The 144,179-nt window shown below is 41.5% G+C and overlaps 7 protein-coding genes across 10 annotated transcripts in view; 4 read left to right on the forward strand and 3 right to left on the reverse strand.

The window, feature by feature from the left end:
• The first annotated feature begins 3,761 nt into the window (after positions 1-3,761).
• On the forward strand, positions 3,762-33,457 carry ptgir (prostaglandin I2 receptor). The gene is made up of 3 exons (XM_084351996.1): positions 3,762-3,961; positions 4,142-5,201; positions 30,496-33,457. The coding sequence occupies exons 2-3, from the start codon at positions 4,356-4,358 to the stop codon at positions 30,781-30,783; spliced, it is 1,134 nt and encodes a 377-aa protein (XP_084208122.1). The 5' UTR covers positions 3,762-3,961; positions 4,142-4,355; the 3' UTR covers positions 30,784-33,457.
• A 2,815-nt stretch (positions 33,458-36,272) lies between these two features.
• Positions 36,273-42,198, reverse strand: LOC311255948 (amino acid transporter heavy chain SLC3A2). 2 transcript variants are annotated; one of them, XM_084350656.1, is made up of 10 exons: positions 42,090-42,198; positions 41,634-42,006; positions 38,551-38,715; positions 38,408-38,478; positions 38,234-38,311; positions 38,110-38,165; positions 37,841-38,021; positions 37,075-37,182; positions 36,937-36,990; positions 36,273-36,829 (listed from the first exon to the last, which is right to left on the reverse strand). In XM_084350656.1, exons 1-10 carry the CDS (start codon positions 42,117-42,119, stop codon positions 36,428-36,430), a joined length of 1,518 nt encoding a protein of 505 aa, XP_084206782.1. In that variant the 5' UTR covers positions 42,120-42,198; the 3' UTR covers positions 36,273-36,427. The 2 variants fall into 2 exon arrangements, with proteins under 2 accessions (XP_084206782.1, XP_084206783.1); XM_084350657.1 differs by having other exon boundaries at positions 41,634-42,002; positions 42,090-42,180.
• Positions 42,199-44,383: 2,185 nt separating this feature from the next.
• Positions 44,384-49,863, reverse strand: ppm1na (protein phosphatase, Mg2+/Mn2+ dependent, 1Na (putative)). Its single transcript, XM_084351524.1, has 6 exons — positions 49,446-49,863; positions 47,889-48,460; positions 45,271-45,388; positions 45,060-45,174; positions 44,873-44,936; positions 44,384-44,509 (listed from the first exon to the last, which is right to left on the reverse strand). The coding sequence occupies exons 1-6, from the start codon at positions 49,849-49,851 to the stop codon at positions 44,477-44,479; spliced, it is 1,308 nt and encodes a 435-aa protein (XP_084207650.1). The 5' UTR covers positions 49,852-49,863; the 3' UTR covers positions 44,384-44,476.
• A 4,181-nt stretch (positions 49,864-54,044) lies between these two features.
• rtn2a (reticulon 2a) lies at positions 54,045-68,511 on the forward strand. 2 transcript variants are annotated; one of them, XM_084351984.1, is made up of 10 exons: positions 54,045-54,151; positions 55,486-55,539; positions 56,113-56,676; positions 58,291-58,482; positions 63,006-63,213; positions 64,618-64,756; positions 66,933-67,002; positions 67,092-67,138; positions 67,228-67,286; positions 67,729-68,511. In XM_084351984.1, the coding sequence occupies exons 1-10, from the start codon at positions 54,121-54,123 to the stop codon at positions 67,802-67,804; spliced, it is 1,440 nt and encodes a 479-aa protein (XP_084208110.1). In that variant the 5' UTR covers positions 54,045-54,120; the 3' UTR covers positions 67,805-68,511. The 2 variants fall into 2 exon arrangements, with proteins under 2 accessions (XP_084208110.1, XP_084208111.1); XM_084351985.1 differs by having other exon boundaries at positions 58,294-58,482.
• Positions 68,512-71,905: 3,394 nt separating this feature from the next.
• On the forward strand, positions 71,906-78,482 carry rhoub (ras homolog family member Ub). Its single transcript, XM_084352177.1, has 3 exons — positions 71,906-72,314; positions 74,070-74,128; positions 75,962-78,482. Exons 1-3 carry the CDS (start codon positions 72,098-72,100, stop codon positions 76,415-76,417), a joined length of 732 nt encoding a protein of 243 aa, XP_084208303.1. The 5' UTR covers positions 71,906-72,097; the 3' UTR covers positions 76,418-78,482.
• A 44,174-nt stretch (positions 78,483-122,656) lies between these two features.
• On the forward strand, positions 122,657-135,255 carry rab4b (RAB4B, member RAS oncogene family). 2 transcript variants are annotated; one of them, XM_084351920.1, is made up of 9 exons: positions 122,657-122,845; positions 127,272-127,352; positions 128,934-129,048; positions 129,340-129,402; positions 129,997-130,173; positions 131,504-131,658; positions 131,835-131,930; positions 132,089-132,267; positions 132,393-135,255. In XM_084351920.1, exons 1-8 carry the CDS (start codon positions 122,830-122,832, stop codon positions 132,202-132,204), a joined length of 819 nt encoding a protein of 272 aa, XP_084208046.1. In that variant the 5' UTR covers positions 122,657-122,829; the 3' UTR covers positions 132,205-132,267; positions 132,393-135,255. The 2 variants fall into 2 exon arrangements, with proteins under 2 accessions (XP_084208046.1, XP_084208047.1); XM_084351921.1 differs by lacking the exon at positions 129,997-130,173.
• A 1,732-nt stretch (positions 135,256-136,987) lies between these two features.
• ap2s1 (adaptor related protein complex 2 subunit sigma 1) overlaps positions 136,988-144,179 on the reverse strand; it is a 7,597-nt gene continuing 405 nt past the window's right edge. Inside the window, exons 2-5 of the mRNA XM_084351655.1 lie at positions 143,706-143,855; positions 143,089-143,202; positions 140,167-140,226; positions 136,988-138,778 (exon numbers count right to left, since the gene is read on the reverse strand). Coding sequence (XP_084207781.1) covers positions 138,677-138,778; positions 140,167-140,226; positions 143,089-143,202; positions 143,706-143,855 — 426 coding nt within the window. The 3' untranslated portion in view covers positions 136,988-138,676. The remainder of the gene's footprint in view (positions 138,779-140,166; positions 140,227-143,088; positions 143,203-143,705; positions 143,856-144,179) is intronic.

The following is a 144,179-nucleotide window of genomic DNA, read 5'->3' on the forward strand; positions in this document are numbered from 1 at the left end:
GATGCTAAGCAGACCAAGCGTATCCATCTTTTGGAGCTCCAGGCAGAACACACCCATAATACACGCTTATCTTTGCCACATGTTACTGGCTAGTGTTTCTTGAATTTATACAGAATATAACGTTTTTGTTTTGTTTAGCTTACCTTTTTTTATTCTTACTCAGTCGTCTGAGAAAAAACAGCTGCAATAAGGAGTTTTAATTCCCTAATTTGTCTTTTATGACCATGTGCGGACAGATGTAAGACAGATCGAAGTGGTTTTCAATATTATGTAACATGTTTTTATGTTTCTCTCTGATGAAGACATGCCATGTCCTGTGTACAATGATAAAAGTTTTTTATAGTTTGTACGGGCTGACTTGTTTTTATTGTCTATGCGAGAATAGACCCAAATTAGCTGGGATCGAAAGTTACAATGTTCTGTTTTATCCACCTTATCATCATCCATCCATCCATCCATCCATCCATCCATTCATTTATTCATTCATCCATTTATCTTTTCATTTATCATCCAGCCATCCCTTCTTGTTCACTGATCCATACACCCTACCATCTCTTCAATCTGTCCATCCATCCATCCATCCATACATCCATCCATCCATCTTAATTTGGGATATTAATTTCACCTGGACTGCTTCTTTGATCCGGATGAAACCTGAGAGTCACCACATCCATCCACTCATCAGCCCACCTCCCATCCATCCATTTGTGTGAAACCTGAGAGTCGCCACACCTTTCGACTCTTTGAATAACAAACACCAGCAGCTTCTATAGTAAATGGGCGCTTCGCTGCACTTCAACTGCTTATGTACTATAATAAGATCTTGTGTAAATGTATGACCTTTACACAAGTGTTATGATCTCTGTGTCTCAGTTGGTATGTTCACAGAGTCATCAGCCTGTTTGGGAAAAGTGTACCAATACATCTACATTTGTTTTCCATCAATGTCTTCTGTTTATTTCAAGGTGCCACGATGGTTTGTTTTATCTGCGGTTCAGCTGTAAACACCCCGCGTGCCATCCAGGTCTTAAGGTGGCCTGCGGTCGTTAAAAGTAAATTAGAGGTTCTGTTTGTCATGGAGGGAGTGAGGCTTGGAGATATGGAGAGAAACTGTGAAGAAGAAGGAGAAACAAAACAATCTCACAGTGGTCCATGCCAGCAAACTACCGCCCACTACCAGCTGTGCAAATGTGCATCAACACTTTCATTTGCAGTATAAAACAAGGAGAAACCTGATCTCTATTCCTGAACGCTGGCACTACGCTGTTATCATTATGTTCAGTCAGTTACAGAAACAGCAACAGGAAGCAAGCGAGTGTAATTATTGAGAGTGTACCGAGCACCGAAATGAAATTACTACGCAGCAGTTTGTGTTTCTTGGTTGCAATGACTTTATTGGTGCTTATTTTAGGTGTCGTGAAAAGAAACCATTATGCAGCGCAGCGATGGCTCCCCGGGAACTGCGTCATTATTACATCCTGTGTCTGCGGAAATGGGGATGTGTTCATTATCTGCCTTTGAGTTATTTCATGTCCATCAACCGACGCATCATCACGGCAGTTTGCTTTAGCTGTTGATTTGTTCTGTGTTGCTCTGTAATTTGACTTCCAGCTCTGACTGTCTTCTTACAATTTGGCCTGCAGATGATTCAATTTGTCTTTAAGAGCCCTCCACACACATGCCCAAGTGTTTTTACTTATTAAAGTATTTAGAGAGACGTGTCAGACACAGTTTGCCTGTAGTGCTTTTTATCCATCAAAATTGTTTTGGTGTGAGTTGTACCGACGTCTGCCTTCTGTCGAATATGATGGAACTACATGGTTCTCAGCTCGAGTTGCTCATAGTGCAAAAGATAAAATAAATAAATGTCAAAAACTCAACATTGCCTTTTCCCAGAAATAATGACTAGGTCACTCAAGATAATGCACAGATGTTGTTATCATGAGCAGTTTGAGGTAAGAACTATTTTTTTCCCGTAAAACACTTCCCTCTGCATAGTATTACACAGTTGATGTTGTTACCTAAGCTCTTGGCACTTTCTACGTTCCACATGTTTAGTTTAGTTTAGTTTAATTGTTTATGATGACGTGGACAGTCTCCTTTAATAAACTTTACAGTAAAAGGAGCAGCTTTAGCCTTTACGCCTAATTTCCGGCTGTTGTCAGAATTGGCAATCTTGAATAGCTAACATTACAAGGAGATGCAAGGGATAAAAAGAACGAATGCGAAAGATAACGTCTGACGGAGGTCAATGTTTGCAGCTGTAGTTATCCGAAGGTGGAGTATGTATTTATGTCTTTGATAATGGCGGGCAGTGAATTCCAGTTTTTTATTGCTCTAACTGAGAGCTTCTGTCGGACACTTTTCAGAAACATTTGACAGCACACGCAGAGTAAAGAGAGTGATCTTTGCCCTGAGGGCTGTCAATCAAAGCATGCTGTCTTCCAAAATACTCACAGGCTGTTAGAGGATTTATCTCTGTCTCCGCTCAGGTATTTCACTGAAGGCTGCAAAACAGCAAAGGACCCAGAGGTGAAGAATAAACCAGCGGGGAAACGGAGGCAAAAACAAGCCGGGAGAACTCTTCCACCAGTTTCACCCTTTCTCAGTTAAGATGCACCAAGTGAAATGTAAACTAGCTGAGAGCGAGGCTATTCAAAACACCTTTTCAGTGACACTGCCAAACCAAATGCTTACACAGAGACTGATTGGATTACATTTTTTTCTGAGCTCACACAGGGAAGAATCCAATAATGACGTGATTTTCTGCATCAGTGCAGCTGGGCGCTTGAGACTTAATAATCTCAATCTGTCTGTGTTTTCATTGCTTATTTAAGTGTATACTGCAATACCAGTCAATTATAGGTCAATCTCATGTAATATGTTTTGAGGCTATGTATAAACTTGTGGGTTAAGATATTTATAACCGGGGTGCTCATAATGCGGCTCTATCTGCTTCTGTTTCTGGATAGAAACGAATACAATATCTTGAAACGAGGAGGAAAAGAGCAGTTGAAGAAAAGTTGAAATTACCTTTAAGACATACCGTGTCGCTAAGTTACAGGGAGCAACGTCACTAGGTGGCGCCTTGTTTTTCCTTGAAGTCAGTTGAGCGAACGGTTACTTGCGACCGAGCTCCTGTTTTTCATCTGCCTCTCAACTCAACAACAAAAACAACAACAAGGGTTCGTGGGACTACTGTTTTGCTCATGTACGATAAGATAGTAGCCGTACGACAGGCTTTGTAAAGTTGATGTGTGGTTAATAAACGACGAGCACTGTGGAAACAAGTGTGGTTGCACACTTTTGTCTCTCAAAAAGCCTCAGTAATCAAGATGCACGGACCCAAACGGTTACACGATCACATTCATCACATATAAAATCACATATAAACACATCAGTAACCTCACCGCGATCCGTCCTGAAAAAAAAACACAAGGTCCCTTAACACTGTTTGAAGCTAAAAAGATGGCAGGGTCCGCCACATATAAACAAAATAAAACAGAACTTGTGTTGTCCTTTAAGGTCAGTTTGTTTATTCAGTTTATTTGGTTTGTTTAGAAAAAAAAAGTCAATAAAGACCTTTCTCTTCTGCTTCCCAAAACTACATAGTGCTCCTTTAAATGTCCTCTTAAATGTTATCTGTCAGCGTCTTGTCGGTGCACCAGTATAGTGGGAGGGACTTTATAGACCCGACAGAGGGACTGGGAGGTGCAGAGAGAGAGAGAGTCAGACAGAGAAATAAGCGGAGGAGGCTCGGAGCTGGTGCAGTCTGTCTCTGACTCCGTCCGTCTCCGCCGACAGCGCCACTTTTAAACTCCGCGCCGGCTCAAGAGACGCTTCATTAATACTTCACAAACCTGGAGTTTGATATCGAGGAGAAATCAGAAGAAACAGAAGAAGGAAGTTTTTTCTTAACAGTCGCTCAAGTGTTGCTGCTTTCCGGCAGAGTCAGTGAAAGGTGAGTGATCATTAATCACCATGATGAGAGGAGTTGGACTGTGTGAGATCGCAGCTGTTCAGCAGCAGCACGAGGACATTAATAAGCTTTATAAGAAGAAAATGCTTCACATGACATGACTGAAAGTTGATGATGTAACCTGTCACCACTGAGTTTGTGCTTGTGTCATCTCTTCCACAGGGAGATTTCTAAACTCTGTGCATGACAGAGGAAGGGCTGAGGCGAGGAGTCGTGTTCTGAGTCAGCGCAGCCTGATGGGTCTCACCGTACACCCCCGCCGTCTCTGCCTCCAGATGATGGTGTCAAGAGGACAGGATTTGTGTCTGCTGTCTGGGAGTTCCTCATCAATCCCCCACTGAGCCGGCGCACCTCACCTCTCTTCAGCAGCTTCACCATGAACAACAGCGTGCTCTCGCGTGGATCATGCTCCAATATCACCTGCAATGAAACTCTCACCGTGAACTTAAATGGCAAGCCAGCAACGAGCATCGTCATGTTCCTGGCCGGCGTGGTGGGAAACCTGCTGGCGCTCTTCATCCTCGGGGTGCACCAGAAGGAGCATCGCTCCAGGTCGTCTATCTTCTGCATCCTGGTGACCGGCCTGGCCCTCACCGACCTGCTGGGCACCTGCCTCCTCAGCCCGCCTGTGTTCATCTCCTACGCCCGCAACATGTCCCTGATCAGTCTGGGCGGTGAGGGCCTGTGCAACCTCTTCGGCTTCGCCATGAGTTTCTTCGGTCTTGCGCCCACGCTCATCCTGTGCGCCATGGCCGTGGAGCGCTGTCTGGCCATCAGTCACCCTTACTTTTACTCGGTGCACATCCGCCGCAGCTTTGCTAAATTCACTCTTTTCTTCATTTACCTCTTTTCTTTGGCCTTCTGCCTCCTGCCATACACCGGCTACGGCAAGTTCAGACAGTACTGCCCCGGGACGTGGTGCTTCATCGACATGGACGCCACAGGGGATGAGCACTCCAACTTGGTGCGCGCCTTCTCCCTGTCCTACTCATCCCTCATGGCACTGCTGATCTTGGCGGTGTTTGTGTGCAACGGCTCGGTGATTGTCAGCCTGTGCAAGATGCACCGGAGCCAGATGATGCGGCGCGGCTCGGTCGGGTCGGCGGGGAGGAGGAGGAAGCTGAGCCTGGCCTGGTTCGGACAGGGGGAGGAGGAGATGGACCACCTGGTGCTGCTGGCGCTCATCACTGTCATCTTTGTGATCTGCTCCCTGCCGCTCACCGTGAGTTCACCTTTGACCTTCCATCAGTGTGTGTGTGTGTGTGTGTGTGTGTGTGTGTGACCCACAGATTGATATCCCGTCTATTAAAGGTGCACTATGTAGTTTTTTTCTATTCTTTAAAATGAATCAGAAGAGAAAGATCTTCATTGCCTGATTTTTCATTCTGCCTAAACAAACTAAGTAAACAATAAACTGAATAAACAAACTGACCTTAAAGGACAACACAATTTCATACTGTTTAACTTTGTTTATATGTGGCGGACCCTGCCACCTTTCTAGCTTCAAACAATGTCCTGGGGACTTTATTTTCCTCAGTTATGGGGGGAAAAAAAAAAGTATTATGAACCAAAAAACAAACAAACTCAGAGTTTTAATTTCCTCTCCAAAATAACATAGTGCCCCTTTAAATTTCCCCTGCGTGTGACTTGGATGACACATGTTGTGGTATTCAGCGTTGTCGGTATTCTGCTCAGGTTTTTACCTCTGAATCATAAATCAGAATCTGATGGATTTATTAGGCTGGAAAAGGAGGAGAGAGCTGCTGATACTCTCATGTGTCATTTGTTCAGTTGTTGAGACATGAACCGAACTGTTTCATCGAAATGAAAAGAGGTTTAAGAAAGTTTGCACTGAAAAGGGAACAGAAAAAGGTAATGTGGTCGTTAAAGGGGCCCTATGTATTTTTGGAAAGGAAACTGAAACTCAGAATTTTAGTACAGTATTTACAATATTTATGAGGTAATAATACACTCTGATATATTTAGTTTTACCATAACTGAATAAAAGAGCTGTTCCCAGAGGAAAATAAAGTCCAGAAAACTTTTTGAAGCTAGAAAAGTTTATTCAGTTTATTCAGAGTCTCCTGATTGAAGTTCATCCCCCAAAACTACATCGTGCACCTTTAACATGTGTCCCACTGGATGTACGTCTGCACACTGACAACAGAGGTCGGTCTCCAGCATGGAGTAGGTTTACATTAGTAGTATAGTTCCCAACCTCCTGTGCGTCCGTCTTAATACAATAATTCCTTCCACTCGCTCTGTAATCATCATGTACATTGAAAGCTCAGCTGGCATGGCGACGGTTGATGTTTTTGTTGCTGTGGTATGTGTTTGTCTCCCTAACAGTTGTGCTTTGCTCCGCTGGCTCCGCTCATAAAAGGTGTGCCTGAGAGCGCAGCCCTCGCCACACAAAGCGCGCTGTCACTGTGCGTGTGTGTGTGAGTTGTGCGTTTGTCTACACAGCTCCATATCTGTCCCTGTTTGAGAGTGCCAAACCTGACAACCCTGGAGGACTGGTCCGGCCCTGCCTTTCCCCCACAGGGCAAAGCTCCTCTTGGCAGGAGCCTGTGGTGAACCAGCCTCTTTGATATTAGCTAGAGGTCCTGAGGAAAGTCAAGGCTGGGGAGTAAAAAAACAGCTGGAGGATGTGAGTTGTTTTATAAAGGCATCCCTTCTTTTATATATCCGTGTGACAGCACTGGCGTGATGATGGAGTAGTTTACAGGAAGCGGTAAAAAGTGCTGTCTACTCATCGTCTGCATCTGGAGGGTTCGTGGTCACACTTGGCATGAATGTTTGACAAACTCGCAGCGCATACAGAAGTATTTACCCAGAGCTGAGAGGACGCTGAGGATGATGGTGACAGTGTACACTTATCAACAACTTGTGACTAAGACTGAAACCCTCAGCCTCACCACTCACAAAGCTCGTCTTCTGTTCTGTAGGGTAATGAGGTCGTGTTTGTTTCAATTGTCAAACAAAATTAGAGAACTTGTACTTTCATCAAGACCCGTGTTGCCTCTGTGGTTCAGTGAGATTTACCGTAAATGGAACAGCAGCTTTGCTTTTCCCAAATATAATTGATTTGATTACATTACAACTCTAATTTTATATTTAAACATGTCAAACAATCTTGACTAACAAGACTGATCAGCAGTACATCGTTCTGAATAATTCAGGACTCTGTGTCATCTACGCAGGCGTGTGTGCGTGTTTATTTTTGCCTGTTTGCTCATGTGTGTGTGTGTGTGTACATCCTTGTGGTTGTAACCGAAAGAACTGAGACGGCGGTGATGAAGTGTGTTTCCAGACCAACGTGTCTTCATGATTAACACCAGTAAGTTTGCCCCGAAGCGCAACAGATGTTGGCGAGAAACTCTGATTCCATGAATGGCAATGAAAATATTGTAAAGCTCATATTTTATGTGACTCAGCTGAGACTGACACAATCCAGTGCACGTTTGCTCCTTCACCTACACAAGCTGCTTTCAGTCATTAGTCTTGCATTGAAACAACGATGTGCCAACACAAACCATGTGTTCCTGCAGCAGCATGTGTTTCCAGTCAGTATTTCTTTACTCGAAGCACTTTGATGTAACTGACTATACCCTGGAGAACGATGCCATCAGGGACTGCACGCTGGTGGCTGAGATGGAAAGCAGGTGCTGGAAAAATGAATGCTTCCTTTTTTTAAATACAAGTTAAGCAGAAGAGATTAAAGATTACAGAGTCGGAAAACCTTTGTTATTTCTAGCGTTTATGGCGTCATGTGCATGAATAATGTTGCAGAACAGCTGGTCAAATTGTGTGATCGTGTCATTTTGGACAAAAACAAATGAGGTGGCATTCGCTTTGCATATTTCTGAGCTTTGATTGTTTCTTCACCTCCAGCAAGATAATCCATTTTCAGAAGGCAGAAGTTCAATTGGTTGTGGTGCGCTGATCAGGGAAGTGGTAAAAGATGATCAAACGCGTGGGAATTTCTCAGAAAAGCTCAGTCTCTTTGGAGGTACGGGGGTGTGTGGTGAGCTGTCAGAACGTTCAAAAGCAATCCATTGTTTGTGAATGTTTGTCCTGTTCGCTTTTACCTGAATCACACAGGCTTCCCAGGCTTGTCACTCCACAACCCTGACCCTGGATGATATATATCACCTCCCCGTCATTTAAACCTACTGTACAGTACATACTGTCCAATTACAGCAGGCAGCTCGCAAAGATAAGGTGTCATTAACCAAGTGAACTTGATGTGGCGAGTGTTATCACTGCAGCTGTTGTGTGAAAGAACGTTTGATTTGTTTGATGTAGCGTGAAACCCAAGGTCTTCTTGGTTTGTTCTAGGAGAGACTGTTGACATATCGTTAGACGTTACGCCATATGGAGTACATGGTTACTGCTTGTTAAGTACAGCTACAAAACGCCATTGATTCAAAGCCTTCCCTCCCAGAATAATCAAACACAGTTAGTGCTGCATTATGTAAGTTTATGCCACCAAATTTACACTAGAACTAACAGACGTTAAAGGAGCTTAGGTACTTTCATTTTGTGTTGATTCTGGCGGCCCCTGTGGACAAATACGGTACGCACCACCTCCGACTGTAGTAAAGATCTTGAACATACATATTTATGGCTTTGTAAGACTAATAACTTAAATGTGACAATGGTGACAAAGTAAAATTTGTTTGAGTGCCTAGGTTAGGCTACATTTAGTCTGCAGCTAAAAAATTCTGTTGCTTAGCAATAGTAATTTAGTTGAGAAAGTTAAAGTTATCATTGTTGACATTTTTGTGATGATACAGGAATGTCTAACTTTGATACAATACCTTGACAAATATAAATATTTGACACAACCTCAAGGGCATAAAATGTTATTTTTTTAATGAAAAGATCAATATAACACAGATAATAACATAACAACACGGTACAACTAATCTTTTCTTGGCTAGTAACAGAGAACAGTCGATATTTTTGACAACACCATCTCCTAGTAATGTTATGTTTACGCAGGGGACCCACCCTGTGAAAGGTATTAAGAATAACTATAATACATTTATAGAAATAGTCAATCCACTCGCTCGGTTTGCTTAGGTTCATATAAAGGGACCAGTGATAAATTGAGATTGTTTCATAAGCAGTTCAAAATTCCTTGAAATGTAACAGTTAAGGCTGAAAGGAATTTGTACTGAAACAAATGCCAAGCAGCTGCTGGTTTTAGCTTCTCCGATGTGAGAATTTGATGCCTTCTTTCAGATGATTGGATCTTTTTGGACTGTTGGTGAAGTCAAGCACTCCAAAGATGTCACCTCTGTCTCTGAGAGGTTGTGATTGACATTTTCTTGTCTGAAGCAAAGATCACTTAGTCACAAAAAAGATCAAAAGGTTAATGGAGCGTTAAAGCTGATCACCCTCAATTGCACCCTTTTTACTTCCCTCTCAGTTCATATGACGTACTTGACAAAAGGGCTTCCCTCTGAAAGGCAGATCAGCACTTTGGCCTTTCTTTGTCCTGACATCTGCAGTTTATAAATGGTCAAAGCTGTCTCCTGCTGGAAGCGACAAGTACAGACTGATAGCCTTGTTGTGACCATTACGACCCCCTCCTTGATGTTCCCATGGGAACCACAGATCTGCCTGGGGCCCATATCTTGCCAGTCAATACCTGGATCAATAAAGTGGCGCACTCATACCACAAGCTGTACGCACGTCTGTAAGTGGTTTTAGCTCTAAATATCACCTTTTATCATAGTAATCAATAGTTTGGAAGGAAAAAAGTTAGCTTTTGTTTTTTAGGTGCAACAAGTTGTTTGAATCTCTGATGAAGGTTTCCATTTGTGCCTGAGTCTTTGTCAGCAGACTAATATTGTCTAGGTTAGGTGACAGGGAGTGCAACAAAGGTCTATAAACTAAACTATGCCTCACAGAGTTGTTGAAAGTATTACAAGCACAGAAGAAGCAGCTTTAATGAGACGATTTAAGAAAAAGGTAGGATCCTGTGCTCATTAACGTGCTCAATGATAGAGGAGAGGTCAGGACGTTGGAAAAGAAGTGAAGAATTACAGGTTCCTAAAAGAGATTTTTGTTTACAATCAGAGTTGCTAACCAAAGCCTGAATGCATTTCCTTCCTTGCAGAGTTTTTGTAATAATTTAAAACCTACTATGCGCACATCAATATCCACTTGCCAGCAGTCTTCTTCCTTATTTCCTTTGTTGGCACACTTCTACATTTCTCAGCACGTTACCCTCACCTGTAGCTCACTCAAATAGCCTGAAACCTTTGGCATGACTGTGTGTTGTGTCACGATGTGCACAAGCATGGGCATCCACCTACTCCAAATCCCTCTGTCTCTCCCCCTGTGGCTACCAAATAAAAACTGACTGCAAATTAAAAAAAAGTATCAGGGGTTCACATGAGCACAGAACATTGTGTGATTTGGAAAAAAAGCAAAATGGAAATACCAAACCCTTTCCAATAACTCTAAGCGAAGTGTCAGGAAGAAGATAAACAACCGCTCTCACACATTTACGGTCACAGGGCATCGTGCCTCCGGGAATCAGTGCAGCGCCTCATAAATCCGGGCTGCATCTCACAGTAAGCCAAAAGAGAAGCGCTCTGAAACAAAAGCACATGGAGTGACGTTTGTAACAATTGAAGCAAAAGACAAAACTTCATTGGTCACCTGTTCGGGCACTCTGAAGCTTGAGAAAGATTGAGTAAAAAGAGCCATATGAAGGCTAATTATACATGAGATTCTGCTTTAAAACATCGAAAACATTTGGATAAATGAGAAATTGTACTTCCCCATAGGACTTTAACCGTAAGCGTTCAACTAAATCAACATCCAGCAGCTCCTACATCCCTCAACATGCCCAGTCAAAGCCTGTCCTCGAATGCCATAGGAAAAATGCAGAATGACAGGATCATTGTTATTCACAGACACTCCCCTCCTCCTCCAACTGGATCTGATTCAGTAATCCAGCGTGGAGGAAGATGGGAAGAGGGGAAGTCCCAGAATCCAGACGAATCCAAGATGACTCACAGCTGAAATCCCTGTCCCAGAGGTGGTATCGGATGAGTCTAGTTTTGCAACAGCACAAAACGGGAAATAATGTTGGAGGTCTCTGTGACGACAGTGTGGTAAACCATGACGTTTGACTTGTCAGATGCGTGCACATGGCGCTGGGCGTGTAAAGACATACGTGCTGCGACAGAGTTAAGAAAAGAGCCAGCTTTGTCTCCCGAACTGTTGTTATGCTTGAGTGGCTCCAGGTGCTGCTGGGAGATAATGTCATTGTGAGCTTCGTCCAGGTTTCTATAAGGAAAGATGATGCTCTGCAATCAGCAGCAGGCTTTGTAAAATAAACAATGAGGGTTCCCTTCCTTGGTGGATGGACGCTTAATCCCTCGTTCAACATATACAGAACACACGCACACTTGGACATTGATATATATAGTACAAATATACTCCTATTATGGTTGCCACAAGGTCGCAGGCTTGCTAGTCCTTCCCTGGTTTGTTGTACGTTGTCATGTTTTAAGAAAATGGTACAACGAATGATAGCAATGAAGACCCTCAAGGCTATGAGGTGTAGATATTGAACCCCTTCAATGTGTCATTAAAGTGCCTGGGTGATCGAGAACACGGCCTCAGGCTGCAGTCGGAGTGCAATAAGAGGTGAGCTGGTGCCAGAGATTTTTTAAGGGGTTGAGGCACAGAATGACGAACAGAGGTTAAAGACAGATGTAGAGCAGATGTGAGATAAAAAGAACAGCAGAAGTTGGTTATTTCATTGTGTTTTCATCGGAATGAAAAAAATATTCATGAGTCAGCGGCCCAGTGATGCTGTAAGCCGAGCCTTGCAGCAGTTTGCATGCATTTTTATAAGCTGTACAGACCGTCCTCTGTTGTCTCACAGTGTTTACCATTTTACTCCGGACAAAAAAACCCAATTACATCTGGCTTTTATCTTCAACGTGAATGTGTAGAGTCAATGTCTCTGCAGTATTCACAGGTGTTTATCGCCTGGAAACACAACACCGGGGTGGACGCGCCCATTTTCACCCGCTTTTCAGACGCAATGCTATGATGCATGTTGAAGTTAAGGACGCTGGCTTGTAAATACTTTTGTATCCGTCTCTGTTCAAGAAGCATTCAGACAGTTGGCATTGAGTTTGAAACAGAGACAGATGTTAGAGATATTAAAAAAATATAACCACTGTTAGTGGCCAAGCGTGCGCATGTGCAACTCTCAACTGAGATGAGAAAAGAAGCTCTAATTCAAAATTGTATTGATTAAGACTTCTGGATGTAGTCTGATGAGGTTTGTGATTTGCTGCTTTCTACTTTTCCCTGTTTCTCTGGTGCGTTTGTGATGATGAACGGGACACACAAGGACAAAAAACAAAAATGCCAAGTTGTCTCCTGGCATTGTAAAAAGAGTCAATCACCTGTTTTTAAAAAAACCTGCATATACACATCAGATACTCATTAACTCAAGCTGGGCAATATGATGATACTGTATCATTTTACTTTACCTACTTAGTCATTATATCCACATTACCGAATTTTATTTACCAAATCTGGTATTTGGTCAAAAATATTGTGATATTTGATTTTGTGCCTTTGAGAAGATTTCAAAATATAAAGATAAACTGTAAACAGTTTTTTAAAGCAGTATTGCTCTATTATTTACACCTTCAGTAAGTATGGTGCAAGATTAGCATCCATTTGAAGTTGTCTTTTGCGCCTCCTGATGAATGAAACTCCCATGTTCATAAAAATGTCTTTAGCTGTGTTTTCTGGACTCTTTAGTTGCTTAATGCTCCACTTTGTTTACTAGCTAGTTACTGATGTTAACTTCCAGCTTGAGGTTTTGTGCTGACTGCTGCAGCTGGAAACGATGCTAATGAGAGTGGTGTGAGTCAATTAAAAACAATAAAGTTGTGGGCTGGAAAACTAAAAAATCTCACTAGCTGAGGATGATAATCCTCTGTGAGTTCATCACTACAGCATAGGAGTGGCCCATTTTCTTATGTTTTTGTGCTTGAGTTGCCATTTTTCTGTGGAAGTGGAAAAAGTCAAACTTTGTCTTTTTCAGATTAGTCAGAATGTGTCACAGCATCAAAGCGTTCAGCCTGCGGTGAAACCGTTGTGGATTTGAAGTCAATACAATGTTGATTTGAACAGTGACACAGCAACAATGGACAACGTCCTGTTTGGGTGTTCATGTGTTTCATGCATTGTTATTCTATTTATCCCTTGAATGATCTCCATCTACTTCCAGACAGACTGGGTTACCACACATTTACTCTGCAGGCATATTGAAAACATACCACTACAGTGGTAAGTCTGGTCCGGACCAGTACCATCAAATACAGTCGCTCCCCAATACTGCTGAACTCTCAATAATAATATGCAAAGTTTGACATGTGGCTCGATTCTTTGACAAAGACATTTTGAGGAATTGAAGACCAAATACTCCTGCCCCACAAAGTTCACTGAAATCTGTCATGCAATCGCATTTTGAGGAACTAAAACAAAACAAAAACACAGGAGTGTTGGCAACAAATGTGCAGTTTGCGCCAGAGGATGTGTCAAGATGTAGTTTGATTTGTGAGATGTTAGAAGCGTGCACAGGTTCTGCTTTTATTGCATTGACCCATGTATAAATATATTTTAGTGTATATTAGTAGATACCCATTTTCACTAGTCATGACTGTATCATTAATGGACTTTTGTGTGTAATTTGAATTCCCATGTTGTACTGTGGTATCAATTTGGATAGACTTACGGCTAATTAAAGGGGAACGCCACCATTTTTGCACATTAAAGTGTGTTTACAGGTCTTGGGGAGTACTGCTGCATATGTGGAAAAAGTAGTATGAAGCCTTTTGTGGCTCCAGAGGAAGCTGCATGTGATCTGATAGATTGCCTCCTGTGATATCTCTCAGTGGCTAAGGTGCGTTGTGGGTAATGTAGGTGCCAGGTTTTGAAAAAGAAGAAGTATGCTTGGAATAAAAAAGGTGATATTTCGGATATTACCGTCCATAATGAGTCCAACAGTGTTAGTGCAATGGTTGGCTGCTTTTCATTACATGGCACCTACGTTACCCACAATGCACCTTAGCCACTGAATGCATGCAGCTTCTTCTGGAGCCACAAAAGTCTTTATACTACTTTTTTCACATATGCATAAGTACTACGTAAGACCAGTAAACACACTTTTATTGTGTCAAACAGGTGGTAACCCTTGAACACCTAAAGATGTTGCTGTATACAGTAAAAACAACGCTGTAAAACATTAGTATCACACTTTCATGTGAATATTGAAGAGAACTGACGTAAATACATCTAGATAAGACAAAAGTAGAATCTGCACACCGCTGGCTGAAGTGCGTCATTGTCACAGTTAGTTCTAGGAAACGCCTTTGGACACATGTCATTAATTACGGTTGTTTTTCATGTTGTTAATGAGGTGTACTTTGAGGTTTTTGTGGCTCACATGTCATTTCAACAGATAATTAAAGTTTGCACAGGAGCATGATATACGCGCTCACAATCTACTTCTCCCTGTAGAATCGCCACCTCCGGTAATTTCAAGGCCCACGTACGTCTTACAGTTTATGACGTTTAAATAAATAATAAAATGTTATTGATCTGGGTGATTAGTTTGGGCCTAGTTTACCTCTTCAGGAGCTGAAGAGACGTCAGCCCAGATTAAATCTCTCCCCACTGAATCGACCGCTGCCTCCAGACTCATTTGTTTAGTTACTCATACTCTAATTGAGCAGTGGGCCTCCTGACAGCAGGGTTAGGGTTAGAGACATATGTGTTGTCTCCCTGCAAATGCTGCTATTTTAAAAATAATGATTTTCTTGACCTAGCTTTTTGTTCCAGGCAAACTATCGAAAATTCTCAACCCGTCATACTGTATTTTTTTAATCAATGAGAAGGAAGGATCTAACCTGAGCTGATGTACATACAGTGCGTTCAGCTGTGTGTAAAGTTTAGTCAGTTCACACTCTGATGTGACGCACGCTTTCACTTTGAGTGTCTTTTCTCAGAAAACATCACCTCACTAATGTAGTGATAGACGTGCGGCTGATGACTGCGGTCAATATGGCAGCGTAAACAGGTGAGAGAACAGTAAGACAAACTACACACAGTAATGATGACGAGTATTGCAGAAGTGAAAATGTTTATTCTGGGCAGAAAAAAAAAAACTGCACGTAAACACTGAGGATGCTCGTTACTTGTGTAAAAAGTTCCTCAGCGCCACTTGAAAACCACTTTCTGGAACATAAACTGGTTAATTAATTATTTAGTTGACAGACATTCAACAACAATCAAAACTATAATTCACAACAACTTTCTCTGGTTTCAGCTCCTCGATTTTTAGGATTTGCTTCTTTTTGTGGGTTTTTTTTTGGACATCATTTAAAATTTAATAAGATTAATAAATAAATGGATTAAGCATTTACACCCAGTATATATTAGATTCAAGCTCAGAAATCAGTTGTTACAAATGATCACAACTTCAAATAGTGAGACTAGATCAACAGATTTTTGTTCTGAGTAGTGAATCCCCAACAATGAGCTTCATTTCATGTTTCTGCAATTTTATTTTGTTACCTTTGGTTGATTAGTCGTCCTCATCACCACCATAAACACCAGCGGGAACCACTTTTCGATTTCTTTCGTATCATTTGCCTCCCACCAGAGGATCTACCCTCTTTTTTCCTCCACCTTGCATTTTCTTGGATTTTGGCTCTTCCTTCTTTTCCCGCTCATACGGGTTGAGGAAGACCACCGAGCTGTAAACATGCTTACCTGGTGATCTGCACTCTGAGGCAAAAGGAGAAAGGTGTGAAGAACATTAATTGTGGTTGCAGGTTGTGTGCATGTGTTAACAGACAGTGTTGTTTGAAATAAAGTTGATGCCAAGACATACAAGAAATATCGGCAAATCTTTCTCACGCAATCGTTTACTGTACACACATTATTCATATCTCCATAATTGTTGTTGGTTTCTTGCTGTGTGTGCACAGTTATTTATCTATCCGTCAGCTCCTCTATTGTCCACAAATTATTGTGTGAAATGTGCTCCACGCCCAAGTGTAGAGTTTCTCAGCCTCAGGGTTGGGACCCCTCGTGGGATCACTTGATATGCAGAGGCTGATACATAGATATTTATCTGTTGCCGGTGTATTTATTCAACATTTTTATTTTAGTTTTATTTATCTATCTATTTTCAGCTCCATTCATGGTGTGGAAAACTTAATATAAAAAGTATACCAAACTCAAACTTAACATGACAACTTCTAAGATATATTTGAGAAAGAAAGAGTTTTATTAGACGGTTATATGGCTTGATAACTTTTATTTTGAAGAATTGTCAATGACTTGTACATTGGTGTTAACTAGGGGAGGAGTTTGATACCTTTTTTTTTTTTCAATCTTTCACATTCAAACTAAATACAAAATGATTTATCCTATTGTGTTTATCTTTCAACATTTGCAAGAAACTAAAAGCTAAAATATCAACAGGTTGTCTGATGACCTTTTGTCAGCTGAGAGAGCAGAAACACAAACAGGTAACTGCAACCTGAAGACCAGATGAGTTGCATCATGTGAATTAAATGTATCTGACACTATAAAAGATGTGTCCTAGTGTACTTCATAAGCTACTTACTCCACATTCACAACTATGAAGTTGATGAGATTAACATCTCGCCTCTGGAGATTTTTAAACAACAGATGTTTTTCGGCCACTTCAGCGCAGCGGAAACAAGTTGTAAACAAACCGTTGCCGAAAAACCTTTTATGGCAAAATTTACAAATAGAGTCTTAATTCTGTCTTCTTGGTGAATGTTTGTACTCTTTTAGCTCTGTCTTTGGTCTCTACCAACTCCTGAGGGAGTTATCTGCCTCTTTAGCTGCTACATTCTCCCCTATGTTCACTGGTAGGGCTGTGAAAAATTATCAACAACAAAACAACAAAAGTATTGCAATTTCTGTAGAAACTTGAAAAACAAAAAAGGCCTAGCAATCAAATCTACCTTTAACTTTTTTTACTCTGTGGCAAATAAATGCCCCTTAAAACCACAAGTGTAGGGAGGTGAAGGTAGAGTCTGTAACCATTACTGTAAAATAAAAGTGTATGAAAAAAACTAATACACTCAGTTACTAGTGAAAAAGCAATGGCATTAATTATTTAATGTGCAATCAATGATGAGCTAAAAAAATCCATTTTCCTGACTGGGAACCGGATCCAAGATTACACTGCTATCCAAACCCATCCGAGGTGCTAACTTAATAATTAAATCATCAGGGAAATGTATTTGCACAGAGAACAATGGGATTCTTGTTTCACGCTCCGCCTCGTCAGCATTCTCAGGAGATATATGATCTATTAAAACTTGGCAGAGACACTGCGGTGAAATAAAACACCCTCACATCAAACAAACCCATGTGGCGATCATCTGTTATCGTGCGGAGAGAGGTGTGAAAAAGGGAAACGGCGTACATAATTAAATAAAAGCCTGATATTGCTTGACACACAATAAGATGAGAGGAGATGGACACGCTCCAGTTCATCTCAGATCTTTCATCAGAAGGAGGCAAATAATAATTCAGCCTCACAACTTCATACAGAATATGAAATCTTTTGGTCTGAGGGAATCACCGAGTAAAGGAAGTATCGATGTTATTGTGGTTTTGTTTTCTGTCTCTGACATCAGCTGGCATCAGATCGGTTGTGATTCATAGCATTCACCTTCAAAAACACATCCATGCTGTGCTGTGGCCTGGCTGGGTGTTCCCTTTTCTATCACAACTAGTCAGTGATCAAAAACTGACTTTAATGCCCGCGTGTGCATGAATCATTCGGATTTCGATAACTGATTATTCTTGCATGTCAAAACAGCAGAAAACAATCAATTTTCCAGTTTAATAAATTTTTTTTTAAATTTTTGGGAGCAGGCCTCATTACATCGTCTTTGTGATCTTTCCAAAAATGTTTCTTTCTGCTGCGTATGGAACAAGTCCAGCCTTCAAAGAGTGTCTGAGCCAGACTTTGCAGACAACAGGGACTAAACAAATGCAACAAGATAATTGCAACCAGGCAGCCAGTGCAGATTCTGTGGTTTGGGATTTTAGGGCCCACTGATCCCTCGCTGATGTTTACTAGTGCACAGAACCTGAAAAAATGTGATGGGAATCAGTTCCCCTCACTCTCCGCTGCTCCCAGAGACTTCCTCACAGCCCTAAAAATACATTCAGTAAAACACTCAATGTCACAGAACAATAGCTCCATGACTGGCTTTGTATAATGATGCTGACAAACGCTTGATCCCCAGATCAGTTTTTAGTCCATTTATATTTTTTCAAATGCGCAGCTCAGAAAAGATCACGATTTATAAAGACAAAGGATGTTTATGTAAAGAGAACACTGGGAAACACTGATCAACACTTTTTTTTTCACTTTTCTGGTATTTTATCGACGTGATTGGTCGATAAAATATTGATTAATCGGGAAAAGAATCAAACTTGAGAGAGAAGGAAAGTTTGACATTAAGCTTATTCACAGTCCTTTTTACAGAGCCAGGCTTGTTTCTGTTAAGCTAAGCTAACCAGCTACCTTACAGACGTAATAGTGGAATGAAACTATAATATTCAAACCTCAAAGGCGAATAAGCCCATTTTTCAAAACCTTGAACTGTTCCTTTAAGTTAGACAGTTGCTTAATTAAGATAAACTTCAGGGTTGTTGCATTTCTTTGCTTTCTTGTGCTATTCAGTGCTCAATTTATGCACATGCTACACATATATGTTCATCGAAAGTATATAGAAGTATGTATGTTACCCTTTGTTTCATTCCTTTGGTTTTATACTAGCTATGTTACTGTTAGATGTTTTTTTTAAAGGCTGTTCCTTTGACAGTGTTGTTGTGTCTTGTACTCCGATGTTGAATGGGCTAAACTCAAACAAGATATTTTAATTACAGCCCAGAGCCGCGCATTTGGCTTCAATCTATGTCAGGTGTAATTGTATATCAGGGCACTTAAGAAGTCTTCACACAACCTCTCCTTGTTATTATCTACTGTTTAAGAGTTTGCCTCAGATGCCCTTTCAATGCTGCCGTCCAGCTGACGTCCACCCAGCAGACGGCCCGGCACACAGATTTATGCTCCCAGAAGCCAAGAAGGAAAAACTTGGATGTTGACAGAAAGGATTTCTGGATGCTGTTCTGACAGAGAGATCGTTTACGAGAAAAACGAGCTAGCCAACTTTCCCAGGACAACTGAAGAACAAAATAAACAAGGAAGCACAGCTGCACGTGCGCTTAGTTATCAGCATCACCTACATGTACCATAAAGAGGGCACAATCTGAATTCTGCTGAGCTGCACAGTGACTACAGAATGAAATCATTTCTGTTCATCATGGTGTAACATTTCAACCCATTATGCAACAGGTGGTTTCACTAAAATGTTTGCCAGGTGGATTATGAATCACTCCCCCGGTGTTTAAACAAAAACGTCATGATTTTCCATTATACCAGTTGATTGAGTTTAATGAGGTATTTCATGTCATGTTTGTTATTTAAGTCCCGAAACAAAAACACAGACAGACTGCGTGTTGAAATGACTCTGGTGATGTTGTCAGATTTAGTCTGAATCTGCAGGCCGAAACTTGCGATTCTTTTCCGAGCAGTAACACTGAATAGCAGCACATAAACAGCAGGTAGAGCCACAATAAAAGTCCCAGTGTTATCTTGTTACAACACTGCACTATTGTGAGGATGTTTTAACCCCCAAAATCTACACATTTTAGCTTTAAGTAGTCAAAACACATATCTAAGCTCAGAGATTTTACACCCTGAATCGTGACTGGAAGGAGAATGACAGGAAAAGAGTTTAAAAAAAAAACCTCAGCTCATATTTACATTGCTTGTTGTTCTTGGCTTTAATTACTATGTGTCCGTGAGTTTCAAAGTCTGAGATGTGGACCCCCCTCCGACAAAGCTTGGGAAAAGGCGCCCCCTCATCCAAACTTAGTTTACTTTCTTAGTTTCACACAATTCCCAGATGCCTGTTTTGATCAAAATTATGCAACTTGATTTAAAGAAGATCAAAAATTGATAGTCAGTTTGGCATAACTTCAGATGAAACCAACTTCGTACATTATAAAAGATCTGTCAGAAGAACAGTATAATTCCCCAAAACTTCAGCGTCTCTGAACTCGTGATCTCTCTTCGATGTCCTTCGATGTTTTTTTAAGTGATTTTTTCCACATCCATTCACCGAACCTCCGCTGAAGCTGTTCGGAGCCCCCTTGGGGAGGCCCGCTTCCCACTTTGAAAACCTCATCATTATCCATGCAGGATGACAAATACAAGCAGTCGGACATTAAGCCAGGCCATTTAGTATGGCTGGATCACCAGTTCAGCCATGTATACAAACTATCTTTCTAGAGTTGAAAACAAAACTTTTTTTGTGATCTGTAATGGTAATTTGTTTTCACCTCCAAATAAGTGGTTTAAAGCAATAAATAGTCAAACTAGGAATTTATTCACAACCCGTTTAGTTGTCTGATGCTTTTGCCCACGTAATCATGTTATCACAGATGTTATCACACCCCAAGAACTAAACATAAAAATGATGAATAAACCCACAAAAATAGGACCCAGGTTTCAAAACAGCAGAGTTGTTTCAAGCGGATGCCGCTCACTGCCAACAAAAATAAAAAACAAAACTTATAATGCCGAGTTTTACTCAACTCTTGGCAAATGAGATGATGAAGTGTGCACATGGCCGGGATTAGAAGAGAAAGAGGGACATGGCTGCCGTCCAGGTGGCTCTCTGTGACAGGAAGTGTGTCGCAACTTGACAGCAAGATAACTGATCTGAATCGGCTCCAAGAGTGAAATTAAACACAAGTGTAAGTCAACAGTAATCACGTAAATTCAAGCTGGTGCGTTCAATTTGAGATTGTGACTTCCTTTTTCAGGAAGGAAGGAACAAGACAAAGAATATGACTTCTTCTGATGTCTCATATTGGTCCTCGCGTCTTTCAAAAGATAATCTGCCGCTTATCTTAAAGTGCTGACACTGCAGTGCATCGCCAGACATCAGCAGCATTCAGTAGGAACAGTACAGCGCAGGGCTCAGGCATGTGTATCTCTGTTGAAGAGGAACTGTGGTGAACGTCTCTCGGGTGTCTGTTGCAAGAGCTACACGGTTTTGCAACACAGACAAAGTAAATCTATTCTTATCTTATATTGACACATATCAGCCCACTTCGTACTTTTGCCCAATTTGTAAGCTGATAACCTTTAACAGTTGATTTCAACTTCCTCTTCAGTGCTAATAGAGCACAGGCTTTTGGTGAGCAGTTTATCCTTTCTGTTGTCAAGTCAACAGCAACTCTTATAGCTTCTCACCATGCACATGTATGACAGTTAACTCATCAGAGAGCCCACAGTGACAGTTTTAGCTTGCCCTAAATTCTTTGATTCACACTGCTTTACACTGCTATAGTTATAAGTTATGTAAACAAAAACTCTGTATTTTATATTTATTACGTTATTTTTTCACAAACCAACGATGAGAGTGATGTTGTGTTCTGACCCAAATACAACACTGATAGTATCAGGGTGTCCCCAGTCACCAAGTCCCCAGACTCCCTTAAAAAAACACTACATTTTGTTACTTTTGCGTGAGGAGAAACTTTATAAACTTTGTGAAACACTGTTCACAACAAATTCATAACTATTTGGCCCTGCTTGTTAATTCGGCAAGTGTTTTACATGAACGTATCACTCGAGACACATGTCAAGATGCATTTAATGCCAGGTGTGAATCGATGGGCTCAAAGCTGTCCACTTGTGTCAGATCACTTAATGGCCTCAAAAAGTGAGCCTCAATAACAAACTGAATCAAAAAAACAAAACAAAAGGCAAGCAACAAAAGCAAGAAACCGAGTGCAAAAAATTAAAATCATTACAAACCAGGACGAGGAACAGAAGCAGCAAAGACAGTGAAGACGAGCGAAACAGGACTGGGGACAAACTGAAAACAAATGAAGGAGCACACGTGTATTAATGAGTTCAGTCAACGTCAGAAGTCGAAATTTCCTAGTTGAAATTTCCAACTTCCTACTGCTCCAAGCGTTCCAGGTGCACAACGCCAAAAGTTAACAAAAAACATGGCTGACCGTAACAAAATAATGCCTCTCACACACAGTTGAACCCATAGCAGTGCAGCCTGCGTGCTAAACGAAATAGAGGAGGATGAACATTACTACATTGTAATTCACGGCCCTTTTGTACATGGAAACGTATCTAAATATTCTATTTCATTAGCCTAATACAAATACCGCCGTTGTTGTGTGACGGATGGATGGATCTGCCCCAAGTTTACAAGTAGGAATTAAAACTTCAAGTGGCGCTCCATTACAGTTTTACAGTCGATCGGAAATGTTCAAGTTCCAAGTTATTTGGAACGCAGCATAAAAAAACCAGACCCCAAACCACAAGAAATTAAGCATAAAACAACATGCTTGATTTACAGCAGAGTGGAATGATGTGTGTGTGTGTGCATGTGAAATAGTTTGTTCTCTGTGTGCTCTGTGGTCACGTTTCCTCCCAGAGAGTAATGACTGTTCTCTGCTTTTCTCACAGTCTATCGTGCACATTGCTGATAAAAGCTTTAACAGCTCCAGGTAACTCACCGCAGTCTCGGGAGAACTTCTTAAAAAGGAAACTCACTAATGGACGTCCAGACAGGGTAATTCCCCTGATGAAACTTGTCCTTAGACAAACAGATCGACTTTACTTCCTGATTAACATTTAATGCTTTCTTGCTCCTGAACTAGAACGCATTTACATGTATATGAGGTCCGTGATGCTTTCTAAAGCATTAATTACCATAAACGAACAAATTGATCAAATGCACCAGATGCACGTTAGCTCTCGCTAGCCCACTCATTCTTCCTCTCTGTAGCTTTGTCTGTATCTCAGACAACACAAACCACCTCCTCACGAACTTTTCTAACTGCAGATTATGGATCAGTGAAATTTCCCCCCAGCTGAGAAACACTCTAACCTTTACATCGATGTCAGCATTGTATGACTCACCACAAGCATTTTTATCTATCCATCAAGAACAGAGGTTGGCATGGTCAGACCGCCCGAGGACAAACATGTATTTGATTCTTTTGCTTCGACTCAGCTGCCAATGCTGCACTCGTTGAAGGAGCTCGGGGGAGAAAAGGTTTGAGAAGTGTGAGAAATGAAGGCAGTGGGTGGAAATCCAATCAGCTTTAATGAATTCTGGATCAATGCGCTGTATTGGACAGCTCCTTGTCACAGGAGCAGAAATGCTATTCAGACATAAAGTGAAAGCAAAGATGCTTCAATTTCTGTCGAATTTCTCTGAACTTTACCTTCAGACTGAGTTACAAATAATGAGGTGAGAAAACTGGCTTTGATTTTAAAGATAGGGCAGAGCTGCAGTGTAAAGACACCTTCGCTGAGGTGTGAAGTAAACTGAGAAGTGAGAAGGAAATGAAGGAAAAGGGGTCAGTGCAGAAATGGGGTGTGGTTGAGTTGCGATCTGTGTTCCCAACCAAGTAATAAAAATGTGTTCTTGCACATAAACCAGAAATGTTGATGCAACATTTTGTGGTTTTTGTTTGAACACACTGTTCCAACATATTGTCGGTAAACATGTAAAATACTGTAAACGGTAACTGACAAAGGCTACTTCTTTGTCATCTGTGGAGAAAGTCACCAGACTCCCTTACAAAAACGTTTAATTTTGAGACTTGTTGTGTTAGGAGAAACTTTATAAACTTCTACAACACATTATTAACTGTTTGGGCCTTCTTGTTAATTCGGCAAATGTTAAACATCAAGATGTGTCTTTCTTTGCGTAGAAAACGTTGTATCGGTTTGTTCCAGTGATGTATTTGCATATAGAGTGGGAAGTGAGATCCGATCACAAGTGGTCACTGGAGACGTATTTAATGCCAAGTGTGAATTGACGGCTCGAGGCTGTCCGCTTGAGATCAGATCATTTAGGACGGATGGTAAAACCAAACTGAACAGCCTCTAAATGCAGTCCTGTTAAAGAAGGGCGTAGATTTGGTTTAGGGAGGTGCACAATGAAGTCAAACAAAAAAAATCCACAGTAAATTCCTGTATTATTAATGCGCTAATCCCTGATATTTGGCTATAATACACGATATTATCAAACTAATCCAACATCAACAAAGAACGCAACGATCAGTGCATAATTTTCCCATATACTACAAAGAGCACTGTTCTCTGTTTCAAGTGTTTCTTAACGAGGATTAACTGGGAACTAAAACAAATAAATTATACAGAGGCGGTAAAGGACTGTTTTTTTTTTCATATCCCTGACGAGTGTCTGCCGGTCTTCAACAACCTCTACGAAGAAGGTAGGGCAGCTCATATGGTGCCTGGGAGGGCAACAAGACTTGCAAATGACGCGCTATTGCTTGTAAAACTTAATTGCTGTGAGCACACTATGACATATCGAAGCCAGCTCAGGCGAGGAAATTAACATTTTTATCATCTGAGCAATAAGAACACTGAATGGAGAATGTTTTTCGGTGAATGAATCATCACAAAACAGTCAAAATGGGTGGGGTGGTTTGAGGGGGCAAAATCACGGTTCCCCCCCCCGCCCCAGCGGAAACTACGACCTCGCATCATAGTGCAGTTGCCAGCCTTTACAGAGAACAAAACCAAACCCTTTACTGACCAACAGTGTCTGGTAACCCAAGCTATTAGCAGTGACACAACATGGGAATATTGGGTGGAATCAATGATGGATGAAGAATTTTGTCCCTCAAGAACCAGCAACTCCCTCTAAAACCAGAGTTTATTACAAAAAACCTCCTGACTCCATCTCCTGACTTAAAGCTGCTACAACATTTTTGTATTAGTAATACATCATATTAATATGTGTAATGCGGTGTTTGTTGTGACTTTCCCACACCTCATGCTGCACTTCCTTTCTCCTCAGCTCAGCTTTTTTTCAGACTTTATTTGACAGGACAGCTGAAGAGTTGTTGGGAAAAGGGTGAAAGAGAGGATGATGTGTAGCAAAGGGTTAGACGCAGGTTGGATTTGAACCCTAGTTGATGATACAGCGTATGTAAATAGGAAGCATGCTCTACCAACTGAGATACTAGGGTACCCTGGTGCCAGACGAAGTTTACTTTTAGTTGATAGGAAAGGGGTGAGAGAGGGGGAGATGACATGACATGCAGCAAAGGGCCACAGGTCAGATTCGAACCCTGAGCTGCTGCAACGAGGACACCGCCTCTGTAAAGGGGCAACACGCTCTACCAAGTGTAAAATGTCAACTAATACTTTAAACACTTGTGCGGCACCGCAGCATTTCTCTCTCTCCCTTGTTGCTCGCTGCTGTCAACAGTCCTTTGTGAAGGGCCTGTAATCTCTGCACTGCCTCCTCTCATCCCCGTGTAATGATCCCCAAGTGAAACAGGATCAGGAAGAAGGGAAGTTGGGGAGAGTCCTTAAGGACCAACAAGATGGAAAATAATGGCTGGTAGAGTGTAGACATCCATTATGTGGTCTGTTTCCTGAAAGACAAGGCAGTCATCAGCCCTAAATAGCATCTTATGTGTGTCTGCCAGGATGTACCCATTTACACCAGCTGAGTCCAGGTACATGAGGAGAATCGGTCATCAGGACATGACGTGAAATATGAAGCAAAATGCTTTTTAGATCTGTAACAAGTGGCTGATTGAAGAGTTGTTGAATATCTTTAGGTTTTTTTTAAGTATTTTTCTTTATTTTCTGTAATTTTATAGAAAAAACTGACAACACAATTCTTATTTAATTTTGTTTTGTGATGAGTGATAAAGATAAAAGATAAAAAACGAAATATTTTCATGACTAATACGTGGTTTTGTTTGACATTTAGTTTTAGATATGAGTCAGGTACAGGTGGCAGAGGAGTAGATGGTGATAGATTGATGTGCTTGCATTGGATGCAGTGTCTGTGCATCTGTCTGCAAATGTACTTTATGCGTCTGTTTATTTTGTGCAGGTGTGAACAGACCGGCTTCTGCTCTCTTTGTTCTATAAGCAATCTCACGGTATGTTCTCTCAGAGCTCTCTGCATCGGCGTACATCTCAGTTGTGCTGTGTACCCTTTCTGGCCTGCTCTTCATCCACACACTGATGCATTAATATGCTCCTGTTTAAGGAGAGCCTGACATCCCATCAGTTTTGGCCCCACAGCCTGCGGTGCTTGGGGACGACAGCCTGTGATTAGTGTCCCTCTCTGCGGGGCTCGAGGTCCGCTGAGAGGACCATAAGAGGCAGGGTGGCATGCAGGAACAGAAGCAAGGGCGAGGGTGGTAATGTGGAGCGAGGCAACAAGGGCGATGTACGTCTGTTTGAAATGTTTCTGGCAACACCGCGTGATGAATAAAGTGTAAGATAACTGCACGTCGAGCACGAGAGACATTTGTCGTGTTTGTTAGTGTGTTTGATGCCAGTAGGCCTCAGTTTCATTTTTTACTCTTAAGTATTAGTTCAAATAACAAATTGTTGCCAGGATAAGTTCTTTTTCTTGGTTCAAAAGCCAAGACAGTTAATAATGCTGTGAGTGTTGTCGTAAAAGAGGCTGAGGTCAGAAAAGGACATCTGTGATTGTTGTTATTGAGGCTTTTAACATCAGCGTTTGGATATTCTGCCAAAAACTCTCATTAAATTCAAGTTGGAAATTTAGAATAGTTATAATTTAAGTGAAGATTTATGCATCACTGAAGTAAAACAGGCCGCAATCCTTTCGGGAATGATAATTTATTTGCATCACAGTATTCATTTTCACTGAAAAAAGCCATAAAATCATGATGTTGCAACATTTGTTGGGGTCTGAACCAAACAAACATGTTTTCTTACATCAGAAGAACAACATTTTTAGGCCAGGACTTCTTTACCTTTATCAAAAAATTGCAGCTTCTGTGGTTTGGATGATATATATTTTTTTCAATAATATTTTGAATAACTGTGCAGCCCTACACCCGGTATTTGCCAGAAGCATCTGACAAAGCTAATGTTAGCTAATATTGTACATAGATCACTTAGATAGCTTAGATCAAGGCGTAACAGAGGTGGTGTGAAAAATGATACATTTGATAAAAAAGCGTCTTATATGATGTGAATTTTTGGCAGTTTGGCATAGGCTAGGTTAGCATGATGTGATACTTCCTGCACACTCTAAACTGCATCAATACTACCAACTGGTATTTTCCCCCCATGTGTGCATATATAAAAAAAACACCTCATGTTCCTGTGGTACTGTACTACATGTAGTAAATTCCTGTGGTAATCACAGGCTTATGCGGTATTTTGGGACATTTACTACAGGCTGTGTGGTAATGTACCATACATTCTGTGAATCATGTGTCATACATTACAACAGTTTGGTAAGGGACCCCTCGCCTCACCCGAGCGTATGAAAGGTCCTCTCTACAGCCAGTGTTCGGTTTGTCTGTTCTGGGCTACTGTAGAAACATGACAAACTCTGTGGAGAAGGACCTGCTTAATCTGTAAATGCTGAAGGCTCATTCTAAGGTAACGGACACAGGATTCTTCGATTTAGGTGATTATACACTAATGAAAACATAATGATGAATATTTTCTTCCATTTCTGCCCATAGAGCCTTTCCAACTCCTACACACAGGACCTTTAAGTTACTAGATCTAGTGAGTCATTCCTTGAAAACTACTAACCCTAACCATAACCCTAAGATATTTTTAGTTCAATGCCAGTCATACAGATGAATACAGTAACTGATGGGGGGAGGGTTGACTGACAGTTCGACAAAGAGGTGGCGTCCGGTCAGATTGTGAAATGATTCGTTGGTTTCCTGTCGCAGTCAGCAGTTTTACGGGGGAAACGTGTTCACCTTTGAAGGGGAAACTGAGGCCACGCTGTCTAGATCTGTGCACTTGTCTATTAGGAGTGCCGGTCTGTGTTTGTGTGTGAGAAAGTATTATTACAATCCATAAATACTTCACGGATCAAGCCTTTGGAAACAGTGAGAATTAATCATTTTTTGGTTCTGACATCGGTTGCGTAATCCAAGAAATTTCACACAACCTCAAATAACATGATTACTTCCCTAAAAAGTCGAGAACATCTGGGCAAAGTTATGTTCGTGCTCTCTGACCAATTGTGACACATCTGAGATGACAACACTGTTCCAGGGTTTTTCAGTTATTATGCCAATGAGCTCAATGTGTCCTAGAAACAAGATAATTGCTGTTGTTTTGGGTTTGCACGCCTCTTCCTCTCCCTCTCTCTGTCTCTCTCGTGGGTGTATCTGTAGATCAATATGTGAGTGACCACATCCGTGTGAGTGTAGCTCGTTAATGAGCATGGAGCGGACGTAGCCAGCCCCGTGTCTGCTCCCTATGGCAGTCTAGTTCGGCCTGGCTCTGGACGTGCTCCCTCTGGCCCCTCTCGCTTCGTCTCTCGCTTATTAGTTTTCAGTCCAGGCCCTAGCAACAAGGAAACATTTACACCAATGCACTAAAGCTTTCAATCAGCACGAACCATTAATTAGTCCGCTGTTTGTTGGATATTTCATGGAGGAAATGGAGAATTGTTGATAGAGAAGAGGAGCGAGGTGACAGAGAGGCTTCCTGGGCCAGCTGCCGCTTCTCTCTCTGCCCAGCGTGAGTAAGTCGCCAGCTGTGGCTGACTCGACCGCCTGTCTGCAGGCTGTCATACCTTAAAGGTCAATGCAGGAGAAAGTTGTGGTTTTGTCATGTAGCTTCTTCTGCATCTGTATTCAGGACACTTCTGAATATCAAAGGCGTGCTCCTCACAGAGCGTCTGGTACAAAGAGACGGATGTTGACTTTTGTTGAAGCCAAGCATAACAAGATGAACCACAGTCTCAACTGACACTGATACTAAACACACAGTCATGTGTTCTCATCTGGTTTTAACACCAAAGTGCCGACAGCTCCATCACGCTGTTTCAGAGGCTTGAATCAGGTTCGATTTTGGCTCCATCCAGCAGTCAAGATGTTTCATCTTGTAGGACGACCGGTTACCAAAACTGTGTCCAGTAAACAAGCTACCTTTTGAAGATTTGATTGATACATCGATTCTTTCATTGATCATTTTGTCTATAAAAGGGCAAAAATAATGTTAAAAGTAATTTAACATTTACCAGAGTCTGCCAGTAGTCTGAAAAGTCATCTGTCATCTGAAATCAGTAAATGTTTCATATTTTGGTACATTTATGCTTTAACACTATTAACTGGCGTTGATAAATTGTCTGTTAACAGCGCCAATGACTGGCCGGTAAAGTCCACTTAACTTTTCAATTGGGCAACATAAAACAAACTCAAACAAAACAGCCAGAAGTAAACCTGCTTTCAGTGTGATGGCTCACAGATAATGAGATGTGATGCTCATTTTTCCAAGCTGTGGTTTTGTCATATCATCATATTAAACATATTAGTGTCTAATGAAACAAAAAAAAAACAAACCCCTAACCCATGGAACGTTTTTTTGAGGGGTGTGAAAGCAACATTTAAATGTCAACGTCAAATGTCAGATATACACTTAATCAAAACACTTAATATTGAAATGGAAGCTGATCTGACTCCAGTGGTACCGAGAATATGATATAAAGGCCTTGTAATTTTTGAGACACCGCCATTTCTGTATCTTTATTCATTTATTTATGTGGGTGTTGTCACATGGGGTTACTCATTTTATCATTCATCCCCACAAACCCACATAGTTCCTTAAGTCCCTTGTGACTGACCAAGGACGTTGCAAAAATTGCACAGTAACCTCAAACTTTGACATTTCAGAGTCAAAACTAAACAAAGTGAAGCTGCCTTTGGCTTCAATGCTACTCAAATGTTGAACCCATTGCTAGAAGAGACTAGTTACTCTGTCTGCTTTTGCTGTTTGCTTTTATTGTTTTGTCCTTTATGCATTTTATTGTTTTTTAATAATGTCTTTCTTGTGCTTTCGGCTGCAACACTTTGGGTTGCCTTTGGGAAAGCAATGCCTTGCCTTGCCTAATAGCTTGTACTTTAAGTGCTGTCAAGTAAATAATCAAATTCCCTATGGGCTTTAATGTGTTAAATAACATTATGCTGAGAGGCTTTCTAAAAGTATCAGTGTCAGACGAGAGTCAGATAGCAAATAGCATCAGAGCTGGTGTCCAGACACAAAATGTTTACTATACTACACTCTAAATGTACTGTACTTCACTATAATACTCCAGCAAAGCTTGAGGTAAGGGGTGTGAAGTGAGTGTGAAGCAGGTCATTTATGTGACCAGACCTGTTTTAGCTAAGTGAAGGTCAACGAAGGCCATGAATGTGGCTGCAACATGAATACACAGCTTTTAAACATTTCTAGGCTTCTTTAAATTTGTAACCAAGGACCGTGTGTCTAACCTTAACTTCTGTTTCTTTAGATTGCAGGGTTTATCAACGCCATCCACCCGTTTTGTGGCGACGAAGAGAACCTGACGGCCTTCCGCTTCTACGCCCTCAACCCCATCGTGGATCCCTGGGTCTTCATCATCTGCCGCAAGTCTGTGTTTCGCCACCTCTGCTCTCTGCTGAGCTGCCGCTTCAGCCGAGGAGCTGTGAAGACGACGGCACACTGCGCTCTGTCTTTACCACTTGACAATCACATACAGCGCAACCCCCCGGACGTGACAGTTCAACAGACCAACATGTACGCCAGTTTACCTCTGTGACCCAACAGACTCGGCTGTGCAGAGGCTGGGAGACTTTAGCGTCGGATGAAACGGTGGAGCGAAATCGTGAAATGAAACTTGAACATTTGCATACAGGATTCCTCCACTCACCAAGACTCTGACAAACAAGTGTCTGTCACAGTGGAAATCTTGAAAAACGTGGCCGTTACAGTTTCCCTATGAACTAGCTTGGGGGAAAAAAATGATTGCACTAAGTCTTAAACTTCATCGACTGATGGAAACTGTTTCAAAGTTACCAGGAGAGTTGTGCCATAAAACAAACCACTGTAACGTAGCACTAAGAAGCGCATCGAACCATATCATGCCTATGAATCATATACTGTCAAATCAGAATATATGCTCTCGGGTAAAGCTATATGCATGAATGTATACTGTCTGTTCTCTCTGCCGTTTCTTTAAGACACTGCCAGGTATCTCTTGATTAATGGAGTGTCCACAGCTACAGTGATGTAGTTCACACTCAACATGAAGATGATAGTTTATTTCATTGTTAAACTATTTCCCTTGTCAGTGATCCGTCATCAGTCCATGATGGATACATCCAAGAGAGGCACATTTTATTCAAGGGGAGGTTGTCACTTGAATAAGGCAACAAGGTGCAGCATGAATCTAAATATAAACCATTAGCAGGTCGCACTTTAGGATAGTCAGTCATGTCTGAACACGATGTCACGCTAACTTTCCTTTTAAGGCTTTACTCTGGCACAGAGGTGCTTTGAGCTAAATGCTAATGTCAGCATTCTCAGCAGGCCAATGATTATTAGATCAGCTGTTGACGATTAACTTAATCAAATATTTTGATAATCGTTTAATGATTTGGAGTATTTGATTTGATTTCTCTGATTCCAGCTTCTTAAATATGAATATTTTCTGGGTTCTTTACTCCACGATAACTGAATATCTTTGGGTTGTGCACACTTGAGTACGTCTTCTTTTGTTTTAGGAAACACTGATTAGCATTTTTCATTTTGCATCATTTATTTGGACATTTTATAGACCAAACAAAAAAATGGTAAAGATAATATACAGCGTGATCATCAATGATACAATGTTAACCATATCCACCATCTTACTTTAGCATGTTTTCTTGCTCACATTTGCTAATTAGCACAAAACACAGAGTACAGCTGAGGCTGATGGGAATATCATCGGTTTTGCAGATTTTTAGTCATAAACTAAAGTATTGGACCGATTCAAATGTTGACTTCAGGATGTCGATAAAAGAAAAAAGTTAAAGGTGTCATCCTAGTTAATACTATTCATCCCTCTTGGCACTGTAGATAACTACCAAACATGGAAATCTATCCTCGCCTACACTTAAAAAACTGAAGATACCCTGTGCACAGCATGGCTGGGTGCAGCGGGTGCACAGGGTAAACCCCAGAGGACCAAAGAATTAATATTCCAACACACACTATTGACAGTATTATATTGACAGTTAAGTTGTCTCGGTGGATCTACATGTTTCGCATGCTGCTTCATCGGGTTCACCCTGCGAAACATGTAGTCACTCCTCCACTCCTCCGCTCCTGTTTTTAATGTAATTGGTCGTAAAACTGTGTCGATCGTATCCTCGTCTGCACTGGAATATTAGTTTTTTGGTCCATCCATTACTTGTTGAGACATTTCATGCTTGACCAAAGTGGTGGACCGACAAACCGAGATTGCCTTCTCTAGAACAACAGTGGTTTTGTTAAAAATTTGTTTTGATAAATCTTGAATTTATTAGTTACTTCTTGACTATGAAGTGTAAGTCTGGTGTCCAGCTGTGTTGTATTTACATTGTACCTGTGATAATCGTCTTGTTCCAGCCTAAAAAACATACTTGTCTGACTCATAATGTAGTCCTGTTTGGTCTCTGTTGACATAGATCAAATATTCGAGGCGTGTTCCCTGCAGACAGCACTGTTTACCTGCAGCACAGACTGCTAGTAGAATGAAACATGAACATGAACATACTGTATAGACACTAATCGATTAGGATCTCATCTTTCTGGGTGTTTTGGGCAGTTCAAGCAGGATTGACCTGTCGTGAAATTAAAACTAGAATAAGGTTGTGACTCTTCTAAACAAGTCAACGAAGTGAGGAAGTCCTGTTCCTGTCTAGACTCTCATTGTATTGCATGAAAATGTGTTCCCCTCTCGTTCTCCTTCTCCTTCTCACTGATTTCTAAGCTACCTATGATGATGATTGTCTGTGAATGTCTCTTTTTATTCAAAAAACTCTGCTGCTGCAAAATGCACTGTGAGAAATAGTCTTTTGTCGTCGTTGCTGTGACTTTTAATGCTGTAACTGCGTTTAAATGTAGTGTATTTATGCCTTTTAAACCGCGCTGTAATGTTGTGTATCCTTACACTTGTGTTAGTTGGGTTCATGCTGCGTAGTGCAGATGTTAGGGGATGAAAGAGACAGGGATCTGAGTTCAGTTTTTGTTGTGTTGCACATTCACATTGATTCGCTTTACTGTCTTTAAATGCTCAGTCATGCGTGACCCGAGGTAAGTCACATTACGACCTGCACATTTGGTCTTCGGGGGTTAAAGTATTTGAGTTGTACTTCAAATAAAATGAAGAATACATTTTTAGACTAAAAAATAGTATTCGTTATATGGCACACATTTTGTTCATGTGGATTAAAGTATTAATAAATCTCTCACAATGTATGTCTGTATGTGATGTTTAAAACTCTGCTCTCTGTCTCAGCTTATGTGAAGTTCGTGAGTGCCGTGAGACCTGCTGTACGTTTACAGTATGTGTACTGGAAGCAGTGACAAGATAAACAGAAGACGATCGTGTTTAAGTTAGATAATTATGTGTTTTTGTCTTGTTGCAGCCATAATGTCAGTGCTGACTACAGGGGAACATCTATTTCACATGCAGTGCTACATTATATGACTGTAGCCACTCAGAGATGTTGACGTCATCAAGTTACACGGTAACCAAAATATGCTTCAGTATTTTCAGTTTCGTTGGAAGTAAAAAGAAGATACAACAGCAACATCAGATTTAGAGCTCAAACTCTGTGTTCACCATAATGGAGAAAATGTTGCATGTCATTTAAGAGGGCATAGACCATATTCACACGGCAGCCATCTTCCTCTGAAGTCATGCTCAGGGTGGGAAGCTCGAATGCTGGGATAATGCTATGCTGCTCTGCTCTAAGTTGCGAGTCGTATTTAACGTAGGGAATCTGACAATTTATGCTCATTTCACCTCTTCCTGATTGACCAGCAACTGAAGAGATGGTGGATAGGGAAATTTTGGAGGATACTTCAAGGTTAAACAACACATTTGAAGTAAAGATGCTGACTTTCACTTTGATCTGACAGCACAAAACTATAAAATGATATGTTAATGTGTGTGCGTGTGTGTGTGTGAGAGAGAGAGAGTTCAAAGAGTTCAAAAATAGACACAGATGTGTGATTGAGAGTGATTGAAAGCTAAAGTGTTCATACTGTCAGATAAATATTTACAGCTGAAAGTGCTGGTTTATTTGGGGGGAAAGTAGGGCTCAAGCAAACAAAAATGACATTTAACATAAACAACACTGAATTCATGAGCTGAATGATGGAAGCTTGTTGTGTAAACAGTCTCATTTATGTGTATTAATATCAGTGTACAGTCTTTAGAAACATCTTAGAAGTCTCTAATATTGGAGTTGCCAAATTCTGAGGGCCTCCCCCCTCCAACACACCAGATTCAAGTGATCAGCTCGTCATGAAGTTCTGCCGAAGCCTGATAACGTCTTATTCATTTGAATCAGGTGCGTTGGAGCAGGAAAACATCTCAAACATGAGGGACAGAATCGCCAGAGAGTGAAGGAGGAGCCCCCACAAGTTTATTTTCGTGGTTTTGCTCAATTCCCGGATGCCTTCAGGCTCTTTACTGTATGTTATCTGATAGATAGATACTCTACAATTGCCCAATATATAGTCTAATATTGCAGTTTGAGAGAACTTTAAAAATACATCTGTCCTCAGGCATTTATAAGTTTCTGACTCTGGAAAATGTTACAAACCTGCTGTGAACCATCTCTTAAAACAAATAACACCACCTTGCACTTTGAGAACCCTGGATTGAAGAGCAGCCGAGCAGCGATGGTACTGCAGCACCATCATGTGGTTAACAAGTGTAAGCTTCCAACACTGTCACAGTGTCCCCCCAGGACGCCACTCTTCACTGACAGCATAGTGGCAAAAAGGATTACGGTAATATGCTGTAAATCAATGCAGTTGCAAACTTTTATGTGCTTCCCAGTCGTCAGTTGCTCAACCGAAGATTCCCCGCAGGCTTTGGGAGAGCACGATTACTCATACGAGACCAATTAGTATGTGGCTCACAGCCTGGTTTGTTTTATCAACAGCTCAGACAACTTGATTAATTGCAGGCCACATGTTTGGAAGAATTACTGGAAATGAATAATGACATTTCAAACAGTTATTTGACATCATTGAAGATGATTCTGGAGACCAGAATTTCTATGTATGAGATTAGAAACCTTGTAAACTGTCTAGAATAATTTTTTTTTTGTCTCAAATCACATTCACATTATATTACACGAGTAAATGAGCTGACTTTCATGTTGAGAAGCAGCGGTGCAAGGTGTGAAGGCTGCCACGCCAGAGTTTAATTTTTTACATTTTAAGGTCCCAAACCACTGAAAGGCTTGAGACAATTTTCAGCCATGTTATGGCGACGAATGTTAAGTTGTGACAAAGAATTGCACGGTTTCAACATATCTGTGGTTTGCAGAAACGTACGCCGACATTTATTCTGGGTTGTTTTTCAGCAAAAACTTAGATATAAGTTTGGAGTTTTGTCAATTCAACCAAGTTTAAAGCTGCCAGGAACCCAAAATCCCAGGTGCCTATAAAAATGAACAAATCTTCAGTGATAATCACTCAAAACATTTTCTAGTGAATCCGGCTGCCTCGCAAGGTAATATACTAACACATACTGCAATGTAAGCAATATAAGTGCGTGGTGAGTAGTCTTTTATTGCAACTTTTCTCTGAAGGTTTATGCATGTCTGTAAATCACTGAAAATATTAAAGGTGCACTATGGAGCTCTCCTAGTAACAGTTCTAGTAACTTACTGATGCCCTCTTTGTTCTCACTCTGCCATAAATCAAAATAAAAGGCCGTTTTGCTCAATTGTTTGCAAACTCAAAAGATTTAAGACTCATGTTAGGTCTTGCAAACCCAAAAAAGTGTTAAATAGCTCTATATTCCAACAGGTATTACTTTTCTAAACACTGTTCTCGAAAAAAAGAAAGGAGTCGTGCAAATGTGGTGACGCAGAGCAGAGGAGGTTGCTAATAGTTAGCTCAAACAACGACAACGCTCACAGCAGAGTGAATTTGTTTCTTTCAAAAGGCTTTCAACTGGCTTTCTCAGCTCGTCTCCAGCATGATCTATATATGAAGTTATGTCACTCGGACTAAAACATGCTCAGTGACAACAAATGATGCCAGACAGAACCATCATTTTATTTTCTTTGACCTCTGAGCACATACCAATCACAACTTTAAAAAAAAAAACATTGTTTCAGACATTTGTCAACCTGTGAGAGGAAAACTCAATCCTCCATCTTAATCTCCACACAACTGAAAACAAAGCAGCTCTACGAATAGCTTCCTGCCTGAAACAGTTTGATGACGATGGCTTCGTGGGGCCGCAGCTCCAGCTTGTCCAGAGTCATGGACCCCAGTCGGTCCATCCCTGTGCTGGTGAAAAACACTCCGGCCACAGGCAGGCTCGGGGCCCAGGCAGGGTCCAGGACGTGGGGCTCGGGCCCCACATTGAGCAGGATGAGGAAGTGGACACAACCCCAGGAGCGCAGGAAGGCCAGGATCGGGGGTGATGAAGGAGAGGCAAGAGTGGCGTTAGAGGAGGAGGAGGAGTTGGTGGAGGAGTTGAAGGGGAGGAAAGTGAAGCTGCCGTACAGGAGAGCTTCTTCTCTGGCTCTGGAGCGACTGAGGGAGGTGAAGAGAGCGACAGCTAAATGCTTCTTCTTCTCCCTGTCCTGAGGGAGGGATGGTGGGACAAGTGTCAGACCAGACCAAACTTTTTGTAGATTTACATGAATAGAGAAGACTCGTTCATATTTTTGGTAGATCATCCATTACTCACTGCGTCTGATTCTTTCGCCTCTCCATGTGACGAGCCGACCTTTAGAGACACGTTCTGTGTGGAAGAAAGGTTTCATTTGGTAACATGTCATTTGAAACAGACGGTTAACAAACTCCAAGTCCTCAAGCAGGACTTCACCTGTGTTTGGTCGAGGTCTTCGTCATACTGGACTGCAGGTGATCCTGGCAGCGTCATCATCAACACAAGGAGTAATTTCTTCAAGTCAGGAGATGCTTTTCCTCCAACCTGCAAAAGAACACGTTGATATTGTACAAGGACACCTCCCCTAAACCAAAACTCAATAAAATTGCAACTATTTAACATTTCCAGCAAAAATTGCAATTATTTTCTGATTACAGTCTCTCCAATGTGAGGTTACATCACTGTAATCATCACTGTTGTTGTTACTTGTTACCTTCATTCAGTATACTCAACTAATGGGTGCAAAATGTCAAGAATCTAGTAAGAAAAAAAAGACTTTCACTGCTATTTACAGATGTTGATGTAACACTGTACCATCAAAAAGTATTTAGACTATATTTGCTTCATGCTCCTACTCACTATTGTAGGTATGTTTTAAAACCAATTAAAACCCATCGGAGGAGCGGTGCAATGGATCAGGGTAAAGGCTTGAGGATGCCAATGACACCACAAATTAAAAACTCCCTAGCTCCCATTAAATCTGACCAACAGGTGAACATTTTACACAAATGTAGTTGACATGATGTAACAGGAAAGTGTTGATTTCCATAGTTGTAACGTTGAGCATGGCTACTCAAAAGGCTACTCTTTGGTCTCTGGACTGATTTCTTGTTCTCTACATACTTTGCCATCAAAAAACACAACAGTTCTTGAATAAAGCTGACTTGTATACTGATCAAGTTCACTGTGTTTACTGTCTTACTGTCCAGCTGGGCCATATGACGTCTTCTCTCGTTTGCAGGTGCGTCTCTATGGCATCAGCGACTTCGTTGGCAGACTGGAGGTGATCTGAAGATGGCAGAATCGACCTCATGACCATATCGACCAGCGTAACATTGTTTAGAGGAGGCAGAACGTCTTGCGTCTGTTTCACCACCAGTATCCTGCAGAGACACACACACAGATGTTCAACCACCTCTGAACTTCATTTCAAAATAAACAGAAACGTCTATCCACATCTGCCTACGATACCTTTCCTCCTCCTGACTGCTGAATTCCTTGAAGACACCTCTCCACTCCACCAGAGTCTGAAACGTAAATATATTATTAGAAAGGAGTTTGTGGAAACTGCTTGCATTACTGAGTATCATTTTACCTTTTCTGAATACGCTGCGTCTGTGTCACAGATTGCAAACCCTGCCACCCCCTGCTCCAACCAGAACCGCAGTGTATGCTGTGGAAGAAGAATCCTCATGTTATTATCGGAAATCCAGCATCACCGAGCGCTCAGTTCAGTAGCACGAACAGAGAACTAGGTTTATATGCGTACCGTGGCTGAGAGGTTCAAAGGCTGGCTTCCCGCTACATCCAGTTTACAGAAGTCCAACACCACCTTGAGATCTGCAGGACAAATTAAACGCTCATTAATCATCAGATCATGCAGCAAAAGAGTTTATTCAGGCCTTCACTCACCTGCTCTGTTGCTCTCTGTGAGCAGATGCTGGATCTCAGCCACAGTCTTTAACCTTTCACCAGTGACAGTGACGTTTGAAGGCGACGCTTCTTTGTCAAACAGACCCGCCAGGATTAGGGCCCCGATACCCAGAGACCTGAGGTAGGGAAGCTGCTCACACAGAGCTGCGGAGATCAAACATTAGACTAGGTTAGTAACATAACTTCCTTTGTTTGCGTTTATTCTTATGCCTTTTTTCTGTAGTGACTCAATTTTCCTGCCTGACATCAAATAAAGGTTTATTTTCTTAGGCCTATTGTTCATAGTTTGTTGCCATCATGTGGTAGCACACAACATGATTCCTGTAACTGACTCGGAAGTATAGTGATGAGAGATATTAAGCAGTTTTCCGCCCTGATTAGAGAGCCAACAACCATTAGCCTCAGACAGATATTCCCACAGTCATCAAAGAGCCTGATTGAGGTTAGTCAAAGGCCGTGGTTGAATTAAATGTTCTCATACATTGTGAACACAACTGAAGAGATTAATATCAGTCGTGTGGTTCTCAGTGGAAGAAACTGCAGCTAAAAGAAAAACTGCAGTGAACAACCTCTGAGCAAGGCTATACTGCCAACCAGGCAATAAACAGAGACAAGGCAGACAAAGGTCATTGTATGTCAATTTGTCAAAAGTTTGTGCTGGTTTAATTGACATTTTGGGGGAATAAAGACACAGCATTACAGAATGAATTATGAATTCACCCAAAAATAAAAAAAATAAATATATACACACACACTATCCATTCTATCTATCTATCTATCTATCTATCTATCTATATAAACTAAAAAGGCTCCATAAAGCTCGTCCAAGTCCAAGTCCCTGGAAGCCCCAAGACCCCGAAATTCATTTGAAGAAATGCTATTTGGACTACGAAACTTCACTCAACATTCGTTCAGCATGGGGTCGAGGAGATAATGACCAAATTTTCATTTTTGGGTGAACTTCTCCTTTAACATGATCAGGGCCATAAAGTAGGCTCTGCTTCATTGCATAATCTTGAAGCCTGTGTCCAAATCCACTTGCATTATTTCAGTTTTACACTTATATTTTGCATTTTCTTTAATTAATATGTTTTAAAAAACTACCACACATGGCTCATACATGTCATCATATAATCTTTCTTTCAGGATCTATGATTTGTAGACAGTGTCATGCCTCTAAGTCGGGCCTATTCAACTACTTTGTTAGAAGGGCCAGAGTTAATAAGAGTGCTGTGCCTGTCTCTGCTTTGTTTATTAGTTTTCTCAATTGAAAAAGGAACTTTACATGTACAAAAGTACAGGGAAATAAAAACAAAGCACCTTTTTAATATTAGAAGTCAGTCGTCTGTTTGACTCGCTGCCTTGGCTCGAACTTTTTTAATGACATTAGAGTATTTTTTTTGTTTAGCAACAGACATGACTAATACATTTGCTTATTTGCCTACAAAGGAAATGATCAGAGGGCCTGAATGAGGTTGTCAGAGGGCCGCATTGGGCCCTCCAGCCACCAGTTGAACAGGGGGGTATTCCAGAAAGGAGGTTCAACAAACTCTGAGTCTATCCCTGAACTCTGAGTTGACTTACCCTGTGAAGTGAAACTCTGAGTTTTCAGTTCCAGAACAGCTGATCTGAGTTAGGTAAGTCGACTCTGAGTATGTTAACTCTGAGTTGAGCTCGTGCCTGACGACTAGTAAAAAGCCATCATCAGTGGAGCTCCGATACTGTGATTCACCATGGCAACAGGGGAGAAAACAGGAAGCAGACATTTTCTGGGGGGAAAAAAAGTAAAACGGCTGCGGCCGTAATAAAAATCACTGACAGAGTTTTAGATGCGTTCGTCTTTTCATTTTGAATTGAACATCACTTTTAGCCTTTGAGGAAGTGGTTGAATGTTGTTCAATGTTTTATTTTAGGCTATTTTATTTAATTTAAATCGGCTGAAAATGAAATATAAAAGCAGTCTCACGATGGCTCCTCACTTTGGTTTTATTTCACATATTAAACAAAGTAAAAGTTTATTCAGTGGATATTTTAACTTGTAGTAGATTTATCACCAACAGATGCTGTTTAACACACATCTGTGTCCTAACATCCTGCTGAGTAGATGAACATGAAGTGGTGCTCACCTCCACCTCCACCACGTCCGCCAGAGGCTGAGGAGCTGGTCCTGAGTCAGGTCGCTGGGTGAACAGAGGCTGAGGGCGTCACTCACCCCCAGGACCCAACATTAGAGGCAGACACACACTTACTGTCTACAGATTGAACTAGAAGTCATTTAGTCTTATACTCGATGTGGCGGCAAACTAGAAACACGGACTTTGAAATTACGTTGTTGGAAAAAATACAATAGGCTATACTGATGGTTACTGTTGTAGCTATCTGTGGGAAATAAAGAAAGCCAAATGAAATGTGAGTTATTTCTCTTTTTCTGGCTGCTGGAAGGTGATTGATTAACCTGCGAAGTGATTAAAAAAAACAAAACAAAAAAAGCAGAGGATGTTTCAGATCTGAGAGCACATCAGCGATGACGTGTAGCCTGATATTCGCTGCGCGGCCGGAGAATATAAATGACGGACTGATGAGAAGCGGTCTACTGTTCGGTTCAGTCCTCGTCAGGGAGTGAGAGCTCATCTAAATGAATCTAAATTCTCCTCCTGGTGTAAAACTGTGAATTATTTCTGCTTCAACATGATCGGACTGAAGGAAAGGACAGCCGCTGTCAGACAGCTCCGTCAGACTCAGGGTTTCTTCAGGTGAACCTGCCAGTGAGCAGGTTATGTTCACAGAGTCAGTTACCGCAGTAACAGACCCAGAGTTTAAGTTACCTCTCTTTCTGGAACTGAAAACTCAGAGTTTCTCTCATCTCAGGGTTAACAAACTCAGAGTTTTCACAAAACCCGCTTTCTGGAATACCCCCCAGGTCTGCTCTGACCACCAGGAGTCAGGCAGACAGACAAACTTCTGAATGTGCAGAAATGAAGTTGCATATGGACTGCAACTAAAAAAAGGCATGTTTTATAAGACACAAATATTGATAAAACGCTGCCGTCGGTTGTCCTCACCTCTGACGCCTCCCGGCCCCTCAGTGTCGGGCTGCAGCTGGTAGAACAGCGTCTTCTGCCACCACTGGAGCGGAGTCACCGCCGGCCGGGGGCTCATCACCACGATGGCGATGGAGGTGGCGAGCATGGCCAGCCAGGCCAGCCAGAAGAGCAGCACCAGGTAGCAGCGCACCTTCCTCCAGCCCGGACCCCCCGCGGCGGCCTCCAGCTGCTCCCTGGACAGGGGCTTCCAGCGGTAGACCACCCCGGGCTCCGGCTCCTCCTCCGGGATGAGCAGCGGGGAGGACTCGGAGGCCGCCACGCTGCTCGACAGCACGGAGCCCGGCACGCTGCCGTACCCGGTGTCACCTGCGTTCAGAGGCATCCTGCCTGGCTGCAGGTGAGGGACAGATAGACAGGTTTCATTTGGATAAACATAAACAGTTGTTTGTTTGTTTGTTTGTTCTGTCTTCATACCGTGCTGCCTGTCTGCTCAGGTTGCTCCATAAAAACCACAGGGACACTGTAGATGGTGACACTCAGCACGCAGCACCCACCTTTCCCCTGCTACTTCCTGTCTTACACAGGTGTTTGAATTCATTTAATTAACTGATTAACTGAAGAAGAGGAAGAATAATACAAGTTACTGTGAGTCTTCAGAATAGATTTACTTTCAGACAAGGAGGGAAGACCTAAGAGGGCCTTTGTGACCTGTTGTAATATCTAAAATATGAGAATATGCACTCTAGACCTGCACGTTCATATGTACACTGAAAGAGTTAATGGTCACAGGTTCCTCCTTCATAAACCAACTGCAATGTAAAGTAAAATCTAAAGTAAACACTTATTCTTAAGATCAAATCCATTTTATTTATATAGCCTTAATAAGTCACATTGCCTCAGTGGGCTTTACAATCCCCACCTCTGTCCTTAGACCCTGGATTCGAGTGAGGAAAAACAAGATGGAAGAAACCTCAGGAAGAGCCACAGAGGATGATCCCTCTCCCAGGAAGGACAGGCATGCAATAGATGTTACCCGTTTATCACATCTTCCTTTTGGTTACTCTTTATTTAGATACGATTTACCATTAGTACCTCGTAGTTTGCATCATAGAGAGACTCCAGCTGACCAGGTCAGGTTCAAACCCAGGACCGTCCTGCTGTGAGGCCACTTTGCCCTCATGTTACATATCTAAGCACCACCCAAACACAATGACTACTCACATTGTCTTTCTGAGGTTTCTTTCCTTCCCCTTCAGGATGTTTCTTCTTGTCCTTCTCGTCTTTCCTCTCTATCTTTGTCCACAAGTGTTCCCGGCTGAGCAGCACCGACCTGAGTGGAATATTTGTGCGATCGGACTTGTCAGGAGTGAGGAGGTGAGAACGACCCTCTGTCCAGTAAAAGCGCTGCTCCGTCAATTAATACAGAGGTGCTGAGCCTCACCACACCCTCTCAACACATTCTGGAGAACCCATGACTGCCAGAGAGAGAGGGAGCCCCCTGAAGACCCTCCTGTCGTTGTCAGGACAATGCTTTTTATATCTTCTTAGCCTCTGAGCTGAATGTCTTTTATTTGGGTTGGAGTGTTTGAATGAAATGCAGGATTGTAAATCCAATGCCATCTAGCTGAAACAAGCAAATGTTTGACATTTTTCGCTTGAAAAACATCGAAACGACTGTTTCAGCTTCCAAAAACTTGAAAATTTAATGTTTTCTTATTTTATATGGTCTAATAACTTATGTCATTGTAGACTGTACTGTTAGTTGGACAAAACAAACAAAATAGATTCATCAAGTTTCACTTTTTCACTATTTTTGACATTTTTAATAGAGAAAACTATTAATTGAGAAATTCATCAGCCAACTACTTGATAACCAAGTTGTTAGAGCCCTAAATTACTGTAAATGTCAAAGAAATAAGTTGGTCTAGATGTGGAAAACACAATATTATTAAACGAAACATATACTAAAAACATTGGTCAAAGAATAAAGAAAAATAAACCCATAATATTATAGTATCTTTGTATAATAAGTCTTGTGCAAATCTGTTTCCTAGAGAACGACTTTTGAATCGCACTGTGACGTAACACATGACACGTCCCCTCTAATGTGCCACAGGCGTCCACGTTTAATGAGGTATGTGTGCTAATTCCTGGGAACACCTCATCCACTTTCCCTCGTATGGCCCTCCACCCTCCCTCCATCTCTCTCCGGCGTTCCTTATCCTTGTGTGTCTCCCCCTCTGGCTTTCTTCTCTCATGGCGTACGTTCATGATTTCGCTGTAACAAGTTCTCTCTATCCATGTCACCTCTGCTACCTGACAGCGTTGTGCAAACTAATTATTTAGTGAGAGACGCTGCGTTTCCTCACGAGACTCTCTGACACACATGCGGCTCATGTGTGGAGCACATAGATGAAACCAAAGCTGCTGTTTTTTAACGTTGCAGTGCTATTTCGGGGTTTTTTGTGCGATTAATTGCTTGAGAGTGAAGAATGTCAGATCATTTGTTTCCACATGTACAGTTTGTGTATAGTATCGGCTACACAGTGAAGAAAAATGAGCCGCCTTATACAGAAGCCTCCAGCATGTGCACATAATTTATCTTTCAGACACTTTACTGTTAAGTGTTATTAAATACTCCCTGTCAATAAACACAGAACGTACTGTAGCATCAATATTACAAAAGAAATGACACGGCAGGTATTTGATTTGAAATTTCACTTTAATGCACCTGAAAACAAATGCTCATCGAGAATATGTTACACAAATTCTTCCTTAGCTTAGTGCTCGTCTAAAATGTAAAGTTCCCCTTTTAAGCTGGTCTCAGCGGAGACGGTGAAGCTGGTGATGATTCCCCTCTTTTAGTTTGAGTCCTCCTCAGATCCTTCGATGTCCTGAAACGCAACGAGACACGCTGAATACTGTACACATGTTTTACTTACAAAAGAGCAACAGGTACTTTTACATGAGGTTAAAAATCAAAGGTCATGACGTCGACTTTAGTTTCTTTCATGAGAAATTCTTGAATATCTGCGTTACCTTTACTGTGAATGCTTTACAATGAGTAAATAGGACAGATCATGTGGTGGAGAATTTGTATTAACATTTGATTTACATTATTCCTGCAGCCACAACTGATGATTATTTTCATTATCGATTTATTGGTCAAGAAAAAGTATGTATGGAGATTATTTTAATGTGATTATTTCCTTGATGTATTGACAGCCACACCTGATGTCATGTGACTGATGTCTTACCATTGGCTCCTGAGATTTGATAGTGGAGATATGTTTCTGATATGCAGAGATGATACAGTCTCGCCTGAAAAGAGAGAAACAGTGGTGTTAGGTCTAAAGGAGTTCTGTTTTGATTCCCCAAAAATCTTCATGTGTTTTCTTTCTTTCTTTCTTTCTTTTTTGTTTGTTTGCTTTTGCTCGGACTCACTTGCTGGTGATGCCTCCTCCTGGTGGAAGTCCTGGCATCTCCTCCGCAGCCAGGAATTTGATGACGTACAAAAGGTCAGGGTCCTCGTCTCTGGACCTCATCATCTGGATGATTTCTGTGAAGTGAGAATCAGAATGGTTATAAATGAAGAAGCTAACAGAAGTCTAGAGTGGAGAGTGTTTTGTAGTTGGGGTTTGCAGTGACTCTTTACCTCCCACTTTCATATCGATCTGTTGTTCCAGCTCTGCCTCCTGCTGCAGGGCCTCCTGAGACACCTGGGGGGCGCCGGGGAAGCAGATGATGATGATGCTGATGTTATCCAGGCTGCCCTGCGGAGGGAGACAGGACAGAAAGATCAGAGTTTGAGCTATTTACTCAAACAGACTTTTACTCCATTACATTTCAGAGGGAAATAATGTACTTTTTATTTCATTACTTCTTACTTCTAATTCATTTATTTGACAGCTATAGTAACTGATAAGTTACTTTGCAGATTAATATTTAGGAAAACAATACTGCGCATATGCACCAGAGCTGTGTCCTTTACCTGGATGTAGAAAATCTTCATTGTGCGTTTGATGCTAGGGACCACCAAAGTCTAACGTGTAAATCTAAAGGCCTTTACACAGCGGCTGCGTAAACGTCTGTATCTGTGCACATAAAACGGACAGACTCCTTCTGTTATGGCTTGAACGACTTTGATTTAGCATAGAGTCCGCCTCACCAATCAGAACATAACTGATTAATAGGCTAATAATATTAATATTAATAATCATCATCATCACGACATGTTGTGTTTTCACAAAAAAATCAAAAATGTTATTTGTTGATCTTTTATCGTCTGTCCCTTGTAGTGGACATCAGGTCTTGTTTGATCACAAAATGTAATGATACTGCATTCATTTTCCTGTGGACTTCTTGTTTTAGCTCCACCTCTCCCACGTATTACATTAAAATACTGCTTGTATATTAAGTCAGTATTTACAATCCAATAATGTAACACATGATAATATAACTCATGCCTGCATAATAACTGCTTTTACTTTAGATACATTTTCTGATAATACTTATTCTGTCTATCAAATGTCAGTGTTTCCCAAGATGTCATCTTCAAATGTCTTCTTTTGTCCAAACCCAAATATATTCAGTTTATTATCATAGAGGAGGAAAGAAACCAGAAAAGAATCACATTTAAGAAGCTGGAATCAGAGAATTTTGATTTTTATTCCCTTAAAAAATTGCTCAAACCAATCAATCGATTATTAAAATAGTTGGTGATTGATTTAATAGTTGACAACTAACTTTAATTATTGCAGCTCTGAGTAGTCAAGTATTTTCACACAGTGTTACCGTTACTTTTACTTAAATAAAGGATCTTAATACGTCTTCAGACCCTTGAAATAGACCTGTTTACTGGGAAAATAGCACTGAGGTCTGTGTCAGGTTGGATGGAGATATATTTTGGTTTGGACATGACATTAATCCCTCTCATTATGTCACAGTTAAGTACTTAAAGATGTTGATAATCAGATTTTTTAAAAACATTACTTCAGTGTAGGCTTTGGAAAAATGCAACTGATAATTAGAGCTAGACAGAAAAATCAGCCCAGCTGAAATCAGCTGTTGTTTGTTTATGTTGTGTGTTCATCTTAAAAACAGCTGATATATAGTTATCAGATTTTTTAAAATATCTGCTGTTGGCTGGGCTACACTGTGAAGTCATTGCAGTTTTCCAACCATCAGCCGTGTTGGTTATGACGTCAGAGGTGCGAGGCTCAGTGCGTCCTGGAACATGTAGTCTACAACAGCACAGGACAGTAATAAGCCTTTTCAGGTGAAATAAATAGGAGCTCGTCCAGCCGGGATAAAGCCTCTGAGCCGGTGTGTACGGAGCGGTGACACAGACGCACATTCAGTCTTAATCCGTGCCTTGTGTAGCATTTCTCCCCTCCTATCCCATGTCCCCAGGCAGCCCTAATACAGCTATTTATAGGGCGAGCTGAGGGCTCGTCAGTGTTCAGACTGGCAGTTACTAACAAGCGCTAAGAAGACCTGCAGGAGAAATCCACTTATGTAATTCCTCCTCCCAGAGACACCCCACCATGAACACCTGTCAGGATCTTATAATGTAAAGCTTCCCATTCATGAATCACATGTTATATGTTTTGACTTTGTTCCCCTCATGGTTACGGCCGAATATTGAACCTCAACTTCTTTGCTGTACTTGGCAAAATGTGTCACACTTTGTATGAAACACTGTCATCGATGTATTCTTTGATCAGATCAGTTCCTGATTTGAATTGATATTTAAAGGTGCAATATGTAAGGATTTTAGTTGAAAACATTAAAAAAATAACTAGAATTTTCTAATGCTCTGAAGAAATAACAGTTTTGACATTATAACTGCTACTTATTGTGTTGCAGAGATACCCACTGAAGTTAGCATGCTAACCAGCTAGCCCCAGCCCATCTAAAGCTCCCATGCTGGCAGTGTAAACACCAACACTCCCCCGGGGCTCCAAGCTCCCAGCCCACACCGCTAGCTGCATGGCTAACTAAGCTAACTAGCTAAGGGCAGCTACAGTTAGCAGCAGTTAGCTGTTACTCTGATGATTTTTTAAGGAATGACTTTGACAGGTGGCCAATTAATTGTTAATTGTTTTAACACTTTAAATCCAGTCTTTTCCTGAAGCTTGTCGTTTTATACTGATGATCTTCCTCTGCAAATAGAGTTTGTGCAGCTTCGTGAAATTTTAGATGTTTGAATTTTCAATATTTGGAGCATTATTTTGATTTTTTCATTCTTTCGATTGAAAGTCGACTTCTCACCTTATAGAGACAGAGGTCTATGACTTGGGCGCATATCTCTCTCAGGTCATCGCACACCTGCAGCCGGCTACGCACGAAGGCACACAGTTCCTCATTACCAATGGCGTCCCACACACCGTCACACGCTAGAATGAGGAACTCATCTTCGGGTGTCCTCTCCATCTCGTACACCTCGGGCTCTGGTGACACTAGCTGCTCCGTCTGCGGCCTCCAGTCCACCTCCTTGAAGTCAAAGTCCCCCAGAGCTCTGGAGACGGCCAGCGAGCCGTTGACCCTCTGCAGGGTCACCGAGCCTCCAGCGTTCTGGATGCGCTCCTTTTCTCTAGGGTTGAACGGCTTGTGGTCCTCCGTGTAGAAGACCACCTGGCCGTTGTGGCAGAGCAGGGTGCGCGAGTCCCCACAGTTAATAAAGTAAATGTGGCGTGGTGAGAGCATGACAGCTGCCGCGGTGGAGCCACTTCGGTCCCAGTTGTCCTGGCGAGCCAGTTTGTGCATGTGGGTATCAATGTCCAGGAAGCCTTCACGGATGCCCTCCTTCACCTGCTCGGGGTCCTCGGTTGCTTTAACTCCACCTGTGGGAAATGAGGGGGAAACGTTGTGGTTTTAAGATTTAAGCCATACTGTTTAGTTTCTGGCACTGCCATATTTGTTCAGAGGCCAACACACATGAAACCAGATACCATATTAAAGGGTACCTCCTCCAATTTTATACATTGAAGTGGGTTTACAGATTTTGAGGAGAACTACAGCATATGTGAAAAAAGTAGTAAAAAGTATTGGTTTTCCAGAGGAAGCTGCATGTTATCTGATAAGTTGCATCCACTGATGTCACTGATGTGGGCAAGTTGCATTGTGGGTAAAGCAGGCTCCAAGTTTTGAAAAGGAAGAAGAATAAGTGGAATAATAAAGGCGATATCCTTCTGGTTATGCTGACCATAATGAGTATATATGTATAAGTATAACACTTAATATCTGCATGATGTCAGCAGCTGCGTTTTGTTTTGATCACCAAAATGTGTTTCAGGCCAATGAAGAAAAACGTTATATCCAGAATTCTTGTTTTGAAAAATGTGTCTCATAAACTTTCATTACTGTATATATTCTGTTGCATGTTATATTTCCACCCTTTAATAATTGTGAAAGTATTATGATTTTATGAGATCCAAACGCTTTATTGTCATATGCAAAGATTATAAACTATAAATGCAATGACATTCTTAGTTCATAATGTCTCTACCGAGTGCTGTTAACCTATTTAAAATATACTGGAAACATTAAGTTTAATAAGAAATTGTTAAATATTTGGTAACAGAATTATACCTTACATGATATTAAATTACATTCATTTGTAAACAACTTAACTTACAGTAAGTGTATTTAAACTCTGTATGAAGAGCCAGATGTCCTAATATAACTGAGTAGACATCCAATTATCCAATTATCAACAGAAAGTGTTTTCAGCGCCACAGTGCCAGTGCTTAGAGATACGTATAGGCCTATATTTTTAACCATCGTGAATTGTAAGACTAATTGTATTAGCATCTAATTGTTCTGTACCTGTTGCCAGGATGTGATCCAGCAGGTTTTTGGAGCAGTACTGTGCCACCGTGGTGCCTGCATGTCCATCAAAAACTGCAAAGTATCCCCACTCCGTCAGCTCTCCCTTCAGCTGGGGCATGCAGGTGTGGGCATCCTCCATCTGAGCCCTCCAGCCCTGCATGCTCGCCACAGCATAGTTCAACCCCGAATCAGAACTCCCCTCTGACACGTGCTTCTCCAGGATGGGACGGTCCAGGTACGGGCTCGGCATCGCGTCGTCCTCATCCAAACTGTCATCCTCCTCGGGCCCTGCTTCCCTGGTCCCCCCTTTGAAAAAGAAGGTGACCATCTTCTCTGTCTCTTTGACGAGCTGCCGGAGGAAAGAGGGCACCTCCACATTACTGGCCCGCCTGGCTGTCCTCATCACCCCGCGGAGCCTGTGCTCAAGCTTCTTGCTCGACCTGGCAGCGGCCCGTCTCCTCCTGGTTCCCCTCCTCCGACCCTGTGTTTTCCGCAACAGGTCCAGCGCAACAGTTAAGTTGTGGCAGCCCAAGCAGGTAAACAAAAAGTGATGTTAAATAAGACTGATACCTTTAAACGGAAAACAAAATTGGTTTTCTGTTAAGAATTGTTAGGGCCATGTTTGCATTCTTCAGCCTGCAGGTTGAGTCTGAGAATCCTTCTTCTCTCCTTTTTCGTTGACAATAAGACCGTAAGATGTTTTCCTCTCCGCGCGTCTCCGTTTCTGTTTCTACGTCACCCTCCTTCTCCTGTTTACCCGTCCTGTATCAGCCCTGCGCCTCTATTGGCCAGTCTATTTCTGTTCTGTTGATTTATCCCTCTGCTCTGACCCCACCTACTGCCTCTCTTCCTCTGTCCGTGTAACACTGTGGGATAATCACCTGGCCTGTGTCTGCGCACAGGCATGGATTATGAGTAGAAACACTTTACACAACACAAAGTGCTCTCGTAATCAGTCGAGATTTTATGTCTGAAACACGGAGTTCTGAATCTAAATGACTTCATTTTGTGTTAATTCAGATTTTAACTTTGGGGTGATCACAACAGTGAAGTCAAAATACTGCACGCCTTGCAGTTACAACAGTTAACAACACAACCACGTGCCTCTGTCAGTTTAATGAAGCTTTCCGTTATATCACAAGGTCTTCATGAGCAGACTTGATACCTGGGCCCTGTAACACAAAACAAGATTAGTGGGTTACCCAGCTATATATGTTTTTGGGCTTTACTTGGCTTCTCCGCTATCACAAGGCTTGGTATAACCTCGGTGTTACTATCACCATGGTAACCTGTACTGCATGGTAAACCTGCTCCAGAGGATAAAGGATCCTGACATAGACACAGAGTTCACAATGAATTGAGAAGTTATAATGAGCAATAAAGAAAATAAAAACCAAATTGATGTTGAAAACTTCAACTTTGTGTCAGTTTTCTCCTGGATGAGTAATTTTGAGCAACAACTTTCAAGTCAACGTGGATGACAATCCTTAAGTTAAAGTTTGGAGACCCAATTTCCGCGGACTCAGCTATTATACTCTATCTTTGGGCTTACCTCAGCTTTTCGGCTATCAGAAAACTTGGCATCGCCATCACCATAATAACTCAGCTACTAACCCGGCTCTGGAGACGACACGATCCTGACATGGAGACAGTTCACAATAAATTGAGAGGTAATAACAAGCAATAAAGAGAATTTAGGGGAGAAATTGCTGACGACGGCAAGTTGATGTGGAAAAACTTGAACTTTGTGTCAGTTTTTTTCTCGATGAGTATAAAGAATAAGCTCAATGAGTCTCGGTTGTTCTTACGTGGATATATGAGTTTAATATAAACACAGATCTGTCGTCAAAGAAGATCTTATTCATATACGTGGGAGCAGCCTCTCTGAAAGCTTAAAGTAACATTACATTCAGTTAGCGTTACACAGTCTGTCATACGTTATACAGATTCTCGTGTCATCATGTCAAGAAGGTCAACAGGAAGCTCTGTGTCGTCTCCAGCTCATTATTATTAAGGTTGTCTGGAGCCTCTTCAAGGCTAATCTCGTCCGTACCTCCAGACACCCAGAGTCTGCTCACAACAGTGCCAAGTGTGAAACGTAATGAGTGACCATGTAAACAAACAAATTAAACAATATGAGGCACAGAATCAAACGCTCCTTTATGATCATCAATATCTCCACATTTTATACTGTGGATGAACAGAACGACTTCACCTGTTATGATAAGTACATTATGTGGGAGATAGAAGGGCTTCTAACAAACAGAAAAATAGTTAAACACACTAACAGCCTAATGGATGATGATTATCGGTTCATCTTAATCACCCACAGTGTTAATTAGTTCAGTAAATTATAAATGGTCTGAGAAGCCATGTCAGTTTTTTACTTTGGGCCTATCTTTACTTTCATCTGTTGCTTCGGTGGCAAGAACAGCTTCACTTCAACCAGCCTAAACCAATCGACTTAAAGAAACAGCACACACGATTATAATTAATAAATTAATTCATATTCATAATAGTTTGTTAAAGAGACAAAAAATCACCAAAATGTCACAGTTTAAAGTATTTTTTTTGTCAGATTTGTTTCCACCATGTGCTCTCGGTTTGAGGGTCAAATAGCACCTCAACGTATTTGAGTTTCTGTCGCTTCCCAATGTTTTATAAATCAAGAAGCACTCTGTAATACGCATATAAAAACAAAAATAAACTAGAAGATTAAAACAAGGTAAAATGGATGTTGACACACCTGCTCAAACTCCACCCTGCTCTGTGTGTAATTTGCTGATTCCTTGTTGTCCCTGTATGACTGTTGTGTGTCTTAATCTCATTACCTGCGCTGTATTTACAGATTCTGACCCGGTTTACATGTTTGACCCCCTGACGTGTGTTAGTGTTAAGGACTATATAGGTGTGATTATCCAGCTATAAGTAGGACTAAACCTTGCCATCAGCTGATGTTGGTCTGTGATAGCAGTGTTTCAGGTGAAGCGTGTGTTTACCTTTATTTATCCAGAACAGACAAATCAGGAAGTAAATCCACCTGTGGCTGGCTATATTTAACATGATATTTTGAGCTCCTCTCAGCTGGGCATTGATGATAACCAGTTCTCTCATGAAACCACTGTCCTCGACTGCTCCATAACCACTGCTTTCTGTATGCAGTTGTATTGGCTACCTCAGAGGATTATTGATACTTGAAGAAGTATACTTGTGATATGAAGTTTATGTACTTCTACAATTGGCTGTGTTTGTCACTATTGAACTTTACTACTATCCACTGGATTTTAAGATTAGATTAAGGCCAAATACCCTGTCTTGCATGCAGTGTTATCGAAAACGAAAAATAATTGTGTAAAATGTGAATCCACCATGTGTATTTATGTATTTATAAAACTGTATTTTGAGTGTATCTGAGGGTGGATGTCATGGTTCCCATTAGTAAACGAGGGACTTCAAAGTTAAAGCAGCTTATTTGAATACTTATTTTGCGAAAAATGTGAATATAATGTGTTGTGCAATGAGACCAAAGATGTAAGCGTTTGTTATCCACACATTATAAACAGCGGCCAGTTTTATTTATAGTTGAATTTAAATACTGTTGCTCTGCTCTGGTTAAATAGGCCAAACTACATTATTTAGCTAGATTATTTATCTATAATTAAAACTGAAAACTTAAAGCGTACGACTGACTTACACCATCGCTCAGCATTCAGTTTTACCCTACTCTCTCCTTTTACTCTTTTCTCTTTTAAGCGTCCAGTGTCTCCAGTATCCCAGCTATCAAAAGTTACATTGCCTCGCTTTAAATGTCTTATGCTGTATTTGTTATAAATGTCTTTAAGGCCTTATTAAAGATGAAATGTGTTATACAGTATGTATAAATCAAAGCAAGGAGGCCTGTGTGTGGAAGCATCAGCTACACAATGCTTCCCCCTGCTGTTCACTGTTGCACAGGCCTCAGTTCCCTTTATAGAAAAGCTTTTAGTTGAGGCTGTACATTATTTATACTCCAGCTTTAATGATGGTTTAGGTGTGGTTTGTTTTTTCAGGTGCGATTTGTAAAACACTTATATATCTTATTTGTGAAATGGGGATGTGATATATATTATTAAGACGTAACAAACCTTACAGTACATGTTGGTAAGCTATATTCCTGACTGGAGCTTCAGCCTGTCCTGCACATCCTCATATGCATCCTGCTATGTGCATGTATTGTATATGTTCATGTTGTGCATTATTAATGACTCATTACTCCTTCTCTTACAGGCTGCTCCTATGAGATCCTGAGATTAAATCACATGACGAGGGAGAGGGAGAGAGAGAGACAGAGACATCAATGAATGGGAGATGAAAACGAGCTCAGACAGACACAGGGACACACTCATGCTTTCTCTCCCTCTGCTGTGGCGTGCGTTACTCCCGCTGCAGTCATAACGATGCGAGAGGAGATGAGGGGAGGAGGGAGGATGGTGGAGTGAGGCAGGCAGGGCGGGGCTGAGCGAGAGAGAGAGAGAGAGGGCGAGAGGAAGTGGTTCAACAGACGACCAAGAAACAGAGGGAGGAGGAGGAGGAAGAGAGGGAGTATATCCACAGGACGTGAGTGCCGGCAGCTGAGGAGGAGGAGGAGGGGGGGCTTCCAGACTGGATGGGCCCAGCGATGCCTTGATGGAGTATGGGCCAGGTTTTAGGATTCTCCCACTGCCGTGAGTCTGCTTTTGTTCTGCTCTTTCCATCTGCGTGGGAGTCGTGCATGTGTTCCTCTCACTGTACCATCGTCACATATTCCAGCTCAGCATCTTTTTTCTTGCTAACTGCTGTAAGCATCATATGCATCGACTCCCCTCCTCTTCCTCCCTCACTCTCCATTCCTCTCTGCTGCGTACACCTCCTATAAACACATGGCTGAATGGCTGGGTGCAGAGGGAGAGCCTTTTTGTTGTTGTTGTTGCCTCCCATTGATTTGTAGACGTTTGTGTGGTTGTGTGCGAGGAGGCTCTGCAGGCAGGGATGCAAGTTATTTCTCCCCTAAAAGCTTCTGTTGTGATGTCACATCTTTCTCACAAGATAGCCTCTGCAGTTAAATTAAAGTGCTTTGTGATGATTTGCATGTGTTCATACAGGAACAGAAGAGGTAATATGCTGCGTTCGTTGCTCAGCCTGGGGTTGATTTATTGGCTACTGTCATGCTGGCTATCTAATGTAGTGAAGGCCTTTTACTGCTGCCAGTTTAGCTCTGTGGGGAAATGAGTCTGTATTCACTGACCTATAGTAAGCAACTAAAACTGTCACACTCCTTGATCTGGAATTGATATAAACCTAGTGTTGTGTTGTTTTGTATAGCAGTTAGTATTTATTGATTAGCTTAACGGCAAATACTTCAATGTGAAATACAATGGAGGAGTGTGCGGCTGTTTCTGCTTTAAAAATGAATCATAACAAGGTACTGCAGAGTTCTTGTTCGGGCTTTTACGGTCTTAGTCATCTCACATTGGTACACTGGCATTAAATGTTTTGAGATGCACGTGTGAAATGGTGGAAGAAATGGTTTAAAGGTGCACTATGTAGTTTTAGGAAAGACATTTGAATCAGACGAGAAAGATCTTCACTGACTAAACTTAATAAACAAACTCTTCGTTTCATGACTGAATAAACAAACTGACCTAAAAGGATAACACAACTTCATCCTGTTTTACTTTGTTTAAATGTGGCGGACCCTGCCACCTTTCTAGCTTCAAACAGTGTTCTGGGGACCTTATTTTCCTCTGAGAACAGCTTGTTTATTCAGTTATGGTAAAAAACAAACATTTCTGAGTTTGTGTCATTACCTCATTAATATTATAAACATTAAAATTCTGAGTTTGAATTTCTTCTCCAAAACTACATAGTGCCCCTTTAACAGCATGTAAAACATCTTGTTTCTGAAAATGTTTTGCTACTGCATGGCTTTAAAGCAGCAATACCAATGATTTCTATTTCTGAGAATCTAACTGCATGTTTACTAGCACAATAAACTAAACTTCTGACTGTTTTCTTCCAGAGGAATATGGCTCAGTGGCGTCGACTCCAGACTCAACGCCTCCATGCACCGATGGTAACGAAGCCGACACTTCCACTGTCACACAATTAACGTAACTTGCATGTCCAGAGACAGACGAGTTACGTTAATTGTGGGCTTTAAATTGCGTATGAATGTGGATGTGAATGGTTGATGAACAGGCGACCCTCCAAAGGATACGCAGTTATAGAGATTATATAATCTTCACAGAGATTCCTGCACCCTGACAGCCTTTCTTTTGAACCTAATGTTAGAAGAATACAGCTGAGCACCTCTCTCACCTCGAAAAACACAAGCACTGAGGATCCACGGGCAAACACAGGAGACGGTTTTGATCACAGCCACGTTTTGGCAGCAGAGATGTTTGTGTAATCATCAAAGAGGATTTCATTCTTTTTGAAAGTCACACCTTTTTCTCCCAGACATCAAGTGACACACCTGGCTGCTTTCATATGACAAATCTATTTATTAAAAGCAAAATCCCTGTCCTTGTATGGCACTGAGCTAATAAACACACAGTTAGCAGGTCTGCTATTTTCTTTCTTTGTCTGATGTACATCACTCTCTGGGTTCTGGTGACCACATTTATTTGTTTTTGTCTCCATTCAGGCGGAAACGAGGAGTCCGAGATGTGCGAGCTGCAAACAGCCAGGGAATGGTCTGACGACGAGGAGGGGGGAGACGGGGATCCAGATGATGACGAGGGACTGGCTTCGTCCCCGTCCATCTGGGGCACGCCTCGTCAGAACTCTTTCGAGCTGACTTTCTCTTACATCGCCATCGCCGAGCCCGAGGCGGTGGGAGCTTCGCGTCACCTCCGTGACCGACGCAGGGCGGGTTCTCGGGGAAGCCGCACTCCTTTGATCCGCACGGACACCCTGGAGACACTGTTGGACTCCCCCGATTCGGACTGGGACTCTCAAGCCTTTCTCAATCGAGAGGAAGAATCAGAGAGGAGTGAGCAGGAGAGGATGGCGAGTGCAGCGGTGAGCATCGAGCAGCACAGACACACTGAGACTATCACAATCCAGCCCTCTCCCCAAAATCTGGACCCGGACACTCAGGAGAGGGACGCAGGAATCCAAAGAGAGGAGACGCTGAGCAGTCAGGCTGTCCAGCCTCCATCTCCGTCCCCATCTTCCCAGCATCAGACCCCCTCACAGATTCTTCAGGGTGAGAAACAGGAGGGGAGTGTGTGAAGAGGTTGATTTATTTCATAGAGAAAGACGCCCCAACACAAAGACTACCTATTGACCTAGTGATAGCTCGCAGCAAATTAAATCTCAATAGGCCATTTGCTGAAGTGGCACGCAATCTCGAGTAGGCTACAAGGTTCAGTAGATGATTTACAGTTCTGTACTTCCCTCAGACATCCGCATGAACCCTTCTTACAATTAACTACATGAATGAACCTCTAACTGAGCTGCCATCGATTCTGGCTGTCAACATAGTAAAACCTCTTTTTAAATATCTCTCAAACTTGTCACCTGCTTAAATTTGAAATAATAGGTCATGTAGTTGTAGGACTGTGCTTCATCTTATGTGTTCACACGGCTGTTTGCAGTCTTCATGGGCGCTGAGAGGTTTCCTAATTTGAACACATTTGATAGTTCACCGAGGTTTGTGGTTGTGCTCAGTTAAGTCAGAAGATTTAAATCTTATAGTGAAGATTGATCACTAAAAAGCGTGTGTTCGCCCTTCTTCTTACCACTTGTAACTCTTCCTCATTCCACCTCCCCGTCTGCGACGTGCCAGAAGCTGGTTTAATAGTCTGACTTGTGATGATCTGAAATGTCTTTTCTTGAGGCAAAGTCAAGTCAGGTCAATTATATTTCATACAGCCCAACATCATATATCACAATGACTCAGGGGTCTTTGAAATCTCACCACACCCTCTGTCCTTCAAGAAACCTCAGGAAGAGCAACAGTAATCAGACATGCAGCAGACCAACAAAACCACAGAATATACAGATTACAATGACAAAATGTCTGATACATGTAGACTTTAAAATATATGTGAGGAATGTGGATCCAGAAGGACAAGTAGGGCAGCTTGAGGTACGACCTCCTCTCTGCCATGGTTTCAAAAAGAGCATTTACCAGTTTTGACAAGAAATTACTACATAAGTGATTGGTGGCCAAAAGTCAGTGGGCCTCTATTCTGAAAATGGCCTAGAGGCAGTTTGTGATCTTTCTGTGTGGCAATGTAATAAATATTTAGCTGTTAAATCATAAAAAATGTTCATATTTGAACTAGCTTGTGTCGCACCTGCAAAAACAGATCATAAAAGTACAACAAATCACACGTGTGACGTGTGATTTTTGGAAACATGGAGATATAACCAGTCCGCCTTCCCATTCAGTCCATACTTATGAAAAGATATGATGACTAATGCCGTCTGCTAATTTTAGAGCAGTTACAGCCGCATTATGAGAATAATGAAAGCGGCCCAGCCTACTTATTATCAGTCTCGTCCGAGTGGAAAACTTAATTTTGACGAATTATTATACTCCAAAATGATGCAGCAAAAAATGCTGACATACTCGTGATATATTTCCTGTCTAATTTCCTCCACAGCAACATCCAGCTCATGAAAATGACGAAAAGTAAATACAAAACAAAGCTTTACAATATTATCAGCCTCTTGCAACGAGCGTTATATTTCCCAGGATGCTATATCCTGAAGAGTTTCTGTCAGAAAAGTTCTGAACATGGTAAAAATGTCTCAGCTACAGCAAGCCGGCGGTGATGTCACCTTGATAGTGACATCATCTTCTCTTTCCCAGCAGCAGCCTTGCCGACCCCTGAGCCAGAGTCTCCCGTCGCCATGGAAACCATTTCAGTCAAGCTGCTCACATCTGTGCGACCCAGAGGCCCAGCTGCCATCGGTCTAAACTCTCAGGAACAGCTGGTCAGCGATCACTGGTTTTCGGCACTTAACCTGTCAGAGGACCCGACGGTTTGCACCCACATAGCAGGTACAAGACTCACACCTTTACATCTCCCGTCACCTCCCTCGTATCTCTACGTCTTTGTCCTGCTACTGAGCGAGATTCTTCTTTCTATGAGCCCGTTAATCGATACTTTGAATGAAGAAAATATCAGATTTCAGCATGAACGTCCACGAGCAGGCGGACAAAGATAGTTCCCCCCCCTCCCCTCCTCATTGTAACCCTCTCTTGGGGATTTCAGGAATGATCGGCTAATTGTGGGGAGAGCATTCCTGGCATTCGCTCAGATTTTTGACACCATCACCGCTGATGTCAGAGAGTGTCACCGTTTGACACACACACACAGAAAGACAATGACAGGTGTATATGTGTGTGTGTGTGTGCAGTTTCTTTTATAAGCAGGTTTGTTAGCGCTTAAGGAGCGAATGAGAGAAAGAGCAAACACAAGATAACATCCTGTCTTCCAACTTGATGGCATTTTAAGTGGACCTCCAGTCGGAGTGGAGCTCGGTCTTATTTTAGTGGTAGGCGGGAGGGGGTTCAAACCACTGATTAATGGTTGGTCGGGCTGATGACAGAGTTTAGGGTGTCCTGAATAAATAGCACACATGCATCAATTGGAGCATCATGTTTCTCCTGGTTTTATTACATGTTTTAGGGGCCGCATATCAAACCTCATTGCTTTTTTTGGCAACTGAATTGTTTTCTCTCGAAAACTATCACATATAAAAAAAACTGGTATTAAATTTGTGGTCGTATTTTACACTTTTGACAAACTGTTTCTCAATATTTCAAGTTGTTGTACAGCCGATTGTGTTTCGACAACATTTAACATTTGAAAACCTTCCAATGCAATTTGAATGTAAATGTTTGGCAAAACAACATGAAAGATATCCTGAAGTGTATTATTTCCATTGGTTATTTCCATTGGCAATGTAACTCACATATCATATCGGCACAATAATACCAAAGCCAACTTTTTGTATCATGCAAAGGATTTAAGACACATGCATTTTAATAAATGCATGTGTTTTTAGGGGGTTAACACGTGCACATACTGCAACTTCTTGAGTTTCGGTAAACCGATCAAGCAAGTCTTGTCCAAATCTGCACAATAACCCGACTCCAGACCTTTGAATCACTACCAGCATCTCCAATTTTTGCAGCAATTCAAAAATAGATTAATAATAAAGTGAAATGAAATATCAATTCTGTCATATTATCATTGCATTACTTTATTACCAAGCATACAAACCTCCTCTTTGAAGATTTTACAATAAAATATGCTTTTCCTTCCGCAGCTTCACTCGAAAAAGTGAGAAAATCGAGCCCTCAGCCCTTCATTATCAGTCTTGGTTGCACAGAAAAGTTTGGCATGGTTACATAAGAGAAACCAAGCCCTGACTCTCCTGTTTCAGGTGCTGGATTGCACATGAATGTGAACTCTTTCTGACCTTTACCAAGGAATCCCATGAATTCATTATGTTTCACAATGAACTGTTGCTTAAAATAAGACGTTTTAAGAGTATTGTGTGATTGTGTTGTGAATCATCCCTTTATGTGTGAAGCTCTTGGAAGTCTTGAAGAGCGGTGGGCGGTGCTGTGAACAAGATTATTTTGGGCTGTCAGGCCTTTGGACTGCTGAGCGAGCAGGGGGGTGGCCAAAAACAGCTCAGAGGGGCGAGGGGGAGCACAGCAGGACAGAGAGAGGGTGACAGAGGGTGCGAGGGCAAATACTGGAGCAGACACCAAAATGGCCAGCAAAGGTGAGACCTTCGGCTTAGAGCGAAAACAGGATAATTCAGGCTGTCCGTCTATGCAGACAAGGTTTAGGTATTCGTTTACAGCTGTGACCTGACTGCAAAGAGTCGTGTGTGATTTCACTGAGAGGAGAGAAGCTGTAGATTCAAGTCTGAAGGGGTTGGCTCTTCGATTTGTAGTCTCTAGTAGTGGACTGTTGAGCTTTGTGACTTCGTTGTATTGGTGAGAAAGCCGGACTATCAAGGGACTGAAGGTGGGAATCAAGCAGGTTTCTCGCGTCTCTTTGATCATTTTACAAGAAGAGTATCCGGAGGCGGCAGCTCCTGTCAGCTAGAGGTGTGTTTGGCTTTTAACTGATGAGCTGTTCAGATGTAGCAGGGTATTCTCCGTATCAGTGGTCTTTATTTGAATTAGCAACAGCCATTCAAATGAGTATTAACTGTCCTGCTGTGGTATGCTTTTTGCAGATAATAATTCTGCCGGCAGGTTTCACTTACATCTGAGCGTTTCCTCTTCGGAGCTGGCAACAGCAGGGACATTTCACACTCTAGTATGATGAGATTTCCTGGACACATGCGTTTAAGCTGACAGGACCTGAGTCAAATGAAATAGATGTTGATGGTAAAATGAGATGATGTTGAGCTAAAGTGTGAATGAGTCATGTGATAAATGTTCTCATTGGTTGATTGGCCGGTTGCTTGATTGGATCATGGATACAATCACTCGCTCGGTGCTAATTTATAAAATAAGTAACTTGCTGTAGTCCAGTGTGTGGTGGAGAGGCAATGCAACTGAGTCATAATTGCCTCCTAATTCAGAGCGATTATTACTCACTGATTGCTCTTGAAGTATGTTTCTGTCAATACAGTTGAAGGCAATAGAAAGATACAGATTAGAGCCCCCACCCCCAAGGGCTCCTAAAGCCTGCAACATTTACTACAGCCAATAAAACTGAAGTGTTACAACATATAAAATGGACGTTTTCTCCCTCATGTTGTAGGTAAGGGCAGCTTAATTTTGGGTTAAGTTTAGTTAGTTAAGCAAATGCTTTATTATAATTTCACAAAATATTATGTCATCACAGAATTTGTCCATTAAATGTAAAGCTGGAGTGAGCTGCCAGTTAGCTTAGCTTAGCATAAAGACTGGAAACGGGGGCAAACAGCTAGCCTGGCTCTGTCTGGACGTGACAAAAACCTCCTACTAGCACTGATAAAGTTCACTAATTAATTTCTCATCATGTTTATTTGAAATCAGTGTAAATATGTCAAGAAATGCCTGACAACCAGTAGGCACTCCAGGAAGTCACTGCACCCGGCCAAGAAACATAACCCCCCTGACATTTTTACAATGTGATACAATGTCTTAAAAGGTGCCGGGAGACAGAGTTGATTACCTTAAGGAGAGAGCTAGGCTAGCTGTTTCCCCCTTTTAAAGTATTTAAGATAAGCTAAGCTAAGCTAACTAGCTTCCACATTAATAAGAGAGTACAGTGCTTGGTGCTGCTGCATATTTGCTCCTCCTCAGTGTGTTTGGAAAATCCTAAAGGAGTAAATGCAGGGTGAGGGTAGTAAATGTACAGCACAGGGGCCATGTTTTTAGACATGATAGTCTCATCCATGCGTCCTTTGTTTAGCGATGACATTTTCCATAGATTAGATGCTTTCCGTGCACCAGTGTTCGTTTCTTTCTATTGTTCTGTGAAATTAGTGGTTTACCCCGACACCATGTCCCAGGATGACAGCAACACAAACAAACACATAGCACAGGTGTGTTCCAGGGGCACCATGGGAATTAATTGTTTGCAGTAATGCTTATAAATAACCCACCTGCTGTCAGTGCACTCTATTCAAAGAGGCTTCCCATTATTCTAACACTGAGGCTTAGCATTTCACTGAATGACGAGCACGAAGCCTGTCTGACGGTGCTGCACCGCACAATCCTGTAATTACACAACACAATGGGCTGTGTGCTATAGTTTTTAGTTTTATGGTTGTCCACTTCTTGTCTTGCAATATAAGGGTTTTACATTAAACCGTATGTTAAAAGTCGTCTCACTGTTGTGACTCTATGGACGCCTCAGTCGCCACAGCAGCTGTTGCTGGGTGACAGAGAGAGACAGCACCGGGGTGTGGAAGAGGCGCCGCTGACGGCCTGACGTGTGTCGGCAGGTGTTGCGAAAGGCTGCATTTAAATTCTGCTCGACCGCTTGCCTCCCTCTTTCATCTGAGGGCTAAATTTAGCCCGAGCCAGAGCCTGACGTGTCCTCTGAGCTGCTGCGTGTGTGCTCGCTCATGCTGGAGGCTGGAGATCCTTCTTCTCTGTCGCCCCCTTCCACTTCTTTGGCCTCTCTTCCCTTTCCCATCGCTGTGTCGGAACTACTGTCTCTTCCTGCCACTCTTCCTCTCTCCAGTTGCCTCGAAAAATGAAAGGGCTTTTGGAGGGGCTGGAGGCGGAGTGATGATGCTGCAGCTGCTGTGTGAAAAGCAGAAGGATGCAGTAACTCATAATGATGTCAGCTGAAAATGATAAACCAGCTTGCGGCCAGCATTTCTGAGACTTTTATATACATTTGGTGATTTATGCAGTACTGATCGTATATGAATATTTCTCTAGACCAGTTGAAGTCTCTAAATTTGCAATTATATTGCAATTCAAATGTCTGATAATCAGTTTAATTGTCTCAACCGTCCCCTGCACATTTCCCAAGTGGTTTTCTTACTCTGTACCTTGTTATTTCTTCGTCCTTTCTGCTGTTTCTACATCATTTTCTCCTCCTTGCGTTTCAGTGATGGACCTGATCTACTGGAAGGAGACGGAGCGAACGGGCATGGTGTTAACAGGGTTAGTGGTCGGCCTGCTGTCCCTGTTCCAGCTCAGCATCATCACCGTGATCTCCACAGTCTCCCTTGCTGTCATGTGCTTCACCATCTCAGTGCGCATCTACTACCAAATCCTCCATGCCCTCAACTGGGGCGACGGAGAGCACCCCTTCAAGTAAGTATGAGGACAGCGGTCGAGACAGGGAAAAGACAAAAGGCACAACACACAGAGGACGATTCGCCTCATTCAGTCACAGTGTATAAACACCTTCAGTGAATTCAGCCGAAAGCTTTTCGATTTTCTCTCTTTTATCAAGCATATTTGGTTGATTTTAAAATCCACTTCTTTCTAGTGTGCTTGTGCCTCCAAATTTGGTTATTCACTGAAACGGTGTTTCTGTTAACATAACGGGGGTTAAGTTGAGGTTCAAGCAGTTAGATCATCGAAACAACAGCCTTCGATTTATTTTATCGAAATCGAAAGTAGGATCAGCGATTCTCCCATTAATTGTTTGTCCTCTCCAATCTAGCCTTTTTGCGTGTGTCCTTTATGTGTCTGAAGAAAAAAACAAAATATGACAGCATCTATTTCACACATAATTCCCATCTTCCCAATTCGATTACAGAAGTAGTACTTAGTGTCATTAAATGCAAAGTATTTCCTTCCGGTTGAGTCGATGAGAATAAATAAAATAACTAAGTCGATATGTAATGTATTACTTTTATTTCTTGGCATTAAATTATATATTTTATGTAGAAATTATGTAATAGAATATGGTGGAAAAAGAACAAATTACTTATATTTGACAGCATCTCCGTAGCGTGGCATCTTTTTTAAAAGAATTTGAAAATGTAAATGACTGTGATTTAAAAAAATGTTTAAATCGAATCACGACCTTAAAGTCACTCCACTCCTGTGATTGACAGGAGTAAGTAAGTCACTAAATAAAACTTTATTCATTTAACATCTTTTTTGAACACAGGTCACAAAGTGCTTTGAGAAAAATTCAAATACTGAGTGGAAGGCACATACAAGTAAAGAAATAAACATTCAGAAATGCACATGAACACAGAAAACATATAACACCCAGAACAATCATTGAAATGATAGAAAAGCGTACTTGTTTTTCCAAACACTCAACAGACTCAGCTAATGAGGATGGAGGTCGTTTCGAAGTCTGGGTGGTGTCCAGCGGTGTCAGGCTTTAGTAGCACAGAAATACAGGCAGGTGCTAAGCCATGCAGTGCCGTTTAGGTGATTAAAAGAATCTTAAAATCAATCCTGAAGTTCACTGGCAGCCGATGCAGCGAGGCTAAATTAAGAGTGACATGAGATCTACGGCCAGTCCTAGGTAAGAGCCTCGCTGCTACATTTTTGACAAACTGAAGTCGTGACTAAACTTACTGAATAAAGTATTTGAGTCCTGTAACTTGACAAAAGTTTGACTTCTAAATCAAAAGCCGATAATAATTGAACCAAAAACGGAAACACTACAATAAATGTCAATCTTTTCTATCTTTTTCAGCCTCCTTTTTTCTGCACTTCATGTCCTCTATTTGTTGTCTCACTCCCTCTCAGGTCGTACTTGGACCTGGACATCAGTTTCAGTGGAGAAGAGGCCGACCGCTATATGCGGAAAGCCATCGTCATGTTTCTGTCTGCTGTCGACACACTGAAGGGACTCTTTTTTGTCAAAAACGTTGTTGAGTCCCTTAAGGTGAGCTAGCAAATTAAGTCTTACTGTGTGTGTGTGTGTGTGTGTGTGTGTGTGTGTGTGTGTGTGTGTGTGTGTGTGTGTGTGCGCTCTTCAGTCTCTTATTCTCTTAATGAGCAGTTCTCAAAGATTTTGCTTCGTCCTGTCCAGATCTTCTCCTCCTCATTAACTCAGACGTCAGTCCATCTCTACATTCCTACATTTTGCTCCATCATTTGTCATTTGTCATCTTGCTCCCTCCATCATTGGAGATGACATCGCCATGCCAACCATCTCTCTCATTATGCTAACTCGGAGCTGAAGTCCCTGCTCCCTAAATTAGGGCAATATCAGTGACAGCAACTGTCGGCCCCAATGACATATTTTTGGTCATAATGTGGAAAGGAATCAGTCCCATTGGAAAAAAGACACTGTACTAACAGCATAAAAATGAGGCCGTCTGGCTCGCTCCTCTTATGTATGCCCTTTATCCAGCCTCTGGGTATGCCTCGCTTGCTAACACATCCAAAGCATTATGTTATATGTGATAGACACAAACATAGACACTTTTTACTTAAACAGTGCTTACATGTACTAGTTTTTAACACAGTTTTTAACTTGTTATAAAGCAGTGTTAATTTAATACTGAAACCTCTGTATGACCAAATGAGACCATCAGTGAGACGATTGGCTATTTTTATATTGTTATTATAGTTATTCTTAATGCCGGTCCCAGGGTCAGATTCTGCGTCCTTATCTGTGTCGGGTAAGTCATAAAACATTTTTTCCAGAGTGCTGAGGATTAAATCAGGGGTCTCAGCTTGAGGAGAGACGCTGCCCTGTAGTCTGGTGGTACGAGACTGAAGCAAAGTTTTATTTGTTTCACCATCATCACATTACAGTTATCAATCTTACATAGCCACAAACAGATTCATCACCTCATCACCATGCATCCTGCAAACAGCTGTGCTTAAAAAAGAAAAACAGTTTTAAAAATATGTGTCTTTCTTTCACCGCTTATAAACAAATCCATGTGCCAGCTACCCAGATTAAGATCTTTGTAATACGAGGCTCTGGTTCTCATACGGCTTTTGTCCACAGGGGGCGCCAGAGTCAACGTAAAATGATAATTGTAGCTGCTTTAAATGACTCTTAGCTGGGGTGTTCAAGTACACAAACTGGACAAAAGGAGTATTAAAGGACTTTGAACATGTTTTAATATATTACACATACATAATGTTTGCTAAAAATGAATAGATAAAGCAATGCTAATACATACTGATTTGATGTATAATAATGCCATATCATCTTATCAATACCAGCATCCAAAGAAAGAACACTAGTCACCATAAAAAGTAAGGTTAACTTACGCCAAAAAACCTGCAAAATCAATAAATATTCCATAATAAATGAAAATAAATACAACAAACTACTAAATATGACATGATTTTACTTTAGAATTCAATTGAAATAATCAATAATCGTGCACATTTCCGTCAATGACCACAGGCACTTGCTTTGTGTGTTCATTACTATATTAGGACAGGTGGTACTGATGCAGCATTCACAGCACGCCAGTGCCAACCATCACTTTTTCCATGTAGTACGTAAACTTCTCAGATGTCAGTGTAAACTGTTGCAGATCAGACCCCGGCAAGACTCAGTGCAGTTCATCCCTAATATAATTTGGGCATTTCACTAATTAACAGCAGCAGTTTGTGAGCAGACAGAGTTAACACATTTACAGTAAATGTTGAGTCAGTGTGAGCTGAGCCCCAGAGACCTCCCAGTCTCAACCCTGACCTGGCCGGTATGTGACATGACACACAGGAGGAGGTATGTACGCAGAGACGCCCCGAGATTTTCTTTCCATCCGAGAAAGGGGTGTCCCATATCAGGGCAGCTGTGGATGTGACACTGTGAGATATAAGAGGAAACACCGACGGCCATATTGGGAGTCTCGCACTTGGAGCTATTTCTTTACCTCATCGAGGAGGAAATGATGTCAGCATGGATCGTTTTATGGAGTCATTTGATTGATATCCACAATAAAAAGCAATTATGCAGCACTGCAGCAGGATTTACTGCTTTATACAAGAATGAAATTAAAACCACGTGGAGCACTGCTGGAGGATTTGCTTGACATCTGCACAAATCACTGATGGGAGGTAAACTGACTCTCTGCTGCTGTTCCTCTTAGCTCCTGGTTCTGATGTACCTTGTGACGTACCTGGGACAACTGTGCAATGGCCTTACTCTGCTCATCATAAGTAAGAAACACATATTTACTGGAAATCTATTAAGGTGCTGTGTGACTGTCACATTAACTATTTTACTTTTTTACTTCTTTCTCCTCCAGGTGTGATCGCTGTCTTTTCTCTGCCTCTTTTATACCAACGGCGCCAGGTATTTCTCTGAATTTGTCCTTTGTACTGCCACTTCCTTCAACACTTCCTTTATCCTTTAACTCTTCCTGTATTCCTGTTATTTCACAGGAGGAGGTGGACAGCTTTGTTGCGAAAATCCAGGCCAAAATTGACAACATCAAGGACGTGTGAGTATGGCGCCATCTTCTGGCCTAATGTTGCCATCGGCACAGGTTTACTGGTATTTTGTTACTGAAGCAGTTAGTACAGTGGCCCTGTGAGCTGAGTGTACTGCAACTGAAGAAAACACACATAAATAGACATAAGGCAAACAAAGTAAGGAGAGAGCTTCAACAATTTGAGGACACGTGCAGAATTAAAAAAAACTGCTACAGAGTGAAACAACACGTGTTTCCAGGAGACTCTAAAAGTGATGAACCACAAATGCAAAATGAAATTGTATTGCTGGGATATCTAAAGCCAAATCTTACCCTGTAGTAGGAAAAACTGCTCATATGAGACTTTTTTTATACAGTGGCATATAAATGAGCAGGAAATTGCTGAAATTAGTTAAAATGTCATCATCGTGACAGCCCCAGTATCAACTATTCTTCTGTTTCTCTTTTACAGCTTTCAAAGACTTGCCCATGGTGGTGGCCCTCCTCCTGACCCAACTCCCGGCGGCGCCAAACCCAAAAACCAGTAAACACTGATGGACAAGGACTTAAAGAAAAGCTCCCGGAGTTACAGGCTGTCACTCAGATGTCTTACCCAGCAGTCTGTGCTCGAAACTCCCGAGAAGTTGAGCTCCAGAGACTGGGGAGGGGAAGGGAGATTATTTAGACGGACAATGACGAGGATCACGCATGGTACTTTATACTCTTAACTGTATCTAGGTTATGGGGTTGGAGGTTGGGGTTTGGGGTTCAAATGTAATCAAGGTTTATGAATCGTGGATGAGACTCTCGCTGCTGACGTCAGAGGTGGAAAGATTCGATGACGCAGCTTGTCGTATGTGACCATTTTTGGAAGTAATCACTGTTTTTAATATGTAAAAAAATGACTCAAGAAGTGTCTTTGACGGTTGAGAGCTGTAGTCCAAATGAGATGAGACACTGCAGCCAGGAAAGTTCCCACACCGAGAGGGGAGCGAGGCGTTAAGGTGATTTAAGTGAGGAGACAAAAAACAGGGCTGATCATTATTCATGGCAGCATAAAACTGGCAATTAAGGATGCATGTGTCAGCACATGCTCGTTTGTGAATGCATATTCATTCTCATGACGGTTTATCTGTGTGTATGCAAGCGTGTGAGAGTGTGTGTGCGCGTGTGTGTGTTTGTGTGCGTGTAATTCCTGACATACATCTCGCTGAAACGAAACCTAAAAAGCAATTAAAGTCACGTTTCTTCTTTATTTTCTACAACGTTCTGTTTTTTTCTCATCCACACAAGTGCACACTTTCGTTCACACAGATCGTTCATTTTTAGGATTTTTGTTTTTACATTTCTGGTCACATTTTATTCATTTCACTTCATCGCTTACATACGGAAGAGGATTGAGGCGACTGGAAACATTTTTTGGGAGTTACATTCTGAAAAAAAAGTCAGAATCCTGAGAGATATTTTCTCTTTTTCACAATTCTGACTTTAATCTCATAATTTGGATTTAATTCTGAAAAAAAAAAGGCAAAACTCAAATTTTGTATCTTTTTGTTTTGTTACAGTGGCCCTAATCGTCTTCTGTACTCACAGTCAAATGTAGTTCATTGATGCAAATGGGAAGCATAATAATCAGAAAGATTACGATAGTTTCTTCTGCTAGAAGTTCAGTAATTAAAATGTGTCATAAAACGAATGAAATCCCTCAACAGGAAGTTGACTGAACGTTTGAGGTACTTAAGGTGTCCGTGTTCGCTTTAGCTTTGGATGGATTGATGATACAAAAAGTGCTTTCAGACTGAGATCATCTCTCAGTGTGATGTGAGGGAATGTGGGAGTGAAATACAGCAGGTGCCTTTCTAACTGCAGGTTACAGTGCATGATCTGATTCACAGTACTCACAACTGCTGACAACAGCTTACTTCTCCTCTCTTAACAGACCACTTATCATTTCCCCCGACCATTGCCTTCCCGAGAGTGGAGTTTTGTACGTGTACAGTACTCGTGTGACAGTACGTGTGTGCCATGATCAAGGTATCTTATACAGAATTGTAAGTAGAACAATTTTAGGAATAATAAAATAATTCAGGATACTCTCTGCAGCTCGCAAGTCCACGTTTCCCTTTAGCGCTTTGCTCTTAAAGCCCTCACCAAAATGTGTCTGTTTCTATGCCTTATCGTTGCATCATGTACCTGTGTGTGTTGCATTGAAAGGTTTGTTATGTTAACAGACATCATCCACGACACCTGTTAGCCTTAGACATCATGTGCTGCTTCGTATCGGACACACGCCGGCCTCTGTAGCAGTTTTTTCCTTCTTTTGTCTTGGATTCTTCCAAGGATAATGAAAAATGGCGATGACAGTGAAATTAAAGGCACTAATTTTCTTACCTATCCACACAGCATGGCATATACGAAACGTTTCATTCTCTGAGATCTGTCCTGTCGAACTACATCTGTTGTTAAACTAGTCAAACTCATAATTTTTCGTAGCACTGTCTCACTAGTCTAGACTACCCACATGCTTAGGTTTTTATATACTCGCTGCGTGGATGAAAGCTAAATGAAATCCAAACAGGAAAGTAACTTTTAGTTTAGGTCGTTACATGCATTACAGTAGTACACTGATCATTTTGTATTCTTGAAGATAACTAGAGTTTTAATCTTGGAAAAATAAACACACTGAAAAGATAAAACAAGCGTAGTGTGACTTTTTCAGAGGGATGTTCAGTGTGTTAGAGACTGGACACAGATACAGACTGGTATTTGTATTGTTGGAGGTAATGGGCGACACATTTATACTAATCGTACACGGCGGATCTTCAACCTCGACCCTCGCAGAGGTCTTTAAGTTCATGACGACGATTGTCAGAGCAGGAAGTCTACATTAGATTTAAGGATATTCTACTAATGGTAAGGTTGTGTTGAAGGTTATGGGTGTTTCTGTAACAACATATCTCACCATGGATACATAAAGTGAAGTTGTTGCATATTTACCAGTGGTAGAGTGGAACAAATAATATTTCCTCAAGTACACAGATTTGAGGTTCTTGCACTTTACTTGAGTGTTTTCTTTTCATGCACACATGTCAGATGGAAATATTGCCCTTTACACTTCACTACATTTATGATATCTGTACTTTGCAGATGGTGCAGCGAGACGATTAATTTTATAATGGTCTCATTTATGTTTTTAAGTGAAATACCAACAGTTTCATGGTTCCAACTTCTCAAATTTGAAGATTTGCTGCTTTCCCCTGCGTTTATTTTGATAATATAATTAATTTCAAAGAATGTTTCGACTTATTGGTAAAACAAAACAAATACTGTGAAACTGTCACTGAGAAAATCACCAGGAGATTAATGTAGAAGAAAAATAATTAGTTGCAGTCCCGTGTGAAATGATTAAAAATGAGCACCACCGCAACAGAGTATGAGTAAGAACAGGAGAATGATTTAACAATATAAAAGGGGACATATTTTATTCAGTCCTTTTACTTTAAATACTTTAAGTACATTTCTCTTTCCTCGCCACTTACAAACTTTTATATTAACATTTTCAGTGCAGGACTTTACGTTGGGACTGTAAATTGGGCCCCAGGTAAGCATCACTTGAGGTTAGCGTTACTTTATTGTCTCCCGTGGCAGAAACCTGTCTTGGATTAAAGGAAGTGCAGCATCGGAGCTGACATTACTGCAAAAACACACGAGAGCACAGGTTTAAAAACCGCCTGGAGCAAGTTAATCCCAAAGTCATGCACACTGTTAAAACAGCATATTTCTCAGAACACAAATACATCAACCAGCAACATGTCTCACTTACATGCTTACAAACAAACCTGAACTTCTCTTACTTCTTCTGTCTGCTCTCCAGGAGCTGCCCTGATAAACTGAACTGATATTGGGGCACATGAATGTGTATAATGATTGTGCCTACACACAGAGGGACACTGTGCCTCCTTCAGCTCATACTTTCATGCCCTGTGAGTGTTCCAGTATGAACCACAAGGAGGCGACAACAGTCAAGACATGACTCCCTTTCTCTTTGCCCAACTATGTCTGATAAGACGAGGAAGACTTCTCACCTCAACCGCTGGACAGTTTGAAAAACCACCCAATCAGAAGCAGAGTTACTTTTGAATTTCTGTCCGTTCCTTCACACAAACATCTGGACTCCTGACTGACTCTGTCTCATCCTCCAGCAGCTTCAGTCTGTGGCCACTGGCTGCTCCTTCTTAAAGTAGGTCACGGGGTCTGAGTAGTGGGTTTGAAATTTCAGCTCTTTATGTGTCATGTTCAAAAATGGACATCAGGGTTGTCCCCTCAGTTGTGAGGAGGACAAGTCTGGACTTGTCTGCACCTTCACAGCAGATAATAACACAGTTGGTCGCACTGTGCTTCTCATTACAGATGTATAAAAATAAAATGAGGGCTCTTCTTTTCTGTTTCACTGCCCTAAAGAGGCCGGTAAGAGAAATCTTTTAATTTTCTCAAAGATGAAACATTTTCTTGACTCTCTGTCTTCATCCACCTGTGTGTGCGCTCAGCGCTGCGCTGCGCTGCTGGGAGGTGGAGTGGGTGGGATCAGTCAAATCAATCCGAGGATAACGCTTTAGACCCGCCCTCTCATTGTAAACTGCAGGCTCCCAGTCTGTAGCGCTCAGGGTAACGTGCCACAGTGGATTTGGCAGCGCGCAGGGCAGGAGGAGACACTTTTACGCACGGCCCCCCGCTCGCGTTTATGAGCATTTGGACGAGCAGAGAAGCGACCCGTGTTCTCATGGTGGATCCTTTCTTCATCTGCCCGTCGAGGAGAGCGCGGTGAAGTGCTGGCCGATTGAATGACACCTCCAGTCACCATGGATTACGGACGGACCATGGCCCCTCCGGTGCCCCCACACAATCCCATACCCGCCCGGCCGGGGCAGGCGCAGGAGCGGCTGCTGAAGTGCATTCTGCTCGGAGACGGAGCGGTGGGCAAAACCAGCCTGGTGGTCAGCTACACAACGAACGGCTACCCGACTAAATATGTCCCCACTGCGTTTGATGACTTCTCAGGTGAGCAGAGGAAACATATTGATCTTATACTAGTTAATACCCCTCATTTTTATTGATCGGGGCTTTTCACAGACTCTTCTACACTTGCAAAGATGATATATTAGTATAACAGCACACATCCAGTGCAAATGAGTGTGTACAGATTGGAGCCTGTGATCAAACTGGTGTAAATTAATTAATCTCCCTAATTTCCACTGAGCTCCTCTTCAACTGTGCATGTTTGTAGAGCGCCTCCTGTCCTCTTGTTCCACTGCTATGATGGATGAGTTTGTGTTTCCTATTTATCTGTCACCCATCAGTGTAAAAGCACATGAGTTATCCTCCCTGATGTTTCCACTTGGCACAGTTCCACTTTCCAAACTGTCTCGCTTGTCCCAGCAAGCTTTGGGCGCTGGAAAATTAGCAGAGATGAACAAAATCCCTCAAAAGGGGGAACTTTTTCTAAACTGAGCGGAAGAAAATACATCTGTGACCTGTTGATCAAGTCCCTCTTCAGCTGTTCTTGAGAAAATAAATGTATAATCCAACATGAACACATTTCTATCCTCATTTTGACTGAAGACGTTGACCTGACTCGCAAATCTAATAATTTTTGTCATTAATCTCTGTTAATGTTCATACTTTACTATCATTGGCAGTGCAACTAATAACTCGGCCAACACAAACCCATAAAACAGTCGCTGAGAAGAACACACACCCGCCCTGGGACGATGCCACAGAGCACAGAGCGTCTCTGGTTCAGGGGTTTTGGATTGCACAACTCTGCCTATTGTTGTCAGCCTTGACCCACGAGCCCTCTCGTCTATAGTGGAGTGGGCACATCTGTTGCAGTGGCTCAGAGGCAGAGATTGTCTTTCGCCCCGGTCCTGACAGAGACTGATTGTGCAGTCGGGGGCCCTTAATGGTGATGTCATCTCTCGGTGCCCGGACTCTAAGAGTTGAAAGCTGACTTCTGAGCTGTTACGCAATGCCACAGGTGGCAGAGACGCAGGGGGAGAAGGGACGATAAGAGGGAGTTTTGGTCCAACAAAAAAAATACAAGGCGTATCATATGTCAGGGATTAGGAAATTATTACACAATGGCAGCTCTCTCTTTCACTCTCCGTTCCTTTCTCTCGTCCCGCTCTTTCTTCTCCGAGCCTGGTGCTACGATGCCTGTCCTACTGCTTGAATAGCCCCGGCAAACTCTTTGATCAGGTGGTATGACCGAGCGCACACACTCCAGGCGTATTGTAAATGTTTCCATGTGCCTGCTGCTCTGCATTGTGTTCACTCTCCTGAAAGGAATAAATGGCCCTGTAATGAAGCTGAAAAATGACTCATCCACTTTTCCAATCTGGAAATGAGGCCTATTGGAAGAGAGTCACTGAACAAACAAAATCTGCTCTGTTTTTAACCCCCCTCCCCTGTTAGACAACCTTGGAACGGCCTCTGTCAAAACACAAGCGAGAGAACAAAGCTCGCGGAGTGGTCGGAGCGGCAGTAAAGTGTTGTGGTCTCAACAGTAACTGGCAGAGTGGGTGGGCGAGACAGAGCAGGCCGTCTGTGAGCTGGGAGAGCAGAGCAGGGGGTCTTTGTGTTTTCAACTGGCAGGCTTTTGTTTATGCCACACTATATTCTGTGTGTGTGTGTGTGTGTGTGTGTGTGTGTTAACTTCTGAGGCGTCAGGTGGGGGGCTGTATATTACACACGGGCTTAAAGTAATGTTGACAGCTGTGACTTACTCTCTGTGTGTGTCTGTTTCTGTGTCCGCAGCTGTGGTTCAGGTGGATGGAAGCCCGGTCAGACTACAGTTGTGTGACACTGCAGGACAGGTGAGTTCTGTTCACTCTCAAGCACATGTCGCACGGCCGTTTGGCCAAAACATTCGCTACATACGCTCTTTAAATGTCACATTATAGCCATGTCAGTGGCGTGGCTCCGTGGATGCTGACGTCAGTTGGTCGGTTGCTCCACTTCTTTGTGCAAACTGAGATATCTCCGCAACTATTGAAAGGAATGGCAGGGAGTTGTGGATGAAGCCTGTTGACTTTGCTGATGCCCTGATTTTTCACCGAGAGGCAACGTAAGGCTCACATTTATGGTTGTTGGATGGACTGTCATGTAATTTAATTCAAATAGCAGCAATAAAAATGTGTTGCTTTTCTTGTTTTAAATACATGTTGGTCTGATGAAATTAGTTATTTGAGCACAAATGGACTTTTTGAAGGTCATTTTCACCTTTTTGGACATTTAGTGGATTAAACCAATGAACAATCAATTGAAAAAAATGGTTTGATTGCCCGAAAAATGGTTACAAACATGCGGTTTTTGCAGGCCTCTTTTCTGCTATTTCAGGTAGCTCATCTGTATGTAAATGGGAAAAATTCCTGTGCTCAGCCGTCAGTCTTCATCCACAATGATAATAATGTTGCTTCACACGATAGGACACAGTGACAGGGCGCTGAAGGAGAGGGGAAAGGCCGTGAACTGGAGGTGATGGTGCAAAAAACCCTGAAAAACAAAGGCACGAGTCCTGGCACAGAGACGGAGAAAGACAGGGAGCTTGCAAAAGTTATTGACTCATTATTTTGTTGGCACCGCAGGGCAATGTTGGAAGGAACATGTTGCGAAAGAGTGTTTTTATTTTCCCCAGAGCGTGTGTGGTTGTTTCATAATCCCGCTCAATAGGACCCTGCCCTGGGAGCAGCATATTTGACATTCACAAACGCTGCGAGGGCACTGCCAGTTCTACACAGAATCAAAGGGAACTTGGCTGTAAAGTGGAGCGAAGCATTTCAACAAGCCCCTAATGCGTGTTAAACCTCACAGCGTGTTGAAACTGCACACACACACACAGAGGCACACACGCAGACAAGCTCAGGCAGATATGGGCAGATAAAAGTCGGCGCACACCTACTGTACTTATGCAATTTCAAAAGAGGGGAGCTCGTGCTAGAAACAGGTTGGGGTGTGCCAGTAAGAAGGGATGAGGGCGAGAGTGAGTGAGGTGGAGAGAGTCGAGACAGAAAGAGAGAAACGGTCTGGAGAAAAATGATAACAGCTGCCGCCAGAGCTGGTAAACAGAGTTGCTCCTTACTCCGAGATGTTGATGTCTGCGCACTCTGCAGATGGACCTACGTCATGAGATCGCAAAGCACAGCCAAAGCTTGTGCTGGGAAAAGTTGATAAGTATCCGCTGCTGAAGTCTGCTGATTGTTTCTGCAGCTCTGGTTGTGTTTTAAAGTCAGAAGGAGCCGACGTGGATTAGGAGATACTGTGTGTGCTGGAAAGGAGACGGTTAAGAGAAATAAGGAGAGGTTTGTGTTCGGCTTCAACTCTAATCTGTGTACACAAGGGTGTGGGAGGCCCTTGTTAGTCAGCTGTGTGGCTCCAAAGTGTTAATTTAACAGATTTACTGTAGGTGATATAAGTGAGTGGGCAGGGCTTGTGTTTACTGTATATTAACAGAATATAAACACCATTTAGACTTATCTTTTGGCACAATCCCCTTTCCTGCGAGTGCGTTGACCGGTGAAGCGATTACTGAAAATGCATTAGTGTGTGGTCAGCCTGAGTGAAAGGTGGAGGGTGGTAATTCATCAAAAAGTAAAGATTTAAAGCTAAAAAACTGTTACACACCGCTAACCATCTGTCTCCCTCATCAGGATGAGTTTGACAAACTCCGCCACTTCTGCTACAGCCGCACCGACGCCTTGCTGCTCTGCTTCAGCGTGGTCAGCCCGGCCTCCTTTCAGAACGTCTGGGAGAAGTGGGTCCCGGAAATCCGCCGCCGCTGCCCTCTCACGCCCATCCTCCTGGTGGGCACGCAGTGCGACCTGCGGCAGGACGTCAAAGTACTGATCGAGCTGGCGAGGCGGCGGGAGAGGCCCGTGCTGGAGGAAGACGCCAGGGCGCTGTCGGAAAAAATCGGGGCAGTGACGTACATCGAGTGCTCGGCGCTGACACAAAAGAATCTGAAGGAGGTGTTTGACGCAGCCATCGCCGTGGGTCTGCGTCACTCTGACAGGAGAGTGAGGCGGGAGAGGAAGGTCCGCAGCACAGCTGATAAGATGAAGATGCTCTCCAAGTCCTGGTGGAAGAAGTATGTGTGCGTCCAGTAGAGAGGGAGGAAAGGATTGTCCTGTGACTGATGATTAAACTGGAACTGCTGACTTATTGGCGGGGACTGAGTTGGATGTAAGGACTGTTTTTACGTTCAGCTGGACGGCTCCAGATGTGGAGGCCAGAATGACTTTGATTCAGTGGAGCAACAGCTCAACAGAGGCAGAGTGTGTCTGCCTGAGCTGGGATACCTTTGTTGATGCCTAAAAGACAGAGCGTGTAAGACTGTAACTTCTGCCTGCTCCTCTGAACTCTTAAATGAGACTGTGACCAGCGTTCAACCAAAAGTTACGGAGCTAATAAAGTTTTATGGCACATGGACCGCGTGTCATACTGGACACGTCCAAAGGAAACGTGAGCTGAGTTGTTCAGATGGTGGTGTTATGTACTGAAAGTATACTCCTCCTGTGTCTCTGATCTGATACCCTTCTTTAACAAAGTATATTATTTTATGTGTTATACACTGTAATTCAGCCCCTCAACACTTCTGATAGATCCTTTTTATCTCACTGAAATCAGAACGTGAAGTTAAAGGTCCAGTTTGTGACATAGTTGATTTTTGAATTTGATTCTCGTCAAATACTGACGAGCTGGGATGGTGGTCGGCCTGATCTACCGAGTTTTGGTACATTGAGTTGGGAATGACACTCAGCAATCAGTTTTCTGACAAACAGGACCTTTAACACGAGCTGCTCAGCTTAAAACCCAAATAAAAGAAATGCAATAATTCTGCTGTTGAAAATCGAAGCCAGGCATGCACCTTGTCTCCTAAATCAGAACTAACTCATGCTGTTTTGGATTACAATCACATGTAAATGAGTATAAATTAGGGCTGCAACTAAAAATTATTTTCATTATTTTGAAGACGAATCGTTAGTACATAAATCAAACATTTGTGAGAAGGCTACGTCTTCAGATCACCATGTCCAGCCAACAGTCCAAAAAACACTTCAATTTACTCTCATGAATGACAAAGAAAAGCAGAAAATCCTTTGACTTTTTGTAAATTTTTGCTTGGAAATGATTGATACAATGAATCAATCACCAACTTAGTTGGCTATTAATTTTCTTTTAATCGATTAATCAACTAATCGTTGCAGCTCTGGGAACATATTCTTTAAATAATCTGAGTTCTTCGGGGATGGGACGCTGTGGTTTGAACATGTTGTAATCCAGCCGTTCCAGTCTGTACACCAGCTTCTGTCTGTGCTACAATCTGAAGTGTTGACACAGCTGTCGCACTGTTATAGGTCTGTATGCCACACACCTACTACATTAGACTGATGCCACAAAACATTAACAGAGTACACCGAATGCCTATTGGTGCTGATGATTACCTGACCAACTGGTTTTGGAGGCTTCAGTTGACCAAAAAGCGTGACCTTAAGTCAGTTTGTTAGTTTTTATACTGTTACAAGGTTGCAGCAATAAGTTGGGTGGTGCCACTGTACATTGCACTTAACACACACAGTCTAAACTCATCACTGAGGTCTCGCCATGCAATGGCTTTTGGACCGGTGGTGTGACTTGGACATAAAGCAGGTAAAAGCGCTGAGATGTAGTGGTCGATGTGCATGTTCCCTGCACTCACCTCTGGTTTGGATGATCGCAGGGTCTTTCTTTGTCATCGTGGTCACGGCCTTGAACAGATAATTATCCGTCTTTGTCTGTCCGTGTGTTGGAGCTCTCTCCTCATCTGAAATGATGACAGTAAATGAGGTGAAATCAATGAAGAGACTGATTCTACGTTTGCTTCTTATTTTTCAGAAGCCTTGTCTTTCAGCTCTGTCTATTTATCTGTTCCTTCTGGGCCAATAACTGATCAACAGCAAGCAAAACAGAGCAGATGTATGAATTATTGTATGTCATTATGTATGTTACATAGTAATCATTTATGATGTTTGTAATGTCATCAGGATAAATCTGTGTGTACATATATAAGTGACTCCAGTCATTGGCTGTCCAAGTCTAAATGGTACTTAACAGTGTGAGTGTTTCAGTCGGTGTCTGAGAGCAGTTTGTTGAGCTGTGTGAGCGAAACACAATAAAATGTGAAATATTTAACCTGTTTTCGCTGTTGACTCTTCCATGGAGATACGTTATCTCCGCTGTCACACTGTAGAGAAGATTATGTGGCGATAAGAGCGGAGGAGCGTTTGTTACAAGCTCGCTCTCTGGCGTCACATTAGTAGAACAGGTGTTTTGACAGATTTGACATGTCGTGTATCTACATTGAGGAGATTTGCCAAAAAGACGGATAAACCTGGAAAAGCGAGACTAAAATTGTGTTGGGTGCTCTTGGAAATCAGGGAAAAGAGTACTTCAATAAACAGAAGGTAATCCAGGCACTCCAAATATAAGAAACTATGTCAAACGAGAAAGGAAATATTAGAAAGCCTTTACTATAGTGGCTAAAAAGGAACAAAAGAGGCACCTGGTCTAAATATAGAGGTTTCCAACCAAAATGTAGGTTAGTAGGCTATTGCCAAAGGTGTACATGCTGCCTTACAAAACTTTAACATGCTTTAACTGGAAAGACACACTGACCTTTGTGAATAAAATACAGTATTAGATTGAGAGTGATGTTTAAAGGTGCAATATTTGAAAATTTAGCTGAAAACATTAAAAAATTAACTTAAATCTTCGACATAATGTGAAGAAATAACAGTTTAGACATTTTGACATCTATACTGTATATTGTGTTGCAGAGCTATCTCCTGAAGTTAGCATGGTAAAGGTCCAAAGCTCCTAATCTAGAAGTGTAAACACCAACACTCCTGCTAGCTGCGTGGCTAAATGAGCCCACTAGCTAACATCTACATTTAGCAGCAGTTAGCGGTTTCTCTGGTGACGTGCTGCCCCCTATTAGTTTTGAGGATGAATTCGACAAGAAGCCAATTCTTACACATTGCACCTTTAATCAAGAGGCTTGAAAACCTACGTTAATAAATATAAAACACAAATTATTTACTGTTCAGCTTAGTTTTGTTTACATTATTAGTCTTATTTCCACTGGTTTTATGATTAAAGATAAAGTATTCACTATATACTTTATACAGCATGCTCGCTACTTTTGTTTCATGTCTGTTATGAAATATTATACCTATTTATTTGACACAACTTATCCCATAATGCAACACAAAATGAAGTGTATTGCAAACTACCATCATGCATTGCTAAGACAGAACAAAAGCTAAATAAATGATCTCAATAGTTTTATAATTTTTCACAACATATTCCCCTACATGTCGAATTTTCTAAATAGAGTTGTGAACAACCAGTCTCTAAAATTAACCAAAAACTTTATTTTTACTCAGTTGTGAAAGAGTTAAGTGCGACTTTAAAGATTTCGCCACAGAGGTTTTGTCGGCACCGAGACTTCTAACTATGCAGGATCAGATGATTATAATTGCCTGAAATAGGCTTTTCCTCCTATTCATAGCTGCATGTCTGCACCGCAGTATACAACAATGGGCAGAGAATGACAGTTAGCTAGGTATCTTGTACTTGTTTAGAAGCACTAATGATAGGGTAGGCAGCTAAAAGAGAGTTTGTGTCGTCTGGCAGACTGCAGACGACTACGTTGTCCGGCCTCAGAGTGGGTGAAACTAAGGTAAGAGTCGTGCAAAGTGGTCTAATTATGATAGTCAAGATGGCTCCACTTTCCACCAATATTTTAGCAGTAAACCCCATTGTTGTTCCCCAGCGAGGCAGCCATCTTGCGAAACGTCTTGTGATTTAGCCTTGTGGCTTGTGTGTTTGACTGTAATGCCTACCTGTCTGCTAGAAGTAAAGGTTATCGTCTGTGGGGGGAATCTTCAGCTGTCAATCATGAGACTAACAGACGGGAAACACGTCAGGGAAGAGGTCTACATGTCTCTCAAGTTTCACGGTGAGGTCGTAAGACTGTGTATCCATGTGCAAGATATCCACTAATTTAGTCTGCTCCGCTGAATCCAAATACCAAAATTGTCCCCGAGGGAGGAAAGTTGAATAAAGACTCCACAGAGCTCATTGTTAAGCAAACATACGTGGGGGTATTTGTGTAACCATATGTAAACGTAAAACACGTCACTGAGCCAACATCGAGACTGAAGGTACTTGTGGAACTGTACAAATATTATCATCCAGTGGTAATCTAATGTATGCATTGGAGCATTTCATGGTCACAGGTTCAGGGAGGCAAAAGCAACATTTGAATGGCCTTTGTGTCGTCCACTGTGAGAAACATTAGGTTAAATAGAGCTGCTCAATTTCACTGGAAGCAGAGCTGGAGGTCTAGTATCTAGTATTGTTGGTTTTAAGAGGATATCTACAACTGCTGATGGGCATCCATTGCCAGTACGTGGCTGAGGTCATGAGTCCAAATTCCTTTACCACAGTCCAACCAACCTAAGAAAGTTTTTGACTTGCTACCCACCAAACTCTGTACAATTTTTGGAGGATTTAAACACGTTATTTATTCAACCCTATATGTTCTGTACAACATACAGTGTTGTGGTGACGAATACTAGCACTGAAATACTTCTGGTTTTGCTAAGAAAGAGTCAAATCCTAAAGGAATAGTTCAACATTTTGGTAAATGCCCTATAGACCATATTCACATGACAGCTTAGCATTAACCTAGCTTAGCATACAGACTGCAAGCTGGGGGGAAGTAGCTAGCCTGACTCTTTACAGCACATAATCCCTGTAAACCACAAATTCTCATTTTTACATATTTCGTGTGGATTAAACAAACAAGACATGACATGTCAATTAGTGAGCTTTAAAGGCAGTGGTCGGTGGATTTAGATACTTTCAGGGAGAGCCAGGGTGGCTGTTTGCCTGTGTTTCCAGTTTTTATGTTAAACTGTTTTATATACTGTATATGAAATAATATTTCCTAAATGTTTTGAAGTCTTTCTTTAAGATATAGTATAAAAAATGTTGGACTCAGCCTGAAATAAAGCATATTTATGTGTGAAAATTGTAAACTCCTGTTCATGTCATCAAAGCCCTCGCATCACTGAAGTGTAACGGGTATCTAAGGCGCCTGGACGGAAACTATTACATATCTCTTAATTAATGTTTGGTGAGATAAATGTGTGAACTGGGTGGCCCAGTCAGCTGTAGCCTGCCTCAGCTGTAAAAACCGACGGTCGTTGAACTTTTCAGTCCTGTAAACCCACTTTCTTACATAACTTCTGGGAATCATTTAGGTAACAACTGAACTCTGACTCCACATGAAAGAGCAGCTCTGTAATCAGTTTTGATGTCTTAAAGTTGGCGAGGGATTTCTCCGGCACCCCTCAGATAATTGCCAGCGTAATGACTGGAGCTCAGCTCATGGGGCGGGATTACTGAGGGACATTAACAATGTCGATCAGGTCTGAGGGGTGGGAAGGGATCCAGCCCGTAGACTGTGGTCCACTTTGTACATTGTCTTTAGGATTAACTGTTGCCCAAGCTCTTGTAATGCGATGCAATATGTCTGGGGCACTGATTAAAAGACACCCACACATAGACTTACCCAACGACTGAGTACAGTTCATTATTCTTGACAGAAATCTGCTTTCAAAGTATGTTTAAGACCTCAGTTTCGCTCTTGTAAGTTACTTTAGTGACTCATTCCCATGTTCTCATATGTTCACGGGAGCATACGTGTTAAGTGCTGGGTCAGTGTGCGATTAAGTTTCTTTTTTTTTCTTCTCTACTTTATGGACGGTGATATGTTGTGACAAGTGTACTTATTGTAAGTCGCTTTGGACAAAATACAGTAAGACAAAAAATGAAAATAAATAATAGTTTGAGTGACAGTTGTCTTGATTGCTTTTGAAGGAAGGAACCACGGTGTCAGACTTAAAAAACATATCACGTAGGCATTTTTCTCAGCCGTCCGATAGATCCCTGCAATGCTCGGCATCAGTCATCCCTCCTGCACACTTTGCTGCTGAGGGACTCAAATGCTCCACACAGTGTAGGTAGTGAAGTGCCAGTTCACTGAGGTTTCAAAGTCAAAAGTTCATTCAGACGCACATTTTTGTCTGCCCACTACTGTAGATTTTGAAACACATGGAAATCAGAGCCAGACAATAACCCCTTCAGTGGAGGAGATTCAGAGGCCTATGTGGTGGAAAGCTTCAGTGGTGGTGCTGCTCAGTGACATTTTACATGAACAATGTGTCCAAGAGTAAAACAAACAACAAGATTAGACATATTACATAGTAGATTACAAATGTAAAAACAATGTTTTTAAACAACCAAACTGGCTGTTATCTATAATATTACATTTTTCTCACTTTTTAACTTTGTTTTTAACTTTTAGCAACTCATTTAGCACTTCTAAGATAGGCACTACTAGGTATCTATGACAGTTTAGAGGATATTACAGAAATAATTACATTCACATGTCTGGACAGACTTAGTTCACAATTAGTTGAGAGTTCCTCTTGGGCTTTGAGTCTCTGAATCTGAGACTAATATTTTCTGAATGGCTTTTGGTGCTGAAACAGCAGGTCACTTTTTATTTTATTTTGTTAACAGAAAGAGACACAGAGCTACAAAAAGCAAATAACATTAAAAATAAAAACCAAAACACAGTAACTCATATGACATAAAGATCTTTTCCACTCTTAAATATACCTGAATATGCTTCATTGCTGGTCTTGCCAGTGTCACTGTGTTACACAGGCACTTTACTGTAGTGCTGTACTGCACCTGCTGTGGTGAAAACAGAACGTCTGTACTGTTAAACAATGCACAGTATGAGGCAAAGCAAAATAAAGTCAATAAGTCATGAATAGAAAGAGAAAAAAAACATATTTTAGTCCCAAAAAAGGCTGAACCTGCTGGTATTTAAGTATATATAGGTATGAATAAGAGTAGTTTGTCTTAGCTCTCTACAGCCACCAACCTGCTGTTAACTAACACTGTGGTTGCAGGAGTGGCCTGTCTGGCATGCTACAGTATGGCGTTGCTAGCAGGATTATGTTTTAATAAGCTTATATAAACACCCCCCACAGCGTGGTCTCATTATGGGAAGCTAATTGAGTCGCTCTGTCTCGGGGTCATCGGGTCCTCTTTGAACAGCTCAGTGTTTTGCTTTAAAGAGGCCCATCTCTGCCTCCAGAACATCTGTCCTGTGGTTTGGGGAACATGTGTCTTTTCTTCAGGCAAATTGTTTGGACCTGCACATTGTTGTATCTTTGCACTTGCACATGTACAGTCTGTTTGTGTATAGTTGTTGTTACTGTAGCCTTCAGGTGCATTCACATTTTGAGGAAAACTATGTAAGCCACTATAAAGTACGACACCCTGCTGCTCAAGCATATTCATTGCAAGGCAATTAAGCCATTTTTCAACCTGACGCAGTGCTCTGTCCTTGTTTCACTCCAGTCTGTGACTGGTCCTATTGAGCCTTTGTAGGCTAAGCATAAAGACAGCTTTGTGGTCTGTCTGCATGCTTTTATATTTAATTCTCATTGTTATCTTTAGCCATGCTAGCAGCACTGCCCTCCACACTGAAATATCTCAACAACTGGGTCGGATTGTCATTATATTTGGAGATATTTATGATCTCAGAGGATAAATCTTACAGTTTGTCAGGATCCTCTGACTTTTCCTCTGGTGTCACTAAGAAAACACTTGTGGTGTTCAGTGAAACATCTCAACAATTATTGGATGGTGCAATGAAATTTGGTTTCATGTCCTCCTCAGGATGAATTGTAATCACTGATCGCCTGACTGTTCAACTATCAACATCATCAGGTAACATTTTACTTATCAAGTCGTATGACAAAATGCCTGCAAAAACTAAAGCAACACATTCAACAGAGAACATTTTTCTGCAAACAATGGATGTATTAAAACTTTACGTTTGATATGTTGAAACTTTGTCATGTTGTCACGATGCTGTGCTTATGGACTGGTTAGGTTTAGGCACCAAAACTACTTGGTAAGGGTTAGGACAAGATTATGTTTTCACTCAAAGTACATGGTTTATTGCCACAAACAAGGCTGGAAAATGTCAACAAATATACATTGGTTTTGTTACAAATGTTGTAAAACTGTCTTGAAAAGTGGTCTCCTCTTACTGGGAGAAAACATTTTATTCTGGCGACTTGGCTGAACTTAAAAGATTCCCACTAAACATGAGTATGTTAGCATTGCCGTTGTGACCATGTTAGCATTTAGCTTGACGTACGCTTGGATGTAAACGTTATAGTTTTGTTTAATTTGTAACAATGGAAACTCCTCGTCAAAATTAGTTTTTGTTTAGATTTGTCTTGTATTTGGTGTCCTTTATTCTGCACAAATGAAAAAAAAGACACTTTTAAAAGTTTCATATTACATTTAAAGTAAGCAGGAGAGCTTCTTCACCAGGGTTAATCCAAGTTAGCTAGAGCTCTTCTTGTCCTATATCTCATTCATACAGTACAGTATGTTCCTCTGGACATCTGTAATAAGTTAATCAGTAAAGCCATTACACCTGTCCGACACGTCTGTCACCTTCTTTTTACAACTTTAGCATTGAGTGGCTGATTAATTTTGCGTCGCTTACATCTGAAGTAAGTATAACAAACTCATTTCACTCAGTTCAACATTCATTTGTTGCTTCATTCACAAACACACACACACCTACATGGTGTTGTCTCGTGTCTTTGCCTTTACAACACGTTGTTTTTAGAGAGACAAACACAGAGGAAGGTTGTTGTTGATGTCTTTGTTTATGGCTGAGCACACAGCTGAAAAGATAATTAAGCTGTTTCAGATACAATGAGATGATAGAAGCGGCTCCATATCTGCTCCTTATCTGCAGTTCTGCTACACAATAGAAATTCCTCTCCACCGAGGATTACAGTTAATAATTGACTTGAATTATGTCAGAATTTCACCCATTGTCTCTGAGGTTCAGCTGTAAACGTTTCGGATCTATATTATCCAGAGTTCAGACACTAACCAGATGCTGTGTGCTTCTTGATAAGGAGAACATCTGCTGTTTGCAGAGCGTCTCAAGTTGCCTGCACTGTACTCGGTTTCGGTGTTTGGAGCCAAATTGTATCTGGGGCATGAAAAGTAGTCCTTCCCTGACTCCGGAAAGTGATATTGCAGAAGAAACTGGAGCACATGAGCAAAGACTTTAGGGTCTAATTCAATAAGGTTTTGATTTCCAAGAGACCTTTGTAACGTTTCCTCAGTAGATCATATTCCCTGGTTTGAATCCAACTGTACGTCTGATGTCACGGACAGAGATTGCGATTGGCTCACAGCTGCAGCCTGATGTTATCTGATTGGCCTCTGGGGACATACGTTGTTCTCTGTGTAGAAATGGCTCATGGGTGTAGTGACCTCATTTACTCTGGGACATATGTGAATATCTTCTCTCCCCCTCTCTTTCTCCTTTGCACTTGTTTATATCTCTTCACCCTGTGCTTCCCCTTTCTTTTTGCTGCCTCGTTCACTTGCTCTCTCTCTTTATCAGTTTATTTTGTTGGCGTTCCCTCATTCTCTGTTTGATCGCTGTCAGCTCGTGGTGCTTTGATCCCTCACATGGTACAGATAAGGGTACGGGGTGGGTGTGTGTGTGTATCCATATGCGTACACACACATTTATGCCTTGTTTTTCCCCGGCCTTGATGTCCTCCCGTGGTTTACCACTGTTTGGACTGCAAATCCCACGGCCTTCGGTTTGACTGAGTGACACGGGACAAAGACACCTCAGATAACGTACGGGTGACTCACTGGTTTTAATATTGATCTCACACCCTGACACAGTGTTTCCAAACATCAGCGCAGATTTGACATCATCAACAAAAGTGCGATTTTATTCCCAGAGTAAACAAATGAAGTCAGTCCACAGGTTTTCGTGCCCGCTGATAATGTCAGAGGTGGAAGCTGATTATTTACCCAACCCTGTGACTCATTAGGGGCCTGACCAGCTCAACAGGACCGATGGACCAAAGTGTTCCTTGTTGCAAAAGTAAACATAGATAACTTCGCTGCACACATGCAAGATCAAATGAGTTTGTGGTCATCAATTCTAGAGAAATGTTGAGACTGCCCTTCCCAGAAGGAAAGCGTTGTTGTTTCAGCAAATGCGCAAGCGATAAAGCCAGCGAGTGGCTGTAGGAATAAGACTCTTGGCTCCGTCTGGAGCAAAGGAGGAAATAGTGTGACATTATTATAGACACGCAAAGTCCGCAGAGGGTGGAGGTCAGGTCGAGGGATGGGTCAACAAAACATCTGTATTTAACATGGGAGGACAATCAACATTGTTTGTTTTTGACGGCGGCCACTATTGTTCCTCGAGCAGGCAGGTATTTTTAGCCACGCTGTCGGCGCTAGACAATGAGTGGGCGATGTCAGCGTGTTGGTCACTCTTTGGTCCGGACTGAAATATCTCAACAACTGTTTGATGGATTGTCATGACATCGATGGTCCCCAGAGGATGATCCCCAATGACTCTAGTGATCCTGTGACTTTTCCTCTAGTGCCAGCAGAGCAGCTCAGATGTGTCCAGCTGTGTTCCAGGTTGCAGATCCTATAAACAAATTGTTATAATTCCACCACTTCCTTATTGATCAGCAACTGAAAAGACAGTGGATAATGAAAATCTGAAGGGAAATCAGCCCTTGTGTATTTAAGTCTGTCTTTTTCCTTCAGTCTTTTTCAGTTCATCTGTTTTCATTCTGCGTCTCCTGTGTCTGTTCCCTGATCCTCGTCTGTTCCCAGCGTTTCTGATTTGTTTCCCAAGGCTTGTTTAACTCTTTAGTGTACTTGGATTCTCCTTGTTGCCCTTTTGTTGCCAGCTTTTTGTTATCCCCCTTTTTGTTGCTTGCACTTTGGATTTTGATTTTTGGACTTCATGTTATTAAAGTTCGCTTTTGTTTCATAAGCTGTCTGCTGTTGTGTCTGCATTTGGGCCCTCGTCTTTTTGGCAAACTATCACAACTTCAGGAGACGTTCCTGTTGAAACTACTGACTGGGAAGTTCCGACTTGACAGTTCAAATTGTTTGCAACACATCTGTTAGCATTGTCACTGAGGCATGTGAGCATCCTCACAGATTCTCTCCCATGGCTGTAGATTCATGATGATAAAAGGTCCTTTACCTTTTTACTAAGTAGTCATTTAAACCCACATCATAAGGTTTCCCTCGCCCAAACCAAGTCATTGTGCTCAAACCTAACCAAACCTTAACCACAGCAGAGTCGGATCAGAAGACACTTTTATATGTGCAACAGTGATTTGTTGCACTTTTGGAAGGCAGATGATCAGAGACATCAGATCATTAAATGCCTCTGGAGCACAGCTATAAATTACATATTTTGTCATTTAATTTCGAGGACTTTTTGGAAATGTTTGTAGTAGAAACTGAAGATTTAGTAGAAACACTTATTGCCATAAATCTGGCAGGTTTAATGTTCCACTTCTCCCCATATCCTCATTTCGTCATCTCGCAACGATGCATCGAAGATATACAGTTTACTTCATGGTGATACGTTTTAATAACCGGTCAGTGCCTGAGGCTGGGGTGTGTTACAGTGCCTCATCGTCCATCTCAAACTGTTTGAAATGAACAAGTGGGTCAGCGTATTGAAGTGAGTGTGGTTCTTGGCGCTCGATCAACACATATGCTCTCCCGCTCGGACTGAGAAGATGCATCTTGACAGGAAACAGAACCTCTCATGTCCAGGGGACTCTCTGTTCTCCTCTCGTCTCTAATGTACTTACTGATGAACGCATGAAATCTGGATCTGGACCCATAGAGGCTTTAGTGCTGGAAGCCAGGACCAAGCCAGCTGTTGGCAGTTACGGGGCCAGTTATGTAAGCACGTCCCTCTATCCCTGTGAAGCCCAGCTCCTCGCCTCACGCCACGCTGCGCATAAAGCTCTTTATCAGTAACTGAGATAACACCTGCAGAAGCGCTCCACTTCCCCGTCCCTGTACAGTGGAGCGATTTTACAGCTCAATGGAAAACAGCAGGGTTCAACTTGTACCTCTGACGTCATTGTAGTTCTTCCCTGCCCTTTATTTTGCACAGTTTGTTACAGGTTCCTTGATTTGTGCTCTCTTGTGCACTCTCTCTCACCCTCTTTATCTTCCTCACTCTTGGCAGTCTTTCTCTTGTCTTCTTTTGTTTCTTCCACACCCACACTCACTCCCATTTCCAACCCCCACTCTGCTCTCATTCTAGAGTTGCCCTTTATCCCACTTCTGAATATCAGCATTCACTTTGCCGATCAAATACAAAAAACAATGACTTATTCTTCGGGCCCCGGCCAGCAGAATGACCTTTACCTTCTCCTCTCTCCGCCCTCCCAGTCCCTTTCTTTTATTCCTCTTTTTTCACTTTCCATCTCAAAGTTTCTTCAAGTTTTTTTCCCCTCCTTTTTGTTGTCCTATACTTCCCAGTCGAACTCCTCTATAAACTACATGACTATTTACCAATCCATCTTCCAAAACCACCGACACACACACGCACACACTCCTAGTAGTCTAATTCCCGACAGTGAGCTCACACTGAGGCTGTGTTTGTCCACTGAAGTCAAAAGCAAAGCTGCCCCCAGTGATTGATTGCTCAGTAATCCCACAGTAACAACACACACTAAAATCACAGTTGCAGCTCCACCACGCAGCAGGTAACGAGCACCCAGAGACGGATCACACGATTGGCCGAAACAGCCTGACGATCATCGCTGTCCCCCTTCATTCACCAGAGGATATAAACGCTTCCATTTTTAGTGTTTAATTGCGGAAGCCATTACTGCGATCCACAAAGACACAGCGGCCCTAACTAGAGCTGTGACCCAGCGACCTCGGCCCCCAGCAAGCTTTGAAACCTGAGAAAGCAGCCCTGACCTCTGACCTCCAGCCTCTCACCTCCCACGGTAAGAAGAGCCCCTGATTTCTCCCCCTTCGGACAGGATGTGACCTACGAGTGGAGCTCTGTAGGAGGGCCTTGACCCCAGACACTGTCCAGACTAAGTGTCTGGACCAAACTGATCTGAGACTGGCAAGACCCGACAACAAGATGCAAAAGGTTAAGATAAGTGTTAAAGGAACAATCTGTGTTTATGTCCTGTTGTAGTTTATTTACCATCAGTTATATTTAGTTTGTCGTGTCTAAGTTTCTCTGATCTTTCAGTCAACCACTGGTTACAGTTAATTTCCATATGTTACTTGAGTGAGACAAAACTCAAGTAGCATATGGGTAAAAAGTCATACTTGAGTAGAAGTGAAGGTATCAGGTTTAACTCGTATGGCACTCAGGAGAGCACATACCTCCACTCAGGCCCAACAGTCCCCTTCATCAAGCCTTGATAGCCCTGTACCACTCTAAATTTTACAGTAAACCACCTATAACTGCTTAACCATGATTTAAACTGACCAGATTCAGGATCCTCATCAAATTGTACTTACTCATAGTTACTATCAACCTAAATACAGCTGATTTTTTTTTCATCAAGGTCTATGCATTATTCCCTGAGACATTAATGAAAAAGTTAAAAAAAAAAAACTCCCTATCTCTCAATGTTAAAGAAAGTAAAAAGAGTTATATAAATATAAAAAAAAATCTATTCTGGGCTGAGACCCATCTTCCATCCAAGTTTTGTGGAAATCCGTTCTGTAGTTTTTGTGTAATCCTGCTGACAAACTAACAAACGGACACAAGTGGAAACAACAACCTCCTTGACGGATGTAAATATTAATTTGGTGACAGTAAAAGTCATTAGCGCTTTAGTAAAAGTCCTAAAGTATCCGCTATTAAATGTAATTAAGGATCCAAAGTATGTAAAAGTAAGTAAAAGTAAACTATATACAGTATATGTATATACTGTGCATACCATGGGTCATCTGATTATTGGCATGGTCGATTATTGGATCCAATATTCAGCATTTGTTCTGACTATGTTTTGTTTTTGTTTTTTTCTAATCTGATTGCCAATAAAACAAATGAATTAAAAAACTCGCTACTCTGGGTCTGATGCAACATGCAGTCTGCAAAGTAACTAGTAACTAAAGTTTCCAAATAATCATGAAAAGTACAATATTTGCCTCTAAAGTGCAAAAATGCAGTGGAATGGAAGTATAAAGTAGCAGCAAATGGAAATACTCAAGTAAAGTACAAATGTCTTAATGTTGTACTTAAGTACAGTATTTGAGTAAATGTACTTAGTTACATTACATCACTGCAGTTAGTTTTGTTAGGTAACCTATCCCAGAGAAACCTCATATGTCCTTTTATTTTGTAGTCCTGTCACCGTTAGTTCAGCGGTTGAAGGTGATGGATGTGAACTCTCTGCTGCACTGTACTACCAGGCAATGATAACATATCTTTGACAACAGACAGACATGATGTTAACTGTGATGGATTACTGATCCCAAGCAACTGCAAGTTGATTTTCCTGCCATACTGACATGAATGGAAACTAATGACTAGCTGCCTTGCATGCACTTAAAACACTGTGTCATGTGGAAAAGGGGTTTTAATCATACTTTATGCTCCTTAATCCAGCATTGATTAAGTTTGACTTTTTCCCTCACATTATCCTCTTTGTGTATTAAAACATTAAGCCACATTCATCTTTTCCATGTCCTCCTCAAACTCTTCTTTCCCATTCACCTCTTGACATAATAAATGTATCCAGTCACTGCCGGTAAAGTTTATAAGAACAAACTCACTTTGTGATGCCACTGAGCAATGTGAATCCACATCATTCATTTACTTTTGTCGCTGTATTTAGCTTAGGCTTTTCTCCTTAGTGCAGCCCTGAAAGGTAGTCCAACCACCATCTAAGCTTCTCTATTCATTTCAGAAAATGGCTTTGATGCTTTTGATGGAGGTGTTTTTGTCCGATTCCTTTTCAGTTTGGACTGGTGATTCTTTCCTTTGTTGGTCTGCACAGCGTCAGCCAACAAAACATCAGGAAGAGCTGAGTTGTTAAGAACAGGGAGAGGGTTTGGACGCGTTGGGAACGGGGTCATGACGTCTGGTGTGTGTCAGCAACAAAGCTGCTTTCACCAACAGAAGAATGAGAACAAAGACCTGCTGCAGGATTTCACTGAGTCTAAGTACTTACAGTTTAATATGATGTGTTGTTCTGGCAAATGGAAACAGTCCTCATTGTGAAACTTCTTCAAAGTTCACAGTGTTCAGTATTTCTCTCTTTCAGTTTGCAAACATTCAGATTTTTAATGTTCAGCAGCTGACCATCCAAATGAGTGTAAGTTATGAAGTACATTTACTCTGTCCTAAATGTCCTAAGTACTGTCCTGAGTGATGTGCTTGTACTTTATTTCAACTGTACACCACTTTACACTGCTCCTCCACTACTTTTTACTTCTGTATAGTATTTGACAGTTAGAGCTAAAGGCACAAGTAAACATGAATGCAGAAGCTTGATGAAGACGTTGGTGTTGACCCCATCAATTAGATAGATGTACAAGGATAGAGCCTTAAAATAGCAGAGATCCACCCAGTTGATGAGGCCTTGGTGAAGAGGGGGTGGATCAATATTCTTAAGCAATTGTTGTTGGATGATAGGAAACCAGTGAAGTCACTGGATAACAGTTGAGGGGTGAAGCCTCAATGTGATGATGAAATAGGTTGTCTTCATGCTTGAACTTGAACTAAAAGCCTCATCAGTTACTTTCCACGTCTGGGTTACTGTATTTAACCTGCTGTAGTGTCCCTGGTGTAAATGCATCAATGGTCTATTGTGTTTATGCTCAGCCTGTTGCTGCCAATAAAGCAATTAATATTCTACTTTCACAACATGGTCACAGGAGACAGATTGAAATAAAAAAAAGTTTGTAATTAAAGCAGAAGAGTCTGAGATGTCCTGACTTTCTGTCCCTGATATGCTTCAAGCTTCAAATAATCTGGATCCTCCACGCCCACGCAGTAGCATCTCTCATTCAAACCTCACGGTGCCTCCTATATACCCACATATTTAAAACACCACAGTTATGCAGACCCTTTATAAAAAAAGAGAGCAAGCCAGAGCCACAGAAGATATTTGAACAACTACAATCAATGAAGCGCCCTTTTAAATGTTAATGCATTAGAAATAATGATCAAACAGGCTTTTGTAAGCACTGCAACATAACAACAACAGGGCCTACTCCGCTGTATAATAGATCCTTTAATATGAAATACTTTTTGCTGATAATATTGTACTCCTTTTCTGCCAGTATTTTACTTTTTTCACCGCTGGATGATGAAATGAGCACAGAGCTTCATTGTCTCAGTCAAGGTTGAACAGCACACATGGTTGTTAATGGACACATGCTGGCCTCTGTGGAAATCAAACCTGTGTTTGTGTGTGTGTGATCGCTCATATGGGACACTGGGCTGATGGGAGTGAACCACATGGAGACAAGAAGGGAGGGAGGGAAGGACAAAATGAGATACAGAGGGTCTGGGAGAGACAGAGGGAGGGAGAGACGGCGCAGAGCAGACAGTGAGGGAGTGAGATGTGAGTAGAAATGAGAGGGTGAATCGAAAGCGGTGCCATTTTGCCCGGCTGTGGGAAAAGAGTCATGTGACAGCTGCAGCCGACAGCCAAATTCAAGGAGAGGCCGTATTTATTGTTTTTAAGGTTTTCGTAAAAATGTGGATCATTTCCGAGGACAAAGTGAGGCTTTTATTCCTGGTGGGATTTGAGAGAGGGATGGAGACAGAGACAGAGAGAGAGATTGAATACCTCCTTGCGGCAGCCTCCTAATTGGTCTCATTACTGTGTAACTTCCTGGTGAATGCGTGCCGCTCTGACCTTGGCCTTTGAAATATAGACCCATGGCGTCTCAGAGCTGCGAGCAAGGCAGGACTTGGAGGAACAACCATTCTCTCTGTCAACCAGTGCATGCCTCTGTGAGTGTGTGTGTGTGTGTGGATAAATGTGAATGAATGAGCGTGATGTGTGTGCTCATGGGTGCTTCTGTGTGCTCAAGAAAGACTGGGCCATGTGTGTTCAACGTAAATCTGGTACACTGACACAGAAACTTATTTTCACATCCAGTCTGCTACTGAATATGAGGAGGACCGAGCCCTTCCACAGATTCTTATATGTGAAATTTTTTCTATTCACATCAAAATTTTAGGTCACATGTGAAAATGTGGAATTCTACAGAAGCCCTAAAGGGCCATGCATTCATGCATTTTATTTCCTCCGTTTTCCCGTGATAACGAGTTAATTTCATTTGTTTTCTCAAGATCTCGAGTTATTATCTCGAAATAACAACTGCCATTTTCCCGAGATAACGGGATAATTTTCTCGAGATCCTGACCAGCTATGAAGTTAATGACGAGATCTCGAATTAACTATATCGTTATCTCGGGAAAACAAAGTTTCGTTATCTCGAGATCTCGAGAAAATTATCCCGTTATATCGGGAAGATGGCAGTTGTTATTTCGAGATAATAACTCGAGATCTCGAGAAAACAAATGAAATTAACTCATTATTACGGGAAAACGGAGGAAATAAAATGTATGAATGCAAGGCCCTTTAGGACTTCCGTAGAATTCATATGCAAATAAGCAAATGTCATGTAATTTCATACCATGTTTTGTTTACACATCTGGAAATTCAAATCCACATATGCCAGTCTTGTATGACTGTATATAATACACATGTGTGAATGTAAATTTCACATGAGGAAAATTTGCATTCACATGTGAAAAACTTTTGGGAATGTCCACATGACATTATTTCATTTTCACATGTTAAGATTTGAATCCACATGTGAAAACAGCCAATCGCATGTGAAAATGTTTGAAAATGTGCAACTCAAATGTCGGGTGATTTCACCTGCCATCCACATGTGGAGAAAAAACACATGTAAAAATAAGTATATAACTTGTGAACATGTGTAATTTAGATGTGACATTATTTTGATTTCACATGATGGACATAATTTATTTTTCACATGTTAAATTTTTTGTTCACATGAAAACAGCCAAGTACACATGAACACTCAGTGGGCTAGATTAGCGAGCCAGCAGCCACAGTAATCTGACACTCAATTTCCCAGATGGACTGAGGCTGTGGCTGTAAAACCTACAAACTCACATTCCTCCTCAAATATATTTTCACTTCAGCAGCTCGTACATGAGCAGTGTGTACATGGTGCAGCTTTACAGCCTGTTTCTCTGCTGTCACACACAGTGGTTGCCTGTTAGTTGCTTGAGTGAAGAGCAGGGAAAAGGTCCCTCGGGCCAGTCAGTGCCACAGCTCATACACAACTCTGCCTTCATCAACCCAGCATGAACAACATGCTGCTCTGTAATCATACATCATTCAGGACATTCTTTGAGATCACAACATCTATCCATCTTTTAAATTTTTAGTGTTCGCTATCTTTCTCTTTCCTTCTCGCTCTGCCTTCTCTGCCAATTATCTCCCTCCTTGGGCGTAGTTGTGGTTAGTTTGAAGTGATGACTGATGACTTTACTGGATTGACATTGAGGTTGTATGTTCTTGCAGTGTTTATGAGAGGTTTATCAGATTTTTTTTTTTTTTCAATTATATTTTGAGAGAAACAAATGTGCTGCTTGGAAAACACGATTGCTAAGCTTTTGTACTGCACACAATTCATAGGGACGTGGTCTGGAACAGATAATGGTTCGTGTAGATTAGTAAACACGTCACATCACAGGGTTCAAGGCACTTTTTTAATATTTAATCAAGGTTATAATCTTAACTTAACATCACCAATCACTCAGAGCTTTAACATAACACAATATGTTCTATTGCTATCAGTCAATGTTGTATTGAAAGAGCATACTTAGTAGGAAAAACAAATGAAATATGTTGTCAATGAGAACTATGCTATATATTCAGGATACATTTTTAGTTAGAAGTTAGAATCCTTAAGATTTTCATGAAATCAAATCCCTTTTAATTACTATTGGTTACTATGATGAGCAGTTTTGCCAAAGCAGCCATTCAGTGTATTTACAATCTATATTTATCTCTCTTTAATATGTTTATCCGTCATGGCGGGGTCCACCATTGTGTTCTGGGATTAGTGCTGTCTACGATCCTTTAAAATTCAGTCTGTCAAGTTATTTTGTGCATTTTTTTGACAGCATTTTAAAATATTGGAGGGAGTTAGAATAGAAAAGAATACAAGTATGTGATAGGCAGAAATTTGTCTTTGCTTGCATGTGCCGAAAGGTACATTAAAAAATGCAACATATCACAGTCAAAACAGGACATGTTAAAAGACATTAACAGATTGGAGAGCAGCAACAATGAGCTGTAGGTTGAGTGTGTTACAGGCGACTGGCTGCACACCTCCAATTCCTCAGGCAGGGGAGCCGACTCCTTTTAGAGCGTCTCGCTTCTGGATGGAAAACTACTGACAGTGTGCAGGATGAAGTCAGATGGCAATGGCAATTATTATCGACTGACTTATTAAAACAATGTGATTTTGTTTGGCTGCACTGTAAACAACACGAGTGGCTCTTCTGTTGTTTTTCTGACAAAGAAGCTGCTCAGCGAGTGTTTCCTGACATATTCAAACACACTTGTAAAAGAATAAAATCTTAAGGTTTATGACTTTAAAAATGTTGCCAAAAACATAATTCATATGTCTCTACCTTCATTCAAACTGTTGTTTCAAATTAGTAGTATGTAAATGTGATTTCAAATACAGTCTGTCATGTCTGCCCACTGCACTGCTTCAGCTCTCTTTAATTTAGATACCTTTTAGTGCATTTTTCTAACAAACAGGTTAACAGACCTCCTGTCATTGTGGACAGCCTCTCAGTTTGTTTAACTATAACGCAGCTCATTCTGTGTCTCATCAAACACTCATTTCCCAGTTCGCCTTAATAGTAGGTTATCCTTCTCCGTGAATCTCATATCTCCCCTGTCATTCACTGAGAAGAACACACTTATTCCGTCTATTCCTTCTCTCTCATTTGGCAATCCTGCCGTTCTGTGTGGCCGACTGTTGCCTAAAATGAGCCCGGTGACTGCGTCGGCCAGCTGCTGCAGATGTCTCAGTGGGTCTATAGATAGAATCACTCTAGACTGGCTGGCCAATCTCCATGCTGAAATCAGCTCATCTAAGCACACACACACACACACAAACACACACAGTGTAAATGTGGCACACTCAAGCAGCAAAATCCAGACAGATTTAAGACAGCGACACATATCACGCTACTCAAAAAACATGCGTGAGTGCACAGCCTGTCACTTGATATTTTATGACCCCACAGCACAATGCGATGCATAAAATCAGTTTTTACATTTTACAGTATATCAAATGCCACACTAACCTGATTGTTGTCATAGTATCACATTGTCGGTGAGTGAGTTACAGTTGAGCTGCTAGCCGTGGAAAACCTAAGTCCAAGTGACACCTGACATCTGTTTAAACAGTGCTGTCATCAGGACATCTGTCTGCTCTTCCACCTGGGTCTGTGTGAACAACAATGTGTCTTATTGTAGCTAAATGATTCATAATCTGGTGTCTAAAATGATACAAACCCTGAGCATGCTGCAGACTGTCATGACAACAGACATACAGTATAATAGTGGAAGGGAAACCAGAAGATATCCTGAGGCTGTTCCATACTTGAATAAGCACTTGAGCCAGCAGGTACTTTAAAAGGAGGTAGGTATTTGTTTGTTTTGTTTTTTTGTCGTCTGGATATTTCTTCAGAAAAACATGTGTTAAGTGTCCATTTTTAGTGATTTTGTTATTAAATTTGGGTTTGATGTGGACCCATTGTGTTTTCCAGCTAACAGAGGCAGTTGCAGGTCATCTACAGGCTTATTACTGCATTAAAATCAGGTGAGAAAAATATATAACTTAGTGTGTTCAAACTCCTGTAGCTCATTGATAAGATACAGTATAGATCAACAATTCAGGCTGCAACCTTTCAAAAGAGCCTAAAACCATTTACTTTGGGCTGGACTGAGATAGGTGTATTCAGATAATTGTACATACTGTGCGTTTGTGTGAATGATAAGCTGCAGTATCTTATCAACTGTGTTGACATGGCAATCAAGTATTGAAGCTTGAAAAACAGAACATGTTATTTAAGAAACATGGGTGGGGTGTTGTCTATGAAAATATTATTCTCAGTGTGCTCTGGTTCGTGAATGGATGTTTTGTTTTGTTTCCTGGAGGTGGGATGGAAAATAATGCCTTCGGGGGGCATTAGGGGTCAGCTGGTGGGAGTGAGCGGCAGGTTGACGGATGACATACAGTGTATCTGTGTGTCTGTCAAAGAGCCTTATTGATGTGTTGCGGGGTGCGGATAAACAAGAAGCGGCATTCTCTCATCCCGACATGTCGCAGCATGGAAAGACAGCGCGGCGTATGTCTGCCCTTATGCATTACTCTGTTCTTCCACCCCCCCAGTTACATAACCCACCCTAAACTTCACTGCAATGTACTATTCATCCACACACAAACACACACACACACACACACACACACACACACACTCCACTGAACAATAGAGTGACAGAGACACACAACCCACAATCTTCTGCAGAAAAAAAAGCAGACGTGCTGTACTCATAATTTTAAATGTCCTCAGTGGTTTATGGTCTAAATTTATTAAACAGTCTTTGCTCAGACATTTATCTAATAAGAGCACTTGCAGCTGCTTGCAGACCCCACTGGACTAGAGAGTGAATCAATCAGACACTAGAAACACCCAGTAACATAAATATAGTAAGATAAACAGTCCCGACAAGCTGCTGGATGAGGCTGCTGCGTTATATAAAGCCGGTGGCCTATTTAAGACACGTCGACTAATGCAAATGCTGTCTCATAGTTTCACCTGGAAATAGACATGCAACTACTGCAACTTACTACCTACTACTAAAGACAGGAGGTCAGGAAAACAGCATAGTGACACTATGTAAGTGTCTACATGCTGATGGAAAGTGGGAAGGGTCGGGTGATGAGTGCTGCTTTATGGCCTGATGACTGACAGAAGCCCCTGGGGCTGCAGACAGAGGGGATGACATAACTAGGGGATGTAGAAGAAGCAAATGATGGGCACAATGGTGTAACTCCGGGCAAGACAAGCTGAGCTCGGGGGGAGAAATGGGGCGTTTCAAGAAGGGAGATAAAGGAGGATACAAGTGGGGGAGGGAAGCAGACGAGAGGGGGCAGAGGGAACAGATAAGGAGGTGGGAGGTGAGTTTGGAAAAAAAAAAAAAGCCTGGAAAATCGAGAAGAAGAAGAAGGAGAGAAGTTGAGGAGAGACATTCTCATAAATCTTGAGTTAGTGAAACAGAGGCTGTAAAAACTGTCCCCAGGATGAATTGCTGTGGAGCACACACTTCAGCCTTGTCAGTAACTCTGCAGCACTGACGTCAGAGTCTCTCAGTGAGAGGGAGAAAAGTAAATATAAGGCCGGTTTTGAAAGAGGTTTGTGAGGATTAGGCCTAACAAAGGACACCTGCTTACCATGGCTGCTGCTGCGAAAAGCTGTGAGGGCATTTACTGGAAGTCAAGCACTCTCACACATACACACACACACACACACACACACTCCCTCTCTCTTTGAAGGGTTATTACGGTGAAACTGGTGGACTTTGTTCTCTTATAGAGCAGAGGGAGCCCCTTCCAGCAGTAAAGATAAGGGCAGAGAGGCCTGTGTGTCAGTGTGATCATGTGAGCGTGTAATAAAAGCGGCTCTGGGATGCCCTCAGATGTGCTGCAGCCTTAAACAATGCTATGAGAGCTGGGAGAGTTCAGTAAGTCGCGGTTTCAGAAAGCTAAACAATGAACTGAAACTTACTGCTGTGGTGGACAGTTCCCCAAAACATGTTTGCAGGGTCTTCAACATAAACTGTTAATAGAATCGTGTATTCAGTATTGACTCGCCTCTTTACGTCGTGTAACTATGGCAACAGCAGCGCCATTTTGGGTTTTAAAGGCAGGTTGTGGCAGCGCCATTTTTTGTGAATGGGGTTTGGAGTGTGTAAACAAGCAGACGACCACAGAGGTGTGCAGCCGGAAGGGAAAGTTGCCGATCTTGTTTGTGCCAGCGACCTCCCCGATACAAAAACTTTGTAAAGCCGAGCGGATGCTCTACAGAGAGCAGCATTCTCTGTAGGTTTTGTAACCATGGCCGACTCCTTTCACAGGTGCATTTCCATTGTGTAATTCATCTGAAAACACTACAAAGACATAAAATACAGGGAACTCTCGTGGAGGCAGTGAGACGCTGCCAGGAAGAGGCAATAATGGCAAGTGAGGGAGGCCATTCAGAGCAGGTATAACACGTTTATCTTTAGAGGATCTGAGCCGTTGTATGTCAGCTTAATATGTCGGAGCATAAATCTGAATCTGAAAATGCAGTTAAACTGAGAACACGACAGGTGTTTCGAGCCAGTCCACACAGCCAAAACACACACACACACACACAAAATGTCTAAATCCCTTCTTATCCTGTTTTGGCTCTTATCCTGTTTTTGTTGTCAGGCAACAAGCAGAAAATAGGTGTTTGATGATACTTCAGCGGCGCGAACTGTGATAACAAGTGGCTGGCAATGTGAGTTATGATTGAAAAGCCATCTGATATTATCGCATGATGAGATCATTCCAAACTGACTGAGGTGATTATTTTAAAGTCATGACATAGTGTTGGTCGCTGAGCCTTAACTTTTGCTGCTACAGCACTGCTGGCTTTTAAAAGTTTATCTTCTCTGGGGCTCAGTTTCCTGCTGTGAAAACACTGAGAGGCTGAAGCTGAGAGAAAAAGACGTGCTCGAATTTAACAATCTTAGTCTGAGCATAGATTATACATTAAAAAACATTTGATGGACATCCCTCTTTCACATCGGTCCCCCGACTCCCATGAGAAGTTTTGGGAAGGAGGGCTGGAGAGAGATTACACACCCCTGCCGGGCCAATGAGGGCAAACAAGGGGCATGTCACACCACTGAGAGCAGAGCCCCTTTAAGCCCAATCTCAGGGGTTTATCTCACAGCTCAGGGCTTTAAACCACATATCAGTCTGCATGCCAAATATCAGACTTAAGGCTATATAGGGCATACATATTCCTGAGCACATTATTCTTGTGTTTTTTGGCTCTGTGTTGTTATCACTTGAAAGTCTAAATGTCACAGCTGGGAGAGGTCATAGCAACACTTTCTGGTTCTCTGGAAGCTTTTATATCTCCTCTGTCCAGAGTGATAAGAGCTCAGCGTGGGAAATGTGTCACGATAGTTGGTGTTTACTAAATAATAGCACTATAATATCCCCTATCCTCACATGGCTTTCAGTCTGGTGTTTGGCGTAAACACTGACACGTGCCTGATATGAGCCAAAACAGTGTCTCTGTTCAAATATGGTTAGAGTTCAGCGAATATCAATAGAAGAAAGTTCATCAAACACGGTGTCATTCTCTAGAGAACGACAGCCTGTCATGTTTTCAAGGTATCTTTGTCTTCCCTTATGCAACGGAGATATATTTTCCATAAATGTAGATCTAATATAATAGCATTCTCTTTTTCTTTCGCTGTGTGTGCCATTTGAACAGTGTTATGTCAATATTATCACCCAGTAATTACATGATACACAGATATGAAGGACGTTTGATGGGCAGTGGCGAAAAAAATAAAGAAGGCACCAGCACCAGAAAGTTGTGATACTTTTCACACTACTTGCAAAGAGGTTTCATCCGTGTCCATTCTTTGGTTAGTTGGTTTACAGCAGGATAACACAAATACTACATAATGGGTCTCGGCCCAAAATAGATCCAGATAAAGGGACGGATTCAGGATTTTTGAGCTGTAGAGCCTTGATGGCGGTGCCATTCTAGTTTGAAGGAAACCTAATAAGCTTTTTCATGTTTTTTTCTTTTCCTTCAGTGCTTATATATGTTCTCGTTTATGTAAAAAATCTTGAAAGTTAAAATGGTCAGTCTCCCACAGAATACACTGCTTCTTAAACGCCTCGTCAGTAGTCCCGCCTTTAATTCCATGACATCACACTCCGTCACCATGTCACACATTTACATAATTTATGCCTAGCAGCTAGTTTGGCACGTAAGAATTGATTTAGCATAGCTGCTCTGCTGTTGCTAGTGTTAAATTATATGTGGACTATTAACATGGGTTTCTATTTTTAAATATATATTATATAATATTTTTCAATATATGTCAATAAATGCTTATTTTTCCTGAGGGTTAATTTCTTGCTCAGCCAGCAGAAACCATGCACAACTGCCGCTGTATTTCAGTTACCAGCACCAGGACTCTAAGACTTCTAGCTCTGAAAACTATTTATTTTCTTGTTTGGTCTCAGTCCCATCGTCTCCAGTATATCTTCTGAGAACAAATACTCTCAACAGGCAAATTATTTGCTTTGTCAGTGCACTGTTTGGAAAATAGAGATTTCATCAGCTCCTTCCTGTCTGCAACGTGACCTCCTCTTACGGGACGTTGCATTCGTGGAAACACACAAACACACAGGCACGTGTTGACGGTTCCACACACAAACAAGGAGGCAGGGAGAGGCAGATGCAGGGGTGTAATTTCATGTTTGTAGTCAAGCAGTGAGCTCAGGGAAGCATGAATCAGCGCTGTTGTGGCTGCGCTTGGAGACCACCTACAGCACCGTCAGTGTTTGCTGCAAGAAGTCTCTACATCATCCTGAAATTATCATCCAGCTTTAAGTTCAAATTCCCGACAACTGATTTGTGCTCATGACGAGACCAGGCCGTTAATTAACCATTTGTGAGACTCCCCCTCACATATGTTGACTTGCACCTGATTCAAAGGAAGTGAAGTCTTAAGCTCCATCATCGTCACAGCTCGAGCGTGGGAATCCCTGACAACTGGCTATCTCTGTTTCAGGCATCTGCCCTGTGCACTATCATGTGTCACACATGTATGCAACAAACATAACATATGCACATATATGAAACAACACACACACACATACCGTGTCCCCCCAGCTGCTGTGGGTCACTTGTTTTGGTCACCGTGACCCATGTCTTCTGTCGCTTGGGAGAAAACGTGAGCTCGTCTCGGGTTACGCACCAACATCTGCCACTTTTGACGCACATCTTTCCCTCACACACACACACACACACACACACACACACACACATTGCCAATTTGACCCAATCAGTGGGCGAAAATGTGCTCACCCCTAGATACACAGGAAAAAAAATGGCCAAAAGTATCTGGACACCCAAGCACTATACCCTTATGTGATTAGTGAACATCCTATTCCAAAATCAAAGTCATAGTTAGGCTGCTTTTCTCCTTCTCTGGAAGGCCTTTCATTAGATTTCATAACCTGGCTGCATGGATTCGCTCCCATTCAGCCACCAAAGCATTAGTGAGGTCAGCCACTGATGTTGGGCCATAAAAGCTGCCTTGCAATCCATACCTAATGTGCAGGCTGGGGTTAAGGTCGGGGCTTTGTGCAGGGCCGGTGAAGTTCTTCCACTCCAAACTCGGAAAACCATTTTTGTTACGGACCTGACTTTGTGCTTGAAGGCATTGTTGAGTTAAGGGGCCTTTCCCAAACAGTTGCTGCCACGTTGGAGATAAACTATAGTGTAAAATAATGGGTCGCACAGACCCCCAACCAAGACACAGTGCCCCTCAATACAGTGTATTAGCTGGTGAACTTCAGAGGGATTGATTACCTTTAGCGAACTGTTTCCCAATCAAACTTTTCCTTTCAGGAATATGATTTACTGCATTGGACTAACATTATTATTATTGATGCATTAATGATGTGTGAGCAGCATTTTAATGGCTGTTTTAATGACTTTATATACTGTTGGGTCCTTTCATAGTTTTGAAGATGATCGAGCAAATGATCTGCAAAGTAACTTTAACTACCAAAATGTTGACAAAAACATTTTGAAATGTAGTAGAATACAATCATAAAGTTGCATAACATGGAAATGCTCATGTCCGAGCAGTGATGGAGTGCAACTAAATACATTTACACAGTACTTTTACGTTATTTGAGTATTTTTGCTTTCTACTTACTACTCTATACTTCCACTCCACAACATTTTGGGAACAAATATTGTACTTTTACAAACACTATATGTACCTGACAACTTTAGTTACATGTCACTTTGTAGATTACATGCTGCATCAAAGCCAAAGCAGCGCATTTTTCAGTTAATTTATGTATCATACATGTATATATCAGGCCATCAGATTCCAATAATGTGAAAAATGCTCATTATTAAATCCGATAATTGTCCATTGAGTGATAAGTAGTCAAACCTCTTGTGTACAGTATATACACTTTTAAATGTATAATTAATTTAGTTCCATTCTTACAGATGTCTTTCACTTTTACCAGAGTAATGTTTGAACATGATGTAGTTTGACTAATAACACTGTGTACAAGTATTGTTTTTGGCTTTTGGTACTGTCTCAGTGTGGCTGTGAGGATGAAATCGTTGTGCTCTGTATATCTTATTTTTGTGCGAGTTTGAGACTTTGAGAGCAAAAGACACAAAGGGCCAAACCGTTTGTTTAGAGGGATTTTTCAGACTTGGTGTGTTTATACAGCACAAGCCGTCCTTATATGGGAAAATCTAAATCAACTCTGCCTTAAGTTCGAGAGGGACAAATATTACAAACACAGCATCTCACACTGCTGTCAGACTTCTTCACCAAAATCCCCCCTGTTTATTCAAGGAATCCCCGTTGTGTTGATTCCCTGAGACAACCCCCGACTCCTCCTCTTTATCTGCTGAGAGCAAATGTTTCGCTCACGGGGATTCATGTGATATGAGCCTTTTAGCATCGCACACGATCATCATTACCTGCACGTCTGAATGAGATGTTTGTGTGTAATGTAATGAAAAACTCCACCGCACCGCCTCCTAATCTTCTCTGTGTATCAGTGCCAGAAAATGTGTTAATCCACTCTGTGATTTGGTGTAATTAAAGGGCAGCTGAAATCTCGTTTTTTTTACCCAGAGTTCATAGAAACCGCACAGGTAACTCAAACACTGGTGTTTATTTTACAATGCAACTGACAGAAGTCTGAAAGATTTCCTCCCCGCCTTATCTTTGCATCAATTAATCAACGACTCACGTCTGTTGCAGACACTCGCACACACATCGACACACACACTCACACGCATTCATGTGCTGATATGAATAGCAGCCATTGATGCGTTTCCCTTTGAGGCCTGCTCCCAGTGTGAGTGCTGTGCCGAGCAGGTAAGTGGTGGTGGGTAAACCGATCTCCCCCTGGGCTCCGCTGCCCCCCAACCACACACACACTTATACACACACACACACACCGCTGCTATTGTTCCCTCCTCCATGTTTTCCCATGTCTTCCTGCTTCCTGGGCCCCTGCACTACCTGCCGGCACATTCCTGCTGCGGCCCTGTCAAATCTCTTTGTATTCGCGCTCTTTGTTGCTCTGTTTCCACTGTCACTCTTTCTTTATTACCCTTCTTCGTCTGTGTGTGTGTGTCTGTGTGTGTTATCCGTAATGCTCCTGCCCACCGCTGACCCGCCACGCTGCACCAAGCACAACACGACACGCGGTCAGGGCAACGTGACGGCAGCTTTGTGCAGGCTCTGATCAAATAGGATCACTGTAGTGCATCGTACGATTATAACTCATCTCGTCTGCATTCTCCGTGTGTAGCTGTGACAAATACTTAACTTTCAGCAGGAATATTCTTTATATATTTTTTATTTTCAACAAAACAAGACGAAAATAAGATTTTGTTTGGAAAAAAATGATTCTACTAGCAAATACAATCTCAATAGCAAAAGCCTCTGTCTATTCCTCTGTGTCATAGAGGTAATACTGTTAAATTAGTCACATCATCGTATTACCATTAAACTTACTGCTGCTCTAAACTCACTAAAGCACCAAAGCTGTATTACTCTTCAGCTGAAAGAAGTCTCCAACAAATACACTTTTTATGCCTTTTGGACTAATATTTGCTGAAAACTACTGCGCCTAGCTTCTCTGGGAAATTACTGAGCCTTTTAGAAAAATGAAACCTTATTGCTGTGACCCATTTAAAAGATTTACTTCTGCAGTATGAGCCAATAGGCTTAGGGCTGGCTGAGAGCAGCAGATGGAGTACAGAAGTCAGAAAGAATTGAGAGACAGACTAACACATTGTTGGTCTTTTCACGAGATTTGTTCACAATGAGAAAAACTGTAGCCTTGTTCTTTGAGCGCCAAAAGCTGTTGTGTTGTTGGTAGTTATGTTTCTGCAAGGGAAACAGTGTGTTCAAGTTGTTACACGTCATACGTACAACACTGACATTCGCACAATGCGCGTCATATCATGGACACATTCTACAGAAGGCTGCATAAGCACGTAACCACTGGATATCCTTTAACAAGACGTTGGGACATGTCCGGCCTTGTTTGTGGCAACAAAACCAGGTATTTTAAGCCAAAACATGATCTTTTTCTGAAACTAACCAAGTATTTTTTAATGTCATCGTGGGTGCCCTGGTACCTCAGTTGTTAGCATGCGCCCCACGTACAGAAGCTGTGTCCTCACCGCAGCAGCCTTGGGTTTGAATCCAACCTGTGGCCCTTTGGTGCATGTCATCCCCCCTCGTCCTCGTCCCATTTCCTGTCAGCCCTTCATAAAAAAAGAAAATTAAAGAAAAAAAAAGTTACAGTATAATGAAATCTAAAGTTTCAGATGTAATTCTGGTTTTTGTTCTGGGTTTGGTTGAATATTTTACAAATTGTGTTCCTTTACATTTGCGTCAAGAAATTTCCAAAGCATGTATGTTGAAATGTTGATTTTCTACCTTCCAAGCTTCCCTTTATTTTCATATGGCATGATGATTTTTAGAAAATGTATAGAAAAAGGTATATTTCTCAAAATGACAATGTTGTTCTTATTATTTATTATTGCTACCTATAGTGAGATAATCACAACATCAACACGCCCCAAAAATGTCACCCTGACAAAAAAAGTAAAGGTGACGTGTGGCTGACGGCGGCTACAGTAACCGTTCAGTAACACCAGCGAGGCTTCACAGCCTGATGATGTGTTGGTACAATCTGGCAGCTTTATTGGGGCGCCTTCCTGCGTGAGTGAATGCCCGGGGACTATTATTTGGGAGGTGATAAAGAGAGATTTACAACCGAGGGACAGAATCAGTCTATCTTCACTCCATCAATCCCACTCACTCCAGCTCTAATGTTATCACTTCACCCTCTAGCACCAACCATGATTGACTTTAATCAGTGAGGTTCTTCATCAGTCTGATACAGATCAGCAAAATGACAAGTTTGACTTGGGGTACATTTTGCAACACAGGGTAAAAATATATAGTAATAAGTATTAGCAGTAGGTATAAGCATCAAAATATATTTAAAGTACTTAAAGTAAAAATACTCACAATGCAGACAGACTTAATACAGAATAATGTATATTGGATCATAATTACTGATGCAATAATGTGTTCATCACTTTAATTTTAAAGCTGGTAAAGGTGGTTTAACTATTTTGTAAAGTTTATCTGCTGGGAAGCTTGTAAGTTTCCCGTGGGGATCAATAAAGTTTAATATTACGTCATAATTCATGTGTTGACTATAATTTTGTTTTATGAAACTAAATCTGCAAAGTAGCTAGTGGAGTAGAAATACTCAATAGTGCAAATGAATTTCAGTACAAGAACAAGTAAAACATGAGTAAATGCACTGAGTAACTTTCCACCACTGATTAGACACCCGGGTGAGGTGAGGTAAGAGGCGTGAGGTAAGAGAGAGACACAAGCTTCAGACGAGCATTTTCCCAGATGTGAGCGTTTAGTGTTTCTCTGTCTGTCCTCTGGTCATTCAGTGAAGTACTTAGTGACCCCGACACCCATTCACAAACTTTAAAGCCCCTTTAACCCCTCCTTCACTGTTCTTTCCCATCCTCAGCAAATACATGCCTCTGATCTACTTCTCCTTCCCTCACCTCCCCATAATGCTGTCCCCTGAAGTCTTCCCCCACACCCCTCAGCCGTCCCATCCCCAGGGGGCCCCCTAAGAGCCTGAGTGGGTGGTCCCCATCCCTCGCACAATCCAACCCCCCCTCTGTAGGGTCAGAAGTCAGAGGTGAACCCCGACAGTGTGTGGGAAACGTGCTGTGCCGTGTGCTGTGCTGAGCCAGGCAGGGGAAGAGAGGAAGGAGCTCGGGCTGTCCCGTTTCCTCCCTGGACCCCGCTAGCTGGTTAATGGGGCTCCTGAGGTCAGAGAGACGCAGGCGTGGTGCTGGTGTTGGTTACAGTTTTGATTTATTGGACCAATTTCTTCTCCAAACGTGAGCTTGTTTTGGTTGAGAGGGAGGCAGAGCAGACTGGCTTAGGCTGAGGGGATCAAGAGAGACGCCGTGCAGGATGACGGGGGAAGACTGTGTGTGTACTTGTCTCAGTTCATGCGCTTGTGTGTATAAATGTGTCTGATGTGTGTATATATGTGTGTGGCAACCTAGATCCCTTGCTGAGTGTGCGTTACTTTGAGCCATTTATTAGGGACTGTCTAGCCAGTGCCGTGTCAGAGGAGCTTAAAGTGATTTATTTGAATGGCTAGGAGAAGCTGGTTATTTTACTGGCAAATTGCTGTGTATTTTAGAAATGATGGCCTTGATTCTGTCCAGTGGAGGATAACAAGCCTGGCTGGCAGGCGATACCTGGGCTGCACAGGAAAATCTGTGATAATAACAGCTTCGGACGGCTGACGGGGATGATATGAGGTTACCTTTAAAATATTTCTAAAAAACACAAATAGACAGAGTCAAGCTGGAGGCACGAATGTAAGGTTTATGTGTATCCCCCCCACACATATACACACAAATACATATTAATATCTCATATCCATGCATGTGGGTTTGAAATCTGTTGTTTTGGAGGGTTTTTTTTTGTTTACAATAATATTAACCAAATTATTTGTAAGGGATTTTCAATTGGTTATGAAACAGTCTCAGTTTACTACTGATCCCTCTATATGACCTGTATTAGCAAGCATGTCCATAATGTGTGCCTTAATACTAGCAAAATCATAAAATTACAAGGTAATGTTGATAACTTCAGCTTTCTCCAGAAAATTACTTTTACATCTGTTAGCTGTAGGCTACACGTGAGCTTACCTGGTTGTATAAAAGGCACTAAAACTACTTTGTTTCCCCATCATGAAATTACAGTTATTAATGTCACCTAACCACAAGCACGTCACCTCATTGGTATGCATCCTGCAAACAGCTGTGTTTAAAACTGAAAAACAATATTAAAGATACCAAAACAGATGCACACGCTAGCAGGTCAATTGCTTTAGACACAAGCCGGTGGTGCTCAAACTGCTTTTGTCCACAGGGGCCGCCAGAATCAACAAAAAACAAAAGTTACTTGTAGCTGCTTTAAGCTTTAAGTGAGTGGAAAGAAATTAAGAATAAACTTTCAAAGCTCTTAATATAACATATTATTAAGCAGTTACTGACTTTCAGGATTTTTAATCAAAGTGGTGCATATATATTAACGGTTTTAAGGCTGTGGTACATGAGTGTCATTTACACTTTTATGCAAGATTTTTCCCGTTGTATTTATCTTCTCTGACCTCATACCGATCCCCCCATTACATTGCCTCATATGTTGAAGACCATTTAAAAAATGTTTTTCATCTGAGCCCTCATGTCCCCGTCACTTTTCATCACAAAGTGACACCCTTGCTCTGATAAAAGTGAAAAATGTAACACATAAGCAGTAAACAAGACACTGTGCAAGAGGAGATACTGTGATAAATCTATAATACTGTGACTTAGACTGGGATTGTGTTAAAATGGTCTTCTGCCTGGTGTGTATTTATGCTGTGACTTTCAAGTACGGTATGTTTGTATTCCAGTGCTGATCTAAACAAAGGCCCATTATATACACTTGCAACACACTGTACAGAAAGCCAAAGATATATTAATAAATAAAGTGTCAAATGCAGATTCGAAGTGTGAACTTTATAATGTCAGGGGGTTTATTGTACCACCAATCCCTGTGAAGACACTTTTAAAGCTCCATGTTGCCTTCGGCCCATTAGATCATCACTTTGTTGTTTTGGTTCGTACAGTTGGTTTAACTGAGTTACTTCGTTGAGTTGTGTGGAGATCTGGGGCCAAAGTGGTCTGACAGAAGATTATTTTTGGCCTACCAGGTGTTTCCAGCAAAACAGGTAAACATGTAGGCTCTTAACCATTTTTCATAATTTGAACACAGCATGCAGACGGCCCACAGGAAGTCAGTCAAGTGAGGAAACTAAGCTAGAACTATTTTACATCTTTACAATACAATTCAGCTCAGATACTCTGCAGCTTCAACCAGAGCACATCACAAACTCTGACACTCACAAACAAGCCGCGTCGTGCAGGTTTCTACCAACATGTAACCTATAAAATGTGATAGGTTGTGTATGTTAGGAACACTATTGTGTTTGTGTGGGAGTCTCCTTTCTGCCCTCCAGCAGCTGATGAAACTTCAGGACACTGTTTCTCTGTGTCGGTGTGTGTGTGTGTGTGTGTGTGTGTGTGTGTGTGTGTGTGTGTGTGTGTGTGTGTGTGTACACACTTCCTGAACTACACACACAAAGTATACCTATAAACATACTTATTATTGCAAAACACACACCCTCATTCACAATCCATATGTGCTGATAGATTTGTGTTTCGGTTCTCTCTCTCTCACACCCACTCACACACAAAAGGAACATTTATGGCAGTGAAGCTCCTCTCCTCCAGCTCTCCAGGTTTGTTTACAGCCCTCCAGTGAAACCTTTCTTTTATTGAATTTCATCACTTCATCGCAACGTGTATGGAATATGCATCAAGTTGAGAAGAGCGCTGTGTAACGTCTTGATGGGCCAGAAAAGCTCTTTTTTTTCCAGTGTTTTGTCGATGATGTGATGTTTCCATAAAACTATCCAAGTTGGGGGCAGTTGAGTTAGTCTTCTCTGATTTGATTGTAATTTTTACTGATTTTTATTGATTCTGATTAACAAAATGAAGAAAACACTAAACAGCTGAACTGAAATGAAATGAATGGATAAATAAATGGTAGAATTTGCATATCAAAACAGTTTGACAAATAGTTTTTTAATAGTTCATTTTTTGTCATCTTAATTATTATTTATGTAGCACTTTGTGTATTTTGTCATTGCACAGTTTGTCAACTATGTGATGTATGTAAAATCTAATTTACGTCTACATTTTGAGAGTTTCTACATGTTGACAAACATTGCCATCAAAATCACACCATACTCAATCACAGTTGCTCATATTTTTGTCCCAGTAAATCTCAAATAATGAATTGATTTCGAACATTTGTCACGGCTCTTAGGCCTTCCATATTTATCCAGGTCAAATGACCAATTGTCCAAAACCTTAGAGACAAACACAATGTGTGGAAGCCCGGAGTAAACTTCCTGAGTTGCTGAAAGTCACAACAACAAACATTTAAAAATAGAGACATGTTATTGAGACCCTGGCAGCCGGCTTCGGTCACACGTGCATTGTTGTCTTGGGGGCTTGAACTTAGTAGAAGTGTATATTGTTATTCCCTTTCACACTACATGTAATCACACTATTACTAATTACGGGGAAATGAAGCGCATTAAATAATCACAACACATAAAGACAAGAAAGTTTGAATGTGGAAGGAGGACGTATGAGTGAAGCTTTTACAGGAAGATGTGAGAACTAGGTATTAGGTGTGTGTGTGTGTGTGTGTGTGTGTGTGTGTGTGTGTGTGTGTGTGTGTGTGTGTGTGTGTGTGTGTGTCGGGGGGTGGGAGTTTCTGAGAGGGGAAGTGACATCATGGAAAGTGATTGCTGTGCAAACAGAGGCTACAGCCCCCAGGAGGGGTCTATGATTAAGAGATTACAGAGGAAATGAAAGAGCTGCACACTCACACACACATGCATACCCATGTGCACATGCAATAACTAATCCGAGCCTCAAGTGTGTGTGGATGTCTAGAAAGTAGTGGAAGTGTGTGTGTGTGTGTGTGTGTGTGTGTGTGTGTGTGTGTGTGTGTGTGTGTGTGTGTGTGTGAGTGTGTGAGTCAGTGTGTGTCAAGCAGGTAAAGGAAGTTAGGTCACGGGGGTTGCCTGTCCTGGCTGGTAGCCACTCACAGCTCTGACTCAAGAATGGAGGGAGCTGATTCAGCATGGCTACAGGAAAACAAACCCTAAATAAGCCTCCTCCTACATCCATTCATCCACACGCCATGAAAGATGCCGTCTCCACCTGACTCTCTCCAAAAGACTTTTATGTAATTATTCATCCTTGACAGTTAAATTTCATGTGAGATCTCCACCCAGATCTGACTTTTTCCACCTGGGCGACTATGTTCCATTATCTGAAGATGAATTAGCTTCATGTGCTGTGTACCCCGTTGCTATTAGTTACATGTGTTATGATCAAAGAGAAGGGCTTACACGGTTTGCACTGCAATCACAACATGAGAGCGATATTTGGCTATGGCATCTAATCAATGCCACATTTGCGAGGGAAAGTAATTGAATTCTTTTACATGTGAGGCGAAGAAAGCAGGCGTCCTGTGAGGTATACTTCCACATGTTGTCCATATGTTCTCATACTTGTTTACTGTAAGGTAAAGTCACACTTTGAGCAGAGAAAAACACCGAAAGGTTCTCATCTCTTCAGCTGCTGGACACGGGAACGTGATCAGCAGCTCTGCACCGCTGAAGCCTCCTGCTGAGAAATCCCAGTGGAGGTTATTTGTTTCTGCCTTGACGGGGGGACTGGGGAAGGTGGAGTTGGAAGTGTGTGTGTGTGTGTATGTGTGTGTGTGAGAGGAGGGGAGGTCCCTGTGGAGGGGCTGTCATAGCCTGAAGGTCTGCTTTTGTCTCAAGTGATGAGCAGGTTATTAAAAAATGAAGTGTGTGAAAGTCTGGAGGGCGAAGAGGCTGAAAGTAGAGCAGAGAGGTAAAATCATGACAGGATTGAGAGGATTATAACATGATGCATGTTTACACACCATGTGTGCGTGTGTGTGTGTGTGTGTGTGTGTGTGTAAGACAGAGACAATGTTGCCATAGTAACTAAAGAAGGGATCGACTAAATTGCCACTTTCCCATGTGAGCTCCACAAGGACTCCTGACCCCCCGACTCAGCCTCAAACCTTGTCACTTCCACAAAAGATAATCCCTGCTCTCCATTGTGTCCTGCTCAGCCACCATTCAGGCCCACGGGGGCAAGCCACTCCGAGCAGCGCGGCCAGCTAATCTAACCCCTGGCTTCTAAAGGCCTGGTGTTGAACCAGGGTTTAACTTTATTAACTGAGAGTCCTTCGGGGCGGTCAAGTCAGCACTGACCCTTCAAGGAAACGATGAAATTATTCAGGAAAACGCTGACAGAGGGGTTAAGTTTGGCCTTTTAATTAAGCCAAGATGACAAGTGAGTGGGTAATGTTTGCAGTGCAGACATGAGGCAGAGAGAGAGACAATTAAAGGTGGTTAAAGAGAGGAGGTTGGGCAAACACACAGAGGCACACTCCTGCTGGAACTCAGAGACCATTTTGTTTTCACAGACCCCGTCATTTGAGGTGAACAGCCACTGGAAGTGAGAGGCCGTAAGGACAGAGCTGCAGCTGGACTCATCATCACCACCTCACCATAATGAGGTGTTTGTATCCTCAGCCGACCTTGGAGAAGTGATCCATGCTATTATATCATTTTGTTTAGTCTGTTTTAATTCCATAGACCGTCTTCAGTCCCAGTCAGAAACCACATTCACTGTTACAAAACACAGCGAAGTCTGCAGAAGTCACAACCATATAATACAAATGTAAGTCTCAGTGCACTGTTTCACTGTACAAATAATTCATTTTCAGATTATTTTTTTTGACCATATTTAGGTTAGATGTTGACCGAATTGACTTTCAGACAACGGGCTGATAGAGTTAAAGTAGCATTAATCGATATTTCTTTAAACACAACCAATCATTTCACTACTAAAGATGCAGTATGTAAAAATTAGCCACCTGGTGAAATCATTCAATAGGGGATAGCATATGACCACAGTAACAGCTAACTGCTGCTAACTATAGCCTATAGCTAGTTGGCTCAGTTAGCAATGCAGCTAGCAGTCTGGATTGTGAACTCGAAACACCAGGGGAGTGTTGGTGTTTACATAGCACCAAAGTTGAACTGTTTGATCCACCATGACAGTACCAAATGACAGAGAGATACAGTTAATGATTAGCTGGTGAACGTAGAGGAGCATTTAGCAGCTAAAGAACCAGGTATATGTTTTAGGAGTTGGTGGAGACCAAAAACAGAGCTAAAAGAGAGTGAATATATGAATTAGATTCATCAGGTGGCAAAAATACATATCAAAATAAATATGTTGCTCTGTATCTGATATCTATAACTTTTTGCTAACCTCTTTTCAACTCAAAAGGTAATAGGTCAGTGTTGTGCTCACAGGTTATGGTCTTTGTTTAATTCCTTTTCTGTTCTAATAAAAAGGCTGATTAATAAAAAGTTCTTTCATGTGAGTTTGTCCTGTTTATGATGGGAGATAGATGTGTACATATGAGCCAAACACATCATTGATAGAAAACATAAAGTATATAGACCCACACTCTATTGTACTTCAACATCTATTCATCTGATGGGTCTATTGGCAAGAATATCATACAGTTTGTCATATACCAGACACAGTAAACATTCCTCTCTGTGAGAAGAAAGGAAAAGAGTAAAAAAAAAAGTCAGACCGGCAGCGTGAGGCGGGGCTGAGGTTGTGTTTGAAGCTTTTCGAGGGGATGTGGGATGAGAACACAATTAGAGGAGCTTAAGGGAGGGCAGCGGGAGGAGAAAAGTGGTGAGGAGGGGATGAGGGTGAGCCACACTCACCTGCACAAGCGGTCTGACCAAAGCACAGGTGTTGCACACCTGGGCCTTTGGGTATCCCCATTAGCCAAATAGATTAACCCACCTAACTGAGGTCAATGACTGTCTCTCCTGTTACAAGTAGACAGGGGCTTTTGTGAGGTGGAATTAGGGCACATTAGCAGGTTCAGGCCATTGACAGCACCTCTTCTACGTTTACAGATACATGTGTTATATGGAAGGCTGAAACTATCGACAACTATTCTGACTTTTATTTATTTAGTTATCAATCTATGTGTGGTTTAGTGTGTTGAATGAATAGAAATTGTCTTTTTGACTTATTATTCTTTATTATAATTTTTTAGCTATTTGTTGTTTAGCCTGTAAAATCTACTACTACATTACTACTATTATCTGTGCAGTGGTTTAGTTTGAATTGGACCTAAAATACTTCAATGGTGAGTAACTCCAGTACAATTATTCCAACTTTTTCAGACACAAAGCGGATGTGCACAGACGTCTCTTTGATTTGTGGATACATGGGTGTTGTGGTCAGTGATGTCATCCATCATGGCCCCTGACTCCATCCTTAGGGGGTGACTGTTTTCTCTCACTGACAATTTGCAGCAGGGCCGGCCAAGGGCATGCATGAACTTGCACACAACCTGGGGAGATGGCTCCACTCTGGTTCACATTTTGGACTTCATTACAGACAAGTTCCACTGCCCTGATTGTGCCTGTTGTCCTGGGATTCATTATTTCTCTATCAGCTATGAGTTTGTGGTCTGTTTTAGCAACGTGATAGCAACAAAACTTCACTACGTAATTATCCTAAGACTAAAATAAGCGATGCAAGTTGTCTTTACACAACAAAGTGAGGAAATGAAATCAAATACTTATGGGATTATATCTGTGTGGAGATGATAAATTCTCAGGCTTTCTGACAGGTGTGAGAGGAATGGGAAAGGTAGAGAAGGGTTTGGCATATGTTTGTGCCCGAGGGAGATATACGAGCCCGCTGAGAGAACGTGAGAGATAACCTCTGAGATAGGAGAGTTAGTGGCAAAGAAGGCAATTCAGGAAAGAAGGAGATAACATCAAAAGCACAGATTGAGAAGCTCATAATGAGGCCGTGATGTTTTTAAGATTGTGTTTTTGTTTTGCATAGATACTTTATATGTATTCAGGAGAGGGGGCAGCAGGGGTTTCCTCCCTCCTCTGCACACACACACAGATACAATGTAAAGCAAAGAGCCTTTTCTTCGCAGCCATTGTATACGTGCAGTCTGGCATGCCCCTTGATGTTTTCTGGAGGGGACTTTTCGGCTAAGCATGTGCTGAAAGATGAACTGACACTCACATTTGCAGAATACCCCTAAATGAAGAAATATGAGTTCTCCTTATTTGCAGGGCTGGAGCCTGAGAAGAGAAAACAAGCACTGACAGAGAGCAACAGGAGAGAGGAGAGATGTGGCGCCTCTAGCTACCGCTTCACTTTTTCTACCCCTGGGGACCTGCAGGACGATCTTCACAGCAGATCTGTATGAATTCCACACATTGTGAATGACATCATGCAAAGATTCCTTAACAAGTTACATCCAGCATGCAGTGAAAGCAGATGATAAGACCTTCCATATGTCCATATGTGTCATATGAGGCAAAAGACGGTGATTGATTATCTTAATGGGGCCAAGAAGAAGGCAGGAACACATCAGGGCATGCTGCTGATTGAAATGTTATGCGGTAATGTTTTTTTTCTCCTATGATTTCAGCAATAATCTTCGGATGATGAGTTCAAGCTTTTACGCAACAGACTGATGCAACATGTAAAAGAAAACAATTTGGTGTTGGATGAAACCTGAGGGAGAAAAAAACAACAGGAACTTCTAGCAGTAACATCCTGGGTAGCAACAATGTTGTATTGTCGTCTTTCAGGATGTATGCTACATTCACTTTTCTTCATTGTTCCTTTTCCCTCCTCCAGCAAATAATTCTCTGACCCCAACGAAAGCCATCTATTGTTCTCCTTTTAACTTTCAGGTTTTATTTAGATATAGATATAGAATGAAATGTCTTTTCTATTCAATTTGGGATCCTGGGGCTTCGGGAGGCAAGGTTTATTTTTATTTTTATTTTATTCTTTCTTTTTTTTTACATTTTAAAACAAGTCCCCATCTACTTTAATTGTTTAGGAGAATGCTGCAACACTGTTTTGCTGTGAAGGTCCAGAAAGTTTTTGTCGACTTCAAAACGTCACCTGACTTTCCATCCAAATGGCGGTGAGTAGACAATGACTTACCTATTATTTTTGGTGAACTTATCCTTTAACAGAACATCACAGGCTGGTCCCAAGACTAAGAACTGTCTTTCCAAAATTTAGGCCCTTTTCAGCACACATATTTTGACTTGTAACAGCAGGTGTGATCAATAACATTAATAATGTCTCTGTTCTCGTGTCGTGAGCGTGTGACAGTGAGCAAGCATGTACAGCACCAGGACTGAAGTATTAACACTGAAGCAGCTAAATGGAATTAAGCCAACTAATCACATTATTATTTACACATGCGCTTTTTCTTGCAAAATATCTTCTGCAAAAAAAAGACGTCTCGAGCTTAAATATGTTTCGTTGACACATTTTACTTCCAAGTGAAAAAAAACAAAAAACTTGCTGCGGCACAAAAACAAACACCATGAAACCTTCTTTCCGGCTCCAAAGCACCTGACCACAAACAACATTTGGCTGCCGCTCCCTTTTTCTCCTCCAGGCTGTTGTGTGACAGTGTGAAACGCGGAAGGGGAGCAGAGTTGGTGTTGTGGAGGTGAAGAGAGGTGGGTCTGAGCACTGATTGTAGAAGATATATGGGAGGAGGCTGCTGGGCTTTAGATAGAGATCTGCTCACTGGAGAGGTCAGCAGGATTCTTTCCACTAACACAGACGCTTCAGTTCACACTCTTAACCTCTGATCTCCTCCTGATCACATCTTAAATGACCTCTTTCTCACTGAAAATACAACTTGTTAAAGAGCCTAATAAACATAGATTTTGTCTAATCTTGATACAAATAGCATGGACAAAAAGTGAGCCTCAAAAATGACTTTAAAGTTAAATCAACACCTCTTTAAAAAAACATTAACTAAACATTGTACTCTTCAAGACTGTATGAGTTGCTGCAGGGCTAATGTATTGGACTGCATTAGTTTTAGTTAGGTTTACTTAAGGTTTCTTAATTAAAATGCTTTTCCGATTCCTTTGAGCAGGATAGTTATATATGCCTTTAATGTTCTGATTTTCTGCCATATTCGTTTGCATTCTTTAAATGAAGTGATGGAAGTTTTATGATGTTAGCTTCACTGTCATTTTGCCAGTAAAACAGAGTAAATAAGGAAAAATATGGTCGTAAATCCTTAGTTCAGTCAGCCAGCTCATGTGGAATGGATTTATATCGAATATGCACAGAGATGATGTTTGGCGTCGAGGCTCTGACCTCGTCACTTCCCTCATGAACACAGCGAACTCAGAGGAGATGACGATTAATTAGTGATTTTGCCAAGCGCAAAAAAAACACAGACTAAACAGGGCCAAGAGATCAACTCATACCCCAAGTAACAAAAACTGGGCCTGTTGAAGTGATCCTTAAAGGAGATGGTTCACCCCCAGTTCAAATACATATGTTTCCTCTTAACCAGTGGCGGACTCGGTGAAAAATAAAAAGTCCAGAGTGCCCTCCACCTTAGAGGGCACTCTATCATGTCTTATCCACCATAGGGGCATCAAAGAGGACACTTTTGCTGTTTTTTTCGAACGCAGGAGGCACCAGGGGGGCAATTGCCCCCTCTGAGTCCAGCAGTGTTCTTACCTGTGACGGTATTCATCCATATAGATTGTTTTGGTGCGAGTTGCCGCATTTTGGAGATATCAGCTGTAAATATGTCTGCCTCCCCTTGAATATAATGGAACTAGATGGCACTCAGCTCTTGCTCATGACAGCGCTGGATGTAAACATTAATGGCGTCCCAGCTCGAATAGTATTCCAGCTTAGTTAGTCTCTTGTCCATGAGTAGATGCACGCTTCGATCTACTCGATGGGTGTAGTTCAGGAGAAAGAAAATAGTTCCTACATGAAACTGCTCACAACAAGGTGTGTGGATTATCTTCAGTAACCAGGTCATGATTCCTGGATAGAGACAAAGCTGTTGGGTTTTTCAAATGAATTTTTTGGTGCTTCGATCACCACAAGTCGAGTGTCATCTCGTTCCATTATATTAGAGAGAAGGCAGACATCTCTATCGCTGATATCTCTAAAACTTGGAAACGTACACCAAAATGATTTAGATGGATAAATAGCACGTGAGGTCAGAGCTAAACATATGTATTTTTGAGTTTGGGTTGAACTGTCACTTTAACATTTGTGCAACAAGTCAACACAGATGCTAGCTGTCAACGATACTGACTGAAAGTTCGTCCAGTGCCTCCCGGTGATCTGAGGAGTGGGCACAGCTTTGAAGATTTTAAATGGCCGCCTTATTGCAAAGGGTGTGTTGAATATGTTTCGCAGCACGCAGAGTGCCCCGTGTGAATGTAGTGGTACGACTGCCCTGCCGACTTGCTCCATTAAATTTTAACCTTTCAGCATCACCTCAGCTTACAGAGCTGTGGTTGTCATGAGACGCCTCGGTTGTTGCTGTTTTGGGTTTGCTTGGACCCTTGAACTCATCGACATTCTTTGTTTCTCTGGAACTTGGTCTCACGTCAGTACCCCTTCATGGCCACCTACGGAGTCAACTTACAATAAGTGGACAAGCAGATAGGCTGAATACTTCCTGGATCTTCCATTGAGTCTGTAGTTGTGTTGAATGTTAAGTCTCAAAGATTTTAATGTATGTTTCAAGTGAAGTAAAAGCTAAATGAATGTCAAGTGAAAACCAATAGGTCTGTGGGTCTCCGGGTAGACTGTGATGCCCTCGTTCTATTTTAGATCGTCCATCCACAGCACCCTGTCTGCTGTAAGTCCATTTTTAGCACGTAACATTCATGTTAAAACGAGCCGTTTTGAGGTAAATGGTAGACTTCTGTGAACATACGCTAGGCTTCTTCACCAAACCAAGATTGAAATGTTTGACAAAATGCTGTTTCTTTTAGGAAAACGTCAAACCCTGATTCATGTCTTCATTTGATTTTGCAGCACTACGACGTCTGACAAGATTTTTCTAATCTTTTTTTCTTTTATTAGCAAGTATCACATGTATGTATGGAAGACCACAAGTGTCATATAAAAAGTATTGAAGCATTTAATTAATTAATTAATTGATTGATTAATAACTAATTGCACAATAAAAAAGGAATGGATGAATTTGTTTGTATCTTTTTTATATATTCTTTTAATCAAGTCAAGTTTATTGACCCATTTATTGACCCATTTATTATAGTGAAAGTGACCCAGATGAATAGTAGTTGAGTAAAAGTAAGTTTCTGATATTGAATTTACTTTGAATCGAAAGTAATTTTCCGACAACAATTGTACTAATTGCCGTGATGCAGCATGTATTCTGCAAAGTGACGAGTAACTAAAGTTGTCAAATGATTGTTGTGGAGCATGAAGTACAATATTTACCTCCAAAATGCAGTGGAATGGACGCATAAAGTAGCAGAAAATGGAAAACTCAAGTAATACCTCAAAATTAATTTAAAAATTAATTAAAATAAGTAATGCAAAGTCAGCTGGGATCAGCTCCAGCTTCCTTTGTCACACTCAAGCAGGTGCACCAAATGGTTGGGTGGAAAATAAATACCACAATGAAACTATATTGCCAGTATAAAGTGGGCATGACTGATAAGATAATCATGCCATTATCTCACTTTGTCATTTTCATAGATAATATGCGGTCTGTAGTCTATTTATGGCTGACTGCAGGGTATCCGCAGCATTACATCTCTCTTGATAATGGGAAGATAAAAGTGACGTGAACTATGAATCGCTAAAAGGAAGTTGATATGAAAGACCTTTCTCTTTTATGTGTGACTTTAAGAGATGCTCTCTTTTCCTTCCCATTCTTTCCAGAGACTGCAGTCCCCCTTTGTTAACATGTGGTTCCCTTTACTAACAATATTTCAAATAGCCTGAGGTTTCAGCTCTAATGTAGGGCAACCTACGAGGGGTTTACTGATTGAGTCAGTGCAGAGTGAGGTACAGTACTGAGATGGATTTGTGCAAACAAACAGCTCCTCAAGCACTACTGTGCAGACTGCTCATAAATATACGCCTACAGTCTGAATCAGAGCTGCACTGTTCATTCTCCACTCCAACACACACATACCTGCCTGTCTGAGAATCTGTGACAGTTTCAGACTGGTGATTTTTTAAACCTCAGTTGCTGCAACCACAGAGCCTCCGAAGGAGACGTCTGCTCTGCCTTTACAGAATTCTTGTACTTGTTTCAACTCATTATTGAATTCGCACCTTTCGGCTATGATTACACCACCCCTGTGTTTTAATAGCCCTTACTTCACAGAATGCCTTTGAGTCTGTATATAAAACAGCTGGTCATCAGGCATCACTCTGCTTTACTGTATGGCCTATGACTCATGATGTGACAGACACCTTTTTGTATTTACAGTGATGCCAGCCGACCGCAGAGCTCACCTGTCTCGAGAAGTGATTCACTCAAATTATCCTCTGGAAAATGACTCATTGTTTGTTGTAAACATAATGTTGTTGGGGTTTTATGAGGGGCTTCCCCGATGTGCTCATCATGAACGCATTTGTTTTGATCTTGGAACTGCCTGCGGCGTATGAAAGGGTCTGTTTCTAAGTCATGGCTATTTTCTGCTTGACGTGTCTTTCTCAAAGCACGTGAATGCAGCGTGCCTCTCTGCTGTTTGTCTGAACAGTGAGTGACGGGGGAGAGTCCAAGGTCAAAATCCCCAATCAACCTACACACAGACACACAGAAGCACCTTCTTTGCCCCGCAGTTCGAACAAATATCTACTCTGATGGAGGACGAGAAAGAGGACAAGAGAGACAAAGACACAATGAGACACCCTCAAAGGTAAGCAGAGCGCCTAACGGAAGCAAAAACCTCCTTCTTTTCTTTCTGCCTGCTGCACACCTTTGAGGCCAGCCTTTCTTGTAGCCCACCTTAGGAAAACATCCGTGCCCCCACACGACGCTGAGCCTTGTGTTTCCTTCTGTCTTTAATCTTAGTGAAAAGAGCTTTTAACAAGGCTGGGGAGGATGAGTGGATCTGCCAAAGCAGAACAAAGGCAGGGAGGAACTAGGGGAGATAGTAGCAGAGTGGAGGGCTCTGTAATTTATCACCTGTTGCCCTTGGGCGGCCCTGCACTCCACGCCCTGGGCTCTCCTTGAGTGTGTGCAAGTATGTGTGTGTGTGAGTGTGTGTCCAGGTATGGAAAGGTGATGAATGAATAAGCAAAGAACAAGAAAACAGACATTCCTCATTCCTCTAAAACCTCAAACATTGCTATGAGCAATTATTTCAAGGGGAAAGTAGTCATCTGCTTGCCAAAGACACCATATTCATGCATAACTCCCTTTACCACAGATTTGACACAACATGTTTATGCATTGATTCTTTTTTTTCGTCTTTTTTGGGGTTAAGATATGGGGGTAAGAACAATCAGAACGGACTAAATGAGCACAAACTAAACCAAAATGCACCAAAAATGCCAGATCATGTTATATCATGTCATGTTAATGCTTCTGTATCAAACCAGGTTAGACTGCACTTGACTGTCTCTAGAAGATTCAGTCCTGAAGTACCTTTATCTTTGCCTGCCACCTTGTGGCTGGTTGTTGCACCTGCAAAGATATATAACAACAAAAATAGTTTCATAAATGTTTCATTTTGCTTTTATAATATTATAAAAAATAACCACATTAAAATATTGGGAGAAGAACAGCTCTATCTGAATAAAACCTGCTTTTAAAAAAAATGAGCAGTGCTGGCAATCAGGCAAAGAAAGTGAGACTGGTGATCTAATGGTGCCTTCAGGTTCTGTACGTCTGCACTTTCTTCTCAAGACTCAAAGCAAATGTATGTAAATTAACGACAAAGCAAAATGGAAATTATAATGTAATATACTTCTGTTATATTAAGCTTCATTTTGAAATGAACGGGAACACATTTTTTACAAAATGAAGATTACAAGTGCGAATTTCATGATGAATTGGCCAATTTGATCAAATTAACCATTGATTTATGGGGGGATTATGGGGGGTTTCCGACATGTAATCAAAACGTGAGGCATTTACAAACAACAACTCATCAATCCAAACGAAACACATTATTTTCGACCGTTTGTCGGGTTGTTCATGTCTGCTATCGTCAAAATTCCCACAGAGCTATTAGTCGACGAAGGCAACACGACGATGGATGACGTAGCACGCAGCTGCCGTGTTTGGTTGTGGTCGGAGCGAGTAAGCTAGGAAGGGATCGAGAAAACCTCTAGCATCGTTAGATAAACACCCTAAAGAGGTGTTAACCCAGCGAGTACACGGCTGTCACAATACCGAGAGAGCGGTAAAAAAGGCCCGACTGAGTCCTTCATACAGCGAGGGTCAACATGTCTGAGACATACGGTATGTTTGACTGTAATTTCATGGCTTGCTAGCTGAAACATACACACTGCTCTGTGGTGTGATGTGACAGGCGCTGCTAGTCAGCTAACTAGCTACATGGTTAGCCTAGTTTAGCAGCCACCTCAGCGTGTCAGCGGGTCTTAATAGTGATAATTAAGGGTATAGCTGCTGACAGTTCACTCAGAGAGGCTGTCGTAGTTGATTTCTTTGTGTGTGTATAAAGTGACACCTCTGTTCCACAATGGCGGAAACCGTTGCTTCCTTAAACGGTCAGTAACATGAAAACAGATGGTGATAAATTTCCAGGTAAAAGTTGGTCAAACTTGAGACCCAAAGCAGCAGGAGCGTGTCGGTACATGATGAACCTTCCCCCAGACGCTGAGGTAACCTGAGCTGTGAATTCAAGCAGATTGAGTGACCTTGCAACAAGATTCAGTCCTGGGTGCTGTGTGTTTCCACTTTAAAGGTAGCTATCAGCCACCAGGCCTGTAATGAGGAAGTGGGATAGCTGTGGCTTATCTGTTGGTTACCTGTAGAGCAGCAGCTGTCAGGCGTCTCTGTGGTTTCTTCCACATCTGTTCCCCATCCTGAGTCCAAGTGTCTTCACTTCTGGTTGTACTTCAGATAATCTACATCTCAAGTAATACTGACAAGATGACATGGCTGCAGCTGTCTGTGATCATTGACATAATCAACTGACAGACAGAAAGCTATTACTATTCTGCCTGAAATCCTCCAACATGACTCTGCCTGATAGTATCAGTAGCACAGTGGGCCTGAAACTGTAGACCCAATTGTTTTGAAATGGCACACCATCATCTTCTCCTGTCGCACTCTCTCTCTCACACACACACACTCTCTCCATATATTTCTACTTGTACCCTTTCTCCTTCATTCCTTGTATGAAACTTCATCCCAGTGGGCAGTATTTATATAAAGTGCCAGCGCTAATGGTAGCTGTAATAGCCTTTTATTGATTTCCGTCTCAGTCTCCATTGCTGTCTCCCCTCCTGGAGAGCCAGAAGTGGAGCTGGCAAGAAGCATTATGAATACAACAAGTACACGGCCAGGTTAAATGGCCCCAAATGGAATTCATGAAAATGTTTAATTCATTTCTTGGTTTGGTATTCGGCAGTCTTTCATTCGTTTATTTGTATAGCTACAGCATTTGGTTTAGGTAAGATGATAGAAGATGAAACGGAAAATGGCAGTTTTTCAGTAGCAATGGACTGAGAGGGATTTTTCTGCACTACACTAGACACAAGTCAAAATATACTAGACACTTTGTTTGTTGTTAATGGATAGCTGAGCTTATTTATTTCTGTAGTCCATATTGCTTCATGTAGGCGAAATGTGTATAGATACTGGAGCTGCAATGAACCATTAAATTGAAACCATTGAATTTTCATTTTTTCCTTAATTGTCTTTATTGATAAATCAATCGGTATTTCTCTACAAGCTTCAGCGATAGATCAATCAGTCAGTTGGAAGAAAACTGTAAGCAAGCAACTCTTTTGATAATCGATTAATCGTTGCAGTCGTTTTCAAGCAAAATGTTAAATGTTAATTTGCTGGTTCCAGCTTCTTAAATTAGAGGATTTGCTGCTTGTCTTTGTTATTGTTGTTGTCATTTATGATGGTAAATGAAGAGTCTTTTAGTTTTGGACCAACGATGCAATTGAAGACATCACTTTGGGAAATTGTGATGAGCATTTTTCACAATTTTTTGACATTTCATAGACTAAACCATTAATCTTGACAATAATCAATAATGAATGTAATCATTAATTACAGCCCCAATTTTGTGGTTAATTGATTAGTCTATAAAATGTCAACAGATTGTGAAAAATGACCTGCTTGGCATTGATTTTGGCCGTTCCTACACACGCCTTTTTGTATCATAATTTATGACTGCTTGAATTCAGTCTTATCTCTCTACTTTCCATGTTTTTCTTCTGTCTTGTTGTGCTGCATTCCCGGAGTACACAGATACATATTCATGTAACTTCAAGTGCAAAAGCCCTGTGTACTTTGTCAGTAGATCAGAGGACAAATCATACGTAGACCGTAGGTAGATCTTGGCCTGGGTGTGTTAAGTGTTGTCACAGTCTAAGTGAATGCAGATAGGAGTGTTCGTCTGTTCCCTCGGGTTATTTAATATTGATGTGTAAAGAATACAATAGCCTGAGAGGCTGCTGTTGAGAGGGCAGCACTGCTTCCCTCCCTCCCCATTGCTTTGACATATTGACAGCTTGATTGTTGTATGCAGATCTCGCATGGGGATATGTGAAGTCTGGGAAGCCTTAGAAAAGCTGAGGCAAGCTTTTAGAACGGAGCTGTTAGCTTTTGATTCTGTCAGTTCTGCTGTCATGGCCGTTGACAACGTGTGGTTGAGATGTAACGCTGGCTGCTGTTGCTGAAGAAAACTAAGTGCTTGTAGGCACCTTTGGTTTGCATGAGCATTTCTGTTACCATGAGTTTGACCTCTAGCTTGTGTTCCTTGGGAAAACACCCGCTTCAACAAACAAAGGTGCACCGTAAAATGAGTTGGCAGGTGGCATGTGTCGGCAGATAAAGGTGACTCCGCGAGCATTATCATAATAAGTCTAAATGTCACCCAGGAACTAAAGATCAATGTCATCCGTGCCTCTTTTTTTTTCTTTTCTTTTTCTAAATTACTGTTTCTGTTGACCTTGCGTAGAGCTGAATACTCACAGCATGTTAACCTGGCGGTTAATCTCAACAGTAGTCACTAATCATTTGCCAGGGCAGCACTTCTTCCTGCAGAGCCAGTGCTTAAGCTCGAACCAAAATTGCACACGGTCTTCAAATTCCAAGTGAAGCAGGCTCTCAGGAGGAAAGGTGCAGTTTGCAATCATGACTTGCTCTCGCAGTCATAGAAATACACCATCACTCTGAGATTTCCTGTTTTTCTTCCACCGCCTCTCTATGTATTACTCACAAACACACACTCACTTATGAGTCACACACATAATACGCTAGAGATGAAACGGTATGAACATCTAAATTCAACATTATAGTGACCTAAATTTAAAGTACCGATACAAACCGAAATCATTTCATCAAGTTTTGAATTGTAAATCACAAATAAATCCTGCGGCTCTGTGCACGTTTTGTTTGCATAAACATTAAAATAATAACATAGCCAGTGGATAGACTCTGCAGACACATGACACATACATGCTATGCATTCACTGTAAATTTTTGCATCAGTTGAATCATCAATAAAATAACATACCTTAGATTGAGGAATAGTTTTTATATTGCATTGCATATGTCAGTGATGTCATTTGATTTGAAATAGATTTTATTGAGTGTTTTCGTGAGAGTCAAAGTGTTAGGCACACTTTTTAAAAAAAACGTTAAAATTTTTTTTTATTTTGACTATTTCAGGATGTTGTGGGGGAGGGGGTGGGTGGATGACCTGATTGCAACTTGAAAAGGCAAAGAACCACTGAAGTAGCAGGCGGTCTGATTTTCCTTCTGCAGGCCCTGCAGACAAGGTGACAATCTTCAATCAAGTGTCTCTCAGCACTCCAAAAAACAACATAAAACCGCACCTCAGACTTTTAGAAGGCTAAAAAACCTCCAGAGTTGGTCAGTGCCTTCTGCGACGATTTCATTGACAAAACAAACCCATATTGCTTACTGTGCCTGCACACCTGCATCTGGGAGACTGTTATGGACAGAACGTTCTGTGAGTTTTTTTAAGCCGTGGTAGTCAAACATGGTTTTAATAATAATTCAAATGTCAAATAGTAAAACTAGCCATTGGGGATTTTACATGGGTTTATTGTGATACTGTTTCCTCCCTGATACACACACACACAGTCATACTCCTCAGTCATCATGACATAGTTTCATTTTATCTCATGGATCTAGTAGGAAGTGAAGCACAGCCTACGTATGTAAATGACCCCTGCACTATCTTTGGTCACAGCACACAAAGGCTTCCTGTATTGTGGATGGCTGTGAATGTTAGTGGCCCGAGTCATTTGGGCTGTGGATCATCTGTGTGGGTTGGGTTGTACTTTCCAGAGCAAGGGACAACAACAACAACAACATCTGTACAACCAGCTGGCTGTATTCATTAAATCCCTGAGCAAGTCAGTTAACCTTAGCCATGTTCAATAACTCTAAAGCTTTGGCTTTGCTGTAATGACATGTACTATTAAGTGCTGGTGTCATTTTCCACCTCAGACAAACAAGCATATTAAATTAGAATCATAAGTAGCAGGTTATGCTGATTACATGCCAGGCTTTGTGATTAGCAGGCTAATTTGAGGTTGCATACTGTGTAAGTAGGAGCTCAATAGGATTAGGAGGGAATCTGAGGATTGTTTCTGGGGATTCTCCTCTCACGGCGCTGTTGCATTGATCTCTACCTCCTCTCCTCTGCTTTCAGACTTCCTGTTTAAGTTTCTGGTGATTGGCAGCGCCGGGACGGGGAAATCCTGCCTCCTCCACCAATTCATTGAGAACAAGTGTAAGTTTTTCTCCCTATTAAAGGCCATTAGTCACACCGGGTTTGCATAAGAGTGAAAACATAATTGTACCATTACACAGACACACAGAAATCGACATGGTCGTGAAATTAGTGCTGCTGATTTCCTGAGTTGTTTCATGGCGCAGGCTTCAAAGCAGACCTGGAGCCTCTGTGAGGTTACAGAGTTATTCATTGACTTCTATGTGGAATCAACTGAAATTACTGCATAAATTATGTCCGTCCAGATTCCTAACATTCACAATAGGTCATTATTGAGCCAGCAAAATATAACGCAATGCAAGCTTTCTGTGTAGTGCAGTCCAGTGCAGTCCAGTCCAGTATTAAAATTCACAAAAGAGGAAAAAAATCCAAGGCATGCTTCTGGCAAAATAAAAATCTTTTATTTAGATGGCTGTTTCATGCTGAACTTAAAAACATGACTTGAAAACATTGACAATGCATGTTAAAAGTGAGCTGAGTAGAAACCCACGCATAGCGGCACAAAACACTCACGTTTTTTTTCTTTTTGAACGGGGGGTCTCCTTTTAGTTTTTAAATCACAGCACAGCTTTGCATGACATTGCACAACCTGAGTTGCTCTAATCAGCAACATTGCTGAACTGACAATGATAATGAGTATGGCGCCTCTCATCTGTAACAACACTTCATATTTGTTGAGGTGATCGTACAGTATGTTTTGTTTGTAAAATCAGAGTAGAAAGTAACTATAGCAGATGAGTAAATGTAGTGAAGTGAAAAGGTTCAATATTTCCCTTTGAAATCTGGTTGAGTAGAAGTATAAAGTAGGATAAATTGGATATACTTAAAGTGCATGTAACTCAGAATTGTATTAAAGTACGGTACTTGAGTAAATGTACTTTGTTACATTCCACCACCAGTGCAATCCAATTAAACCTCCCCCCCCCAACGTACTGTAACTTCAAAACTTTCTGACAGAGTCAATAAACCATCATGAGCTTCACAGAGTCAGGAATTATATCAAGGCTGTTGAATTGAGCCTAATAAACCTATTATTCAGTTTATTACAACTTCATGAGTAAGCTAGTTCGTAGGTATACAAATCATTAATCTCTGAGGATGTCTCATAACTTAAACTTCTCTAAATCAAAAATCAGCAGTGTAATATTTGCTTTTAATGGTCTAAAAATCCACTGTTGTGCTTTTTAATCTGTAATGTCAAATCATGTGAAAAATCATCTGAAAACTCAGCCACATACACACACTCACACACATGCTTGTATTAATTTGATTAAAGATGTGTTAGGTCCCTGTGCTGCACTGGAGAGAGAAAGGGAGGGCAGGTTGACAGTGTTAATCTCATCTCGACTCCCTCTAGTCTCTAATGTGGATATGAGCCCATGGAAGATAACAAAAAAGCAAAGATGTATGACTCTGGGAGCAGAGTTGAAAGTCTTGTCTCTGTTATGGCAGTGGATATCTGTTGGAAAGGCTTATCTTTAAAATTATTATTACAGAGAAAAAAAGAAAATGGCATTACTACAAGAACTAAGCCAAAGTAAGTTACTGTGCTTCACTCTTCTCTCTGCGTCCTTGTTGCAGTCAAACAGGACTCCAACCACACCATCGGCGTGGAATTTGGCTCCCGAGTGGTCAATGTTGGTGGAAAGACGGTCAAACTGCAGATCTGGGACACCGCTGGGCAAGAGCGATTCCGGTACAGCCTGCAATATTTCCTGCTATGGGTTTGGCAAAAAGAAATACAAGGTTAACAGGAATTACTGAGCGCACATGCTGTCTTTGGGCAACATCCAGCTTCAGACAGTCGCATGCGGAGATGCCACGGTCTTGTATATCAAAGCAGCAGGAGTAATTACGTGCCTGACTGATGATAATAGCTCAAAGCAAGGGACAGTTTGTCATTCACCTTCAACAGCCATGTTTCACAAGCTGTGTTGATATTATAATTCCATTATTGTAACCAAAGATTTCTTCATTCACTCCACAGTTCTGTTACACGCAGCTACTACAGAGGAGCAGCTGGAGCGCTCCTCGTCTATGATATTACCAGGTGAAACAATCACTGTTTTTCTAATTCTCTACATTTTGTGCAACAAAATAAACATTTACATTTATCATTCTCCGTATTTTGGGACATAGACAAAAGCCCATTACTGGCATTGTCCTACCAGTGTGGGAAATGTCTCCCAAACCTGGGAATTTAAATGACAAAATAATCATCACAAAGTACCAAAAAAGACCCTCACAACATTGCAGTTAGAGGTGCACTTACCATGCATTCACCGCAATGATATTTTGAACTGTTGAAATTGGATCTGGCTGGATTTGAAATTGAAATTTACTGACCCATGAAGCTTATCTGTAAATAGTATTTCGCTTCACTCTCAGTTTATTTTCATGAGCACGTATATTGTTGCTTTCAGCCTTTGTGGTGTGAGAAAACTATAGTGTGTCCATACCACCTCCAGAAATTGTGCAATTTAATGAGCATACACTGTGACCCATACAGTGACAGATATGAATGTGTGAGCTGTATTTCATAAGCTTTGGGTTGTGAAATCAAGATGGAGTGAATGCGGTAATGCAAAGAGACAGGAATGTAATATAGCTTGTGTTTGTAAGAATGTATGGGCTTTTGTGGCAGGAGAGGTGGAGTGCAGAGTGGCAGGAGCTGTAACATGGAGGCATCCTCTGGCAGGAAAGCAGAAGTTCATCACAGAAAGTGTCACCTGAGGAAAAAAAACAGGAAGAGTGTAGGGAGATGGAAACCAAGAAAGAGAAGGGGAGATGGAGACATTTATCACGTTTCACAGGTGGAAAGGTTAGCAGGATGGATGAATGTATCTGAATCAGATTGCAGCTGAGCTGCTCTGTCTCATCAGCATGTGGATGAGGAGTGATGACGCCATTCTTTGGCTGTTTGTGAAAGCAGCTGTTAAACATTATTCTGCTGACCCACGCCCTTCTGCTCACCTCACTGGCCCCTCGTTACCATGGACACCATGGCCCTGTGTCCTTGGCTTTTACCCAAAGAAAATCATTACAAAAGTTCTTCATTACCCAACAGATCAATCTGTCTATGTTATAATTAATCTGATCCAGTGAGTTGAGGATGAAAACATTGTATCCAACTTAAAGTTTCAGAGGGAATGCTGTTTTTACTAACGAGTAGTTACTATGATAATCACAGTAGAAGGTTGGTATTTATTAGTATGTGTCGACTGATTTTTTCAGGGCTGATACTGATATTAGAAATCAAGGAGACCGATATTTGGAACTGATGATCCGTAAAAATGAAAATCAGTTATGGTACCAGTTATTTTGCAGATTCAGACTATTTTAATGTTTATAGGCTATTCATTGTGATGTTCTACCAATCAGACATTGTGTGAGAGGAATTTTGCATCAGAGCCAAAGCAGCACATTTTTTTAATTAGTTTATTTTATCGGCAATCTGATAAGTCACAGAAAAATTTTGAATCTCAGCCCCCATAAACAGCCAGGCCGATGGTCAGTCTTTCCCATTTATCAGTCATTTACACACATGAGAGTACCTCTGTGTTAGTCACCAACCAAACATGAAAAATGTTTTTCGTTTGGAAAGTCTAAATTTAGACCTACTGTGTTCTTTTTAGAAAAAAGTAACCCTTTCAAGACTTTGTCCTAAGATACTGAAATACAGTACCAAATAAAAGGTATTTTGTCCTTTAATTGAAATAATTTGCTGCATGTAAGTTTTCATCTGTTTATATAAGAGCATTTGGGGTGTTTATATAAAAGAAGAGGTCACAGTACATGCATATTTGAGAATTTACTCACAATCATTTAATAGATTATTTCAACATGCATTTATTCAAATGCATTTATTACCACACAAAGTCAAGAGTACTTTAAGGGTCTACATATACTCCTAAACAGACACACACAGCAGATGTGCACGGAAATATATCTGTATGGGTGGACATGTTCACACAAATGCACTTGTAGTCGTTGCTGACAAAGACAGGAGACAGAATTTGTATGTCACTTGCACCTTGAGGCTATGCTAAACCATTTGAGCTTAACATGTTTCATGTTGATCCTTTACACCCCAAAGATAAACTAGCCATCATGTCCTACTAAGTGTCCATCTGTCTCGTCCTGTCTTACAGTCGGGAGACATATAACGCCCTAACCAACTGGCTGACAGATGCACGGACTCTGGCAAGCCCCAATATTGTTATTATCCTGTGTGGCAACAAGAAAGACCTGGATGCAGACAGAGAGGTGACCTTCCTGGAGGCGTCGCGCTTCGCTCAGGAGAACGGTGACTGATGTTAAATCTACATTATCCTGCTTTTCAATTCCTTTAGTCTGGTTTATTCTGTATCCTTGCTTTTCATGATTAATGCCACCCCATCCTGTCCTTTGTAGCCCCTCTCGTCTTTTACACTCTTCTTTTTTTCCTCCACCTTGAATGTGTGCTCTTTTTTTGCACATTAGAGCTGATGTTTCTGGAGACGAGTGCTCTGACTGGGGAGAATGTGGAGGAGGGTTTCCTGAAGTGCGCTCGCACCATCCTCAACAAGATAGACTCAGGTACACATGTCATTGTTGGTTTAAAAGGTGTTCCTAAGTTGGGCGTTCCTTTCAGAGTATGCACACATTTGCTTGGTTTTATTTATGATCTTGAGTGCATGCGGCCCTTCCTTTAATCTAGTGCGTCTGAGATTTCTTGTTCCGTTTATGTTTGAAAGGCGAGTTGGACCCGGAGAGGATGGGTTCAGGTATCCAGTATGGAGATGCTTCGTTGAGGCAGCTGCGACAGCCCAGAGGCACCACCACACAGAACAAACAGCAGTGTAATTGCTAGGGTTCGGGGGGCACCACCCTCACCTCAGCCCACAGGCCCACACAGACAGCACGCCCACTACAGGTCAGTGACATGTCATCAACTCTGGCTGTAACATCACTACTTCACACGAAATCCACCTCTAACTTGCTTTAGTGTTGACAAGTCAGTGATCGCTTTCTCGTCTCCTTTCTCTTCCCGCGTCTCAGCTCCAGGTGTTTTTTGGTGTGTGGGACCCTTCTCTCTTCAGTCTCACACACCTTGGATCACCTGGATGAGTGGTCATGGAGATCACTGCAACCCCTTTGCCCCTGCGTCTGGGCAGGGAAACCCCTCGTTGTGAACATGCTGGGATCATAAAGAAGAGGACTCCTCTTCTTTTTAAAAAAAGCGGTTTCTCGGCTACTTACCAGACAATGACGAGTCAAGGGTTGTGTGTATGGGCTGCCCTACTGTTGTTTTATCGCTGTGCTTTTTCATTCTGGTTTTAGTAACACCTACCTGCTTTCTATGTTTGCACATCATTGTTTATAAATTATTATTGGTAAACAATTTCCGCGTATTCATCGCTCAACCTATCTGGATATGATTCATGATTAGTTTGGACGGCGCTTTTGAGTTGTTACCTTCATGAAGACAGCTGTTGATATTTTGCTTTTTATTATCAGTTATTTTAATCAAGCGTTTTTCCACAAATTCAGCCTGTCAGTCATAGTGATAAAAGTATCCTCCTGTAAGTCAGATGAAGAAAACAGATTTTGGTTTAAAAAAACTGTACATACATTGAAAACCAGATACAACACAAACCTTTGTAACGGTTTCTGCAGTTGTGGTCCAGTAACCTTTCCCGATCCAAATGGAAGCAGCTAATTGGTGAGTTAAAAGTGCAACATGTAAGAATTACACCTGTCAAATTCATACTCAAAGCAAACGAGGAGCAGCGCAGGACCAGAGTAACATCTAACTGCTGCTAACTACAGCTGCTGTTAGCTAGTTTGCACGTTGGCCCGGTTAGTTGTGCATCTAGTGGTGCCGACTTGGAGCTCGGAGCACCAGGGGAGTGTTGGTGTTTACACCGCCAGCACAGGAGCTTTGGATGGGGACAGCTTACTGGTTAGCATGCTAAATTCAGTAGATATCTCTGCAACACAATGCAGACTTAATAACATCAAAACTGTTTCTTCTTCACATTCAGTTGATCATTTGAGTTAATTTCTGAATGTTTTCAACTAAAATTAATACATATTACACCTTTTTAAAGTGTGGTTAAGATTTTTAAAGTCATACAGGTCCAAAATGTTCCTTTTCTCACTCTGAGACGTGTGTTATCTTGAGTCATTTGCCATTTTTGGCTTTAATTAAAATGCACTATTATGCCATAGAGTGTCGGCCTTAGTAATATACTTGGTATTGTTGATCTACAGTATATTATTCTTTGTGACCCTGTCTCTAAACTATCAAAGGAATGGTCCAGTCACTCCACTCTATATCCACATAGAGGAGCCTGTGGGTCAGGTTTAAAGCACAAAAAAAAGAGATTTTGCTCTTTATTTTACTCCAAAGTTCCCAAAGTCTGTAAATTTGCATTATCAGATGTATCCCCAAGTGTCTCTGGTCCTATCAAAGTGTAAAGTTATGAAAGGGTCATCAATCTTCGCAAAACAATGTCTCTGACTCCTCCTGCTGGCACTTTCTCCATTTTCTTGACCTCCCTTTCATTCATGCTGCACATACTGTACAAGGGACGTCACAGGAAACCACAGTTGGTTTTGCTTCAGTGCCATGTTTGGGAGACTTTCATACTGCCCACTCAGTTCCCTCATAGAGGCTCGACACTGTTTAATCCTGCGAGGTTGTCAGTGCGCCTTGATAAAAAAATCAGGATTCTGTTTACCGAGTAGATTTCAGTCCTCCTCATCAAGCTCAGAAACACCTCTGCTGTGTGTCATTGAGTTTGCCGAGCCGACCCAGATGTTTTCTCCTCAGACCCTGTGTTGCCCCTGGAGAGAAACAGGGAATTTCCACTGAAACATGGTTTCCTCTTTCCGCGTAAAACACACGGCGTGGTTCGTGGTGCTGCGGGAGGAGAATGAGGTTGCGAGTTAATAACTTAAAAACATCCCTCCCTACTGTTGAGTCAAAGGCACTGCTTTTGTCTGAACCACTGAGAGCAGGTCACACTGACCCAGCCCAGAGGATATTAAAAAACAAGCCTATCTCTCATGTCTTCTCCTCAAGTGTAAGCATATGTCCTCCCAGACAAACCATATGCGTTTTAAGCTTGAGTGAGCCAGCACACTGAAGGGAAAAAAGATGGCGAGCAAACATGAGATGGTATAGGATATCAAGAGACAGATGGTCAAAAAAAAAAAGTAGTTTTCAAAATATATTGGCATCGTGTGATAGTTTGTCTCTTTCTGCAAGTGCACTTTTACTTTTGAATTTTCATGTTTGTTTTTTTGTTTATATGCTGCAACTATAGAATTGTACATTTTATTTTACTTGAACAGTATACTGTAATAAAGATTTTAATTGTAGATGTTTTCATTTCTTACTAAATAACAACTGAGGCTCTCGATTTGATTTCCTTGTTTGTGACTGTAGTGGTGGCAAACGCCCGCTGCGTCTGAGTTTTGGCATGTTTGTTGCCTCCTGCTGACGTGGAGGTAAAGATGAAAGGCTGTTGACTTCCTGAGCTGCAGGAGGCCATCAGCAGCAGCTCTGATCACTCATTCGCGAGCAGTCATTTACATTCAGCTGTCAAATCATCGGAATGGTTGAAGAAGAGTTGGCTTACATTCACCTGTGTGTATTTATTGTACAGTTCATAATAAGACTCAAAATAGCCATAAAAAAACATTATTTTTAGTCTAGATTCAATCATGTGATGAACACAATCCCACTCAGTTGTTGCTTAGTAACTAATGTTATATAATCACCCTAAATTCTACTGTACATCTCAAGTAACCTATGCTGTAAATAAGATTTGTCTATTGTCAGTTGAGGGTGAGTGTTGCTCATTGATTGTAATGATTATGCAATTCCCAGTAAACTGCTTGTTTTTTCAGTTAATGCTTTTCTCCTGTCTCCTGGATGTTAATATTAATCCTTGTCTACTGTGGGTTCCTGTTAGGTGCTCAGCATTTCCACCAAAAGTCCCCAGACCTTTAGTCTCAAGAACTAAAAGGTTAATTTCATTATCGTTTACTCGGCTGAGTGTTTTCTCAAATAATCATTCACTCTGCAAAATGTCAAATATTGAGGGAAAATGCTCAACACAGCAAGAACCAGCAAGTGTTTGACATTTATGCCGGAAAAAGAATTGAAGCGATTAATCAATTATCAAAATAGATTTATTCTATTTCGTCCAAGTAATCGATTTACTGACTAATCGTTGCAGCGCTACTCTGCAACAACTTTGATGTTTTCCCACCTGTTGTATGCTTCCAATGTTGATGTGCCGAAGCACAATGAACAAAAAACAAAATGGTTTGGGGCTGCAGACGTTTTAAAAATGGTGGCTGAAATAAAATGCTGCGAGCACTTGACCAATCAGAAATGTTAAGCATTGTAAGCCCCACCCCCAAAGTTCCTGTACTTTTGGAAAATACTACCCAATGGGAACTGAGGGTGTAAAAGTACCCGCATCTTGCACATGGCTTCTGCATTGGCCAGAATGGGCCATGACCACCCCAAGATGTTCGGGTGGCCCCTTGTGGCCCCCCATGAAAAATGTCTGGGTTCTGCCCCCTGCCTCTCCCTTATGAACACCCTAGTCCCTGCAATGGTCCCTGGTGAAAATCCCTGCCATGGAAACGTGGCTATAGTTGAAGCATGTCAGATCCTGAACACAGGTAAATCTCACTTTCTTCCCTCTCTCCGGCGAGCAGCAAGTCATAACACATCAGCTTTATAGGCCGTTGACTTAACAGACCCTGAAATTCAACAATGGGATCCATGCACATGATTCATTTGGCCCATCTTCCATTCTTCAGCCGACTCATTTCTCTCGGAGGCAGTCAGGGTGAGGTTAGGATATCAAAGGACTCATATGATGAAGAGTAAATGCCCTCCGTGTCCAATTGTCTGGATTTATGTTCTCGGGTCGATGGAGCAACGGCTAGAGTGGTTTAATGTAGCTGAAGTGGATATATTGACTGATTTATTGATCCGAGACAGGCTGTCGGGATGACCTCATAATAAAGTGAGGAGCTGATGTGTTACCACTAGATGGTGCTAAAATATTGGACAGAAAATCTGTATTGCTGTTTTTAATGACTTCTTATGGGGTTCTGTTGATTGTTTTCTGCTAGTCTTTCTGATGCAGACTGAATACTTGTCAAACCGACAAATATGTTAAGGAAGGATGTAAACTACATGTGTTAAGATGTATCAGAGTCTAGATCATAGTGTCTGCAGGTATCAGACAGTTAAATCAAATGCTTTTTTTTATGACCTTTTCATGATGACTTTAATCTAAGTTTAAGATAAATCATCTTTTTCTTGTAAAGGTATGTGCTATATACTCTATCAGGTATCTCACAGAGGTAGGTTTTATGTAGGAATGTGGTTATTAGAGTGAGTTTGGTCAAGCTATATTACAAATGTTTTGCAATTAACATCTCAAATTCAAATTTAAGAACATTTAATGACTTTCAAGGCCTAATATTTTATTAAATATTAAACTTTTTAAGGACCTGTTGACTCCCTTGTCTAGATGGGAAAATATTAAAGATCTCGTTTTAATTATAAAATGTCTTTTTCATAGATATTAATTAGGAATTAGAAGCAGAAGCAGTTGATGTGCATGTTTCACTTTATCTGTTTATTTTATTATTTACATATAATGGGACGTATTGATGCGGGTAGCTGAGTCGTAGACAGAAACACATACAAACACACATCTTCCATCAACAAACTCACACAGGTGGACAATAAGGGAAGCAGTACATATTTCACAATTGCCTAATCATTAAAAAAAAAAAATACAAAAGTTCGACAACAGTAACATTATGAAACCACTTTTGACACCTCTGTGACTGGATATGGTTAAAATTAGCGTATGACGAGTGACATCAAACATAAAAGCCCAGCAAAGGGACATTATCTGCCAAAGTTCATGAAGCTTGTAGGAGGAATTTAAAAGCCAATTCATTTAATACTGCTCAGACCGTACGGTGAGCAAGAACCACTCGTTCTGGAATGAATGTGTTAATTTCACAATATTCAACAAGATACACTGTATGTACACACCATACGAAGCAAACTTCACAGCACTGCTCTATGTAAAATATACTTTCTAAGTCCGGGTCTGAGTGCGTTTGTGTCTTAAGTGTTTTTAAGTGTGACCAACAAGCACCATTTAACGTAATGAGTTGCATCGAATGATCTCGACAATCTGAAACGTAATGAGAACGATTACAACATCCAGGGAGCAGCTAACATAACCTACACTGTTTATCATCAGCAGCCATGAGGGTGTCTGACACAGTACACAGGTCGCCACAACACACTGTCAGAATGGCACTCATCCTGAGTACACTCCATTCAATAATGAACCTGCCGTGGTGGGTCAATTGCTCTAAAGGGCTTTCTAGTTGTAGTTTGCTTGTACTGTGATCCAGATATAAAACGAGCAGGAGGCGTGACGAGTCTGCTGCCACATCATAGGCGAGGTCTTTCTTCTCGTGGATTTATGGAGCTGGCTGCGAGGCTGTTGTAAGTGCTCAATGAATGCACATGTATCATTACAGGCAGTCTGTCTTTATACTTGGTGCTTGTTAGTTACAGTAGTGCCATTGAATGAATGTTGAGGGTAATGAAGGGAGGAGAGGCGGAGGGCAGGAGAAAGATCTACAATCAGTGTTTCCACACTGCACAGAGATATAAATGCAAATACTAACTGGTTACCACATGAAATAAGTCATTTTCTGCAGCTTTGGGGAAAGTGAACAGAATATAAAGTTGATTGTAACTAAAGCCGCATTTCCAGCCCAGGGACTAGGAACCTTGAGGAACTCGGTGCGTTTCCATTGCAGGAACAGGGTCTAAATTAAGCTCCAGGGACATTATTTTCCCTAAAGCTTGATGGGTGTTTGGATCATGGTGTAAACGCAGACAACAACAGGTTGAAGGAACCTTTTGGTTTCTCGAAAAGCAGTTCCCGTGACAAAAAGTTCCTGGTACTTTGGGTGGTAACAAGGCTTTATGAGATGTTAACATGTTGAAATGTACAGCCTTCACACTGCATGACTTCACTGGAAGTACAACAGATAGACTGCTATGACAAACAGGTTAACTGAACTTCCATATTATATATTCATATGTAAACAATATTCTGTATTTCTATTTCTAAAAAACCCCGCTCCTGAAGTTCTGCAAGGAGTGAAGTCTGCTCTGTAGAGGCAGGCCAATGATAGGGGGTCCTTTTTCCAGAGTTAAGGGGAGGTTGATTTAGGTGCCGAGGCAGGCAGGAAGGATGGTTGTCCGGTTTCTACTCAAGCGACTGGAGCATGAGGAGCTGTTTGAGGACCTTGGTTTGACTGGTCTCCCTGATCTCTCCTGCCAGGAACATCTCATCCACCACCGTGTACACCTTGAAGTGTGGACACAGGAAGTGCATTAGTGAGCAGGAAATGTACAAATACCACAAACCACATGTAACATTGTTGAAACCAAAGTAACATTATCTTCTTAAGGGTTGGGTTTTCCAGGAAAATTGTCCTATGACAAGACATCATCCAGCCTGTGGTCATCGCTACCCAACCCCACCTCTGTGTCATCAAAATGTAAAAATAACCACCGGATGACTAAATACTCTGGCAAACATTACCACACATGAATTGAATGTATAATGGGATGAATCAGCCTTCCTTGCCACACACCTGAGAGAAGAGGGTGACTGAGTGTGTGAAATAGTTTTGGCTGAGGAGCAGCGGTACGTTGTTGGATGGGACGGACAGGGAGGTTCTGATGAAAGCGATAAATCTTATTTGTCAAATTTGTGGTGTTTGCAGAGCCAGACCTTTAGGAGGAATAAACAACCGTGGTCCCATTGAATTCTGCTCTGCGGTTTACTGACGGTAAGAGAGCTCAGAAATTACTTTTTTACTTTTGGGATTATAAAGTGGATTTATCTTCACTCCTGTTTATCAACGTGACCGCAGCAATTTTGCCAGCCAACTGGAGCTGGAGGGGAAATGTGCTTTACTTCATGAACGTAATGTTACAGAGAGGAGAGGGGGGGAAGAGAAAGAACTAGTCTCTCTATTGAGTGCTGAGTTCAGTAAGAGGCTCAATCACAAAGACACACACAGCCCCAGTGTATGCCGCTGTTCGCTAGCTTACAGTTGAGATACCTTGCTGTTTAGGGCAATTGCCAAAACCCGTATAAACAACGGTCCCATTGTCAAACTCGCATGACTAACGCTTGGCAAAAACACCATTGCACAACCACCATTATTGATGATACTCTATCTGAGGTGACTCAGGCACAAATGTTCACAGAAAAGGCAACGTTTTAAAGTTTTATCCATGTTTAGTCTTTAGTTTAGGCGACCAACTGAAACACACAATTACCTTGAGTAAACTTGTGTCTTTCTCTGAGTTTGAACATTGTAAGAATCCATCATTAAAATGTCGAAAGAAAACGAGCCCAAATGTTTCCAACATATTTAATCTTCAAAGTTGAAGCTGAGAATTAGAATAAACACTAGCAGCAGTCTGTGGGAGCGAGTTCAGACATGTTTGTTGTTTATCATTTCTATTTATGGGAAATGTATATCCAACCTCCACTAGAAATGATTTAGATGACTTTCACGGAATGACTGCTCAAGTTGCGAATATTATATCAGTTGCCATGGCACTGTAATAAAAGAATCGTTTTCTCATCTGCCTTTTGTACTCATCTGCTCCTTCATCTGATCGAGGTGTTTAGAAAATAATATGAAGTCTCAGAGGCAAAATAATGTGGGATGTCCTTACCTTGTAGAAGTTGAACACAAGGTCCAATTCACACACGTTGTGGAAATACTCATTCAGCACCTTAAAAGAAAGAGAGGAACAGTAAAAAAAATAAATAAATTCAATTTAATCAGATAGCAGCCAGGAGATAACCAAATAGTCTACTCTGAGAAGACATACAGATGTATGGTAATTGTGTGTCTTGATGTGAAGCATTACTGCAGAAATAAACGGATGTCGAAGCAGCAGCAGAATCCACTTAACAACCATGTAATAACCTGATTTCCACTACAAGGACATCCATCCAAAATACACCGCATACAAATGTTTGTGGTTCTCGTCTCAGCTGGTTTCCACAAGAGATCATTTTTACAGAGTGACACAGTGACATTTTCAATGGCAGAATTACTGACCCCTTGTTAATAATTTGCTATAGTGAAAGTTGAAACATGAACTCCTGCTTAGAGTTTGGGTGCAGTGACTTAAAAAAGGTAGTTAAAAAAACTTCTACTGTAGTGATTTTAAATGGGTTATTTCTCCTTCAGTATGTGGCCATATGCAACAACCAGTACAATTAAGACCGTGCTGTGCATTTCAGAATGCACTTACATGCATTCCTTCATAGTCAAACATTACACTGAACGACCTTCACTCCAGACGGCTCTGGATAGAAAATGCTCTACTGTTTGTCTTAGCCAAAAACAAACAGCAGATTGTACATTAAGCTCACAATTTCACTTGGTTCTATTTGTTTTATAAAACTGAATGTGATTAGAAAAAGTAAAAGCAGTTTCACAGCAATAATGAACACTAAGTGAATGACAAGATGCACTTGAGCTGCATAATGCCTCAACATTATTATTTAAAACACATTTCAAGAGTAAGATATATAATAACCACAGCAACTTCTATTTGTATCTTCTGTTTCAAATGAGATATCCACCATTTAAATTAAGACACCAACGACTCCATATGGACTGGTATTATACTGTATGTTACACTATTGGCTGACAAAGAAAATTACTCCAAAATATAGACTCTACCTTGAAATGTGTCAGACATTTCTGTCTCACGGTACGTACAAATTGAACGCAGCACGGAGCTGCAGAAACTCATTAGTTTATCAGCTCCACAGGGGAAACCTGTTGCGTAAGTAGGAAATTTCTATTTTGGATTCATGGTGTTTGAAAAACTCTGCTACAAAACACAAATGCCAGAATGACGATATTACATCCCACATACAGTACACTACGGTGGGAAGGAATGATACACTGCAGATATATGAAGGACAAATTATGATTAACGAGTGATCAATGCCGGCTGATATGTGCTGCATTCCAGGTCACACAGCTCCTGAATGGACCACTGGAAGTCTGATTTTACATCAAAACCACACTATCATAAGTTTTTGGTGCTGATGTTTACCATTTACTCAAGTACTGAACGTAAAAGTACAATTTTGAGGTACTTTACTTGAGCATTTCCATTTCCTGCTACTTAATCCACTCCTCTACATTTATTTGACAACTTTGGTTACTAGTAACTTTGCTGATTCCAATTATTCAGTGTTGACAGCCTATTTCTTGTGTCATGTAACATTTCAGATAGTGTTGTGGGCAGGACATTGAGTGAGTCCACAGTGTGGTGAAAACAGACAGAATGGATGCTGCATCAGAGCCAAAGTAGTGCATTTCAAAATTAATTTATGATACTGGCAATCAGACCCACAAAAACACTGATGCAATAATCGGCCAGTATTTTTGGTGAATATTGGCTGTGTGGTCTCTCCCTAGTATTAAGTTTTCCCTTTGCTAAACTCTATATCCACTGCTTTAAGTACATTTTATGTAAGAACTGAAATAATTTAGCTTTCACAATTAAATACAATCTTCACTCGGACTACTCTTTCTTTATAGGCATCAGGCACACACAGATGAACTTTTTCAAAACAGGTGTATGCAATATCTACGACTGGTAAAACAGAAATGTATAACATCATTGCTAGATCTGCTGTGAACCAACATCTGAAATGATGCGCAACAAAAAATGCTGAAATGCATTTACTCTACTTTTCTGATTTTGCTGCAGTAGCACTTTATGGGCCGACATGAGCGCTGACAGGAGGTGACTGTGCAGAAAGAGGTCATACAGTAGCGGACACAGACCTTATTATGAAACGGCAAAGTTTTTATCTAACCAGAATGCTTGCACATTATAAAAGTATTAACTCCCAAATCTGAAATTACTGTTTCGTTGCTATGAGCAACATCTCTCTTTCTGAGCAGGCTGTTTTAAGCCTGGGTTATTATTTCAGTGTGCACTGTCCGTGCTGTCAGCTACTATCAGACTTGGTTTATAATTAGTGATCAATTTGTTATTTTATTGCTGAAGGCTTGTTTCCAGCATCACTTGACCTGGTATTATCTAACCCTGAGCAAAGTCAATAATGGCAGTCCCTGAACACAAGAGTGTTAAATGAATTTGGAAACTTGTAGGAGTGTGTTTTGGAATTTGTACTGACACACACCGTCATGCTAAATGGTTGACCAGTGACTCATCTGTTGTCTATGTACCAATCTTATAATCCATACTCCAGTGAAGATAGAAACTTCACGTGATAATTATCAGAGTCATTTAGATACCACAGCCAAATCATACAGTTAGTTTGGACAACACCTTACATTTCTCTTACTGTAAGATGACTCACCCAGAAACTTGAATACTGAATAATGAACAATTAATTTATTCCAGTAAATGTCATTTGACTGCAGTCCATACTTCCTGCATGAATGCAGGTTTGAGATTAAGGAGCTGCAAGGCTGTACAGGAGGGGAAATTTAGTAGGAAATCATTAACAGACATTCCTGAAAGCAGTCAGACCATAAGAATTGAATCATCATAGTTCACTTACTGAGTCTATATATAATGTGTTGTGTCAGTTACCTCTACAAAGTTGTGGATTCCCTCGAGGTATGCCAAGTTGTTATCAGTCACGTCCACACAGATGCAGAAGTACAGACCCGCATAACGCCGGTAAATGATCTTGAAGTTCCTGAACTGTGAGAACAACAGAGATTAAGCTTCTTGAGAAACTCATATTGTGACAACAACAGCAGCTTTACTTGGACTTAATCCTTCCAGCTTTCAGATACAACCCACCCAGTGCATTTCTAAGAGCTCTAAAACATTAAACATAATAAAGGAGATGAGCACATCAGGATTTTTTATTTCTCTAGAATGCCATCCAATCGTTGCAATGCTTCTTTTTCAAATTATTTTAAATACTGACTTATGATTTGTTTAAGTAGCTAGTGGAAAATGCCTGTAACGTGGGACACATATGAGTCACCCAATTATTTTACTAAAAAGAAGCCACGAAAGAAATGTTTAAGATCGGTGTGGCTTTGGTCATTATACTGTGGTCCTTGTTATGCATTGGGAAAAAAAAGTTCTGGTTTAACTGAACAAAGCAACATAATTGACAATGCCAATGAACCACCCAGAAGAGACGAAGTTTCCAACCAATGCATGCATATGTATAATACTGACTTATCCCTTACCTCCACAAAGTTGGTGTGCTTGGCATCCCTGACGGTTACCACAGCATGCACTTCCTCAATCAACTTCTGCTTCTCATCATCATCAAACTGCATGTACCATTTGGCCAGTCGTGTCTTCCCTGCTCGGTTCTGGATGAGGATGAAGCGGATCTATGTGATAAAGAGAGAGGGAAAATGAGATAAGACTTCTGAAACACTTGTAATGGTGTTTTAAAGATGCAAGTCAGACCATTCATAGATCAGAAGAGACTATCTGATGTTAGCTATTAGCTGTCACTCGTTTATATTCAACATTAGAAGCCCTTAATGTCTAGCAGTATTCACGTCTTTATATCTAACAGCAGTATTTCTCCAGCAATACGATTTAGCCAACTGTAACGTTAGCCTGCTTAATACTGAAAGCGTTAGGTTAAGCTAGTGTGTAAGCTAGCAGCTTTAGTTGAACCACACCCATTTAGATTGATAACATGATTG

Source organism: Pagrus pagrus (genome assembly GCF_965226575.1).
Source record: "Pagrus pagrus genome assembly, chromosome: 4".
Classification (NCBI taxonomy): domain Eukaryota; kingdom Metazoa; phylum Chordata; class Actinopteri; order Spariformes; family Sparidae; genus Pagrus; species Pagrus pagrus.

Coding starts and splice junctions, on each gene's coding strand:
- ptgir (XM_084351996.1), top strand. CDS start 4,356: ATGAACAACAGCGTGCTCTCGCGTGGATCATGCTCCAATATCACCTGC. Junction 5,202..30,495: donor TCTGCTCCCTGCCGCTCACC/GTGAGTTCACCT, acceptor CTGTTTCTTTAG/ATTGCAGGGTTTATCAACGC.
- LOC311255948 (XM_084350656.1), bottom strand. CDS start 42,119: ATGGAGCAACCTGAGCAGACAGGCAGCACG. Junction 38,479..38,550: donor CACAGAGAGCAACAGAGCAG/GTGAGTGAAGGC, acceptor TTTGTCCTGCAG/ATCTCAAGGTGGTGTTGGAC. Junction 37,183..37,840: donor TCATATGGCCCAGCTGGACA/GTAAGACAGTAA, acceptor GTTCTTTTGCAG/GTTGGAGGAAAAGCATCTCC.
- ppm1na (XM_084351524.1), bottom strand. CDS start 49,851: ATGAGGACAGCCAGGCGGGCCAGTAATGTGGAGGTGCCCTCTTTCCTC. Junction 45,389..47,888: donor TAGACCTCTGTCTCTATAAG/GTGAGAAGTCGA, acceptor CTCCCTCCGCAG/GGCAGCCTGGATAACATCAG. Junction 44,937..45,059: donor GGAGGAGGCATCACCAGCAA/GTGAGTCCGAGC, acceptor CTCTCTTTTCAG/GCGAGACTGTATCATCTCTG.
- rtn2a (XM_084351984.1), top strand. CDS start 54,121: ATGGGCCAGGTTTTAGGATTCTCCCACTGCC. Junction 55,540..56,112: donor AACGCCTCCATGCACCGATG/GTAACGAAGCCG, acceptor GTCTCCATTCAG/GCGGAAACGAGGAGTCCGAG. Junction 67,287..67,728: donor ATTGACAACATCAAGGACGT/GTGAGTATGGCG, acceptor TCTCTTTTACAG/CTTTCAAAGACTTGCCCATG.
- rhoub (XM_084352177.1), top strand. CDS start 72,098: ATGACACCTCCAGTCACCATGGATTACGGACGGACCATGGCCCCTCCG. Junction 72,315..74,069: donor TGCGTTTGATGACTTCTCAG/GTGAGCAGAGGA, acceptor CTGTGTCCGCAG/CTGTGGTTCAGGTGGATGGA. Junction 74,129..75,961: donor TGTGTGACACTGCAGGACAG/GTGAGTTCTGTT, acceptor CTCCCTCATCAG/GATGAGTTTGACAAACTCCG.
- rab4b (XM_084351920.1), top strand. Junction 129,049..129,339: donor GCTGGGCAAGAGCGATTCCG/GTACAGCCTGCA, acceptor TTCACTCCACAG/TTCTGTTACACGCAGCTACT. Junction 130,174..131,503: donor CACGTTTCACAGGTGGAAAG/GTTAGCAGGATG, acceptor CCTGTCTTACAG/TCGGGAGACATATAACGCCC.